Source organism: Apodemus sylvaticus, chromosome 8 (assembly GCF_947179515.1).
Source record: "Apodemus sylvaticus chromosome 8, mApoSyl1.1, whole genome shotgun sequence".
In the NCBI taxonomy this organism is placed as follows: Eukaryota; Metazoa; Chordata; class Mammalia; order Rodentia; family Muridae; genus Apodemus; species Apodemus sylvaticus.
Window position 1 is genome coordinate 89696264 of NC_067479.1, and position 141846 is coordinate 89838109.

Sequence of the window (141846 nt, forward strand, 5' to 3'; positions counted from 1 at the left end):
GCGAGGAAAGAGAACTGTGCACATGCATTTACATTACAGCAGAACACTGCTCAAGGGCCGCGGAAATGGACGATACCAAAATCCTGCCGTCGATTGCTCTTTGCTGTTGGAAGTACGTGGACACACCATACAATGTGCAGGAAGGTCTTGTCGATAGTTTGGGAGAGAGGAGGAGGGGAGAAGAGCAGGGATGTTAGAGTGGACTCTGAAATGTGTAACAGGCACTGTGTGTGATCCTGAGGGAGCCTGGGGGCCAGCCAGAGCTTTGTTAATAGGTACCACAGACGACCATGAATCTCTTCTCCCTTTGGAATATGGGAAGACGAAGTTTCCTTTGGACCTGACAACGTCTATCCCTTACCATGGGAGGTTAGCAAGTAGAATGGCCATATTGTGTAGAGGAATTTTTAATCCAGCGACATGACTGATCTGACAAGAAATCACAGCCAAAGACCTTCTGGGTCTGTGTGAACTGGCTTCAGTGACACACATCTTTAATCACTCTGGCTGGAATGTAGACATGCCTTTAATCCCAAGCAATGTCAAGTAAGTGGAGAGCAATTTGTGAGTGTAAGTCAATTGAGTCAGTTTGGTGTAGTTCAGAGTGGAGTGGTGGGGTGGGGTGGGGTAGGGTGGGGTGGGGTGGGGTAGGGTGGGGTGGGGTCTAGGGTTGTGCTAACGAAGAGGACAAGACTGCCAGAGTCAGAAACAAATGGGGAAACAACTTTATTCCCCTCGAGAAGCACTTCTAGCTGGCTAGGGAGACAGTCCGGATAGGGAGTTGATGCCCCAACCTTGGAAGGAGGGAGCAGGTTCTTCTTAAAGCATAAAAACCACAAGCCGATGTTCAGGGGGTGGTAAAGAAGGAATTCATAAATTGAGGGTTAGTCCTTGTAACATCCTGTCCTGGATGTGACTTTTTATGATAGCAGGATGTTTGCACAGGCTCAAGGCTATTTTAACAAGACTTATCTCAACTTTTATGGGCCTAACACAGGCCAGGTGGTTTTGCTGAAGCTGAAAAGAATGTAGAGCTAGAGGGTTTACAGTAAAATAGGAGCGGCAGAACAACGCTTGGAATTACTTGGGGCTCTTTGGGAATATAGTTGAGTTCCGTTCAGTCACTGCCATGGAGTTGAGTTCATCTGTGAGTTCATACAGTTCCGTATAGGTCATCAGAGGCAGTTTTACTGACAGAATTTTACAAAGATAGGTTTCAGGTGAAGATAAAACAAGCCAGAGAATGAGAAGGAGTCAAAAGATTAGAGCAGATTGCCAGAGTTAGTTTGAGGCCAAGCAGAGCAACTCAGTCAGAAGCCTAAAGAAGCCATGTTGAATCAGTAAGCTTGGAGAGGAGTTTGAGCTGAGTTGAACTGGCCAGCCAGAATACAGAAAGGGCTAGATAGGATAAGCTTATTCACCAGTAAGCCTCTGAGATGACAATTACATCTGGCAAATAAAAGTTACTTTTACAGTATTGTACTTGGTTGAACTTACAGGCTATGAAGAAAAACAGAAGCTGTGGAGGGACCCACACAAGGATGTAGGGAGTGCAAGCCTGGGAGATAGGGGATGACTGACAGCCCTGGGCTTCCTGTAGTGATAGACACAAACAGGGATAAAGGTCCTAACGCCATGAGTGGTCTTAGTCAGGGTTTCTATTCCTGCACAGACATCATGACCAAGAAGCAAGTTGGGGAGGAAAGGGTTTATTCAGCTTACACTTCCACACTGCTATTCATCACTAAAGGAAGTCAGGACTGGAACTCAAGCAGGTCAGGAAGCAGGAGCTGATGCAGAAGCCACGGAGAGATGTTTCTTACTGGCTTGTTTCCCCTGGCTTGCTCAGCTTGCTTTCTTATAGAATCCAGGGCTACCAGTCCAGGGATGACACCACCCACAAGGGGCCCTCAACGCTTGATCACCAACTGAGAAAACGCCCCATAGCTGGGTCTCATGGAGGCACTTCCCCAACCAAAGCTCCTTTCTCTGTGATAACTCCAGCCTGTGTCAAGTTGACACACAAAACCAGCCAGTGCATGAGTTCTAAAGTCAGTGGTGATGAGGTAGGTGGCCTGGAGATATGGCTGGGCAGTTTAGAATGCTTGCTTCTCTTGTAGGGGACCTCAAGTTTGGTTCCCAGTCATATTGGTTGTTTTGTGACCTCTTGTAAGTTCAGCTTTCTAACCTCTTTTAGAGATTCCATGCGTACCCACACTCACATGGGTACATCTCCATAATCTCTCTCTCTCTCTCTCTCTCTCTCTCTCTCTCTCTCTCTCTCTCTCTCTCTCTCTCTCTCCTCTCTCATATACACACATACACAATACATAGTTAAAAATTAAAAACAGCCGGGCGGTAGTGGTGCACACCTTTAAGCACTTGGGAGGCAGAGGCAGGCATATTTCTGAGTTCGAGGCCAGCCTGGTCTACAGAGTGAGATCCAGGACAGCCAGGGCCACATAGAGAAACCCTGTCTTGAAAAGCCAAAAAAAAAAAATATATAAAAAAAATTAAAAACAAAGCCCAAAGCCAGTGATGCTGTAGTACAGTGGTGTGTTGGAGGGAGAGCCTTGCCAAGAACACATGACATTCCGAAGGTCTCTTCTCTGTCAACCGTGATGTGGCTGGTGTGGGGCTAAGGTGGGGCTCATCTTAGTTAGAAGCATGTGAGATGGAGGCTGAGTGCCACTGTTCCTGAATCATCCATTTGATGGACACTTGAGGGACTCACCAATATTCTTTAGGAGTCTCTGACTACTGCCACTATGCAGCCATGGTGTGCGTCAGGCCTTTGGTCCTTCCCAGAGACGTGACTCTTTTCATGGTACCACATGAAACCATGGTACCACTGATTCTTTCCATATAATGTGCGCCTTTCCTGCAGTTGTGACCTGGAGGCTTGTTTCCAGCCTGTCCAGTGACTGCAGAGTGGCTTAGCCCAGGCATCCCAGCACCTTTCTCTGGCCTTCAGGTGTTTCAGTGATGCTTCACTCAAGCTTGGGGATGGAGGCCCGCATTTCAAGGCTCTCTATTGGGACGATCATCTCCAGGGGTAGGAGGACGGTCCTATAGGGGTCTCTGTACAGAATACATGTAGACTTGTCAGAGTCCAATCATTCCTGGGGTGCAGCAGGCAAAGTTGCCTGTGGTTAATCCCAACAGCCTGAGCTCAATTTTGAGAATTTGCATACCAGAAGGACCACTGGACTCCTATAAGTTACAGCGTGACCCTCAGGCACAAACATAGGATGTTTGCCTATACACACCTGCACACAAAACACATTAAAAGGAAAATTAGAATTTCTATGATATTGCTTCTCTCATTACTGGACCCAAACTGATAGAAACAAAGCAAAACAAAACAAAACAAAATCTTGTAGAGCACAGATATTAAGAGCCACTTTAGGCTGGAGCGATGGCTCAGTAGTTAAAGGCACTGACTGCTCTTCCAGAGGTCCTGAGTTCAAATGCCAGCAACCACATGGTGCCTCACAACTATCCGTAATGAGATCTGATGCCCTCTTCTGGGGTGTCTGAAGACAGCTACAGTATACTTATTTACATATAATAAATACATAAATCTTTAAAAAAAAAAAAGAGAGAGCCACTTTGCCTAGTCCCCGGTGAGATGTAAATATGAAACCACTCAGCTCACTGTTTAGTAAGGTGGCAAATGACGAATGTAAGCAGTTCTGTTGCTGCTGCAGGCTGGAGATAAAGACCCAGGGGTTTGTCCGAAGTATGGCTCCGCCATACCTAGGAGTATCAGAGTGGAGTGTCTTTGAGAGTGAGGTTGTGTCGGCTTGAGAGGCTAGGGTCTCAGACACTCAACAGCCACCAAAGCCACCTAAGACCTGTGGCTTTGGGGTTCTTGTCTCTGTATAAACTGAGGACATGAGCACTTCAGTGCACGGTTGAGGGGAAGGATTGTATTGCAAGTATGAAGGGAAGTACAGCCAGGGGCATCTGGGAGAGTCCAGAGCAGGGAGAGAAAGGAGTAGATTGACTGTGGCCAAGAGACTGGACTAACAGAGCTTGAGAGGAGCGGGCAGTGAGAGAGGAAGACAAAGGGAGTGTGGGCAAAGGAGAGGAGAGAGAGAGAGAGAGAGAGAGAGAGAGAGAGAGAGAGAGAGAGAGAGAGAGAGAGAAAAGGAGAGAGAGAGGGAGAGAGAAAGGGAGAGAGAGAGGAAGAGAAAAGGAGAGAGAAAGAGAAAGGAGAGAGAGAGAGAGAGAGAGAGAGAGAGAGAGAGAGAGAGAGAGAGAGAGAGCTCAGGAGCTGGAGAACTTTAGGGGGCCATGGTGAGGAGAGGCCGGATACCTGCTGTTAACCAGCGTTTGTGAAGCTGAGAGCGCCTGCAGGCCAGCCTGCGATGTGGTGTCCTAACAGACAAAACAGATAGCCATTTGCTTTGTTTTGGTTTGTTTGTTTGTTTGTTTTAACCGGGCAGTTGCCAGATTTGAATAACTTAGAGTCACAGACTGCACGGGGTGACTTTTAGAAAGAACTATTTCATGATGGGGGCTTAAGAAGAAGAGAGACAGAGTAGGTATCTCTTCAGCTAGTGGAGCTCTGGGGAGCAGGGGCCATCAAGCTGCTAGTCTGTGGTTGTGAAGGATTTTGGGGGGACTGTGAGGCGGGTGATGCTCTGGCCAGCCCAGGTGCTCTACCCAGGTGTCTGGGTGCCTCCTCTCGCTCTTTGGAGTGTGTGGTCATGTAGAGGGAGCCTTTAGAACAGTGGTTCTCAACCGGTGGGTTGCCACCCCTTTGGGGGGGTCCCATATCAGATATCCTGCATATCAGATATTTACTTACAATCCATAACAGTAGCAAAATTACAGTTATGAAGCAGCAACAAAAGTAGTTTTATGTTGGGGTGGCCAGCACACATATTAAAGGCTCGCAGCATTAGGGAGGTTGAGAACGGATGGTTTAGACTGTTATAGGGAGGAGCTGGTTTCAGAGAGGAAAGAGGAACCTGATCTCTTTACTGGAATTGCTGCTCTTGGGGGACTCTCTGCCCTCCAGGGACATTTTCTAGCTCCTGTTCTTGTTAGTTTCAAAATAACTAGCAGTTAGAGATGTTATCGACACACGTGCTATTGAGTCCGTAGGAGCAGCCCTGTTTTGCAGATGAAGATGAAGAAGACACAAGATTTTTGCAGCTGAATGTAGGAGAGTAAGAATTTGAGTGCAACCAAACCCATACCTTTTTTTTCTTCAATAATTTATTTATTTTAATTCACTTTACATCCCGATTGCAGCCCCCCTCCTCCGAGTCCCACCCTTATGAATCTCTCCTTTCATCAGCCCCTCCCCTTCTCTGAGGAGAAGGGGGAGCCTCCCTTGGGTACTACCCCAGCCTGCGACACCTAGTCCCAGCAGGACTAGGCTCATCCTTTCTTGCTGAGGCCCAAACAGGTAAGGAAAGAGGATCCAGTGGCGAGTAACAGAGTCAGAGACAGTCCCTGCTCCAGTAACTGGGGGACCCCATGAAGCCCAAGCTGCTACAAATGTGCAAGGGTCCGAGCTCCAGCCCCTGCATGCTCCAAGCTCCGGCCCCTGCATGCTCCTTGGTTGGTGGTTCAGTCTCTGTGAGCCCCACTGGGCCCAGGTTAGTGGATCTACAGTCTTCTCATTCGGATCCCTCTGACTCACTCACTTCTATCCCCCGAGCTCTGCCTGATGTTTGGCTGAGGGTCTCCACATTTCCATCCATTCATTGCTGACTGAAACCACTCAGGTGACAGTTGCGCTAGGCTCCTGTCTGCACGCAAAGTCGAGCAGGTGCTCTTCCACAGGAGCAACACGCCCAGCCCTCAGAGCCAGACTCTCAGCCACCATTGTGTTTCTAGTCATAAAAAAAACGAATCTCTGCAGGAAAGCTCTATGGAATTGTTCTGTGTGAAAAGCAGAGCTTTTATTACTGCTGTACAGATAACAACTAATTATTTTACCCACAGCTACTCAGCTGTGGACCCAGAGTTTAACAACAGATGCTCCGATTCTAGAGTCCACTTACATTTTTTACACTTTAAATTCCTTGCCTCACATAATATTAATGAACTTTAGGGTGAGAATGTGCCTAGACCTGGGGACCAGGAGTAAAACAATGGTAAACATACAGTATCTGATTCAGCCCATTCCCTGATGCTCAGTGACGTGGTCTGTGTGTGTTAACAGGAATGTGAACTGGAGAGAAAAAGGAACAAGGGAGAAGGCCATGCTTGTCTTCAAGACTCTGGGGTCAGTCTGGGTTCTGCTGCTATAACAAAATGCCCGAGGCTAGGGCCTCACAAAGAAAAGAGGCTTTATTCAGCTCACAGCTTTGGAGCTGAGAACTCAAACAACGTGGCTTTATCTCCAGCAAGAAGCTCCTGCCTTTATCACTAGGTGGTGATAGCATCACTGTGGGAATATAAGAAGGAGTGAGAGATTATACAATGGGGCAAGAAGCCAAACTCGAGACGCTCCTGTCTTGTGCGTTTGTAACACTTTGTGATCTCAGGAACCCGCAGAGGTCCCATGAGAAGGGCATTGATTTTTTTTCAGACGGCAGTACCCATACCTTGAGACAAGACACCACGCTAGGCTCCTCCTCCTCTTAAAGGTCCCACCCTCTCCATCATGGAGGACTGACCTTCAGTCTCCTGCACAAGACTAATTTGTAGGACCTGTTTGCCTCCAACTCTGACCCTCAGAGGAGATTCCCCAGATCTCAACATCTGTCTGTAGCAAGCTAAGCCTTTTTGTTTGTTTGTTTGTTTGTTTTGATTTTGGTTTTTTCAAGACAGGGTTTCTCTGTATAGCCCTGGCTGTCCTGGAACTCACTCTGTAGACCAGGCTGGCCTCGAACTCAGAAATCTGCCTGCCTCTGCCTCCCAGAATGCTGGGATTACAGGCGTGCGCCACCACTGCCCAGCTGCAAGCTAAACTTTTAGAGCAGTATTTCTCAATCTCTGGGTTATGGCCCCTTTGGGAGAGTCACATCAGATATCCTGCATATCAGTTATTCACAGCATAATTCACAGCAATAGCACAATTATAGTTATGAAGCACTGTCATGATGATTTTATGGTTGGGGTCACCACAACATGAGAAACCGTCTTAAAGTGTCACAGCATTAGGAACATTGAGAACCACTGCTATAGAGTATCTTCTCAATGACACACACCTGTGTCTGTACCCCCCAGCTGAACAGACCTGAATGGTTAGTCCTGTTTCTGTGGTCTCCCACCATTTCCAGTTTAGCTCTCAGTGGCTGATGGGGAGAGCGAAATAGGACCCATTGCAGAGGGCTGAGTCTGCAGGCTGCCTGCTCCAACTGCTGAGATGAAAAAGCATATTCTTCTAGTGTCTTGTAGAGGGTCCCCATCCTCAGCAGCACCCCTACAAGAGAGACAGGACCCAAGTTAAAAAAAAAAACCACATTTTTGTTGTTGTTGTTGTTGTTTAGTGCTCCTCCACATGCATTGGGAGCTGCCAATGTGCCCAGTGTTAAAGTAATTCCTCAAGGACCCGATAGGGGGCAGGCAAGCACACAGCTCCGCTGCTCCGCTAAACCCCACCCTGTACTTCAGAACACAAGCCTGGAGACAGGCAGTGCTTTGAAGGCACTTAACCACTAGAAGAAAAGAGAACCTTTTCTTACCTGGCTTTGCAAAGACACAGTGTGGCTGTGAAGCTGAGATCTCTTTAGAGTGCTACTTTCGACTGCCAATTCCGGGATGAGTCATACTTTAAAAATAAGCTGAGCTGAGACTTCACTTAGACCCATGCAAACTCAAGCATCAGGGAGAGCGTGTAGCTGCGGGAAGGTCAAGGATGCTCTCGCAGGCAGGCAGAGCTGGGCTTCTCTGCAGGAGGAACTCAGAGTCCTTCATCATATGACGGGTCATCATTACATTAGCAGTACAGATCCTCTTGGGAAAATTGTACAGAGGGTATGTAGCCACATGGCCCATTTTTCGTGTCCCACACCACAACAGATCCTCCTGGTTAAACTGGCTGGGAAAGTCATATATACAGTAACTCACAGGGTGATTTATTTATTGTGTGTTACAATGTGCTTTCTGGAGCTGGAGGGGTGGCTCAGTGGTCAAGCTCTTCCAGAGGTCCTGAGTTCAATTCTCAGCACCCACATAGTCCTGGCTGAAAGGGCTTAAAAAGAGAGGATTGGGGGTTAAGGGAGTGTGGCACGGCGGTGAGGGGGAAGGGGATGCCCAGGCAGGCCCTTGTCCAGGCACCTCTTCCCCCTAAGGGACCACACACGCACACAGAGTTTATTCAGGGTAGAGGATGGGAGTTAGTGGTAGAGAAAGGCAGAGAAAGAGAGAGAGAGAGAGAGAGAGAGAGAGAGAGAGAGAGAGAGAGAGAGAGAGAGAGAGAGAGAGAGAAGTAAAGGCCGGCCATGACCACGTGGAGAGAGGGGGAAGGAAAGAGAGCCCAAGGGACAGAGAGGTGAGAGTATGTGGGAGAGCAGGGGGGGGGGAAGAGAGAGAGAGAAAAGGGGTAAGTAGCCCTTTTTATAGTGGACCAGATATATGGGGCGGGGCATACCTGGCTATTGCCAGGTAGGTGTGGAGTGGAGCTTAGACAGAATACCAACACTGGCTCACAGGTTTATAGCTGTAGTCCCATGGAATCCAATGCCATCTTTTGCGGTTCACATGTGCATGCAGACGAAACACCCGTAGACATAAAGTACATACATAAACTTTTCTTAAGAACCTACTTTCCGGGCTGGAGACATGGCTCAGCGGTTAAGAGCACTGTCTGCTCTTCCAGAGGTCCTGAGTTCAATTCCCAGCATCCACATGGTGGCTCACAACCACCTGTAATGGGGAACTGATGCCCTCTTCTGGTGTGTCTGAAAATAGCAACAGTGTACTCACATACATAAAATAAATAAATCTTAAAAAAACAAAACAAAAAAAAAAAAAAACAAAAAAAAACTCCTGCCGGGCAGTGGTGGTGCACGCCTTTAATCCCAGCACTTGGGAGGCAGAGGCAGGTGGATTTCTGAATTCGAGGCCAGCCTGGTCTACAGAGTGAGTTCCAGGACAGCCAGGGCTACACAGAGAAACCCTGTCCTGAAAAAAACAAACAAACAAACAAACAAACAAACAAAAAACTCCTATAGCCCCTCTGAAAGCTGAAGATGATCCAGAGAGAAAGGAAGAGACAGTGTGAGTGAGGGATGGGGACAGGACACAGTCGGACAGGACACAGTCGGACTGGGGCAGGACACGGTCAGGGTGCCTGGCTGCTGAGGCGGGGCTGGGTAGAGGCATTCAAGCGAGAAAACAGTCATTTTGTTCACAGGAGCCATTTCCAGTCTGTAGCCAAGTTAAATTTCTGTCAACTATACAACTTGAGTTTCTGTTTCTCAGAGCTGGATGCATGTACCCCAGTAACCATAGGATACACCATAAACCAACCCCATCTCTGGGGTCCTGGCTGTATGCAGGTTCTTGGAAATGTTCCATATCCACTGTTCCACGGCCTGCTTTCATGAACTGCCTGGTCTTACTTCTGTAACCACAGTTACTTGCTAAACCTGATGGGTTTGCCTATAAAAAGGTCTTGAAAAAATTGATTTCTGGGCTGATCTTGTGACTTTCACCATAGTGGGAGACAGCCACAGATTCAACTCTGATGTGTACACAAAGCTTGCTTTAATTTGGCCATAATTTGGGTCGATGGGTCTTTCTCCTCACGTCTGTAGAATTAGCATCAGCTGAACAGTTAGGGGCTGAACTTGCTCCTGGAGAATCTGCAGAAGTTTCTAGACAGTGACAATGTTAGATCTGCACCTTGCTTACCTTGGAGGGGAGATCTGAGGGAAGTGGGATTCAGGAAGGCCTGTGAGTATGCAGGCCCTAGGCCGGGTCAGCTTAGCTGAGGCTCTGTCTAGACCATGAGGACCAGGATGGTAGTATGTATGGCATGGGGGGGAACAGGGCTGAGAGTCAGCAGACACACAGGAGACAAAGTCTGTAGCTGAAGAGACTTTTCAGACAGTGTTTTCAGGAAATCTAATAAGAAAAACTCTTCGGTTTTCTCAGAACGGTCACGTGGTTTGCTTCTTTCCCTTGTTCCTTCTTCCTTCCTTTCTTCTAGTACTGGATATTAAATCCAGAACCTTACACATGCTAAGCTCTCTCTCTCTCTCTGAGCTACATCTCAGCTCCTTGGTTTTATTTTGTTGAGACAGGGCCTCATTATACAGTCCAAGTTAGCCTTGAGCTTGCTATGTAACATGGGTTGGCCTCGAACCCTTGGTCCTTCCATCTCATCTTATCCTAGTGCTGGGATAACGGATGTATGGCACCACATCTTGTGAAAGTTTGCTATTTTAACTGAAAATACATTCCTCTTCCTGGCCTCAAACTCTTGATCTTCTTGCCTTCCTCACCCTTTTAATCATTAGTGTTACAGGCCCAGAGTGATTTTTAACATGAAAATTTTAATGATAGCTGTCAGTGTTGGTATTATTTCAATACAGTTTCATGCATCAGCCATAATATCTCAGGACGTCGATGCCTCCTTCTCAGTGTCTAATCTTGTACTTACAGCATGTTCTTACTGTACTGTTGGGTCGAGGTCTTTGTTATCCTTGTATATATGTTTTATACTAAGTTATTAAGTTTAATCTTTCTTAGTGAATGTAGGACAGCAGAAAAAATAAGAGCCGGGCGGTGGTGGCGCATGCCTTTAATCCCAGAACTCAGGAGGCAGAGGCAGTAGATTTCTGAGTTCGAGTCCAGCCTGGTCTACAAAGTGAGTTCCAGGACGGCCAGGGCTACATAGAGAAACCATGTCTCCAAAAACAAAAACAAAACAAAAAAAGCAAAAACACCATAAAAAAGAGAAAGAAGAAATAAGTCTGATAAGCCAAGGTTCAGTCAAGATGGTGATATGGTGTAGCTCTTTTCTCTAATTGAAACTTTCCCTCCTCAATGCCAGGTAAGACTCAGGAAGTAACTTTAATTTACAAGCTCAGAAAGTAAGAGAAACTCAGAAGCCTCAGGAAAGTCCTGAAAGAACAAGACTCACACCTGCCCTCTTTCCGAGGTTCTATAGCCAGTGACTATCACAGGGGTAGAGGAGACTCTCCGGCCAGCCTGCTCCAGCTTTTATGAGTCTCTGGTGATACAGCTGTCTTTGAGTCATTCCTGGAAGTACCCCCTCACCTGTACTCGGTAGGTAACCACAAATAAACTCACTGCTTCACTGAGCTAGACTTGGGTGGAATCATTTCTTTGATTTGTCATTGGTGCCCCATCATCTGGCATGACCATTATTTATTAGTTCATATATCCCCAGGAAAAGTTACTCAACAGGAAGGATAAGTTTCCATTTTACACACAAGCATGCTTCTATTCATAGTACTTTTATAGTTTGTGGCTTACCGTGGAGAAATTCTAATAAGACGCATTTACTGAAGTTGCTTTTAAAAGTATTTTTATTAATTTGACATAATTGTAGATGTTTCTCTGCTGAGCACAATCCCTATAAGAGAGAATTTCCAACTTAAACAGTACGGATGAAACATCGTGTCTCATGCTTACTACTTTATGCACAGGGTGGTGGGAAGAGCTTCCATAGATTAGTTCCTGCTTCCGTGTATGTCAAAACCTGTTCCTCCTCTGTGCAGACACATTCCTGAGTCCAGGTGCTATAGCTCAGTTACTGCTGAGATACCGTCTCTGGAGTCAGTCCTACCCAAGGCGGGGCTATGTAGCAGCTCCACATCAATCTGACTGCAAATTCGACCTTCATTTCCTATCTCGGACCAGATCTCCTATGAATACTTCAACTTGAGGGCCTGGGGTGGGAGATCCAGCCACCTTAACCACTTGAACATAAGGTCGCTCTTTTTTTTTTTTTTTTTTTTTTTTTTAAATTCTGCAGTAAAGAAAGACAAGGCTTGAATATGGCAGAGTCTTTTTCCCCATAACCTTGTAAAGAGTTCATCCAGGAAGGGGTCCTGTAGCTTCCAGATAAGTCTATCCCTATTGATAGGACTTGAGAAGTGATTGATTATGGTAAGGGAACTCCAATTGCTATCAAATTGCTGACTGGGAAGTGGTTCAGGACCCAGGAGGAAATGCAGGTTAGTTGGGGAGAGATGGCAACTTTGTTTTCCGATGTGACAAATTAGATTATGTCAGGGTCCCATGTAGACCAGGCTAGCCCCAAAGATGTTAAATAGTTAGAATGACTTTGAACATCTGATTCTCCTGCCTTCCCTTCCTAAGAGTTGGGGTTATGTGTGTGTCACTATGCCTGACTTATGGAGATCTGGGGACTGAACAAGGGCTCTGTACAATAGGCAAACATTCTATCTACTGAGCTGGAGAGCCAGCTCCAAGAATTTATTAACATATTTATTTACTTTCATTTAGTCAAGATTTATTTCAGGGCCCAAGAACATCTAGACTAATCAAACTGGAAACAGTGCAATTTTTTATTGTCAGATCCAAAAGAAACTCCATTTCCCCAAACTCCAAATATCCAGAAATGAGTGCAACCTGATCTATAGGTGGGTTTCTGGCGGCTGGACACAGCCTCACTCCTCAGGAACTTGTGACACTGCCTTCCATCCCCCAAGGAGTCATTTTCCCTGCGTCTGGCAGGAAGGACCCATGGCTACTGCAGTGACTGTCAGCACACCACAGCACATGCTGGCTGCCAGGCTCCTCAGGGTCACCACATCTTACACATTCAGAGTCCACGCCAGCACCCCAGCCCTCCTCATGCCCTCACCTTCCCTAAAGTCCTCCCTCCAGCACACTGGCCACCTCCTCCTTATAATCCTGCTATTTTTCTATTTTTGTTATGTTTCCCCTCTTTTCGTCCCTCCCTCCTTCCCTCCCTTCCTTCGTCCCTCCCTCCCTCCCTCCCTCCCTCCCTCCCTCCTTCTTTCCTTTTTTCTGCTCTGCTCCTGTTTCTCTCAGCATGTTTTTTTTACTCACTACCCTCTGCTGGTCTCCCTTTCTTGCAGACAGCCTGGCCTTGTCCACTCTGCTCCCTACGCTTGGCCTTCGACTTTCTCTCTCCACTCTGCCCTCTTTCCAATGCCTCTGACTGTTCTCTCTCTCACAGCTATAATAAAAACCTTTGCCTTACCGGTACCATGGAGTGACCATGTCATTAGCTGATACATTTATAGTGCATAAACACTTCATATAAACTTTTGAAAGTACAGAGAGTTGGGCCAGTGAGATGGCTCAGCAGGTAAAGGTACTTGGTACTAAACTGATGACTTGAGTTTGATCCCTGGGACTCAGTGGAGGAGGGAAAATTAACCAGTAGTTCTCTGACCTCCACATGAGTGTACACATAGGCTAACACATGCATAATATGTAGATATATCATTAAGAAAGTCTTAAACAAAACTGTGTGTATTTTCCAAAAACAATGGCTATTTAACAAAACACGAATTAATGAACTTTTAGATATTGATAGTCTCATTAGCAGCTATTCACACTAAATAAACACAACTCTGTTTTTACAAAAAATGTTTTTAGCTTTGCTTCATAATGCTGCTTATAATTGAGGCTTCTTTCTTTCAAATATGTGAATTCTAACATTAGCTACTATATTTTTAGGGCCAGTGAGATGGCTCAGAGGATAAAGGGTACTACTAAGCCTCATGACCTGTGTTTGATGCCCTGGACCTAAGCCTTGCACTGACTCTTAAGCTGACAGATCAGGGGAAGCCTAGTGATGCGGGGAGGTGGAGGAGTGGGGGGTGGAGAGGTGGGGGAGGGGGTGGTTGAAGATTTTTGGGCAAGCGCTGTCTACCAGTCAGGATGAGAGAATTCCAGCATGTGTTAATTCACAGGGCTACAACTATGAGTTCTAGGTGAGCATGTGGTAGCTCTCACACAGACAGCAGAAATACATCCAAATATTGTGTGCATTGTTATCAATATGAGCTAGTTAAATGAACTACCTAAAGAGCTACTATACTCAGATGGATTCTTAAAACCTTGTGAAAAGTGATGTTCTCTCCAAGAAACAGCTGAGACAGCAGTGCTGGGAGAGGAGAGATCACAATCTGTGTGCACCCTGCTGTTGGGCAGCAGTAGACGTGGAAATATCAGTCTACCGTCTTAGAAATTAATAGGTAGAACAGGAAACCAAAGGGAAAAAAAAAACAGATGAAAGGCCAAAACAGCCTGGCTAGCAAGCTCACAGAGTGATTTAAAGGTGGAGCTTTGCACGCACTCTAAAGCTACATTCATAAAATCTGGAACAGCTGGGGCTGGAGAGATGGCTCAGTGGTTAAGAGCACCGACTGCTCTTCCAGAGGTCCTGAGTTCAATTCCCAGAAACACGGTGGCTCACAACCATCTGTAATGGGATCTGATGCCCTCTTCTGGTCTGTCTGAAGACAGCTACAGCATACTCACAAATAAAATAAATCTTAAGAAACAAAACAAACAAACAAACAGAAAACTGGAATAGCCAAAAATAAGGCCACCGGGGGAGAAGGCCTTCTAAAGGAAGTGCATTTTCTTATCTCCAAAGCATTAGAAGTAGAAATAAATGACAAGAAGGACTGATTCCTTAAAAAATAAGAACCATAAATTTTAACATGGAAATGTGCTTGCAACCCATTGATTAAGGATGAAACTCTAACAACGTCCCCCAAGTATTTATTTATAACTGAGAGGTGATAAAAGTACCGGGTATTTAAACTTGGCAAGAAGTTAAAGCAGAAGCCGGGCTGTGGTGGTGCACGCCTGTGATCCCAGCACTTGGGAGGCAGAGGCAGGTGGATTTCTGAGTTCGAGGCCAGCCTGGTCTACAGAGTGAGTTCCAGGACAGCCAGGGCTACACAGAGAAACCCTGTCTCGGAAAACCAAAACCAACCAACCAAACAACCCAACCCCCCCAAAAAAGAAAACAAAAAACAACCAACCAACCAAACAAACAAAAAGCTAAAGCAGGATTTAGAGGGAGATGTATAATGAACCCATTTACTAGAAAACAGCCAAGACTGTGAAAACATTCTATCTCCATGTTGAGCTCTACAAACCAAACCATCAGCGTGAGCCTAAGAGATAAAAGCAGGAATTGTAGCAAAAAAGCTACTTCAAAAGGAAGTAACATGGTCAAAATAGCTAAGAGTTGACGCTTGTGCAATGTACAAGTGTGCTTTGTGTGGAGGTCAGAGGTCAGCATCAGGAGTCTTCCTCAGTCGCTTCCTACCTCATTGCTGGACCAGGTTTCTCTCACTGAGCTGGAGCTTGACCACAGTGGCTGGCCAGTGAGCCTCAGGAATCCTTCTGTCCATCCCCAACTATGATGCTTTGTCCAGCGCCCCCCACCCCACCTCCAAGGCAGGGTTTCTGTGTGTAGCCCTGGCTGTCCTGGAACTTGCTGTGTAGACCAGGCTGGCCTTGAATTCAAAGATCCACCTGCCTCTGCCTCCTGAATGCTGGGATTAAAGACATGCACCCCGCCCATCCACCCCCACCACCTCTGGTGCTGCGTCTTGTTGTGGTGACCTCAATCATAAAATTATTATTTTTTTGTTGCTCCGTCAGAACAGTAATTTTGCTACTATTATGATTCCGTAATTTAAGTATCTGATATGCAGATCGCCCTAGGCGACCTCGACCTCTGTGAAAGTCATTTAACCCCAAGGAGTCGCGACACCCAGGTTGAGAAACGCTGCCCTAAATGATTTGTACATGTCATGTTCCAAGAAGCATTGGCTCCGCTTCAGAGAAAAATGGGCCATCAGAAGGCCGCCTTTGTAGCCCTCGCGGGCGGACCAGCTAAACACAGGAATAGGCCAGAGGAGTTGGGTCGCAGCCAGGTGACTTTCCTTGGAGAATCCCCCTGTCCGGGAGAGAGTGCTGGATGACAGGAGCTCCAGAAAGGCTTGGAGCTGGTTTGGTAGCGGACTGCACGTGAGTCCCACGTCCCTATAAGTTCCTGTTCTTTCTGCTCCTCTGCGCCTCGGCCCCCCCCTTTTTTTGGGGGGGGTGTTGTTGTTGGGGGGGGACGTTTTCTATGTGCGGTTTAGTGTTTCAAACCCTGAATAAACAGTTCAGGTGCCTGCTTAACATATCAAAAACAGCCTGGCCGCCAGGTTCTCCCAGAATCCCTCAATCCTCACCTGTTACAGGGTGTGGCTGGCATACTTTGTCTTCTATCCGGAACTCTCCCGGCAACGGTGGCCACAGGGCCCGGCTGCTTTTCTCTACGTAATATAACGATTCTAGTTACCCCTCCCCCCCTTTATTTTTTACCTTTGGCCTCCTAGCTGCTGCACCCAGTTTTCCTCTCTACCTCATCTCCTTCCCCTCCCCACACTCCTCACAAGGCTCTGGATCGTGACCACTCTAGATTCTCCCAGATGTGCCTGCCTCTGACTATGTCTTTTTTTTTTTTTTTCTCAACAATAAACCTTCTCCTCCACCATACCTAGGAATAATCCTGTTCCTTTGCATTTATTTATTTATTTATTTATTTATTTATTTATTTTTGTTTTATCAATCACTCTGAAACCTTAAGCCCGAGTTTCCCGTTTGTAGACCCCTCTTGGCAGGACCAAACCTACCAAGCAGGCTCCTACGGCTCTCACGGTTCGCCGGGCTCCTGAAATGCAAATGACCAATGGCCTCTTTGCAAATCAAAAGTGGGCCTGGAGCTAGATAGTGAAGAAAAGCAATCCTTAGGGTGTGTGTGTGTGGCGGGGGGGAGATCCTACGCAGTCCTTAGGAAGAACCTGGTGGATCCTGGGGCGCCAATTGAAAGGACACTCCAAGATAAAGTGAGGGAAAAAAATTCCTGCAAGCTTGTTTTATAAACTAACACGTTTGCGCCGGGCGGTGGTGGCTCACGCCTGTAATCCTAGCACTCTGGGAGGCAGAGGCAGGCGGATTTCTGAGTTCGAGGCCAGCCTGGTCTACAGAGTGAGTTCCAGGACAGCCAGGGCTACACAGAGAAACCCTGTCTCGAAAAAAATAAATAAATAAATAAAACCAAAAAAAAAAAAAATAAACTAACACGTTTGCATAAGCATCCTGAGCAATGCACACGTAGAAGTGTGTTGGACATCTGGAAGGAGGCGCCCAAACGGGAGCTGCAGAGAGTAAGAGTCTTAATTTTTATTTTTAAATGTTAAACAATCATTACTATACTACCCTTTTCAAAACAAACATGGGCTTTCTCCTGTTATTAACATATTAGTATTTTTTTGCTACAATGAATGAACCAATATTGATGTAAAGTGGTAATTTTTCCATTGTGAAGTTTCCTCCTGCCGTACGCAGTGTCCGTTTTAAGTTTTCTTCGCTGTCAGACTCCTGAAAATATACACCTGAGAGAATGTCCCCTCATCCGGCAGTCTAGAGCGGCTCTGCTCCACTGGGAAAGCTCGGGGCTTCCTTTAGCAACCACCACAAGCCTGCAGCCCTCACCTGTGGGCGTGGTCCCACGCACCCCGCCCTCCAGAGAGGCCCCGCCCCTCTCGTGTGACTCCGCCCCGGGGCGACTTAGGCAGCCGCGCCCCGAGAGTTTTCCGCCCTGCGGGCTCCTCCTCCGACCGTGCGCAGACACACTCCCGTCGGGATCCAGGAAAGCGGGAGTAGGAAGGAGCTGCTATCCGAACTCAGTGTCGCGATTTCTGGTGCCAGGTGCGTGAGGGTCCCGGCGGACGGCCTGCGCATGAGGGATATTCGCGCGTGGCATGGGGTGCAATGTTCCCCCGAGGACAAGGCCCGGAGTCGAACGGGGTCAGGGCAGATGACCGTGGGACCCCAGGATCCCCGGCTGTGCGAACTTGGGGGTGGCTGAGGTCTTCTTATCTCAGTGCGCTTCCGGAAGAAGCGGAGCCGAGCCCCAGCCGGCCGAGAAGGCTGTCTTTGGGAACTTTGCTCCGGAACTGCAGGGCGCGGGTTCCTGGACCTGCCACCCTGGGTTTATATAAGGCAAACTCCCAAGCGGTCCAGAGAATGCGCGATTGTGCCAGATGCCGCGTGCCTATCTTCCTTACCGCTTATCCAGCTAGATCCCTCTGCCCCTGCCCCCGCTTCTCGTTCCAGAGTCCTAAAGAACTCCTACTTGGGCTTGGCTCCCCGACTTCCCGTGGGCTCAGGCTAAGCTCCTAAAGGCGTACAAGGTGGCAAACAAATCTAGGGGCGAATAGCTAAACTCAAGCTGGGCACTTTTCCTCTGGAGATTTCTCTCCCCGCCAGCTAATTAGTTGGTGTCCATGGAGATTGGGTTTCTCGGACCCTACATCTAGAGTGCCAGCCTACCCATCCCATCCCTTCACTGGACTCTAGATTCCTCTCTGCTCTGCCCTGCCGGCACAATAAGGCTTGCCCCGAGCCTGCCTTATTAAGAAAAAAAAAAAGCTACAAATGCGGCCCTGGGTTGGGATGTAGTATAAACTTGGTAGATGGCGCTGTGTGTGTGTGTGTGTGTGTGTGTTGTTGTTGTTGTTGTCAAAAGGATGACTATTCCTCGGCTTGCTCCTATTATTCCCCTTCATTATTTCCTTGCTTCAGTTAGTTGTTGGGAATTCCAGGAGGATTAACAGGGCTGTTCCCTCAAGGCTGTGTCTAGCTTGGAATTCTCTAGCTGGGGAAACCAGGTGAGCTCACCCGCCGCCGTCTGTCGCTCTAACACAGGTGCCCACTTTGTATCCCTCCATCCCTTCCCAACACCTCATTAATTTCTGCACCTTGATTTTTCTCCTCCATAAAATGAAGATAATTATAATTCCTATTTCATAGACTTATTGTGAGGATTCTGCGAGTTAATTTTTTGTTTTTTTTTGTTGTTGTTATAATTTTTTGGGTTTTGTTGTTTTTGAAACAAGGTCTCCCTATTTAACATTGGTTGGCCTGGAACTTGCTTTGTAGGTAGACCAGTCTGGTCTCAGTGCCTCCTGAGTGCTGGGATTAAAGGTTTGTGCCACTAGCCCAACAAGTTAATATTTTTTTAAAAAGCATTTATCTTATTTTTATTAAGTGTATGTGTGTTCAGATCCCCAGGAGCTGGAGTTACAAGTTGTGAGCTTCCTGAGTGTGAACTCTGGTCCTCAGCGAGAGCAGTATTCACTTTTACCCCTGAGCTATATCTTTCCAGTACTATGAGTTAATCTATTTTTACCTTTTTTGTTTGTTTATTTTTTGTGTAGTCCTGGCTGTTCTGGAACTCACTCAGTAGACTCTATTGGCCTCAAGCTCAAAGACTGTCTATACCTCCTGAGGACTGGGGTCAAAGGTGTGCCCCACTATACCTGGCTTATTTTCACAATTTTTTAAACACATTTTATGTTTATAAGTGTTTTCATCTTCGTGTATGTCTGTGTGCTGTATGGGTACCTGGTGCCTTTAGAAGACAAAGAGGGCATTGATACCCTTGAACTGGAGTTACAGATAGTTGTGAACCACCCTGTCAGGACAAGTGTTCTCATTTATTTATTTATTTATTTATTTTATTTTTTAAAAAAGATTTATTTATCCCTCATTTATTTATTTATTTATTCCTTATTTTATGTATATGAGTACGCTGTAGCTATACAGTTTTGTGAGCCACCATCTGGTTGCTAGGATTTGAACTCATGACCTTTGGAAGAACAGTCAGTGTTCTTAGCCACTGAGCTATCTCTCTAGCCCCTATTTTTTTGGTTTTTCGAGACAGGGTTTCTCTGTGTAGCCCTGGCTGTCCTGGATCTCACTCTGTAGATCAAGCTGGCCTCGAACTCAGAAATCTGCCTGCCTCTGCCTCCCAAGTGCTGGGATTAAAGGCATGCATCACCACTGCCCAGCAGGACAAGTGTTCTTAACCACTGAGCCATCACTCCAACTTTGAGTTTTTCTTTTTCCTCTGAGACAGAGTCTCTCTGTATAGTTCTGACTATTCTGGAACCTGATGTATAGGCCAGGCTGGTGTCACACTCATAGAGATCAGCCTTCCTCTTCCTCCTGAGTGCTGGGATTAAAAGCATACACCACCATACACAGCAAGTTAATGAGATTTTGTTTCTTTGTTTGTTGTGAGACAGAGTGTCTCTGTGTGTAACCCTGGCTGTTCTGGAATTCACTCTGTAGACTACCAGGTAGTCTTGAATTCACAGAGTCTGCCTGCCTTATCTCCTGAAAGAGTATGTGCCACCATGGTGTGGTGCAGGTTGGCCACAGCTGCCTGGCACAAGCTGATGTTTTTAACAGCTCTGCCATGCGCAGGTCCTGAGCAGTTAGAACCGGTGGCAACTGATGCACCGCACGTGTGCATTACGGTTGGGTGGATAATGCTTAGGTTAGGCATGAAGCACCGAAGGCAAGGCTTGGTGATCGACTGAGACAGCTAGTGGATAATGCAGCAAGAGCAGTACCACAGGGTGCAGCAGGCTTGAACAGCCCTGTCCCAGCACGCACCTCTCTGCTCTCTTTCCTTTGTTTTGTCCATTCCTTACTTACAAGCCATTCTGGTGTTCTGCTTGCTGGTAGGAGGGCCAGACACACCCTCTTTAACCTCTCTGCGATTGGCCCAGTTCTTCAGACCGGCCTTGGAAGGATTTGTATGACTAGGTATCTAGTCTTTGTGCCTTTGGAGGGTGGAGACTTTCTGAATCTTTCTAAGGGCCCGTGTGGGTCCTCTTTCAAGATGGTTTCTCTGTAGCTCTGGTTGACCTGGAGCTCTCTCTGTAGACCAGCAACTCTCCCTGTAGACCAGGCTGGCCTCAAACTCACAGAGATGAGTGGAATTGCATGTTTTGTTTCCTGAAGGCCTGAGATGATCTCTTCTTCCCTTCCTAGATGCTTTTCTCCCTCTTGGGCCCGAAGCAGTTTCTAGCATTTGGTCTCATGGGGTTGGGAGAGCCTGGGTGTGGCTATACTTCACAGGCATAGCCAAGGGAACACATTCCAATTTCTATTAACCTTCTCAACACCCACTGAACTCATTCCTTCCAGAGCATCAAGAATTTGTGTGTTGTCTAGATAGGACAGCTCTGAGAATAAATGGAATCTGGTTTCCCTGGTGGTGTTGGTGTTTGTTAAAACAGTTGTTGAACTCTGTTTGGAATGGAATGGCCTAGTAACCTCTAAAACTGGTTGGCTTACATCAGGTGTGTTGACCGTAACTCATGAAAGGTCCCAGGGCCACGTGGCTGGTTGTCATGGAGGAGAAGAGCAAGCTATGCAGTGAAACGGTCAGCCCACACTGATAGAAGAAAGAATGGAGTTTCAGGGGGCTGGAGAGATGGCTCAGTGGTTAGGAGCACTCAGTGCTCTTCTGAAGGTCCTGAGTTCAATTCCCAGCACCCACAGGGCAGCTCACACCTGTCTGGTGCCACCTTCTAGTGTACAGATTGTACATGCATGTAAAGTACCCATATGTAAAATGCATAAATAAATAAATCCTTAAAGAATAGAGTGGCAGCATCTGAACAATTAGGGAACAAGGGCTGGAGAGTTGGTTCAGTGGTTAAGAACAGGTATCAGTTACTTTGCTGCTGCTGTGACAAAACACCATGGGCAAGCGTTTGGTAGGGCTTTTGCCTTCAGAGGGTTAGAGTCCATAATGGTGGAGCAAAGTCACACAGCAGCAGAAATTGCTGAGAGCTCACATCTTGACTCGGGGAGAACTATGGGCCTTTTGAACCCTCAGAGCCCCCCTCTAGTGACACACTGCATCAGCAAGGCCACACCTAATCCTTCCCAGCAGCCACCAACCGGAAACCAGCTGTTCAAACTTATGAGCTTGTGAGGACTAGTCTCTATTCAAACCTCCACAGAGCACCCCCATGGCCTCTCATAACCATCTATAGCATGGGGGATCTGACGTCACTTCTGATCTTACAGGGCACCAGTCATGTAAGTGTGTACTACTAGGTAGATGTAGGCAAACACCCATAAAGTAATAAAGAACTAGAGGACTGGAGGACATCTTCATATTCCGGCTAATCAAGACAAGCCTTGTCGCCACTTGGTCCCAACTTTCTTCCTGATAAATGGTTGCCTCCAGCGGAGAATCAGATGACTGTGTTTGCGGAAGGGTTTTGAGATTATCGAGGGGGCGGCGATGATCTTGATATTGTGGGTGTGTTACCCACGAAGCAGGAAGCTTACAGAGCAGCATATCATGGTCGAGGCTGGCTCCGCGATTATTAGTGTTAGGTTTTTTGGGGATTGTGCTGCTGAAGGTCCCACTGTCTTAGCAGCAAAGAAGACAGTTGAAGGACTCAGGGACTGGAGCCCTTCAGTGGGGGCTGGCTTTGCAAGATGGGTGAGAATTCCGTGTGAGGGAGAGAAGAAATTGGGCACTGTTTACAGGGAGAATGGGAAGGCTGGTATTCAAACCATCTTTGGGGGAACAGGGTGTGTAACGGGGCAGGGCCAGCGTTAATGAGCGAGAGTTTGCTGTGTCCGCCACAAAGGGCACAGGTATTTTTAGTAATTAGGTGACAAGGCATGTTTCCGTTGAAATCTTTAGTGACTGCCCACTGCTTGTCCAGCCAGTTCTGTATGCACAAAAGGAGACCTAGTATTCCTGGCAATATCAAGGGCTGCCCCCTCTTTGAGTTCTTAGTAAGGGAATTTAGGAAAGGACTTGGAAGGATGTTCAAGGACAGTTTTGTTAAGAAAAACCTAGGCAAACTGTGAATCACAGTAGTTGCCAAGAGGAAGGAGATGGGGAAGAGAGAAGGCACACAGGCCTTCAGGCGGGCAGGTCAGGCCTGGCAGTGGCCACACACTTAATCTGAGGCCTCGGGAGGCTGAGGCAAGGGATCACTGGGAGCTCGAGGCCAGCCTGGTCTACAGAGTGAGTTCCAGGACAGGCAGGGCTACACAGGGAAACCTTGGGAAACAAACAAAATAAAAGGAAAGAAAGAAAAGAAAAACAGACAAAGGAAGGAAGAGAAAGGGAAGGAAGAAAGAAACTAAGCAGGTAGGTTTAGTAATGGGGGTCAGCAAATAGCCTCATGGCTGACAAGCAGCCACATAGCAGACGGGGAGAGAAAAGGGGTGACAGAACAGCCCAGAGTATGGAAGAGCATGCCCAGGTGTTGTGTAATGTCTGCAAGGGAGACTGGGGGTGGAGTGGGGCAGTCACAGTGCTACATGTTGGAAGCTCTGTGGGACTGCACAGGGTTAAGGACATCATTCCCCAAGGGAATCCCTCTTGTCTCCAAACTTGACTTTAGGTGAATTACCATTCAGGAGGCGTGGTCTCTTGGCCAAGTGATTGACAGGCCCAGCTCTTTTAATTCTTAGGAACCTATAGTATGCAAGGATCTAATCTTCGGAGCAGATCAAAATGTCATGGGTCTGAGCAGAGCCAGAGGTAGCTTCCCTGTTTTGACCTGGGAGAGAGCTTTTCCTTAGCAGCCCCAGAGCCTGGGCAGCCATCTGCAGTGGCCTCCAGCCTCCTGGAATGGAACACTAGCTTTGCCCTGTGCGTGTCCCATGAGACCGGATGAGGACCCAGTTTGTAAGGTGGAGGAGGTCATGAACTTTGTTTACCCTCATGTTTCATTTCAGGAGTCGTTGGAGACTAAGTGGGGGGTTGGAGACTGAGGAGGAATGGTCTGGGCTAGACAGGCAATTTTGTCTAGGTTGTATTTATATTTGGAGTCAAGGGCATGGTGATGTTAAAGAACTCCCTGGAATAGCTGAGTAAGGGAGAGGGAGCAGCAGAAGAGATGATAGGAGGGTGGTGAGGTAGACAGACAGACAGACAGACAGATGATAGGTAGATGATAGATAGATAGATAGATAGATAGATAGATAGATAGATAGATAGATAGATGGATGGATAGATACAGATGGTTGATAGATGATAGATGAAAAATAGATGATAGTTGATTGATAGGTAGACAGACTGGAGATAGTCAGGAGCCAAGGCTATCTTGCTGCAATAGATTTAAGGAGTCCGAGGTCATAGGATTGTTGTGACAGCCGGGGACGGGAAGGAAGAGCAGGAACAAACCTCAGGAGAACGACGACTGAAAGGCGGACAGCTAGTACAGGCCCCCGGCTCCTTGACTACCTGAGTGGAGGGGGCGCTGAACTGCCACAGCCCTCCCCCCCCCAGCCCCTCGTCCTGCAGCTTCTGCATAGGACTTGTTTATTGCGACAGTCACCAACTGGGTTACTGTGGCTCCAGGTCAGCAGCTGTGGAATGTTCTCAGTGCAGAATTACCATAATTTATTCAGTCTTTTCCTTACTTGTGGGTAATGAGTTATTTTCATGTTTTTATTGACTTAAAGCAGAGTTGGGGCAAAGAAACTGTCTTCTTGGAATGTATTTACTTAGGAACCGTTAACATTTTTTTTAAAGTTTTTAAGCTCTCTAAATTAAGAAATAGGATTCTAGCTGATTTCAGTAGTGTGTGGTGTGTGTGGTATCTGTTAGTTATGTGTGATGTGTTGTGTGTGTGTGTGTGTGTGTGTGGTGTCTCTGTGTGTGTGTGGTATGAGTATATGTGTGGTGTCTGTGTATGGTGTGTGTGGTGTCTGCGTGTGTTGTGTGTTGTGTGTGTGTATATATATATGGGGTGTGTGTGTGTGGTGTCTGTATGTGGTGTGTGTGATGTGTATATGTGGTTGTGTGTGTGTGGTGTGTATGTATCTGTGTGGTCTGTGTGTATGTGCAGGGGGCATCAATTTTAACTTTTATCCATTCCTTCTCACTTTTAGTTCACCTTGTTGCCCTCTTGTCTTTTAGATTTGTTTTTTTTTTGTTTGTTTGTTTGTTTGTTTGTTTTTTTCCGAGACAGGGTTTCTCTGTATAGCCCTGGCTGTCCTGGAGCTCACTCTGTAGATCAGGCTGGCCTCGAACTCAGAAATCCCCCTGCCTCTTCCTCCCAGAGTGCTGGGATTACAGGCGTGCGCCACCACCGCCCGGCTTCCTCTTGTCTTTTAAAAATCCTGCTGCCGTCAATCACCACTGCCCTTTGGATATAATGCTAGTGGATGGGTTTCCGCACTGTCTTAGTTACTTACTATTGATTTCTGTGAAGAGACATCATGACCACGACAACTCTTTTTTTTGAGACAGGGTTTCTCTGTGTAGTCCTGGCTGTCCTGGAACTCACTCTGTAGACCAGGCTAGCCTCGAACTCAGAAATCCACCTGTCTCTGCCTCCCAAGTGCTGGGATTAAAGGTGTGTGCCATCACTGCCCAGCCTTGGCAACTCTTATAAAAGAAAGGATCTAATTGGGGATGCCTTACAGTACAGAGGTTCGGTCCATTATCGTCATGTTGGGAAGCACTGTGGCAAGCAGGCAGAGAGACATCGTGCTGGAGAAGGAGCCCTGAGTTCTACGACTGGATCCATAGGCATCAGGAAGAGAAGGACGTACTGGGCCTTGGCTTGAGTTTATGAAACTTCAAAGCCCACCCCCGGTGACATACTTCTTCCAACATGGCCACACCTCCTAATAGTGCCACTCCTTGTGAGCCTCTGGAGACCATTTTCATTTAAATGACCACACATACAGAGCACCTGCCTTACAGTCCTGGTTACTTACGGTAAATCAGCTCTGATCTATGGACTGTTTAGGAAAGCCGTCCTGAATTTCCAACTTGGTAGTGTCTTGGAGAGGCTGACTGCTTCAGATCGGGTCCTGGTTTTAGAGGACTGTGATTAGCAAAAGACAGCAAAAACGTCTCTTCTCAGACTGCATGAAGTCCTCCTTGTGGCGGACTATATAGTGTTAAAGTGTGCTTCAAATCCAAAGTGACCTTTTCTTATCATGAGACATATCTCAGAAATTCTCACCGTGAAGCAGATTGTGGTGGCATGAACCAGCAATCACAGTGTTCTGGAGGCTAAGGCAGGAGGTTCATGAGTTCAGGACCAATGTAGACTACGTATGAAATTTAAGGTCAGTCTAGGTTGGTTGTATAGTGGGTCCTTATCTAAAAAAAAAAAAAAAAGCAACAGATCAAATAATTCTCACTGTAATTTTATCTAAGTCAAGCTCCATTTGTTCTTGGCAATGGTTCTGGCTTTTACGAATTTGGCTTTCATGCTTTGAGTTAACAGATTTTTCAGGCCTGCGTTGTGGATTGTCTTGTGTGATCTTTGGTGTTCAGGTCTGTATTATTCATGTTTTAGGGATAACCAAGAGGTGTGATCATGTCTTTTCTTACAGTCCTAAAAATCAATAAAAACACATTTTACAAAACAGCAGGACCCAGACGTTTAGAGGCAGTGTCCGCTGACAGACTTCAAGCTGTGCCCCTGTGCCCTTCAAGCTGGGCACTGGTGGAAGAGTCTGTAGTAGGGTCTTGCTTCTTAGCCTGCTGATGACAGTGAGTGCCCCTCTCCCAGTGTCCCAGTGGTCCTTGTCCTTAGGATGGCCAGGCTTTTGGACAGGGTGGATGAAACAAGACTTAGCTGTAAACTCTAGGGACTTAGGGGTCGTAGTCTGTTTCCGATGCTGTAACGAAACATCTGAGGCTGGGGAGCAAATACGGAGAAGCCGATTGAGCTGTGTTCTGGCAGCTGTCTGCTACATCACAGCATGGCAGAGTAGGAAGGAGGAGGAGGGAAGGACGAGGCCGCTGGTGTTCTAATAACCAGTCTCCACATCCCCCTCAGCCCACTTCCTAAAGCCCTGTCACTTCTCAGTGCCACTGCACGAAGCATCACGCTTTTACCAAGTGGGCCTTTAGGGGACAAACCATAACAGACCTATACCAGCACTGTGGCCGGAAATCCTCCCCACACCCCAACACACACACACACACACACACACACACACACACACACACAGCTTGGGCCTCCTTCCTGTGTATCCAGGGATGTGTGGCCAGCTCTGACTTTCCTGAGCACGTTTTCTTTCTCATCTGAGGCAACAGGATGGGATTTCTCCATCCTTCCAGAGGTGCCAGTGCAGTTAATTAATATACAGGAGTATAGAGGGACAGACGGCAGAAGCCTGCTGTGGGGTCTTGGTGTTCTTTCCCTTCTCTGGAGCACACTGGACTGGAGCCTGCCTCACTTACCTTCCTGAGCTTAGACATTCTCTAAGGCCTGTGTTTTCAGACAAACAACCGAAGAGATACCTGGAAAAGTTCTTGGTTTGCTGGGACAGGATTATAAAAAAGTCCTCAAGGGTATGTGTGTGTGTGTGTGTGTGTGTGCCCGTGCGTGTGTGTATCTGCGCGCGCACGCACACACACACACACACACACACACACACACGGAGATTTAAAGGGTGACATCAGATAATTGTCCTCCGTCACTCTACTTTGTCCCTTGAGACAGTGTCTGTCACTTGCCAGTGTGGTTAGGCAGAGTGCCCAGAAGCCCAAGTGACCTGTGTCCACCACTCTTCCAAGTGCTGAGGTTGTTGGCCTGTCCCTCCATACCTGGCATTTCACATGGGTGCTGGGGATTTGAACTCAGGTCCTCATGCTTGCAAAGCAAAGCACTCTATCTGTTGAAAGATTTCAACCATTAACACATTTTTAATCTTAATATTCCACATCTCATGTTTACTTTCTTTGTATGTCTTTGCTTTGTCTTAGGAATTTTAAATCATTTATGGTTAGAAAATGTGTTTCTCTTCTAACCATCTCGTGTTCTGAGTGTTCTGAGCTTGGAGAGAAAGTGGGTGGCTGGAGGCTGTGCCCACTACGGTCCTCTCTGGAGGCTTCTGCCTTTGATACTCTGCGGGAGTTACACTCCTCCCGTTGTTGTGACTGGCTCTAATTTGATTCTGTGTGGTCCTTGCTGTTCCTTAGGCGTGGAGGTTGCTTTCTTTCTTGCTAGATGCGTTCAATGTCTCCTCACTCCTCTGTCCCTGCTGTTAGGATTCAAGGAGGGCTTCTCTCTGCCTCTCTTCAGACATCAGAGGCTAGGTTTTCACCACAGAGCAGTCCAGGCACCAGGCTCCTAACAATCACTTCGGGCCTTTTCTAAGGCTGTGTTTTTCACATTTGAGCATGTGTAAGGCTTGCTGTAACACAGTTCTAGACCCCCGGTGCCCACCGGGACATGTACCTGTGTGTCTACATATCTGTGCATGCCTGTGTGTGTGAGGGTTTTAGTTCTGGCAGGTGGCCAGGATGTGCTAATGCATCCAGTCACAGGGTCACATTTGGGGGATGCTGTCTCTGTGCTTCCTTCACCGGCGTGGTCCAGGTCAGCCCTAGTGCAGTCCTCATTGGCAGGCACTGTGGAGCTGATGGAGAGGCTGGAAAACTTGGGGGGGGGGTGGTTGCCGTGTGCCGGGTTATGGTGAGTGTTGTGTTCCTAAACTCTAGGCAGGACAGATGGCTCAGGGATAACAGTTGGAAGGTTTGGGAACACCACCCACTTCTCTCCTTAGCTCAAAATTAAGATGTCTCTCTCCTCTTGCCATTGGCTGAGCTGACACTGCACGGGTTAGGGAGTGGGAATTGAGCCATATGTCGCAGCAGCCAGAAGTCATCAGGGCACACAGCAGGGCAGCTCTGTCCCTGGGGGCTGGGGAACCAGCCTCTACCTCTTCACCCTCAGTTCTAAGAGGCCTAGCTTGTTAGCGCACGCTGTGGTGAGCTCCCTCAGATTTCCCAGCCCCCATGCAACCAGATGTTTTCCAAGACGAAAAGCTTTGAGATGTGTCCTTACCAGGTTGCTTCTCCAACCCTAAATATGACATGTAGGGCACGGCACTCTTGCCGTGGTAACAGCCCTGTGTGGGGTGAGCAGAGGTCCTCACATTCACGAGGGATGAGACTTGCAGCTGCCCACTCCGGCTTCACTGTTGTCACTCTTAGCTCCGTGGAACAGATGATACTCTGGGTATGACTCAGTTTATGTGGGCGTTGTTGGGAAGGTCACCTCAGTTTGGTTTTCCCAGGTTGACCTTCACGTCTCTCAGTTTTACCTCCAGCCCAGTGTGAATGTAATGGAGTCCAGGGAGCACAGTGGCCGCTCGGGCTGAGGAGCATTGGACAGGAAGTCAGGAGATACAGTTTCAGGCCTTGTCCTGTCCGCAGCCAGCCTTGAGAACTCAGGCTGGTCTCTCCTGATCCCTGGGCCTTGACGCCTACCAAATAAAATAAGCCACTGTGTCAGATGATTTCAGTGATGGCGCAATTCTGGAGCAATCCAAATGCCACCGGGGACTGGCCTTTTATTTCTAAGAAGGTTCTTTCAGGTTTGTTCCCTCAGGCTCGACTCCTTGGTGAGGCCTTAGAGGTTGCTGTGGCTACTCTCCTGCCAGCTTTGCCCAGAATGTCTCTAGGTTGGGCTGCCCCGGAGACACAACACAGTCTTGGATGGTGGCGGCTGCCACGCCGCCCGGAGAATGATTGATGTCAGTTCTGCTATTTTTAATTCCTGGTATGTGGGTGGGGAGCCGAACGCCCGCCTCCACCTTCAGTGGGCTTTTTGTGTCGTGCCTGAGAAAATGGACTCAGGGTTGGTGAATGCTCCCGGGCTTGAGTCAGTCACCTAATGGCACCCGTGACCCACATAGTGCCGCACGATCGCAGGGTGTGGGACTGTAGACCTGGAAGAGGCAGGATGTTCCTACAGCTTCTTGCATCATTGAGGGTCCTGTTTGGGATGGGAGGGAGAAGGGAATCCTCTAGATGGCTACTGCTTGTCCCCCAAATTCCTGGAGTCTACCAGCCAGGGTGAGGAGAGAGGAGGCAGGCAGGGCCTTGTGGTCCTAGCAGGATGAAGCTGTGTGGAATAGCCCAGTGCCAGCTCTGCTGGGCCGTGGTGGGAAGCAGCAACGAGGAGAGGCTATTTGATGGTCCGTAGCACCCATCGTCTTCCTGGGAGCCACAGTGCAAGCGGTCCGGACACTGCCCCTTGACCTCCGAGCCTTGTTCCATAGTGTATAGAATGGGTGTGGCAGTGTGGTATGCAGCTGTGAGACTGCTGGGGAGGGTGAAGAGCTGTTCAGTGAGGAAATGCCTGTCCTAGGAACTAGAAGAAAGGCGTGGGCAGAGAGAGCATGCCAGGCTGGGTGCTGGGGGAGTTCTAGGAAGAGCCATCCTTGTGGGTGGGAAGGACACCCAGGGACCTCTTGTGTGGCCTTGGGGAAGCTGCCTGACCAGTTGCCTAAGACAGAAACTGCCAAGCTTGGACAAATGAGGGCCATGACGTTTCCTGGTTTTTTTCCTGTCACATGGGTACCTCGGGGGTTCCTTGGGACCTCCTGTCCTTTTGCCATTCCTCAGTGCCTCAGTGTAGCCCTGAGTCCAGAAGGCCAGCCGTAGAGGGCCAGGACCTGACGGAGAATCTTATTCCTAGTTGAGCTGTGTGTTCTTTGGGGACGTCTTTCAGTTTCTGGCAGGATGACTGGCCTTAGCGCTACAGAGGACTCAACTCTAAGGGATGTTTAAACCCCAAGGCTTCAGGGCAGGGCTGAGTGGTAATGTTTTCTAGGTGTGGAGGCACTAAACTGCCAGAGCAGATAAATGTCTGATGAGCTCCTGACAGTGACACTTGGTCAGGGCCCTTGCAGCCTGTAGGCCTTGATCTCAGTCTTTGACCTCTGTCCTTTCCTTGGGCAAGAGGGTGGAGAGGTGCCTTCCAGAGAAGATGGTCTCTAGGAGCTTACAGAGGGCCCACCCCCTCCTGTTCCATTTCTGAAAAAGTTTAAGTCCTAGATTCCCTCTGCATCCCTTCTGTTTCTCCAAGGAAGTAACTAACCTTGAGCCCAAAACCCTCCTAATGGTGGCTAAGATACTTTGAGGAAGCCCAGGCTTCCTGGAGAGGTAGGATTGAGGAACCCCAGGGAGTCTGCGTCTACCTGGCTCCACTGGAGAGAATCGGTTTCCTCCCACCCTGGCGTAGCCCCCAGAATTACACTCCACCCTCTCAGGCTCACCCCACCCCCACGAGGGAAGAAAGAATGGCTTTGAAGTATTGCTGTGAAGGGTTTTCTGTGTCCTTGTGTCCAGCCCCCTGTTGTGGGGAGTCTAGGCCAAATGGGCGGTCCTCTTCCACTGCAGTAGGGCAGGAGCAGATGTTACTAATCCCCCGCCCCCTCCCTTTCACCTCCGCGGCCCTAGTGGGCTCTGGGAGGGTGCCAGAAACCGTATCACATGACAACAGTGGCGTAAAGTAAGGTGTTTTATCCTCTTTCCTTAAGCCGGCTCCTACAATCCTGTACACTTTCTACTCCACAAACTTCTGTCTATGCCTGTAGACATTGCTAAGCAAAAAACTCAGGGACAGGTGAGTGGGTGGGCGGGGGCAGGGAGAGAGGGAGAGAGGGAGGGAGCTCTGATAATAGTCTGTTTTTAGTTAGGTATCAGGGTCCCTGTCCTGTGTAGCACTTTAGGTAGCTGCATTATAAAAAGCATAGTTTACTGAATAAGGAAGTCTGAAGGGCTTATAATGAAACCAGCTGTCTCCCCACACACCCTCCCCTGTCTGCCTCTGTACTGCTAACTGTCCGTCCTCAATATCTTTATTTAAATGATAGGTTTACAGTTCTCTGTGTTAATTTGTCAATTGGCACATTATTTGCTGACATGCTGCTTGGATAGATAAGGAATCAATACATGTCAGTATTTAATTCTTGCAACACTGTGACTGTAGTAGGTATGGCTTACTCCTGCCCCAGGCGACCCGAGTTTCGCGTGCAGGCCTACCAGGTGACTTCCTGTTCTGTGGTGAGTCATTCTTCCCTCAGCCTTGACTCTTTTCCATAGGATTGTCCTGAGTCGGACAAGTTGTTCTCCAAGTCTGCCACTCAGCTATCATCTTGGGACTTCTTTTTAAAAAATCTGTGTCAGACTCCCTCTGCGCTTGGGGGAGGTAGGAGGCGATGTGTCCTTTTTAAAGTCTCTGTGGAAACATCCGTGGCACCCGGTGGATAGGCTGGTGATTTAGCCGGCCTTGGGCACAAAGCACTGAGAACAGTTTCTCCTGAGAAGGTTGAAGGGAGGAGCTGTGGTCTTCTGGCTCCCAGCAGGAGTGGAGGAGGAGCCCAGTGCCCGGACATCCTCCCCTGAAGAACCTTTGCTCCTTGCTTTTCCTCAAAGCTTGTAGTATTGTCTCTCTGCCTCTGAGTTGGCAAGTGTGAGCTTTCCTGCTGGTTGTCTTTTCAGGCATCGGGTTGCCAGTAGGCTGTTCTTTCAACTGTCTGCTCAGGTGTTAGTGTTTCATCATCGTCATCATCATCATCATCATCATCATCACCACCACCCATCACCATCCATCACCATCACCTAGCGTGGACCACCTGTGTGTGTGTGTGTGTGTTGTATAAACATGTATGTACCTGTGTGTGTGTGTGCGTGTGTGTGTGTGCAGAAGTCAGAAGAGGACACTTGAGTGTCCTCCATCACTCTTTTCCTGTTCCCTTGAGGCATCCTCCGGGATCCTCCTGCCTCCGCCTCCCCAGTACTCAGACTCTAAGGTGGCTCTTAATGTTAGTGCTGGGATTAAAGCCAGGTCCTCAGGCTCACGCAGGAGCCCTTTGCTGCTGACTAAAGCCTCCCTCTAGCTGCTGTTTGTTCGCTTGCTTATATTTGCACATAGGATCGCATGTAGCAGAGGCCGGCCTCAGACTCATTACTGACCCAGACCCTTGACCTCCAGGTCCCCGGCTCAGTTGCTGAGTGATGGGGTTACAGGCATGCCTCACAGACCCCAGCTTTTGGGGAGCTCTTTGTTTTCCCTTTGGATTGTTTCTTGCTCGCTTCTCTAACCTTTGTGTTGAATGATAGGGCTGTCTGTTTTTCAATCCCTTTACACAGGTATTTCATTTGCTACTGATCTATCCAACTTTGAATATTTTGAATAGCTTCCCTTTTCTAAGACACTTCACTGCTTCCTAATTGTTCCATGTGTCCAGCATTTCCTTTCCGTTTTGCCTTACGAACAGATTTCCCCTGTGTCTCTGAGCATATCACTTGTATTCCCTCCCATAGTTCTCACCAATGGCTCTCGCCTCTCAGAGCCATCTCTTGGCCTCTCTTGGTCTAATCAGAGATCTTGTTCAGTGTGCTGTGATCCTGTGTTGTCTGTGGACACACAGTGCTGAGTCCTTGGGCGTGGCTCTCTACCGCTGCTTCTCCCTTGTGCAAAATCATCCTTTTGTCTGGCTGGTCTTCTGCACCGCAGCTACGTTAGGCTCAGGCATTGGTCCACCTAGAACTCTTACTGTTTTAGAGCCCTTGATAAAAGGAAGTGGGTCCTCCGTGAACCAGGAACCTGTGCTGGTGCAACGCCCTTTGCTTCATAGTGCTTGTAAGGAGGCAAGAGATCCAGGGTTGGTCCCTTGTTGTGTCATGGTGGCAAGCCACTTCCTCCCTGGTTGTCAGTTTCTCCATTTGTAAGCGGGAAGAAGAGGTGTGCTGGGTAGGAGGAGTAAACCGGCTCACCGCCTAGGGCCACCCTTGGCTTGCCAGCTGGGGAGCACACTCTGTTGCCTGCATGCATAAATCAGGTGCTTAGCTCCCCTCCCCACTGATGGCTGGGTGTGTTGCCTGACCACGGAGAACCCAGCTCTTATTGTGGTGACTCACGGTGACCATGGTGACTGTGTTGACCTATAATAAAGTGAGCTAGCCTTATCTGAGCTCCTTCTCCAAGGCAGGGGGAGCGCCCTTTGGTTTTTCGTTATAGGAATGATTTGTTGTGGTATCAGGGATTTGGTGCTTCTCTCGGCTGTATGGGCTGGCTGTCGACCCTCAGCCAGGAACGGGTCTGGAGGAGGGGCAAGGTGGCCACTTCCTTGCGTAGGTTGGTCTGCTATTCCTGTTCTCACAGACAAACTTAGTACATGTGCACATGACGTGAAGTTTACTGTGTTTACCGAGTTTAGGGGTGTAGTTCCGTGGCACTGAACACTCACTGCGTGCACCTGTCACCACAATCCATTTCCAGAGCTTTCTCGTCGTCCCGAGCTTACAGTCTCCAGTTAGCCATCTTCCATTTCCCTCTTGCCCAGCCTCCGAGGCAGCTGTGTCTCTCTGTTTTGAGTGGAATGAGGCAGCACTTACCGGTCCGTGACTGCCTGACTTCAGAGTGAGCGGCTGATTTTCTTTATCTGCTCGTCCCGCTAGCTGAGAGAAGTCTCGCTTTTGTTTGCGGGATCCTGTGGCAGGTCTGTTTTAGTTTTGTGTTGAGGAGTCGTGACCGTTCTCTACAGTAGCTGGCCTCATTATCTCATGGCTTGTCTAGCAGTTTGATCTCACAGTGTAGTCTTATTCTGCCTGTCATGGAGGGACTGTGAAGGTGTTCACAGGGTTGTGCCTTAACGGATGTGTGTGTGTGTGTGTGTGTGTGTGTGTGTGTGTGTGATCTGTTTGCTTGGCATCTCTGGTGCGGGTGGCCATTCCAGTCTTTGTGGCCCATTCCTCTGCCGGTGGGGCCATTGACTGCTTCTCTCCAGTTCTGTAGAGGGGAAGAATTTCCACTTGCAAGAGTACCACGCTCATCTAGTGTGTAATCGCAGTCACACCAGACTGACTCTGCCACAGGAGGCGACATTTCCAGGTTCTGGAGCATTGGGACTGAAGACTGGATCTAGGATAGATTTGGAGGATAATGGCCTTGTGTCAGGCTTCGGAGTACCTTTTCCTCCCACTCCTTTGATTGACCAATGGTGTCCTAATGTCCTTTGATCCCTGATGGCCAATCAGCCCTCCCACCCCCCTATGGGTCAGCTCCTGGTAATTAGATGCACTCTCAAGTTGGATGAGCACAAGATTTTGATCCTTTACTCCTTGTCTGTATGTCACGGCCTGTCTTCTGTGGCCACTCGGACTAAGTGAGTTGGTCTCAGCTTGGCTCCCACTGGAGCGAGGGGTCAAGCAGAGTTTCCCACGGTCCCTCTTGAGTTATTGGAAGGATGGCGTGGCACAGAGGCAGGAAGTGGCCACGGACAAGACTTAGTTGATGGAGCCTCTCAAGCCCAAGGGGATCTGGAGAAACCCAGTTGGGCTTTGCCAAGGCTGAAGAGACCAGACACCTTGAGGGGCTCTAAGATATTGCCGTTGGTCCACAATGCTGAGCCCATGACTAGCAGGTCCCTTTGACTGTGCTCCATAGATTCTCCTAGTAGACACTGTTTCAGACGTGGGGCGTAACCGATAGTGGGGAATGGTGACACAAAACAACAAACCTTGGGCTGGAGAGATGGCTCAGCAGTTAAGAGCACTGGCTGTTCTTCCGAAGGTCAGTTCCCAGCAACCACAGGGTGGCTCACACCCATCTGTTGATTGAATCTAATGCCCTCTTCTTGTGTGTCTGAAGACAGTAACAGTGTACTCATATATACATAAAATAATTAAGTCTTTTAAGAAAAAAAGAGAGGTAGGGGTTTCTATTAAAAAACAAAACAAAACAAAAAAACCAAACCTGCACTCCCATGACCCTTACTGTACTCAAATATGACCTAATCTCTCTTCCTCTCCCCCCTCTTGTTTTTATGTGTGTGTATGTGTGTCTGTCTGTATGTCTCTGTCTCTCTGAGTGTGTGTACAGATGTGTGTTCAAGTGCCCAGAGTCCAGAAGGGTATGTGTCCTGGGATTCAAAGCTAGAAGGCCAGGGTTCGAGTCCTGCCTCCACCATTCACTGGCTGTACCTACCCCATGTCTCATGCTGTGCAAAGGCCATTGGTTTTAGGTTTGTGGTAGGGTTGTTATAAAGTTAATTCCAGGTAAATCCCTTAAAGCTGGGTCTGGCATTTGATCAATGGTGATGATTAGCATGGCCTAATAAGCAGAGGCGATTTGAGGATCGAGTTAAGCAGTGGCTTCTTTGTGACAGGACTTTTCTGAGCTTTCGTGAACTGGGAGGCATCAGATAGAACCCTTAACCATATGTCCCATTTTATAAGGTTTTTGGATGTCTCGCTGTTCTCTCTTTGGCTTACCTTGATAGTGTGTCCAGTGTCGTTGGAGTCGGTTATCACAGTGCGGGCAGCGTTGAACTGTGTGTACATTGCGCTGCTTGCTTCTGTCTGGTGACCCCAGCTATGCTGGGGTTCAGGTTAGGCCTGATGAGGACTCCTGGGGACAGTGGATGGTAGGTACCCAAGAGTAGAGACAGTAGTGACATTGGACAGACTGGCTCCTGTGGAGAAGACTTGGATCCCATGTGGTCTAGCTTCCTGTGACGGTGTGTGGCTACCCCAGAGGTGATGGGTGTCCTGCTTTCTAGTGTGGTAAATGAAAATACATAGTTGGGGCCTTATTGTTCTCCCAGGAGCCAGACGTCAGTGCCTGTTGTGTTGAACCTTGCCTTTTGTGTGTAGGCCAAACATTGCTTGCTCCTATAAATTGACAGTTTTCCAACTGTGGGTCAAGACTATCTATTGAGAAAACATATTTCCAATGGTCTTGGGAACTGAGACACTGCTCAGTAGCAAACTTACAGTTATGAAGTAGCAACAAAAATAAATTTATGATTGAAGATCCTAAGACCATCGGGAATCTGTGTTTCCGATGGTTGCGACTCACAGATTGAGAGCGGCTGTATAGATGGTTGTCAGACCAAGTGAGAGGTGAGGTTTAAAAGAGTTAATGACACGAGGTGACATGGCCAGCCTCACTCAGCTACTAACCAGCAAGGCGCAGGCCAGGCCCCAGGCCTCTTCCTTCTCTTCACCTACCCAGGCTGGGCTTATGTTGGATTCTGGTTGATCATGGGGATAAGGTTGCTGGCCTTTGTGTCGTGGGGCATAGTCATCACAAATGTCTGGGACCATAGATAGAGGCTTGCTCAGGGCACCCTTGTCCATGTCCTTGGTTGGTTGGGCCTCTGGTCCCCTCGCCTGGACAGGTACCTTCAAGTGTTCCGTGCACCCACTTCTGTGTGTTGGCTAGTGTAGAATCTCAGGGTTAATGTGCGTGTGTGTGTGTGTGTGAGAGAGAGAGAGAGAGAGAGAGGGAGGGAGAGGGAGGGAGGGAGGGGAGGGAGGGAGAGAACTTAAAAGTCATAGTACTTAGAGACAAGAAAAATTACGCAGGAAGTAGTTTACAGTGTCTGGAGTTTTCTTAAACAAGCAGGGCAGTGGATAGGGCCTAGAGCGTCCTCAACCTTCCTAACACTGCGACCCTTTGATACAGTTCCTCGTGTTGTAGTGATCTCCCAACTATCCAACTATAAAATCATTTTGTTGCTACTTCATAACTATAATTTTGCTGTTATGAATCATGATCTAAACATCTGATATGCAGGATGTATTTTCATTATTATGACCAAAGGGGTCATGACCCACAGGTGGAGAACCGCTGGTCTAGATGAATCAAGATAGTGGCCTTGAAGCAATGTTTTTTATTTTTTTAACTTTAGGTTTTTTTAAAAAAAGATTTATTTATTACTATATGTAAGTACACTGTAGCTGTCTTCAGACACACCAGAAGAGGGCGTCAGATCTCATTATGGATGGTTGTGAGCCACCATGTGGTTGCTGGGATTTGAACCCAGGACCTTTGGGAGAGCAACCAGTGCTTTTAACCACTGAGCCATCTCACCAGCCCAAACTTTTTTCTTATGTACATTGGTGTTTGCCTATATGTCTATCTGTGTGAGGCTGTCAGAGCTCTGGAACTGGAGTTACTTACAGTTGTAAGCTGCCATTCAGATGCTGAGAATTGAACCCAGGGCCTCTGTAAGGGCAGTCAGTGCTCTTAACCTCTGAGCCCCGGCTGAGCCACGCCGTCCGTTCCTTGAAGCACTCACTGCTTTGCAGGAAGTTGAGGGTGGAGCATCTACTGCCCTGTTCTGCTCATTAGATCATCTGCATCAGCCTTTGCTCATCAGAGCCTCTGTCGTATGAGTCATTGCGTGAAACTGCAAGCCACTACTGCTTGTGTGGTGTGCAAGGCCAGCTCTGATGAGTCTGAGTGTGCCCGTGGTAGGTACTGGGCGTGTCTGGCTGCTCTCTTCCCCTGAAGCCATCAGCCTTGATCTTAGCTGGAATCCATAGAGGGAAGGATGAGTGTAGGTTGAGGAGGTACTAAAAGTTCCAGGAACCTCCAGTTCAGAACCTGTTCCCTGTACCACCTCTCCTGTCCTTGGAAGGAGGCTCACTGATGGCAAAGCCTCCTGGGACCATCAGACAAATGAGCCCTGTGGTTACCAGTGTGGGGACTCAGTCCTGTTTGGGAAGAGGGCAGCTCTTCTGACTGCTACCCCAGATCATGTTCCACCACTCCTGGCTCCTTGGGGATCCTGATGTGCTGTAGTGTCAAAACCAAGGGCAGAGGGAGCCAGATAAGTCTCCGCTCCGGCCTTGGTGACCTGGGATAGATATGTAAGTTCCAGGGTAGACACACACACACACACACACAAATATGAGTACATAAACACACACACATATAATTAAAAAGGAAAGGGAAAAAGGAGTTTGAGGCTTTGGGAAAGGGGATAACATTTGAAATAAATAAATAAATAACAAAAAACAAAAAACAAAAAAAATAGGGGGAAAAACAGTTTGAGGCCAGTCTGGGCTGCATGGCAACATCTTGTGTGTGTGTTTGTGTGTGTGTGTGTGTGTGTATGTGTTTGTATGTGAAAGAGAGAGACCGAGAGACAGAGAAAATATGAAAAAAACTTACCTGTTTTCAAACAAGTGAACCAAATACATAATACATATGTGTATGTTTATACATATATGCATAAATGTATACATGTATGTGTGTATTAAATTATAGGCTCGAAGGCTTAGTGGTTGTCTCTCAGAGAGGGGATAGTGTCCTGTCAGTTTGCTTTGAGTTTCTATAGATTTTATATTTTTAAAATAAAATTTACAGGATTTTGTGATTTTGAGATACCTTCTTCCTGGTTAGCCCAGGTTGGCCTAAAACTCATGATCCTCCTCCCAATACATCCTACTTTTGCCAAGTGATGGGATTACTGGCATGCACTAGCATGCCCAGTTTCTGCAGGGCTGGGGCTCAGGCCCAGGGCCTCACTGAGTCAGAAGCCGGTGCAGGACCAGCTGAGCTGCAGCTGCAGCCTGGCTCGTTGCTGGTTTGAGGTCCTGGAATACTTAGTTTTCTGGAGATGCGACTGCATTCATCTGCCGGTGGGCAGTTGTGAGGAACACTGCTACATTGGGATCTGAGCTACAGCCCCAGAGGCTTGTTTGTTTCTAGGAAGTGGGTGGGGCCTATATTGAGGGTGCCCTTGAGGGGAGTGTATTGAGATTCTAACCCTTCCTTTTCTCCCTCTCCACCTCTCTCTCTGTTGAAACGCCTGAAACCCTGTCTTAAAACGAACCTTTCTTCCTTCTAAATTGTTTATCTGTGGCATTTTGTTACAGCAACAAAAGGCTGACTCACACAGTCATCCTATAAGTGCCCCCCCCCCCACCCCCAGACAGGGTTTCTCTGTGTAGCCCTGGCTATCCTGGAACTCACTTTGTAGACCAGGCTGCCAGGCTGGCCTTGAAATTCTGTAAGTTTTTATCTTACTTGGCCCAGTACCAAGATCATACTGGTTGCTGGTTTCATAAAAATGTTTGGTTTTGTAAGAAAGTGCAAAAAAAAAAAAAAAAAAAAAAAAAAAACTCTCCCTCAGGTGTTGTACCGTTTAGCTTCCCCACAGCAGTGCTTTCGTTGTTGTCCGCAGCTCCAGTATTCGCTGGGTCTCTGTTCTGGGCACAGACATTCTTATAGCTGTGCGGTGTGGCCTGCTGTTTCCATTCCTAACAGGTGCCTCTCCTTGTACTGTCACCTCTGCGTACCCTGGGGAGGGGCCTTCTCTGGTCTCTTAGTGAGTCTCTTTATCACTTTCTCAGATCTATCTTTTAGGGATGCATTCAGCCATTGTGTAGTTTTGTGGGGTGTTTTGTTTGTTTTGAAACAAGCTCTTGTTATGTTGCATAGGCTGGCCTCAAATTCTTGGCCACTGGGGATACATCCATCCTCCTGCCTCAGCTTCCCGAGCACTTGAAATTACAGGGTTTAGCACCATGTCTGGCTTTCTTTCATTTACTTAGGAAAAAAAATATGTCAGCAAGGACTGTCAGTGCTGCAGGATTTGAACTGTTTATTTATGTGTTGGGTGAGAACAAGTGACTCTTTATACCCAACGGCCAGGGGAAACCAGGCTGTAGACCCTCCCTTGATAAAACCGGAAGGCCTGATTTGTCTGCTTGAGTGCCGAGGGGCTTCAGGCCCTGGAGTGGTTCTTTAGACCTCTGCCTGTCAGCATTAGCCAGGTGAGGTTTATGCTCTGTCTGAGAGGCTCCCTTTGGACCTGTACTTCAGGCCTGGTACCTCAGCCACCCTCCTGGTTCCTCCGGGCTGCCCACCCTATGCAGAAAGGTCTGTTTCTTCCCCAGCACCTGCGGCCAGCTCTTCAATTATCAAAAGCCACAATCCTTAATATTAAAAAAAAAGCTATTAGCAGAGTGTTCACTCTGAGCCAATCAATGTCAGGGACGACAGCTTGCTGATTAACATGATAATCATGATAATCTGAGAATCCTCTCTTTGGGCTGGTGAGGAAGTGACAAACATTTGCATATCCTGCCCCTGAGATGCCCTCATTGTAATTAAGCAATTAACAATTAAGAAAATTGGGACTAGAAGGGGCGTGGTGCCACATGCCTTTAGTCCTAGCATTTGGGAGGCAGAGTTACCCTGGCCTACAGAGGTCCAGGACAACCTGGGCTACACAGAGAAACTCTTGTCTCAAAAACAAACAAAAACAAACAAACAAATGTGTTCAGTACAGACACAGTTGAGAATATAGGGCCACAAACTTTTTGTTTTTTGTTTTTGTTTTTTCGAGACAGGGTTTCTCTGTGTAGCCCTGGCTGTCCTGGAACTCACTCTGTATACCAGGCTGGCCTTGAACTCAGAAATCTGCCTGCCTCTCCCTCCCAAGTGCTGGGATTACAGGCGTGCGCCACCATCGCCCGGAGGTCACAAACTTTCATGGCCAGTTGATACATGTGTGGCATATGTTACCCCAACAGGCTTGTCCCTAAAGCCAGTGAACCCTAAATTTCAAGGGTCCCTACCACCTAGGCAGAAAACAAGCTTCCAGAGTGGAATTCCTCTCCCCAGACTCAGCCATTCCCCACCCCGTCTGTCTGGAGCCTTGTGCTTCCCACCCTAGTAGGAAGAGACGGATATCTGAAGCAAAATTATCCTATTCCCACCCTCCCATTTCTAGGGACCCTGAAGAGACTGCCCCAGCAAACAGGCTAACAGTCTTAATACTATACAGGTGCCTCCGTGTCCTTATTAGTGAACCCCAGAGACTCCCAAAAGCCCCTGACATACAAGCCCTTTCATACTTCAAAAGAAGCCCCCCAGGTGGGTTCTGTATCGACTGGATACCCTGAGGCTTAGTTCTAAAGGATTCTGGGATGCCAGGATGTAAGTCTTCGAGTGGTGGTGCTCTTGTAGGAAGGAGCAGTCCCACACGTCAAGGCCCAGCACTCTGGCTTTTAACATTCTCCACAAAGGGCTTTTATGGAAGCACATTGTCCTGAGTAGTTTTACTTCAGCTTGTCACAGGCTAGACTCTTCAGAGAGGAGGGAACTTCAATTTGGAAAATGCCTCCGTCAGACTGGGCTGTAGGCAGGCCCATGAGGCAGTTTTTTAATCAGTGATTAATGTAGGCGGGCTTAGCCCATGGTGGGCGGTACCATTTCTGGGATGGTGGTTCTGGGGCCTCAGCGCCAGCCTTCAGGTACCTGTCCTGCTTGAGTTCCTGCCCTGACTTCTTTGTTGAACAGTGATACGGAAGTGTAAGCTAAAATAACCCCTTTCCTCCCCAGGTTGCTTTTGGCCATGTCTTTATTGCAGCAATAGGAACCCTAAGACACACAGTTAGGCTGGGGAGGGCCACAGCCGTTTGAATCTGCACCGTTGCATCGACATGGTCCCAGAGGGAAGGAAGGGCGACGCTCGTGCTGTCGTGTTCCCGAGAGAGTCAGAGCTGGAAGCTAGAAGTTCTCTAGAGGCAGGGTTATCAGAATTAGAGCCACATGCCTGTCCCATGCGGGTGGACTCTCCCATGAGGTCCCATGTTTGAATGCCAGAAAGCAGCATGTGGGACAGATGTGCCTGGCTGTCTGAATCACGTTAGCCTTGGGAAGTATCACTTACCCATGTGCCTTTTTATTCTGTTGAAGGAAAAGTAGAAGAAAGGCTTTGGTCAGGTGGGAGGTAGGTAGCAAGTAGGTCTCTTACATTGTCCCATTTGTCACGGAGTGCGAGAACTGGGAAGGGTGAGGTCCCTAGATGTTCTCATTCTGCCCCCTTGGGAACTGATGAGAGCCTGAAGGTCTTGGTGCTCATCTGGTGATTCTTGCCCTGGGAGTTGTAGGTGGTTAGCTGCAGGGTATTACACATCTGGCTCCCAGTGAGTACAGTATCTGACAGAGTGTAAGAGAGGAGGACGTGTGCAGACTGTCGTGGTGGAGAAGGCACAGCAGTCTTGGCACGGGGTGCTGAGGCTCTTCACGACCCTATGGACAGGGACCTTCCTGGAGCTAACCTTCTAAGGGCCATCCCAATTGGCTTACTGCCGTCATCCTGCCCCACCTCCTGAGTCTCTACGGCCTTCCAAAATATCACACTGTCTTGAGAACAGGTGTTCAAATTTTGAAGGGGACGCTTCCGATTCCCATCAGCTACTTGGAAGAACGTGATGCTGTCCACACCAAACCGAGAGAGCTAAGAGGATCACAGTGAGTCACCATAGCTGGAGACTGAGGAGCGATGGAAAACTGGGCAGACCCACCCTCAGGAGTCCCTGTAACGCCCAGAAAACCAAGTGCCCATGCAGTGGAGCAGGGAACTCCTGAGGGAAGAAGGAAGAGACCATTCTGCTCTGTGATCTCTGGGCTAGCCTGTGCTTTGGGTCTGGACAGGCCTCAAGAGGGAAATAGAAGAGGAAACAGAGCCCAACAATTCTAGGTGGAAATTGGTGCGAAGGAAAATGAACCAGGGGGTGAGGCCGGAAGCAGGGTCGAGTGGGAGGAAGGACCCAAGGTCACCGCAGAGGGAGTCTGCAGTGGGGTGGCCTTGGCTGCGCTCTTCCTAGGAGCTGGGTGCTACTTTAGCCAGGAAACTCCACCGCAGCTCCTCCAGGAGGGAGGGCTAGCCTCTGGTGTCCTGGCTGTCTCTGCTGAATGAGCGAGCCCTGTGTGTGTTATTTTTATTTTGGACAGTCCACCAAGGCCGTCTGGGGTGGAAAGGGGTAGCTTCGTGTGTGGTTAGAAGTGCCTGTCTGAATTGGACCTTTTCTGAGAGTTGCTTTCACCAGACGATCACGAACGCGTCCAACGCGTCCTGTCTGTATGTGGGAAGTGAGCCTCACCTCCAGCCTGTTTTCCTTCCCGAGGCCACTGGTGTGACCCAGTAACTTGTGTACAGTGCCAAGGGTGGTCTGTGCATGTGCACACCCCATACCTCTTAGTTTGTATGTTTCTGCCTTCTCTCTTTAAAAACAAAAAGGTTTTATTTGTGCGTGTGCGTGCGTGCGTGTGTGTGTGTGTGTGTGTGTGTGTGTGTGTGTGCAGTGTTAGGAAGGAACTACACATGCACAGAGGTCCTGAGAAGACAGCTGTGTAAAATGCATGGGTGTGTAAAGTGCATGGGTGTGTAAAATTCATGGTAGTATGTAAAGTGTGTTTGTAGGCTACCAGATCTCTCTCCCTCCAGGGTCATTTCCTATTGTATTGTCCACTGTCCTTGTGATTCTGTCTAAACTCCACCCCATAATTACCTGGCAACAGCCAGGTATGCCCCGCCTCACAGTTACCTGGCAACAGCCTGGTAGGCCTGGCCTACTATAAAGAGGGCTTCTCAGCCCCTCCTCTCTCTCTTGCCTCTCTTACTCTCTTAGATCTTACCTCTTACTCCTTTTGCCTCTCTCTTGCCCCTCTTGGGCTCTCCTCCCCTCTACCCCCTCTCCACGTGGGCCATGTGGTCATGGCCGGCCTCCACTTCTCTACTCTCTCTCCCTCTCCCTGCCTCTCTCTGCCTCCACTACCCCTTTAACTCCCATCCTCTGCCTTGAATAAACTCTACTCTATACCATGTCTGTGTGTGTCTGGTCCCTCGGGGGAAGGGATGCCTTGGCATGGGCCTGCTGGGGCACCCCCTTCCCCCACACCGCCGTATACCATATTCTCACACCTCTCTCTTTTTATGATCACGGTAGTCCTCTCTCAATTCAGGGACCAAAAAGAGAGGTGAAAGTCAGGTCCCCTTTGTGATTCCTTAAGGAAATTCTGCATCTTCCTAAGGACAGCATTCTCAGTTCCTCAGGGTAGGCAGGATGGGCAATTATAATATGTTAGATGGATACTGTCTAGACAGTAGTTATTAAAAAGGGGGCAGTACCATTACCTGAGAACTTATTCAGAATAGGAACCCAAGGAAGAGCCCTTGACGTTTTAATAGTCCCCTGGCACAAATAATGCCCCTTTGTGAAACAGAATGGCTGTCCTGGAACCTGTGGGCACAACCGTCGAAGCCATGTATTTCTCGTCGTGGCCTTGGCCTGCACCTTTGTGCTTCCTGCAGCTGCAGCAGTAGCAGCAGCACCTGTTACAGGGCAAGAGCAGGCAGGTTGCAGGGCAGCGGTTGACACTTGTTCCTCTGGGACATTTTAATTGACACGGGACGTTGCTGAAGCCTTGTGTACAGAGGTTGCTGAGAGCAGGTGTCCGTCCTGTCTGCTTCCCTGGCCTCGTTCTCTCCTTTGCGGCCTCGGTTCCACGTAAGTTAGTGGAATGCCCAGGAGAGACACAGTCCTGCCATTTAAGACTGTGACAGCCAGTCTATGCTTGCAACTTGGGTCTGAGCCAAGGGGGAGTGGGGTGGTGGGGTGGCGAGCTTGAGGGTTGTAGATGGGATGCAGGGAAACGGGTCCTACATGGTTGTGGGAAGGATAGTGATAAGGACAAGTAGACTTTGAGTCTTGGGCGATGCTCTATCTAGAATATGATGTCAGAGAGCAGACCAGACCCCAGATGCTTTGTACTCTTGTCGGCCGCGGAGACAGAAGCCAGACCTGGGGGTAGCAGCTGTCAAGGAATCAGGCAGCTGGCTTATGGTGTTGCACCCTCCTGTAGCCTCGTGACCTACCTGGAGGCCCAGCAGGGAGGTGTGGACTGGGGCATGGGAAGCTAATCCCTTTTGCCAGGGGTGGGGGTGGGGGGTGGGGCTGGCCCTGGACTCTGTTCCCAGGAAGGGGATCTGAGCAGGCCTGGTTGGGAGCTCCCTGGGCATGATCTGAATGCACCCTCTCTTCTTTTCCAGCTCTACCCATGAGCTACCCCGGCTACCCACCGCCCGCCGGTGGCTACCCTCCAGGTGCACCAGGTAAGAGGGTGGGGCAGGGAACCCTTTGTGCCAAAGGGACAGGGTGGGAGCTGGAGAGGCCTGGATAGGCCTGCTATACTCTGAGACTCCTACTCCTTGGCAAAATAGCTTCAGGGCTCTTTCCCTCCCCTGGCTGTCCCCAGGGGATGAGACTGGGAGTCATAACCTACAGGAGTGCCCTCCAAAGTGTTGCTACTGACACACCCACCCTATTTCAAGGTGCATGGTGTTGGATTTTGTAGCATCAGGGTTTCTTGCACTGAGGCCAATACCAAGGGTCACTCACTGTCCTTTTCTGTGTCCCCTTTCCTGTGGCTTCCAGGATACCCTGGTGATGGGTGGGATTGGCTCAGCTCTTCTTCCTTCTGAAGACCTCCCTGCCCCACCCTGTCCTGAAATGTTTCCTGAAAACATTTGGTTTCCATAGTAGTGAGGGAACTGTGAGGGCTTCTGGGTAAAGGGACAAGGGCCTCCGCAAGGATAGTTACCATTGAGGGAATCCAGCAAAAATGAACAAGCGGACCAGGAAAGGGCCGTAGCCCGTCACAGGGCACATCCAGCTAAGCTGGACCTTTCTCTGATTTGGCAGCAGGGACCTCAGTCCCCTCTCCAGCAGAAGCTCTGCCATCTGTGACATCATGTGTCCATTCCTCAGCCCTTTCCTCAGCAGCTGGAGGACATGAAGAGGTCACACTTCTGCACACATGAATGAGAGTAGTTAAGAGCCTTGCCCCAAGCTGGGTGGTGGCGGCGCACGCCTTTGATCCCAGCACTTGGGAGGCAGAGACAGGCAGATTTCTGAGTTCAAGGCCAGCCTGCTCTACAGAGTGAGTTCCAGGGCAGCCAGGGCTACACAGAGAAACCCTGTCTTGAAAAAACAAAAACAAAATAAAAAAAAGGAGCCTTGCCCCAGGACACAAAGCCAGCCATTTATGTGGTCTCCCAACCATCTCCTTGGTACTGTCCTTTACCGTGTCCCTGCCCTCTGATATGGCTCCGTTTCCCTCCACCTGAGAATCCTTAGCATTCCCGGAGCTCCTGGCTGTCAGGTGCACAGCGCCTGAAGATGGACCTGTCTTCTCACCCCGTGATGCTGGCTTTGTGAGCACAAAGCCTGAATCCCCACGGGGCTGGTCCTGCCTTCTTCCCCAGAATAAGGGAAAGGCTCCTCTGCTCTCCCTGACCCTCTTGTTCCTGTCTTTCTGGGTCTTTATAACGCTGGCTTGATGCTCTTGCTTGGTTATCCGAGTGGCCCCTCTGCAGCCCTCTTTTCTGCCCTGTCACTGGGTCAGGGACACAGAGCTGATGGCTTGGTGTTGCTTTCAGGTGGCGCTCCCTGGGGAGGTGCTGGCTACCCTCCTCCCAGCATGCCTCCTATTGGGCTGGATAACGTGGCCAACTATGCAGGGCAGTTCAACCAGGACTACCTCTCAGGCATGGTGAGTCAGGCCCCTGCCAAGGTTCCCCTGGGCTAGTGGCTGCAGGGTTATAGGGATCAAAGCTGCTTTCCCCCCAAGTCCCCAGCGAGGCCTCAGGCCTGTTGCTGTGAGCGCAGAATACTGAGCAGCAATTTAGAATATGCGGGTCATCTACTTAACACCACCCCACTCTGGCCCCCCCTTCCCCATCTATATTAGGGAAAGAGATGCTTGGCGCTGATGGTCTCTCAGGCCCTTGTGGCCCGAGGGGACTGGGCTAGGCTGGTTCCTGCAGGAAGTTTATTGAGAATTTCTCATGAGCTGAGAGCGAAGCCTGCAGGGAGGTGAGCGGGTGAGCGTGTGTGTGGAGAGCTGTTGGGGTGAACACATACAAGGCTGTTCTGGTTGGGACTTGGTGGCTATGTAGCAGGTAGGTTAGGATGTACTTGGTTTTTTTTAATTTTTATTTATTTATTTTGTTGTCGTTTTGCTTTTTAAAGGATGCTGACTTGTAGTCTGAAAACAAATGTGTGTTTAGGGGGAAACACTGCCAACTACTGGGTGCCCAAATTTATGCCAAGTTCTAGGTGCTGGGTATATGTGGATGCAGCAAACAAAACTCCTGGGCTGGAGAGATGCCTCAGGTCTAAAGTGCCAGCATTAGGCCCAGAGTGCAGTTCCTAGGACCCATGTGTACAAAGGCAGGTGTGGTCCTTGTAATCCCAGTGCTAGGGAGACAGAGACTGGCAGAGCCACTGGACTGGCTGACTAGCCCGTCTAGCCTGCGTGGGGACCTCAGGCCTCATTTATTTATGCTGATAAATGCTGTGCCAAAATATGAGGATTTCTTCTGCCTCCCCATGCACCTGCACACACACACATCTCAGTCCAGGCACACTTAGCGTCTGTGGCGAGGAGACAGGAAATAACATAAGTTACCAGATGACTATACTGAACAGTGGCAGGCACTGCTCTGGGCATTGTGAGCAAACGCTTAGCATTTGGTGGGTGAATTCATGAGGACTGAAGATTTCCAGCTCAGCCCAGGCAACAGAGAGACCCGGTCTTCAAAGGAAGGGCAGAGGTAGGTGAGGGAGAGAGGAGGAGATCGAGAAGATAGGAAAGTAGATGCAGGGCCCGGGTGGCATAGGCCCCTGACCTTAGCGTCTTGGAAAGCTGAAGCAGGAGGATCCCAAGTTCATGACCTGCTTGGGCTATGAAGTGGGTTCAAGGCCTGCCTGACAACTTAGACTTCTTAGTGGAAAAGAAAGAAAAAAGAAAGAAAGAGAATGGGGATGTACTGTCAGTAGTAGAGGGCTTGCCTAGCATGTGTGAGGCCGTAAACTCCAGCGCCAGCACAGGATGGAAGGGATAGACGGCATAGTAATAATACAGGGAAGGGTCAGAGGTGCTGGTGCAGTCATGTAGACTGAGAGACTTAAGGTGGGGATTGAAAAGGGACCCTGAGCCAGGTGGTAGTGGTGCATACCTTTAATTCCAGCACTTGGGAGTTCAAGAGCAGCCTGATCTACAGAGAAGGTTCCAGAACAGCCAGGGCTACACAGAGAGATACCCTGTCTCAAAAAGTTGAGGAGGAAGAGGAAGAAGAGGAGGAGGAGGAAGAGAGGGTGGTGGAGGAGAGCTCAAAGATCTGACATGGTAGAAAAATGTACTGTCTTAGTCAGGGTTTTTATTCCTGCACAAACATGATGACCAAGAAGCAAGTTGGGGAGGAAAGGATTTACTCAGCTTACACTTCCACATTGCTGTTCATCACCAAAGGAGGTCAGGACTGGAACTCAAGCAGGTCAGGAAGCAGGAGCTGATGCAAAGGCCATGGAGGGATGTTTCTTAGCGCCTTGCTTCCCCTGGCTTGCTCAACTTGCTTTCTTCTAGAACCCAGAACTACCAGCCCAGGGATGGCACCACCCACAATGGGCCCCTCCCCCTTTAACTCTATTGAGAAAATGCCCCACAGCTGGATCCCATGGAGGCACTTCCCCGACTGAAGCTCCTCTCTCTGTGATAACTCCAGCCTGTGTCAAGTTGACACACAAAACCAACCAATGTACTATGCAAATTTCTAGGGACAGTCAGTCCTTAAGGTGCCTGTGGGGCTGATGACCTTGGGGACAGTGAGGAGGCCTTGGTGGCTGAAGAGGGCAAGTGAGGGATAGGTAGGGTGAGGGGTGAAGATATTGGGACCCATGTCTCATTGGGCATAAGAGGCTGAGGTGAGGATTCTGGCTTTTGTTCTGGGCATGTGCAAACCCAGCTGGGCCTCACCTACCTCACCTCGACTGACTGTTAGCAGACTGATGTGACAGGGCCACCTCAAGCCTGCAGAAGGAACCTCTGTAGTTTCTGGGTCTTTGAGTGGTTAGCTCTACCTAGTTAGTGGGTCCTGGTTGGAAGAAATAGCCTCTTCTGTCAGGTTTCCATGCTTCTTGCAGAAGGGACAGATAGAGGTTCTGGTTCGCGTACAGAGCCCATGTCAGAGCCCAGCTGTCCCGCTCACACTGAGCGAGTGTATCTATCTGTGGCCAGATTGTCCTTGTCCCATAGTGGGGTGGCAGCAATGCTGAGCCTGACATGGTGGTGCCTGCATCCATTGCTAGATATGCATAGTGCTGGGGGTGGTGGTAGAGGTGGTTCTGAGGTGGCTCCTTACCTAGAGCCATTGTAGAACCCGTAAGGGGAGGGAGGGTAGACAGACAGGGTGCTGGTCTTTCTGGGCTTTTGTGTCTCAGGTTCTGCTTTGTATACTTGGCAGGCAGCCAACATATCTGGGACATTTGGAGGAGCCAACGTGCCAAATCTGTATCCTGGGGCTCCTGGGGGTGGCTATCCTCCAGTCCCACCTGGTGGCTTTGGGCAGCCCCCTCCTGCCCAGCAGCCTGTCCCTCCTTACGGAATGTACCCACCCCCAGGAGGAAACCCACCTCCTGGGATGCCCTCATACCCAGCATACCCAGGGGCCCCTGTGCCAGGCCAGCCTATGCCACCCCCTGGGCAGCAGCCCCCAGGGGCCTATCCTGGACAGCCTCCAATGACCTATCCTGGGCAGTCACCAATGCCACCCCCTGGGCAGCAGCCAGTGCCAAGTTACCCAGGATACTCAGGATCCAGTACCGTCACCCCTGCTGTGCCTCCAGCCCAGGTGAGTGCTAAACCAAACTATGGTCAAAAACAGGTCTCTGGCCCGGCCAATGAGGCTTGGGGGATTGAAGGAACAGGGAAGGCTCAGGCAACATACAAAAAGCATACAAAAAAGCTCCAATTTCTCTTGTGTACCCCACCCTAGGGCATGCTCCTTAAGGTCTGGAAGCCCTGCCCTGATGGTTGCTCTTCACATGACATTACTCCTGAGGCTTCCAGCCTCACGGCCGCATGCCCAGTAGGCCCCTTATGTGACTTCCTAGACAAACGGGAAGGATTCTCAGGCTCCTCTCTGGATAGGGAAGGTTGGCAGCTCCTCCAGGGTTTATTTTGGCTCATTCTGGAGATCAGTCCATGTTTGCCGTGCCTAGAATTCATGGTCATGGTTGCACGGCCAAACCAGCCAAGCGCAGGGCTGGTGGTATGCTCTGGCCGGCTATTTTTAGACTATTTTGGAGGGTCCATTGCCTCCTTGCTTCTGTTCCGCTGTGGCGCAGCCCACTCTTGCCCGCCCTGAGCGCCTGCCCACTGTTGCTCCCGTCTGTTCTCTGAGCACGCCCCTTATGATTGCCTTGGTAACAAGTGTGTACTAGCCCCTAGAAAGGCTCCTCACTAGGCTACGATAAGCCTGTTTGTGAACACCCGAGGGGAGCACACCTTAAAAAGGAGGAAGGTCGATTAGGGCTCTTAGTCCCCATCGATGGCTTCTTGGCCTTGTGACTGTGGGCCTGTGGTGGGGGGCACTTGGTGAACCAACGCTCTCTACTGCATAGCAGACAGGAAACAAATAACAGGAGAGGCGTGGGCCCCAATATCCCCCTTCAAGGACCTGCTCCGCCTCTAGTGACCTAATATCCTTCCAGCTGCTGCTTCCTAAACACCACCATCAACACATGAGCCTTGGGCCTGTTTGTGTCCAGTGCTTTTGGTTTCCAGCTCCTTTAGGTTCCTCGACGCTTAGAGAAAGGGGTATTTGGGAGATAGGAGGAGGAAGAAGAGTCTTACACCTTGGGGTGGCATGGGTGGGCCATCTTACCTGTGCCTATTTGTCTTGAGTAGTTTGGAAACCGAGGTACCATCACTGATGCTTCCGGATTTGACCCCTTGCGAGATGCTGAGGTCCTGCGGAAGGCTATGAAGGGCTTTGGTAAGAGGCCAGACTGAGTCCAGTCCCACCCTTGCCCCTAGTTCCCTGTGCAGGTCATGGTGTGGGAGGGGCAGGCAAGCCTGGCCCCCGGGAGATGGAGGAGGAGCCACGTTAGATGCCCAGGAGGGGGAATGGGAAGCCCTAGGCCGGGAGAGTCCGTGGCCGTAGAGCATCCTCATAACCCATGGTGTGCCTACTCCTTCTTCTTTCCTAGGAACGGATGAACAGGCCATCATCGACTGCCTAGGGAGCCGGTCTAACAAGCAGCGGCAGCAAATCCTCCTGTCCTTCAAGACGGCCTATGGCAAGGTGAGGTGCAGAGAGGGAAGGCAGGAAGACCGATGAGGCCTGGTTCTCCCAGGACGAGCTTCAGGGCCTGCACCAGCATAGCTACGGGTCCACTGGCTGCTTTTCCACAGACTGGGGCCTAGTGAGGCTGGATCTCCAGGATGGACACTGAGCTTAGTTAGGGCTGGTTCAACAGTCTATCGCTGGTCCTGCCAAGATGAGCCTGCAGATGCATCACTTCTTCCCTGCCTGGCCTCTCTCTCCCCTTCTCTGCTCTCGGGCTTCCTGGGAGGTTTAGTTGATATAAGTGCTTTGTGGGGAAAGGCTTCAGGGGACTATGTTTTGATAGTCCATTACATAAATACTGACTGTCAGTGCTGTAGCTCAGGCTCCTCCCCCAGGGCCTTGACACCGCCAGCTCTGTCATCTGCAGTTCATCTGTGCATTTTCAAAACAAGCTTTCAATCTGTTTAACTCTCCGATCAGGATTTGATCAAAGACCTAAAATCAGAACTGTCAGGAAACTTTGAGAAGACTATCCTGGCCCTGATGAAGACCCCGGTCCTGTTCGATGTGTATGAGATAAAGGAAGCTATCAAGGTATGTCACTGTGCTTGTGTGAGCCTGCCTTCAGGTGTGTGCAAAGCCACACCCCAGGCGGAAAGGGGCTGGGTGACGTGTTACCCACTTACCAGTTGCTACCTAGCCTGACTTCAGTGCATTCCTGGCGCTACAGCCCGTGAGCGTTAGGAGGAACAACTGGTAGTTTTTCTAAGATGCAAGCCATTTCCTCACAGGAAATACCTATGTCTCCATCTCAAGAAATAACCAAGGTTGTGGGGGACATTGGGGATGAGGAGAAGGGTCCCAGGTTGTCCCAGGGCTCTTATTAGCAAATGACAGCAAGTCTGAGGAGCCCAAGCGGCAGAGGCAGGGACCCAGGTGAGGGTGGGAACAGGTAGGGCTAGAAGCAAGGCAGCGAAAGACAGAGAAGTCTTACCTCATTCCTGCCTGCCATGCCTGTCCTACGCTGCATCTAGAGATGTCTGTCCCTACTTCTGTGTACAGCCCAGACATCCAGCTCTAGAGCCGAACGAATCCCACACAGGGCCAGATCCTGCAGCTTAGCTTGGGCTCTCTCTCTTCCTAGGTCTAGTTTGATTTTGACCATGAGCCCTGTCTGGGCTCTACAGCCATATGGCTGTGTGTGTCTTGTGAGGAGAGGGTCCCTCTCTAGTCAGGTACCCCAAAGAACTACTCACTCAGAGGCATGCTGGGCACAGATCCTACCTCCACTGGAGGCTGGGAGTTTTGTGCGTGGTCTGGAAGGGAAAGGAGCCTGGATGAAACCCTGCTGCCTGTTAGGATCTAGAGGGTGGTAAGGGGGGTCAGGATGGCAGTGTGGTCTGGGCCCAGGCGTGGTCAGTACCCACCTCCAGCATGAGAGGTCGGTGGAGTTCTCAAACACAGCAGGCAAGGGGCCAGCTGTGCCAAACAGCTGGTGTGTACCGGAATACCCGTGAGTGGAGACAGTGGGTGTTATTTCAGGGCACATGGGGAGTTTCAGGTAAGGTGCTAACATGCACATCTTTGTGAGTCCCAGTAAGCTGCTGGTAGCATGCAGGCGGTGATAAGCATAAAACCACCGTGTCAGCTAGATGTCCTGCAGACATTAGCCCATTTAGTCCCATTAAGGACTCTTTAGGGGCCGGAGTGAGCAGAGGTCCTGAATTCAATTCCTAGCACCCACATGATGACTCACAACCCTCTCTACAGCTACAGTGTACTCATACACATAAAATAAAACAATAAATCTTTAAGGATTCCTTTTGAGGTAGATCCACATACATTCCCTTTATAGCCAAGAAACTTGGCACAAAAAGTCAAGCCCCTTGCCTGAGGTCACATGGTGAGCTGCAGAGCCAGGATTTAGCCTGCTATAAAAGCCAAGCCTCTGACCCCACTTTCTACCTCTGCGATCTGGGGCACAGCCGTTCATTCCTCTCTCCTGACTTCTTTTCCTAGATATCTCCAGACAGCTCACTCGGGACTCTAGCCTTTTTTACATCCTTTATTTGGTCTCGCTTTTGGACTTCCTCCCTACTCCCCATGTCTTTGCTATCTCACTTAGAACCTGAACTTGGAGGAAACAGACACTTGATCTGCACCTCAGCCTGACCCAGCAAGGGTTTCACACACACACACACACACACACACACACACACACACACACACACAAACTCCTGGACCATGGTGACCCTCATGTGAGACCTACTCATTGGAGCCAGGAGGGGAGCTGACTTTTGAGGCATGAGTAGTGTGTGTGGGTCAGGGGGCCTCTGTTCCTGAGTGGCACCTTTCTGGGCTCCCATAAGATCCTGGTCACCAGCATGAGCTGTGTTCTTTCTCTGCTGTCTAGGGGGCTGGTACTGACGAGGCTTGCCTGATTGAGATCCTCGCTTCCCGAAGTAACGAACACATCCGGGAGCTAAACAGGGCCTACAAAACAGGTTGGAAGCTTCCTGGCCCTCTTGTCCTTGGACTTCTTGTCCCCTGTTTCCTGTCACACTCAACTCCCTGGGCTTTGACCCAAGGCCCAGCCCTGCCTGCTGTTTACACACAGGGCAGGTGCCTATGGTTGGAAGGGGCTGAGAAAATCTTGAGTGGATTTGGGCCAGGTCTGACCACAGGTCAGCTGCTCTGGGCCTGGAACGTTACATGGGTCACCTGTCTCCTCCAGCCTGGGCCCCCTGGACCCTTGTCATGCCAATGCCCCCACTAACCGTGTCTTCAGAGGTAAGAGATCTATTGGATAGACCCTGGTGTCTGTCTTTTCAGAGTTCCAAAAGACTCTGGAGGAGGCCATTCGAAGTGACACATCAGGACACTTCCAACGGCTCCTCATCTCTCTCTCTCAGGTACCTTCCTCACCACAGGGCACTAGGGAGGGAATTGGGGGGGAGGCGGGGTGCAAGGGGCAGGCTGGGGGATCAAAGTACTGGCAAACGAGTGAGGGAGGGGGTGGTGTGGTCTTCCAAAGAGTGGCATGGCCTTATACCCTTTTCCTTTCAGGGAAACCGTGATGAAAGCACAAACGTGGACATGTCCCTTGTCCAGAGAGATGTCCAGGTGAGCCTGGTGGCTGGCGAGGTGCCCGTGAGGGCTAGGTGAACCCGTGTGGGCTCACACCTCCTGCTCTGTGGCTAGGTGCCCGGAAGTGGAAAGAGCGAAGGATACTGGTGGGTCCCGAGTGCTGCGGGTTTGGGAGGTGCTCGGGGACTTGACATTGAGCAGGGCTCCCAGTTTCCTGGGTTTCCCACCTGTGAGAGGGACATCAGGGACATAAATGCTGCCACTGTTAAAGATCACGAGGATGTGTGCGTCCTCCGCAGGTACCGTTAGGTGTGAGAAGGTACCTGTCTGTCCAGCTTCTAAGTTTGGGGGCTTAGAAATGAGCAGTCCTTAGCCCTGCATCCTTAAATTTCTGCCCTTGTCACTGAATGAATTACAGACGGAGGGAGGAAGTCCAGGCAGCTGAATCCCTAGCTTTATCAGTTTGTATTGCCTGGGGGCTAGTTGAGACTACCCTACCTTAGTGAGATGGCCGGACCTCACCTAGCCTTCCAGGGAAAAGCTGGCTGTGGGTCTGCCTCCACCTCCTCCTCCTCCTCCCTTCTTGACCTGCTCAGCCTCACCTTGGGCTGAGGAATCTCAACCTGAGAGTCTCTAGGGTATCAGTGCCCTTAATTTCCATGATTGTCTCGGGCCAGGTCACAGATTGATGGCTATCTGGGGCTCAAACCTTCAGGTTTGAACAAGCTGTTAAGCTGTTCAAAGCACAGCAAACAATAATGATATACGAATGAGGAAGGACTGATGTGGCCCACATCTGGGGATTTTTTTTTCAAGATTTATCTTTATATCTATGGGTGTTTTGCCTGTGTGCCTGTCTGTGAACCGTGTGTGTGTGTGTGTGTGTGTGTGTGTGTGTGTGTGTGTGTGTGTGAGCGTGAGCCTGGTGCCCATGGCAGTCAGAAGAGGGTGTTAGATTCGCTGCCTAGTCATTGCTTTATCCCTGTAACTGACTGAGCATGATAGTCATTGTCACACATGCTTCTTATAGACAGGGACGCTGCTTCTCATGGTTGGGCAATTTCACAGAAATCTGGCGGCTGGCTCAGTCCAACCATTGGGTCTGCCAGCTGCTGAACTATGTTCCTCTGTCCCTCTAAGAAGTGCTGCCCCCGAGAAGTGGGCCAGGATCTCTCTTAGTTTTCCCTATTCATTCTTTTCTCTCTGTTACATGTGCATGTGGCCCCTTGAGCTTCAAGGCCATGATATCTAGTCAGATCTAATCCTTTTTTTTTTTTTGATCTGAGGAGAATGAGGCTCGGGAGTGAGAACCAGCATCCCACTGCAGCCTGCTTCAGAGCCAGGGCCCGAGTCCAGGCTTCTCTTTCCTCCTCAGTGGTGCCTGATGCTGGCTGGATCCTCTGTGCTACGAATGCACGGACAGATGAGGGGGGTTCTGGGGTCTGGGTCTGCAGTGAGCAGGGCCAACAGGGATCAGCAAACTGGTGCTCCTACTGCCAGGGCCTTGCTCCTCCCCCAGCCCCCAGTGGACTTGACAGATGGCGGCCTAGGTGTTCTGAGCCTGGGACCTGAATGATGCTTGCTGGACACATGCCTCTCCCTCCCTTCTCATCCAGGAGCTGTATGCAGCTGGGGAGAACCGCCTGGGAACAGATGAGTCCAAGTTCAACGCCATCCTGTGCTCCCGGAGCCGGGCCCACCTGGTGGCAGGTAAAGACAGACTTCTGGGCTGGTCCGGTGAGAGCAGACAGGACATTGCCGGCAGGATATGTGGCTGATGTCCTCTGCATGGGCCTGCACTTCCTCAAGAGCCCCCTGGTGGCATCTTAAAGGAAAAGGCGAGGAAATGGATTGCCGTGCTCTGAAATAAGGGGTGTCAGATTGGGGAACAGTGGTCCAGCAGGCACAAACACATGTATGGCACGTTCTCAGTAACAACAAGTAAAAGCAAACAGAGAAAGCATCCCAGCAGTGCTGGGGAGCACGTGCCTAGCTTATCTGAACATTAATGTAGGTTTCTGTCTATCAGAGGTGAGAGGTGTGGTCTCTTTCATGGGGCTCGGCTTCCTGTCAGGGGACAGCTCCACAGTACCCTCTGCAGCTGGTGGTGATGTGTGGGATGGGTAGAAGGTGATGGGATCGCGTTGGGGGAGGGGCTGGGGCAGTTGTGTGGTATCAGGCGGTGTGATCGAAGCCTGAAGCGCAGGTAAAGGCCCTGCTGGCTATGGCCCAGGCATAGCCAAGGGGATGCGGGTATCTGGAGCACATAGGGTCGCAGCAGCAAGGGGTGGGGTCAGAGGTGATGGGCAGCTCTGCTGACCGTGCAGGGTTCAGTGTACATCCTGAGAGAGGTCAGAAGCCAGAGGAAGGCCCACGGTGGGGTGTAGCTCCTTTCTTCAGCTTGCAGAGTGATGTGCTGTCCAGATTCCCTAGAGGACCTGGGCCTCAGGTGTGGTGCAGGGAGCGTGGAGGATCCGCAGTTGCCGTGACCTAGGGGGAGTTGGTGGGAGCTTAGCCGGGGAGCTGAGGAGAAGGGCAGAACCCAGCCTGCTTACTGAGAAAGGAGCTGGGCCCGGATGTCAGGGGAGGGCTGGGGCTTAGAAGGTTGGGAGCCGTGAGGGGTTGATCAGGTGTCTGAGGCCTTGGGATGGTGAGAGCCTTCAGTTTGAAGTTGGGGCCCTGAACTATTGTAGGAAGTCATGGAGTGGACAGTTAGCCGGGAGAAACGGAAAGCATGGTCACCTGTGTCTGGAGGCCCCTGTGGGCAGACAGGTGAGGGGTCAGAACAGAGTGTAGACAGCTTGGAAAGGCTGTCGGCGCTGCAGGGTAGGAGTAAGGCAAGGATCATGGCGATGCTGCTGCTGGCCCAGGACCCAGGCTCTTAGGAGGGAGGCTGTACTCCCTCCCCTCAGGACTGACAGGAGGCTGACATGCCTATGAGCCTGGCTGACTTTGGGCTTGAGCCCTGTCCCCAGGGCATGCTTCTTACCCTCTTAACTGCTGTGACAGAGTGCGCATGAACGCGTATTCATTGCTTCTATCACATATGCATATAATGTGTTTTGATCTAGTTGACCCCCCATCTCCTCTCCATACTCTGCTTTCCCCACTAGCTATTGTGTGCTCTTTTTGTTGTTTTGATTGTTAGCTGTTTGAGACAGGGCCCTACTAGGTAACGGTCGCTGTAACTGGCTGTATAAAACAGGCAAACTCAGTGATCTGCCTGCCTCTGCTTCCTGAGGGCTGAGATTAAAGGCATGCACCCCCATATCCAGCTGTCATGCTCTCTGTCTCTGTCTCTCCCTCTCCCTCTCCCCCTTCCCTCTCCTATACCGCTAAATCTGCTTATTGTTACCATTATGGCACTACAGAAGCATGAGTAGATTCTTGGGGACACATTCCTAAAGAAAACCGGCTCTAGCATCCATCTGTCACTTGCTGTGGTTCCTCCACTAGGGTTGGGGCTTTAGGAGTCCCTCTCTCCTCTGTCTGTGCTAGGCTTTTTGGCTTGATCTTGTGAAGGTCTTGTGCTTGCAGGCACAGCCACGGTGAGTTCATCTGTACGGTGGCCCTGTCGTGCCTGGTAGATAGTCACTGCACCCTCGATCTTGTTGGCTCTCTGTCTTCTCTCCTGCAGTGACCCCAGAGCCTGAGGAAAGGGGGCGTGGCACAGATTTCCCCATGAGGGCAAGCATTCACATTCAATGCATGCTGAACACTTGTGATACGGATTTATCTTTATTTATTTTAATGAGTGTGGAACATTTGTGTCACTGCTGTGTTTCAGAGCATTATGACATGGGAGAAAAATGAGGGGAAAATTTCAGAAAATATCAGATAAGCAGAAACCACAGCTCTGGTACGCAGAGGACACGAATCTGGAAATGGTTGAACTCGAGGCAGGGGTAGGAGGAGAACGTGATGCTGATGTTAGCCCTAGACTCAGGTTCCTGGGCTTGTTACCATGGTTCCTTCCCTTAGGAGCCGACAGCCTGTTCTGCGGCACTCCTGGGTTTATAATTAAAGGCTTTCAGCACAGCGGAACAACGTGGGTTGTGTCTGAGTGGGGTAGAGCAGGGTGAGCCTACTGCAGGAAATCAGAGAGGCCAGGGCTGGGAGTGTGGAGATTTGAGGAGGACAGTGTCGTATGTGGGCTGAGATCGGTCGGTGGACTGACCGCTCTGATAAAGGGATCATTTGACTGCAGGCTGTGCAGAATGGAAAAGAGGCCGGACTCTTCAGGGTGTGTCTCCTCTCGTGGGTTGGTCTGAAGCTGCAGGAATGTGTTTTCTTAAGCGTTTCGGACACTCGTAAGCTTGCCAGGATTAGTTTCTTGTGAGGCCTCTCTTTCTCTCTCTGTGGGTGAGCCTCCTCGTTCCTGTGTCCTCGTATGGTCTCTTCCTAGATGGACATTCCTCAGTTTTATGATGAGATGCTATCCAACAAACCCATTTGAAGATGTTGTAAGTCAAAAATACACTTGAAGCTAGGTAATGACACAGGTCTGGTGTCCTGGCTTACACGGGAGGCTGAGGTCCGTGGAAGCCAGAGGGCTATAATAGAGGACTCCATTACACGCCCAAAACTCCAAAGATGCATTTATTATGCCTAATGTCTTGAATGTTTGGTTCGGTTCACCGTGACTTACAGAGATTCAACACAGACATATAATAGAGCCTTGATGATATCAAATTTTGAATACTCAGTGGGGCTTGGAAAGAGCTGTGCTTTGTGAAAACGCAAGACAAAAGACCCCACAGCCTGTCCATTGCAGGCCACAGAGAGAGAAAGAGAGGCCTCACAAGAAACTAAGTCCGAACACGAGTGACCTGACCGATTGTAGATGCCACTGGCTGGCTTGTTGGCTCGGGGCCCAGCATCATGGCATTATTTTTAACACATATTCCAGGTTGCTGAGGGCCGGGATTACCACACGGAGATTTGAGAGAACACGATGAAGGCTATGACACGTCCTAATCTATTTTCTTTTTTTTCTGTTTTCTTGCTAGTTTTCAACGAGTACCAGAGGATGACGGGCCGAGACATAGAGAAGAGCATCTGTCGGGAGATGTCTGGGGACCTGGAGCAGGGCATGCTGGCTGTGGGTAAGCGTCCGGCTGGGGCTTGCCCCGCCTGCCTGCCCACCCGCTGGGCAGTGTGGGTTGCAAGCTGGGTGCCCAGTGTCCTGCAGTTGAAGGTGCAGTAGTGAGAGAAGCACAGGACCTCGGTAGCCTGGACCGTCGGGCCGGTGGGCTCGGTGGCACTGCGTGTCTGCAGGGCAGCTCAGCAGAAAGGAGCTGGGATCTGGGCGTTAGTGGGAGCCCGTCCAGCTGCACTCCTAGAGGAAGGTGACTCACATCCTGCCAAGTTTCCTCTAAAAATACATCCCTGTAGGCAAATGTCAGCTGTCTGTGATGGAAACACATGGAAGGATTTTGACTTGCAACAGCAAAACAGGCCCATTCTAGAGAGTGCTTGGCCGCTCGAGCTTCGCCTGGGGAGGGAGTGCCTCTTACAGCAGTGTGCCCTCTACAGCAATCCAATCGGCAGCTCTAGGACCCGCCTCCTAATATGGAGCTGGGCTCTGGATCTGCGTCCCCGCCACCTCCCTTTAAACTTGCTGAGGGACATCAGTTTGCCCATTTCTTTTAATTTTGGGGCGGGGGATTTTTCTGACTAGAACAGGAAATAAATAAATCCTCATTTCCCTGCACGGCCCGAGAATGACACCGCATCCCATGCTCTCCCTTTCTCCGAGAGGGTTTTTCTCTTTGACCTCTCACTGCCTAGGCACCCATGCCCCCAGGCTCTGCACAGCCCCAGGGGTTTTTGCTCAGTGATGGTTGGGCTGGTGGTCCTTGCTGTGCGTTGAGCCGAGTTCATGGGATCACAGTCAGCAGGAAAAGAAGGAGATCGATGGTGGCAGATTTGATGTCCAGGTTTCCTAGGGGCACACTTAGGTAGTGCACGCCCTCCTGTGTCCTGCAGACCTTATGCTGTGTTTCTCTTGCAGTGAAATGCCTCAAGAACACCCCTGCTTTCTTTGCTGAAAGGCTCAACAAGGCTATGAGGGTATGTAGGTCTTGTGTGAGGGGCAAATTCAGGACATCTTAAAGCCTTCGGGTCTAAGGGATCCACAGTGGGCTGGGTATAAAAGGTATAAGAGGGTTGGAGGGTTGGAGGTTTGGGGCCGGTGGGGAGCCCAGTGCATATGCTTTGGGTGACTCTTTAGGGAGCAGGAACAAAGGACCGGACCCTGATTCGCATCATGGTGTCCCGCAGCGAGCTTGACCTACTGGATATCCGAGCGGAGTATAAGCGGATGTACGGCAAGTCGCTATACCACGATATCACGGTAAGGGGGAGGGGCCAGTGAGGCCTTCTCTTCATCTCCACACCTCCAGGCCCTTCCCGGTGCCTTCCCTTCTCTAGAACAGCTTCTTCATCTACTTGTCTCCAAACTGATCATAAGAGTCTGAGGACAGGACAGGCCACAACCCTGTGACTCTATGGTCCTACCCTCCAGGGTCCCAGGGCTCAGAAACTTAACAGGAATGCCTACCCGTGATATCAAGAAATCTCAGGCCTCTCCCTAAGCCTCAGAGTCCCCGTCAATCAGGAGATGCGGTCCACCAAGTACAGCTCATGTCCCACGGGTCTGTGGAGCTCAGCTCTTGCTTCCTGAGCTCTGGCTTTTTCCACTTTATAGTGGAGATCACATCAGTAGCTCAGCCTGGGAGCCTCATCCTGGTTTTTCTGCTTGGTAACCTCATGACCTCGAGCAGTGTCTGCAAACCTCTCATGCACTGGTCCAACATTTCTGAGGATACCAGGAGTTCCTCCACGGGTGTGGTGGGAGTCTACACAAATGCTGGAGGAAACGCCGTGTGCCAGAGCTGACACTAAGTCACCAGCAAGCACTGCAGGGCCTGATTTCAGACTCGCTGGGCTCATCTTTGAAGAGATTTCCCATTCCTGTGCTATGAAAGTGAGGCTGTGTGTAGCAGAGAATCTGTCTTTACTGTCTAGAGTTTGGCCTGGGCGGCTAGTATTCTGTGACAGCTAAAGAAGCCACAGGCCTTGTCTTCAGAAAGCTTCAAAAAGCGTAGGGTGACAGAAAATCATCTGAAATTAGCTAAGCCTGAGCAATCTCAGAGAAAGCGCAGTGGTGTCAGAGATTGATTTGCAGAGAAGCGGAGGTTGCAGTAGCAATGGTGTCCTCCGTGGGTGGCCACAAAGATGATGCTTTCAAGGAAGAACACAGCATTGCTTTACAGTAGACCTCAGTGTAACTGCTCTAGGCAAGGAGCAGTGATGATCAGCTCTGGGTGGGGTCCTTATACTGTATGTATGTGTGTCCATATGCATACATATGCCGTATGCCTGTGGAAGCCAACGCCAGCATTGAGTATCATGCCTCAGAAGCCATCCATGCTGATTTTTAAGAGTTTCTCACTGGGACCTACGGCTTACTAATTAGGCCAGGATGGCCTGCCAGCCCCAGGCGTCACCTTCCCAGTGCTGGGTTACAAACATGCCGGGCTGCCCAGCTTTGGGCTTTGGGCTTTCGTTTTATATAGCATCTGGGGGCTGCTGGGCAGCATTTGTACAGGGGAGGTCTGCATTGCGTGCTCTGCGTGGGAACTCCTGCCTCTGACAGGCCTGCCTCCCCACAAGGACACTTGGAGCCTTGCCCCCCCCTTAACCCTTGCTCTTGTGTCTGCAACCAGGGAGACACTTCTGGGGACTACCGGAAGATTCTCCTGAAGATCTGCGGTGGCAACGACTGAGCGGTGGCAGTGGCTCACCTGCGCCCCCTGCTGGCAGTGGCCGGGAAAGTCCCAAAGAGCACACCAGTTTTCCCTATCTAATAACCCCTAAGTACACCATCACCCCCCCCCCCCCCAAAAGGCATGGCCTTTTCCTCCTGGTCCCCCCTCATCCATGTATTGTGCCGAAAGGGCCCAGGTGGGCCGGGGTTCTCAGGTGGCCATCTCTCTGGCCCTCACAGCCTCTTGCTGTGCAGAATAGATGTTTATCTCTCCTGGTTCCTACACTCATTCCTCGTTGCTTGTGGCTAAGACTCTTAGCTTCGTGGTAGACGTGTGATTTTGTATTTTTATTTGAAAACGTTTTTTAAGCCATCGTTGCCAGACAGATGCATACAAGTGTGCTTACTATATCCTTGTTTCTGGGGAGAGTGTTGGATGAGTGGGGCTCTCTGTCCTTGCCTAGGATAAAAGCCAGGTCTTGTGAGGGTTCTGTGGTGTCTGGTGAGAATGTGTCATGAGTTTTGTTTTTGCCAAACTCACTCCTTTTTAGAAGAAGTCCAGGAAAATCATTTGTTCCATTTTCCACGCAAAACCATGCAAGAATTAAAGCCAGCCCCCTGCCAATGACAGGGCTCCTTGTAGTTTGGAATGTGCCTTAAACCTGAATGTCTGTAGCCAAAAGCTGTTTCCAAATAAAAGTCAGCCAGTTCTGGAACATTCTGGAAATGTCTTTCTGGTGCCAGCATGTTTTCTTCCGCTTTATGACTCAGAGATCCCGGCCCTGTTAGCCAGTGGAAAATGGATATGCTGAACTAGAAACAGCCATTGCTGCTGTGGAAATCTCAAGCACAAGCGACCCGGCAGGGATTGTGTTTTGAGGATACACAAAACGATGCCTTCCAGAGTCACACAGGGCCCAGGTAGTGCCGAGGCATAGGACCAGAGCCGGATGCAGAGCTGGAAGAGTTCCCTGAGTGAGGTCACCCAACCCTGGGAAAGGGCAGAGGGGTGTTCATGTGGTTTCTGGGGTGACCTCTCAGGGAGACTAGTGAGGAGGACAGGAACAACCCGGGGAGGTGCTCCGGCAGCAGGCTACCTTGGGACTTCCCATCAGAGGAGCACTCTGGCTCTGGCCCTGAGGACTCACAGCTCCTGGGGGTCTGGAGAGGGAAACTGGCAGGGACAGTTTGTAGGGCTCACTGTCACGTCCAGGAGCATGGAGCTTGGCCTGTGACTGGAGGCCTCCTGTCACCTCTCCTGTGTTACAAAGCTCAGGACAATGGTGTGCTAGAGAGACAAATGCCTCTCTAGCCTTCTGGGCCCTGTCCAGAACCCCAGAGAGGCTTCAATTGACCTACAGACGTACCAATCCTCACGTCTCCCCAACAGTGGGAGGACGGATGATACTCTGGAGTAATAAAGCAAAAGAAAGCAACTGTGAGCTAGACACTGCTGTTGTGAGTTAAGCTAGTGGCCATCTTGTATGTCAGATGGGTGTGGTCCACCGATACAATAGAACATTTTGCGCTGTAAGGTGGATGGTGGATGAACTTTGAGGACTTTTCTGGTGAAAGCCTGATACAAAAGGACTCATGGTTCCATTCACAGGAGCGGCCCATCATAGGCAAGTCCAGGAACACGCATTGTTGCTGGAGTGTTGGCATGGGGTGAGGTGGAAGGGAAGTGACTCCCCTGTAGGCCAGAGGTCTTTCTGGGTTGTTGAAAATGTCCTGGAATAATTAATGGTGATGACTCAGCCACACTAGAAGCCACAGAGTTTGTGCCGGTTAAAATGGCAAGTTTCTCTGGGTGTAGTCCTTTATCCCAGTTTGGTCTACATGATGTGTCATTCCCCTGAGCGAATTTTATGTAAAAAGAATTTTGTGTACTGATATACATATTCATATATATACTTCAGCATATATAATATATAATTATTGATATATATCACATGTGATCTATGTTATATTAGTATACACACACACACACATATATATATATATATATTTTTTTTTTAAATAAGCTGGAAGTACATCTCTTTGGATTCACAACCAGGGTACAGGATTCTTAATGCACACACGCTCCTTACCACCAGGCCAGGGAGTCACATGGAAGCAGAGATTCTGGTGGGATCTGGGTTGGATCTGGTGTTTCTGACAGACTCCTTGGTGGCAGTGGCTGCTGTTTTGTGGCCTGGGCAGCAAGGCTGCATATGGACCTTGTTCACAGTTACCACCTAGGCCTTGGTGCCTCACATTCTGTGAGTCAGTTTCCAGGGTCTGTCTCTATGAATAAGGGGGAGTCCGATTACACAGGTTACCCAGGTCTGAGTGCTAGGGCAGGCAGTGTAGGGTTCAGGGTGTAAGAAGGGGCTGGAGTTGCAGCAACAGAGGTCATGGCTAGCAAATGGGTCCAAAGAGGAGCTTTTATTTCACACAAAGGGGGCAGGGAGGCAGGAAGACCTGGCTTGGTTCGCAGAGGGATGACTTCAGCTGACAGGCTCCACCATCCCTGGTAGTCAGAAACCATCTGCAAGGAGAGGGGGTGCCCTGAGTATGGGAGGATACCGAAGGAGTCCCTTGCTGTGCCCAGGGACAGCCTCTCTCCGGCTTTCTGCTCCCTTGGGACAGCAGTACCAGCACACAGGACTTAAGGAGCTGGGGGTTGATCTGGCATCTGTTGGATGCCAGGGTCCAGCAGCTGGGGGTGGGGGGTAGGGGTGGGGGTGGAGACTAGATGGAGGAGCCCAGAAGCCAGAGAACTTGAAGACTGGGGTGCTCAGCCTGGGACTGTATAACATATCCTGTGCTTTCCTGCTGCCAGGGACCCTAGTGACAGGCCCAGCGGATGTCCCTCTGCCCTCTGAGCCACTCACCATCTCCAAGCAAGTCAGGTTTGGGGCTGAAGGGCCCTGGGGGTAGGTTTGAAGCCAGTTTCTCCAGCAGGCCCAGCAGACCTGTCACTTCTGCCTCCAGGTGCTCCACCGTCTTCTCCACCGTCTGGAGTGGGAGGGTGGGGCAAAGTCAAGCACAGAGTTGGGCCAACATTAGCTTAGCTTAGAAAGTCCACTGTGCCCCAAGTCCGTGTACAGTGGAGCAGGAGCTGGGTGCTGTCCAATCCTGGCGCCCACACAGGCTCTGCTCAGTTTCCCCAGTTGAGACCATCACAGGCTGTCTGCTCCCTTTGCCCTTTTAAGGATCCTCCTGTCTGGCACTCTGGTGTTTGGCTTGGCACAGGGACTCCTAAGCACCTTTTTGTTTGGGTGTAGGCTATAAGAGTACATATTCCTTTTGTTGCACCGCCCCCTTGTGGCACCTTTCATAAGTGACAGAGTTGGGATTTTAAAATTTGTTCCTAGGGGTTGCTTTAAGGGGTGTTTGTTGCTATAGATCCTGCTGGTAACTAATAAAGCCTACTGGCCTCATGTCAAAACTGTGTGTTCATGCTTAAAATAGAAAAATAAGGACATCAACTACATTGTAATAGTATTCAAATATTGAAACTATATATTAGTTTAATGGTTGATGTCTGTAAGCTCAAAATCTTGAGATGGGAAGATCACCACAAATTCCAGACCAGCTTGGGATACAGAGAAAGACTGTCTCAAAAATTATTATTATTATTGGGATGGAGAGATGGCTCAACGGTTAAGAGCACTGACTGCTCTTCCAAGGTCTTGAGTTCAAACCCCAGCAACCACATGGTGGCTCACAACCATCCATAATGAGGTCCGACACCCTCTTCTGGTGTGGTGTGTCTGAAGACAGCTACAGTGCACACACACACACACATATATATATAAAATAAGTCTTTAAAAAATATTATTGTCTTGGTGGCAGAAAGGCCAAAAGTCAATCTTAAGAGCTGTCCGTTTGTGTGTGTGTCAGGGGTAGGGGGCCCACTCTCTCACTGGGAGTGTGTGGAGAGTCAGGAGTCAGTTCTCTCCACTTGGAAAGTCCTGGGGGGCCAGGTGGTGGTGGTGGTGGCGGCGCACGCCTTTAATCCCAGCACTTGGGAGGCAGAGGCAGGCATATTTCTGAGTTCGAGGCCAGCCTGGTCTACAGAGTGAGTTCCAGGACAGCCAGGGCTATACAGAGAAACCCTGTCTCGATAAAACAAAACAAAAAAACCCCAAACACACACACACACACACACACACACACACACACAAAGAAAAGAAAGAAAGGAAGGAAGGAAAAGGAAAGAAAGAAAGAAAGAAAGAAAGAAAGAAAGAAAGAAAGAAAGAAAGAAAGAAAGAAAGAAAGAAAGAAAGAAAGGCCAGCCTGGTCTACAGAGTTCCAGAACATCCCTGTCTCAAAAAGAAAAACAAGAAGAAAACAAAATATTTTCAGCAATGGAGATAAAACTCTTCCCAGCACAGAGTTATGGACCCTAAGTTATGATTCATCACAAACTTTGATGGCTGAATCCCCACCTCTTCCCCAGTGCTTTAGTCGGGGAACCAAGAGAAGCAAGTTGGGGAGGAAAAGGATTATTCTGTTTACACTTCCACATTGCTGTTTATCACCAAAAGGAAGTCAGGGCAGGAACCTGGAGGCAGGAGCTGATACAGAGGCCATGAGGAATGCTGCTTACTGGCCTGCTCCTCAAGGCTTTCTTTCTTTTCTTTCCTTTTCTTTTCTTTCTTTCTTTCTTTCTTTCTTTCTTTCTTTCTTTCTTTCTTTCTTTCTTTCTTTCTTTCTTTCTTTCTTTCTTTCTTTCTCTTTTTCTTTTTTAAAGACTTTATTTATTATTATATGTGAGCTCCCTGTAGCTGTTTTCAGATACAACAGAAGAGGGCACTAGATCTCTTTTACAGATGGTTGTGAGCCACCATGTGGTTGCTGGTATTTGAACACAGGATCTTTGGAAGAGCAGCCAGTTCTCTTAATCACTGAACCATCTCTCCAGCCCTCTTCATGGCTTTCTTAGCCTACTTATAGAACCCATGACCATCAGCCCAAGGATGACACCACCCACAATGGGCTGGGCCCTTCTCCATTAATCACTAATTGAGGGAGAAAAAATGCCTTACAGCTGGATCTCATGGAGGCATCTTCTCAACAGAGGCTCCTTCCTCTCCGATGACTCCAGCTCATGTCAAGTGGATGCACAAAACCAACCAGTACACACAACTAAGGAAAAAAAATCTCAGGCTGTGTACAAGCACACCTCCTAGGAGGTAGGGCGTATAAGACATTGCCCAACCGAACGTCCCGGTTCAAGCATGGAGTCATTAGCCTGGCAGCCCGGGAGCTGGCCTGGCCTGGGTGTTCTGACATTTGGACAAAGCTGAATCTGACAAAGCTTCCAGCCTGGCAGATGGCCATGATCCCTTCTTCCCACACCTTTCTTACCTCTTCCATAATGTCCAAGCGGCTTTGGACAGCCATGTGTCTGTCGCAGCCTGGGCTCCAAGCTGCATCTTCTCCAGGGGAACTGGGGGACTCAGCAGCTGTAGGGAAACAAGTCTTGTCACGTGGAGTCAGTGCTTCCCTTGTGGTACTGGAGGGTTCTGCAAAACGCCAGGCTTAGGAGACGGGGGAATCTGAACTGAGACATACAGCCAAGCAGGGGATGAAGACATGAGCACCACCCTAGCCACTCCCCTGTCTCCAGACCTAGGAGGGCTCTTTCAAGGAGGCAGTGTCGTGTCAAGACAGGGAAGGTTTGGGGGGCTTGCAAAGATGTGGAGAGAAGCATGTCTTCCTTGGGCAAACCATCCAGGGAGTTGGAATGCCTGCAGAGAAACAGGGTGGGGGATTCGACCAGGAGGAGGGGTCTCGGGATCAAAGGGCTGGATGCAGTGCTTTGATCCAGGGACCTGGAGAATGGTGGAGGAATGCGACTTTGGAGGGAGGCAGTGGCAGCAGTAATCTAAGCTTGCTAGAAGCGATGAGCCAGACAGTTACGGGCAGAATCGAGGGAGGAAATTGAGCAGCCCCATCACTGGGAACCAGCTAGTCTGAGCTGCTGCTCACCACGTCCAAAGCCACACTGCTAGTGACAGGATCAGAGGTTCAAGCTACCATGCTGACTGTCCTTGGTGATCCACTTGACTATATTTGGAACTATCTAAAACCCAAGATGCTGGGCACACCTGTGAGGGCTATCTTAATTACTTGGATTAATTAATTATTAATCCAGAGTTTAAGCTGGGAAGATCCATCTTCAATACGAGCTCTACCTTCTGTTGGTAGACTGCCTGAAGGACATGGAAGGCCAGGCAGTGGTGGCACACGCCTGTAATCCCAGCACTTGGGAGGCAGAGGCAGTGGCAGTTGGACCTCTGAGTTCGAGGCCAGCCTGGTCTACAGAGAGAGTTCCAGGACAGCCAGAGCTACACAGAGAAACCCTGTCTAAAAGGTGAACAAAACACGGACAAAGGAAAGCACTTGATCTCTTTGCTTTCTTGTTCTTACTGGCAGGTCCGTTCCATTGCCAGCATCAGAGCCCACTTCCTTGGGATTCTGGAATAACTGAAGACCAGATGCAATATCCAGACTCACCAGACTAAGCGTCTACTGAGTTTTGAACCTTTGGTTGGTAGACATCCATGGTTGGATTAGCTGGACCACAGCCTGTAAGCATTCTAATAAATCCACTTTTTTTAAAAAAAAGATTTATTTATTTATTATATGTGAGTACACTGCAGCTATCTTCATACACTCCAGAAGAGGGAGTCAGATCTCATTAAGGATGGTTGTGAACCACCATGTGGTTGCTGGGATTTGAACTCAAGACCTTTGGAAGAGCAGTCAGTGCTCTTAACTGCTGAGCCATCTCTCCAGCCCCCATAAATCCACTTTCTATATGTCAATAGATTAATTCTTAGTCACAAGTTCCCTAGAGGGACAGAACTGATGACCTTCTGGAGAACTGTGACTAATACGTCTTCTCAATCTTGACCCATGATTCTCCTCATCACTGAGGTTATACCTGGCACCACCAGCTCCGGCACAGGAGTGTCATGAACCTGGGCTGCAGTGGGTCGATCTGAGGCATTAGATGTGGCTGAGCCCTTAGGAAATGCCTGTCTCTGGGAAGCAGGTGCTTTACTGGGGTGGAAAGAGAGGGGTTTTCAGACTGCAGGGTGGGGGGGGTGGGAGGGTGAGGGGGTGGGGGAGGTGGGGGGTGGGGGGTGGTGGCGAGGAGTTTGAAGTGAAGGGTTAGCACTGTGAAAAAGAGAGCCAGGAATGTCCTGCTCAGTGCTAGCCCGTTCCCTATGGAATGTGCATAGCTTGACGGGAAGGCAAGCCAAGGTCAGAAGCTGGAAACTCAGGTCCTGGGAAATGTCTTCAGGAAGCTTAGAAGAAAGGAAGGGAGAGAGGGAGGGAGGGAGGGAGGGAGGGAGATCAGCGCGCCATGGCCAGAGAATTGTGTACTGTTGTCCTGGGTGTTTTCTTGGGTTTTGGAAAACACGGCCATGCTTATAGGGACAAGAAGGGAACAGAAGTGAAGGAACGTACTTCCTGTGGGGACAGGAAGCCCAGGAATCCAGAACCAAGGGAATCAGAAGGATGCAAGAGAGAGAAAGTGTGGGGTCCGAGTCAGAGGCAATGCTCACTGCTACAGTTCAGAGCTTCAATGTCCTCTGAAGGCCCATGTTAGAGGCCTGGTCCCTAGAACAGGACGTGGGAGGATGGGGGAGGGGAGCTGGATCTAGAAGGTGGTGTGGACTATTGGGAGGTAGGGCCTAGAGAACAGTTGTTAAGTTGTTGGGTCAAGATTGAGAAGTAACCTTCTGAGAACATTGTGGAACCCCCTTCTCTTACTCCCTTTCCCTCCTCTTGCCTGATAAGGTGAGTGGTTTTGCACCCACCATGATGTTCTGCCTCCTCAACAGCAGCAGCCACCCAAAAGTAATGGGGCCAGTTGGCCATGGACTGAACCTTTTCATTCATGAGCCAAAATGAACCTTCTCTCTCTCTTCAGTAGTTTGCCTCCGGTATTTTCTTATAACAATGACAAGCTAACTAAATGAACCTTCTGTGAAGAGCAGCCTGATTCACCATAACTGAACTTTAGAAACCCTGTTGAAAAGACAGTAGTGCTGCTACTGATTTGAAGAGACTGTTACAGCGGGGTCGTGATTTAAACATGAAATGCCCCCCTCTGCTTCTGGACTGCCATCGCGTGCTAGGATGGTCTAGCCTCATGCTCCTACCACTGCGGACTGTGAGCCGTGGCACAGTAAGCCAGAAGAAACCTTTCTCCCAAAGTTGTTTTATTGGAGTGATTTTTTATCATAGCAACAGGAAACCAGCCAGGCTGAGTGGTGTGCTGGCTACATTTGTAGAAATGGGTCTGTGGGAGATGCATATTGCAGTACTCACTGCTGAAATGTTCGTCTTAGATTTACTTCAAAATCACCTGGGGCTGGTGGGGGGACAGCAGGAAGCATAGATGGGCAGAGCAAAAATCTACCTGCCTTTTTGTATATAGTTTTTTTTTTTAATGTGTATTTTTATGTGAGTGTTCTTGCCTGCACATATGTGCATGAAGTGTCTAAGAAGGTCAGAACAGAGCATCAAATTCGCTGGAACTGGAGTTACAAACCAGGTAGTCGTGAGCTTCCTTATGGGAGCTGGGAATTGAACCCAGGACCTCTTCAAGAGCAGCAAGTGCTCTTAACTGTTGAGCCATCTTTCCAACTTATCTTAAATTATGTGTATGTGCCTGCATTTGTGCATGTGAGTGCAGTACCCACAGAGGCCAGAAGAGGGCCCCAGATCCTCTGCAGCTGGAGTTACAGGCAGTTGTGAGCCACCCAATATAAGGGCTAGGAATTGAACCACGGGTGTCCTTTGTAAGACACACACTGTTAACTACAGCCACGTCCTCTGCGCGGTGGAACTGTTAGCTAAAAGCAGAAACCTTGATGGGCAGAATGAGAAGATTCAAAATGCTGAGGACAAGGAAGAGACCTGCTGGAAGGCTGTGCTCCGCGATCCGAAATGCTGGTGAGAGGTGAGAGACAGGCTAGCCTCAGCGAGGAGACGCCATGTTTGTGTCAGTTTAAGCTGTGCGCTCAGCCAGGGAGAGTTATAGGAGGCAGGAAGAGCCCTTCTTACTCCAGGGTCGCTGGGCTGTTCCGGGAAGGGGGGAAGATGAACCTGTCCTGGTGGGAGTCTGCAAACACACCCTCCCTGTTTGCCCTGCCTGGAGGCCGTCAGTCAGGTTACTCTAGGACACTGGTTCTCAACCTGTGGGTTCTTTGGTGATCACAGCGCATAGCATGCACATCAGCTGTTTACACAAACTTGTAACAGTAGCAAAATTACAGTTATGAAGTAGCAATGAGGGGTTGGAGAGATAGCTCAGCGGTTAAGAGCACCAACTGCTCTTCTGAAGGTCCTGAGTTCAAATCCCAGCAACCACATAGTGGCTCAAACCATGTGTAATGAGATCTGATGCCCTCTTCTGGTGTGTCTGAAGATAGCTACAAGTGTACTTACATATAATAAATAAAATCTTTTAAAAAAGAGAGAGAAAAAATAAATCTTAAAAAAAAAAAAAAGAAGTAGCAATGAAATAATTTCCTGGTTGGGGGTTACCACAACATGAGGAACTGTATTAAAGGACCACAGCGTTAGGAAAGTTGAGAACCACTGGGCTAGGAGCATCACCTGCCCTGGCTGGGTCCCCTGACCCAGTAGAAGCTGCCAGCTGTGGGTATCTTGAGCAACGTGCCTCTGCTTCTCTTCCACTGTCTCCAGAGTCTGTGATGAGGTCTAACTTGGCTCCAGAAGCCCTCCTGGGAGGAGGCTGGGGTGATCTCACTCCCCTCACTCAGCTCTAATCCCTCACATCTGGATGGAGCTGTGCTCTGAGCTCATCCAGGTCTCCTGGGGGCTCATCTGGCAGAACGCTCGGAGCACAAGCCTAACAACTGTCCTCCAGGGCCAGCTCCCCCACGGCACAGAACCCCAGCCCGGCTCTGGAAAACACCCCGAAGACCCTCTCAGCCTCCACGCTCAGCTGCTAACTTTCTGCCTCCACAGCCTGCACTGTCCAGCTGGGCAGGGCTAGCCTCTGCTTCCCAGATGGATGGCGTGCGGGAGCACAAATGTCTTTCAGAATTGGCTTGAGGCCTCAGAGGACAAAGCTGTGGTGAATAATTGACAAGTCTCTTTTGATGAAAACAAACAAACCCTTAGGCAAGTAAAAATCTGAACTGTATCTGTGTCTGTCTGTCTGTCTGTCTGTCTGTCTGTCTGTCTGGTCTCTGGCTGTAGGGAAGCTCATCAATCAAGTATGGGTGGAAAGGCCAAAGGATTGCTGTGCTATCTCACAGGACCGCAAGCAGAGGCTGCATGCACTCCCTCCCTCTGGTCTTTCTACTCTGCCAGTTGGAAATGGGTTTCCTAGGGTGTGGGGTTGTTTTCTCTGGCCTGGCTTCTGCTTAAAGCCTTGTTTTATCCTGGATGGTGGCCATGGGTGAAGCAGCATCCTGTGATGGGGGTGGCCCAGAGACCAGGAGAGGTGCTGGGCTGACTGACTTAACTAAAGAGGTTTGGCTACCAATCTGTCCTGTCTATGGCCCACCCAACCCGATGTACCTGGGACTCACACAGTGAGGAAGTACCCCCAGTAATCATCAAAGCCATGTTTCTATTTTTACCAGTAACCACAGCCACTTGACGGTTAATGATATCTGGCCACATTCAATGTAATAGAATAATAAACTTTACCACATCTAGTACTTGTATAAATATTTGTGATGCGTTCAAAACCATCAGTGGGTTTTGAGTCTTCTTAAAGAGAAGCAGAATTGTATTTTAAAGGATTGTATGAGTAACTGTGCATGGAGCTGCTCTGATGGAAACAGGCTGAGGGCCCTGGAGGCCTTTAAGAGAGAACTACATTCCAAGAAACTTTTGTTTTGTTTGTTTTTGCGGGGAGGGGGCATGCTTAATCTCCCTGCTCTTGCTCCAACAGCAGGGGAGTTTTGTGCTCACGGGGAACTATATCCGTGGATGCAAATTAAGTTGTGGGAAGGAAGAGCCCCTGTCAATCACCACACCCTGTCTATTTCCCCCTCGTGTGTCCATTAGCTAGACTGACTGATGGTCAGGCTGTTAGGCAGCTCTGAGGCTAGACATGATCCCCGATCCTGTCTTGCTACCCCATACTTTTTTTTAAACCACGAATTATAATAAACTAATCCTTCCCAAATCCCAGGATGTTGAGGCCTCAAACCCACTGAGGTAAACCTCACCAGCATACGACTGGAAGTCAGGGGCACAGTCCATGGGAAGCCCTTGCAGAGGCTGACTGAGAGATCTGTCTGCCTTGCCCTGTCTCCTTTGCAGTGCTGCCATGACCCTGCACCTGAAGATGTCTATATACTGCAGGGTCCTGAGTTCAAATCCCAGCCACCACATGGTGGTTCATAACCATCTGTAAAGAGATCTGACACCCTCTTCTGGTGCATCTGAAGACAGCTAGAGTGTACTTATAATAATAAATAAATCTTTAGGCCGGAGCAAGGTGGGCTGACTGGAACAAGCAGAGGTCCTGAGCTCAAATCCCAGCAACCACATGATGGCTCACAACCATCAGTACAGTTACAGTGTACTCATATACATAAAATAAATAAACAAGAAAATAAGAAAGAAAGAGGGCTGGAGAGAGATGGCTCAGAGGCTAAGAGCACTGACTACTCTTCCGAAGGTCCTGAGTTCAAATCCCAGCAACCACATGGTGGCTCACAACCATCCATAAAAGAGATCTGACACGCTCTTCTGGTGTGTCTGAAGACAGCTACAATGTACTCACATATAATAAATAAATAATTCTTTAAAAGAAAAGAAAAGAAAGAAATAGAAAGAAGGAAGGAAAGAAAGACAGAAGGGAAGGCAGGAAGGCAGGAAGCACTCTAACTGAGCCAGGGAGAACAAGCCAGTAAGCAGTAGGCCTTTACGGCCTCTGCTTCAGTCTCTGCCCCCAGGTACCTGCCTCGAATTCCTTCCCTGACTTCCCTTAGTGGACTGTAAGATGTAATAAGCCCTCTTCTCCTAAATTGCTTTGTTCACAGTGTTCATTACAGTAACAGAAACAGACTAGGATGGGGCACTGAGCAGATACAGGCTCAGAACGATGGGGCAGGCAGGTTAGGGAGCCCCCTGCTCAGCCTCTCTCGCAGAGCCTAAGGCTCTGTGTAGATTGTCTGGATCAGGTCTCAGGATGTCTCTCTAGGGCCACATCTGCGCAGGAAACCAGAAGGTGACACGCTACAGAGAGGCTTCTTGAGCGAGGATGTCGGGGCAGCCCTGACCTAACTGGGGATCTGCTGCAAGCCAGTTCCATGTGTTGGGTCTGGCTTTTGTTACTTCTGTCTCCTAAGGTCTATTGCTTTGTGGTCCTTTATCATGACGAGTTTCTTGCTGAATGTGTATGTGGCTATGTGTCCGTCACTGAATTCTAGTTTTTTCCCTTATTTATTTTCTCCCCTTCCAAACTTTCTCTTCCTTTCAAACTTTCTCATAAACTTCTCCTTGATCTCTTTTAAATTCATAGCCTTTTCCCATTAATTTTTATTACATGCATATATGCATATACTTAAACATTACTATATATAACCCGCTCAATCTGTATAACATTATTTTTATGTATGTTGTTAGAGCTGACCATTTAAATAAACAAAGTCACTCCTTCCCTTCCCTTCCCTTTCCTTTCCTTCACAATCCTCTGACACCTCAGCCTTCCAAGTGCCCGATTATATACTCCTCTACCTTAAAAAAGTTTTTTTTTTTTCACATTCCAGAACCAGAGGGCTGAGACAGAAGAATTGCAAGTGCAAGGCCGGTTTGGGATACACAGCAAGAATTTGTCTCAGCCAGGAGATGATAGTACACACCTTTATTCCCAGCACTCAGGAGGCAGAGGCAGGCAGATCTCTGAGATTTTGAGACCAGCCTGCTCTACATAATGAGTTCCAGTATAGCCAGGGCTACACAGAGAAACCCTGTGTTGGGTGGATAAATAAATAAATAAGAAATTAAAAAAAATAATTTGTCTCAAAACAAAGCAAAAACCCAAAGTATTATTGTTATTGTTTTACAAAATCAATAGTTTAAGTGACATACACAAAAGTACACAGCTAGACGTGGCGGTGACAGGATTGGAATCCGACTGTCTGACACTGTCCCTTTTGGTGGTATGGCTGTGTAAAGTAAGCTCTTCTCTTCACTCCCTCCCTTTGTAAGAAATAAATCATTATGTCTCATTTTCAGGGCATTTAGAATTTAGTGCCGATGGAGATGCGTGCATGCACGCCCACACACACAAACACACACACACAGACACACACACAGACACACACACAGACACACACACAGACATACACAGACACACAGACACACACATAGACACACACAGACACACACATACATACACACAGACAGACACACACACAGACACACACAGACACATACATAGACACACACAGACACACACATACATACACAGACACACACACTCAGACACACACAGACACACACATAGACACATACACACAGACACACACAGGGACACACACACACAGACCCAGACCAAGACCCAGACACACACACACACACACACACACACACACACACACACGCCCCTGTCTTCCCTAGGTAGCAGTTGGTATCTGCTTCCTGGGTGCTTTTGAGCTCATGTTAGACTTGAAAAGTTACAGAGAGTAGGCTGTGTGACTGAGCCCCACAAAGGAGGCCATCTTGAACTCCAGGTTCGTCTTGAACATCAGACAGGGCTAGGCTTTGCAGTCTGAAAGAATAGGATGAGGAATTTGGAGGGACAATGCTAGACACCAGGAAGGACTGTACGTCCCCAAAGGACTTAGCTGATGAGGAATTCACAGGGCAGGAAATGTGGTTAGGAACAGACAAAAACACAGTTCTGTACCAAATTGTCAGCCATTTTTATCTTTTCTGTATCCTGACACCTGACTGTACATAAGAAAGGAGCCTGCTTATGAATTAATACTTAATTATAGTATAAATAATTACATTATAGTAATCTATTCATGGTGCACATGAACTCACACAGGTATACACACACATACACATACATACATACATAGATACATACATACAATTTTTCAATTATAAAAAGTAAAGGAGTCAGGTAGTAATAATGCATGCATTGGTCACAGCACTGGGGAGGCAGAGGCAGGTGGGTCTTTGTGAGTTCGAGGCCAGCCTGGTCTACAGAGCCAGTTCCAGGACATCCAGGGCTACACAGAGAAACCCTATCTCAGAAAAAAAAACCAACCCAAAACATATATATATATATGTATACATATATATGTATACATATATATGTATGTATACACACACACATACACACACACACACACATATATATATACATATATATATGTGTATATATATATGTATATACACACACACACACACACACACACACATACACAAATAAGAAGACACAGAGGATTCTTCTGACAGCGGAAAGAGGAGCTGAGCTGAGGTTGGCCTCTGAACACATCTGTCTAAGGTTGCTGCTAAGAGCACTCACTGGATCACAACTAGGAGACCGCGCAGGCCCGGAGACAGGAATTCTATCCTCAGAACACACGTAAAGGTGGAAAGACAGATCCAACTCCACGGAGCTGCCCTGGCTTCCTTGCTCACACTGTGCAACCCTGTGCACAATAACAAACAAATTACTGACTTACTCAACAGTTTGAAGGAATCAAATGACCCCTACACCTTTGAAGAAAAAAGTCTATCCTTAGCAGGAATCAAATTCAGTTTGCTTAATAAAGATGGCCTGGAGTTCAGTTGGTAGAATGCTTGCTTTGAAATGTTGAGGCCCAGGTTAGCCCCTCAGCACAACCTAAAACCAGAACCAGCCACACTTGGAAAGCAGGGGCAGGAGGACCAGACATGCAAAGTCACCCATGAATACAAGTTCAGCACCAGCTTGAGCTACAAGAGACCTTGTTCTTTAAAAAAAATACGTTAAAAATAGCCAGGCATGGTCCGGACATGCGGGAGGCAGAGAGAGGCTGAGCTCAGTGAGTTCCAGGACAGCCAAGGCTACACTGAGAGACTCCGTTTTGAAAAACCAAATATATGCCAAATATGTGAATATTATGTAGAAACTAATTTCATTGCAAAGAAAAATCTAACTGGGGTTAGATCAAGCTTCTATAAATAGCCATCAATTTTATAGACAACACAGAGAGAAGAACAGTTGAATGACACCCAGGAATTCAATCACCAAAATCTAAACCTCTCTCTCTCTCTCTCTCTCTCTCTCTCTCTCTCTCTCTCACACACACACACACACACACACACACACACACACATACACACACACACCATTCGCGTGTTAGCCCCGGCTGTCCTGGAACTCACTATATAGACCAACCAGGTTGGTCTCAAACTCAGAGATCTGCCCGCTTCTGTCTCCCAAATGCTGGGATAAAGGCCAACACCACCACCCACCTGCAAAACTTTTCTCAACAATTGATTTCAAGGAACCCCCCCCCCCCCCAGGAAGAATGAAGAGATTACGCATTTAAAGAGACAGCAGACATGTCAGCCAAATTTAACCAACCACTTAATCTTGCTTGGAACAAACAAATGAAATGTGAGCGGGTCAGGAATGTGACCTGTGGTGTGGGGATGGAGGGAGGGCGGGGCTACCGGACAGCGACAGCGACAGTCTTCCTCCGGGAGGCTCCCCATGAGCTCTGGTCTCCACCTCTGCAGCCCCAGCAGAGCTTAGAGGAGAATCTCAAAGGGAAGGAAAAGGGAGGTCGGCGCCTTGTGAGCTGACTTTGGGCTGGACAGAATGCCAGCCACTCCTTAACAGGTAGGGAAACTGAGGCCAGATGGTCTGAGAGAACTAGTGTTGTGTGCTCACTGGTGGGCGTGACCTTTCTTACACTCTCTGAAGTCAGGAAGTGAGATGAAAAGCGATTCACCCCACAGGGACTCCTTTAATGATCTCTCTGCGGGCCCTGAAAAGCAACCAGAGCTTTAGTCTGGGAGCCAGGCTTTTCTGCCTGTCTGGAACAAGAACCCCAGGGAGCGAGAGGCCTGGGGTTTGGTGCTGAGTCGGCCTTGACACAGCCTGAGAGACACAGCCCGTCCTCACCTAGACAGCCATAGTTCTTAGACTGTTCTGGACCTGGAAGATGGTCTCTTCAGATCACTACAGACTCCTCAGGCCTCCAGGCAGGTGAGACTGTACCTTATTTCTGTCTGTCTCCCCAATGGTGGTGCTGGCCATGCCTGGGCCATTGACCCTTTCGGCTCCCCTTCCAACACGATGCTCTTTGGAATCTCCCCCTGGCAGGATGGAGGGCGGCCACACCCTGCAGCTGAACCTCCGCCCATGCCTGCTGGTCCACTCCAACTCTCTAGACATCCGGTTGCCACATTCCTTTCCCCAAATCTTTCTTTCCCCGTTTGTTCCTGCCATTCCTATTTCTTTCCTTCTTATTTGTGCTTTTTTCAAACTCCCTTCTCTTGCTCTCCTCACCCACACGCATTTATCTAGAAAGCCTCTTTCGTTCGCTCGCCCAGCCTCTCCTCTTACTCTTATTCTTGATCTGCTCCCTTTTCTGTACTTCGGTGTCCCTGATTCTTTCACCATCTCCGTTCCCTCCCTCCGCTTTTCCCGGTGTCTCTGTCTCCCGCTCCTCTCTCATCCCTACCTCGCCGTCCGGGGCTGTCCCTGGGAGCCTGGCTCCATTCGCCCGCCCCGGCGCCGAGCAGGGCGAGCCCGGCCAGCGCGCAGAGCAGCTGCTGCATAGTACGAAGCCGGAGCCACAGAGTGAAGCCGTTTGTCCGTAGTCGCCTCCCGGGGATCGCGCCCGCCCAGCCCGAGAAAATGCAGTCCGAGCCAAAATTCCTGGGCGGCTCCGGGTTTCTGGCTCCAGAGAACCCTCCCGCCCCCTCTAGTAGCCCCACCGTATCCCGCAAGAAGGCGCGGCCCAGGATCCCACCCCAAAGGCAACCGCTCCATCGGGACCTCCGGTCCAGCTTCCCACCCTACCCCTGCCCTTGGGGACCAGGCACCTAAGTGGGGAAGGAGGCTCTAGGCTCTGCTTCTGAGTCCATTTTACAGACAGCCAGATTGAGCTCAGGAAAGAGGACCTTCCTCTGTGTCCTTCCCAGGCTGGCACAAGTTCTGAATCCTGGACTTGAAATGTTCTCTGCCTACCTCTGAAGCTAATGTGACTGAATAGAGGGAACTGAAGGCTTAGTGTCTGCCCTCTACAGAGACCCACTGATAAAGCCCGTTTAACTCCTTCATAAAGAGTGAAAACGTGAGGTGCAGTTGAGGGCTTCGGAGGCCCTGGCTTTCTCCACACAGTGAGCAATGGATCCAGCAGTAAGAGAACTTATCTCGGGCAGAAATTACAGATCTAGAGAGAAGAGTTATTTTGCACCTTTATCAGTTACTTGCAAGTTCCAGCTTCAAAGCAGTTTAAAGGAAATGGGTGGTGCATGGTGGTGGAGCACGCCTTTAATCCTAGCACTTGGGAGGCCGAGGCAGGAGGATCTCTGTGAATTTGAGACCAGCTTGGTCTACACAGCGAGTTCCAGGACAGCCAGGGCTACATAGTGAGGCCCTATCTCTGAACCATGTGAGGAGTTGGGAGAGGAAGGAAGAGGGGAGAGAAGCCAGTTACAGCAGCCGGACGGCAAAAGGCAAAGAGGGAAAGGTCACCAACACGGCTGGATTATATAGGGAAGCGCCTCTGGGGGAAGGGCAGCCCTGACGCTGGGCTGGAGATTAGGGGTTGGGGGTAGAAGATAGGGTATGCCTCTACCCTGTAATAGGTAGTAGAGACTGAGGGATGCTGGGAGAACCTGGGGGCCTCGTCCTCTTTGATATTAAATAGGCACCTCAGCCTTTTGTCCCAGGGCTTGAGATGTCACATTTGGTAGTCTCTGGGAGGGGTGAAAATGGAAATAAGCCACTTATTCACGCAGCTATCTACGAGATATTTAAGGAATCCACAGTCCGGGCAGACATCATGCTATGAACCGGAGCTAAGCCGTGAGGAGTCACATCTGCCACACTCTCTCTGATCCCCAGGGGTAATCCCACCAGGGGCCTGTCATCATACCCATTCCGCAGACCAAGAAGTTGAGAGTCAGAGGTTAAAAAAGCTTGCTCATGGCCACACAGGTGGATGATATGGAGTCAGGGTTCAAATCTCTGAGGCCTCTGCAAGCAGACTTTTAGATAATAGCTTACTCTATGCTTAGTTCCGTTTCTGTGCTAAGCACGCTGCCGGGTAAGGGTGGGATGGAGGTAGGGAGGGTTTGTGTCTTCTTAAGGCTGAGGTTTGTTTGGTTTGGTTTGTTTTATTCCCAGTGAACTTCAAACCATCTGATGCTTCACTTGGAGACCACACCCATCCAACAAGTGTGAAAATAAACCATAAAGCAAGTCCGGTGATACTCATGAACACGCAGAGCCCACGTCGGAGCCCCTCGCTTCAGGCTGAACATCTTTGTGGCCAGGCATGGGAGAGTGGTTTCACAGAGCGTCAACCTGGGCGCCAGAGACAGTCTGAGGGTCACGGCTGTTAAATGACATGCTTGTGTCTGAATGGGTACAGGTGTCCACAGAGGTGTTGGACTCCCTGGACCTGGAGTTACAGGAAGTTGTGATCACCCTTGATGTGGGTGCTAGAAACCAACCCTGGGTGCTCTGGAAGAGCAGTGAGCGCTCTTACGGGCTAATCCATCTCTCCAGTCTCCACAGCGTCAGCACGCTGTATCAGCTGTGCAGCTGTTACACTCCTCCGTCAGTCAGCAGCCTTTCCTCTCCCTCTCCTCCTCTCCTCCTCTCCTGTAGGCCAGGGGCTCTGACACAGAAATCCAAACTAGGAGTCATCAGGTCTGCCACCAAGACTTGGATCTAATTCTTAAAAAGCACCCTCCCCTCCCCTTGAGGATTAGGATGCCCAGATGAGCTGGTTTCAGAGGAAGGATTCATCTCAGTGATGCTAAGAATTGGCTCTACGTGCTAGGGCATTCTGATTTAGCCCAGGCATGAGATTGTAGAACAAAACAAAACCTAAACCCACAAGGATTTGTACAGCTTAGAGCCAGTGAGCTACTTAATTATTTGAATTTAGCATAAGAAAATACAAAACCTGGCATTGGTGGTACATATCTGTAACCAAGAACTCAGAAGGTTCTTGGAAGGCAGGAGGATATGAGGTGAAGGCCAGGCCTAATTACATAATACAACTCGGAATCTAAATAAATTAATAAGTGAATTAATGAGTAACATATGCAGTAGGGTATACTCATCTTTGTGAAATCACAAAGTATGGGCCCATGCTCAGTGGGTGAAGATGTCTGCTGATGTGTGTTTGCACACATGTTGGGGATAGCTCTGACCTTCATAAGCACAATGTAGTGTACACACACACACACACACACACACACACACACACACGTAATTAAATTATAGGAATAAAAGTAATTAAATAAAAAAAATCAATTTGGTAGCACTCGGAAGGCAAAGGCAGGTGAATTTCTGTGAGTGTGATGTGAGCCTGGTTTATATAACATGTTCCAAGGCAGCCGGGCGGTGGTGGCACACACCTGTAATCCCAGCACTCTGGGAGGCAGAGGCAGGCGGATTTCTGAGTTCAAGGCCAGCCTGGTCTACAGAGTGAGCTTCAGGACAGCCAGGGCTATACAGAGAAACCCTGTCTCGAAAAAACCAAATCCAAAAAACCAACCAACCAACAAACAAAAATGTTCCATGCCAGCCAGAGCTACATAATGAGATTCAGTCTCAAAAAAATTAATTATAAAAAGCAAAGTTACAAAGGGTATAACGTGAAATGTGAGCACCCTCTGTCACTCCCTGTCCCTTCTCGACCACCATAGTCCCTGCACCTTGGTGTCTTCTTCCTAGTCTCTTCCCACAATTTCTGTATCTATTTAATATATATTCAGACATGTCCAAATTGATAGATGTTTTGTTCTCACATTTATATTTATCTCAGTTACATTATTAGAACTTGGGAGGTCATTAACGACGTGACAACCCCACAGAAATGAGCACCACTCCAGCCACCTGACTCCTCCTAAGAGCTGGAGAGATGGATTAGTTGCTCAGTACAGAGGACCTGGATTCCCAGTATACGTGGCAGTTCAAAACAGACTGTGACTCCAGTTCCACGGAATGCCCTCTCTGTCTTCTGGGGTACTGTGCACATGGTGACAGGCATACACACAGGCAAAACACCCATGCACAAAAAATAAGATTAAACTAACAATAATTAATTAATTAATTAGACAAATAAATAAACGGAATTAAAAAGAAAGAGCTGCAAAAGCACCCAGGAATGGACGCATGCATCGCTGACTTTCGAGAACGTCCTTTATTATTAGTCCAAAGCTAATAGACATGTAGTGATCGGCTTTCTACACTACGAGATCCTATTTTTAAAATATATGTATTTTATTTCTATGTAGGAGTCTTGGAGCCTTGTGAGTGAGTATGCTGTGTTTGTGAGGTTGATGGCAGTTGTCAGAAGAGAGAGAGGGAGTCCCCAGCTCACAGAGATGGAGTTCCAGTCACTTGGGAGTCACCTTGCATAGGGGCTGGGAACAAATCTCAGGTCCTCTGGAACAGCAGCAGGTGCTCTTATCCACGGAGACACTTCCTCAGCCGAGGACGCACGCTGAACTAATACCCAATTTCTAGTACCAGAGGCTGAAGGGGAATTTGCCAATCAATATTTTAACGTTTAATTTCTCAGACACCACTGTACCAGGCCAGTAAGGAAGCGTGTTTTGTCGCCCTCCATTAGGGGGCGCACTCTTTCCAGCGGTTTTGTGGGCATTAGCTTCCCATGGCTGTTGGACATGTAGGTTTTGTCTGAGCCCTGACTTCCATATGTTTTTTCCTCCTTACCCACTTCTTGCCCCCTTGTTCTACTGGAGCCTCACAAGACAGGGATGGCATTGGCCTAGAGAGCCAGGGAAGCCTCAAATCTTCATCTCGTGTGTGTGTGTGTGTGTGTGTGTGTGTGTGTGTGTGTGTGTATACATATTCCAAAGGGGAAATTTTTTTGTTTAGAGACAGGGTCAGTATGGCCTGGAACTCTGTAAACAAGGAGGCCTGGAACTCAGAGATCCTCCTGCCTCTGCTTTGTGTGCCCGGATAAAAGGCGTGTGCCACACTATGCCTGTTTTGTTTTGTTTTGTTTTGTTTGTTTTTTTAAGAGCTATCTTTGAGGTGGGCCTTTATCATTTTGTCTCTCTGTGGGGATGGTGCTGCAGGCAGCCATTCTTAGGAGCCTTCAGTTTAGGAGGGCCCTGAGGCCAGGGGATTCTCCAACAGTGGCTGTTTTAAGTTTTAATAATTTGATGACAGAATATTATACCCTGTTGTGGGTTTTATTTATAGACTGTTTATTGGCATCTGAGCTTCACTGGCCTATTCAAATACCTTTTCCTACTTTTTCTTCTTCACATTTCTTGATCATATGCTAAGGCCTTCTCTGTGTGCTACCTACCTTTTCTCTCAGTCTTGTATGGTTTTCACTTCAATTTCTTCCTTTCGTTCTTTCTTTTTTAAAGATTTATTTATTATTATATCTAAGTACACTGTAGCTGTCTTCAGACACTCCAGAAGAGGGCGTCAGATCTCATTACAGATGGTTGTGAGCCACCATGTGGTTTCTGGATTTGAACTCAGGACCTTCGGAAGAGCAGTCAGTGTTCTTAACCGCTGAGCCATCTCTCCAGCTTCAATTTCTTTAAATATCTTTTTTTTAATTTTTAAAATTAAAATTATTATTATTGTTTTTTTTTTCAAGACAGCATTTCTCTGCATAGTCCTGGCTTGTCCTGGAACTCACTCTGTAGACCAGGCTGGCCTTGAACTCAGAAATCCGCCTGCCTTTTAAAATTATTTTAACCGTGTGTCAGTGTGTGGAGATGTGTACATGAGTGCAGGTTCCTTCAGAGGCAGAGCAGTCAGATCGCCCTGCAGCTGGACTTACAGGTGCTTGTGAGCAGCCTGATGTGGTACCCGGAGTGGAGCCTGGCTTCTCTGGAAGAGGACCGCATGCTCTTACCAGCTGAGCTATCTCTTTAGCCTATAATATATATTAGGTGTGTGTGTGTGTGTGTGTGTGTGTGTGTGTGTCTGCCCGTGCATGCAAGGTTCAGGAAGGTCAGAAGAGGGTATCACATTCCCTGGAACAAGATATGGATGCTGGGAACTGAACCCAGGTCCTCTGCAAGAGCAGCAAGCGCTCTTAACCACTGAGCCACCTCCCTCGGCCCTAAGAAGGGGTGAGAGACAAAGCACTGTTAGTGGCAGAAGATCTGCTTGTTTTCTTACAAAGCCCAGCAGACTGGAATGACAGGAATCACTCCATGAAGTTGGCAGAACAGCAGTGTTTCCGCTCCATCACCCACAGAAGTCACCACAAACACTCCAAGGGACGCTTACAGGACAATAGTGACTCCCACTTCAAGGGCCTCCTGTAGCATTCTCCAGAAACGAGCGCTGACATTGGAATAGGAGGTGGGCGTCCACGGACGGAACTAGAGGGGTGGATATGCCAGGCAGCTGCTAGGTATCCCGCGCATGGCAAGCTGGCTGGGCACAGTGGGAGTAAGTGCCACCGCCCATTATTATTCTGTCATTTTCGAAATATCTTCTCTGAACCCAGCGCTCAGCTAAGACTGCACGCGTAGGTCTTAGCACAGAGAGGCAACCAGTAGGATCTGTAGCCCCATTTTTGATATTTGATAAAATGTATTAAACAGTCTGGGTACTCATGGCCACCCAAAGAGGGAAGTGTTCTAGAAGAGCTACTCTCCTGGGGTGTTCCCATTTCCCTGCAGCAGGAAGCCACAGAGGGTGGAATGTGACACTCAGAGGACCTCAGGGGGTGTCATGGTTTGTCATTCTAGGGACCCCAGTAGTTTGCTCCAGTGTCACCTCAGGACGTGCATGCTACAGCCTGTTTTTGGCTTTCCTCAGCCTGGGCTGCTGGAGGACATGTCTGGGAATCTGGCAGGGGCTCGCTCTCCTTGCTCATGGCCAAAGGCAGGGGGCCAAGGGCAGCAGGAAATAGAGGCTGGCTGGAGTTCCGGGCATAGTGGTTGGGTGAAAGGGTCTGTCCAACTGGAAGAGCCTGAGTGGCTGTTGAGGGGAAGTGTGTGTCTGGAATGCACAAAGCCTTCTTGTCCTCAGTGTTTGGTACCAAGCAAGGATTTCCAAAGCCACGGGAGGCCTGGGCTGGAGGAGTCTCCTTGGTGGATAACCATGGCCAGCTTCTCTATGCACAGAAGGACAGCAGTGACAGGCCAAGGCACACAGAATTAACGCTCAGAAAAGGTGTTCCTAGGTTGACATGAACATCTGTAGTGGATTGGGAAATGAGGCAGAAGACTTGAAATGTTGAGATTTAGTGCTATTATTATGTTGTGTTACAGACCGCGGGTCTGTCTCGGGATATCCAGGATTCTCTGGTCCAGGAAAGCACAGGTCCAGCTGAGATGACAGACAGAACAAGCCACACACACACACACACACACACACACACACACACACACAGAGGCGGTTTGAATCTGAATGTATTTTGGAGCTCTAAGGTAAGGATTTTTGTACAGGAAGAGTTGATATTACCATTTCAAAAGATGTAGCCAGTGAGGCACAATTATCATAGCCATTTGGTACAAGGAAATGCAAAATCAGTCAGGTACAAAGTTTCTCAAGTAACACATACAGAAGATCAATTTAGAAATGCCATCAAACTTCCTGATTAGAATACAGAGTCACTCATCGTTTACAGTAAACCTTCAAAGAGTTTAAAGTTTCTTTTACCACCTGGGTCTTTAACAAGTTCTTGTGAGAAATCCTTATCTAACATTTAGCCTTCTACCTTGTAAAACAAAACTTCCTGACTTAATCAATGCTTTCAGTACCAGGGTGCCAGAGCCATCCTCATACACATATGCACAGCCATAAAAACCTGCATGTGGTTGGAAGGTTGTAATTATGTAAACAACTATGAGGCAAGGCATTGCAATTCTTAAAAGGGAGTTTGGCAGTCAGTGAATCGACTTCAAAGACTGGATTATCAGCCAGGCCATAGGAATCTGTGAAGAGAGAAAAGGAGGAAGTCAGGGCAAACTGCTACTTGAGAACTACAGGCCCATCTTAAATAGCTAGGAAGTAAGAGAATATAGTAAATTGTCAGGTGAGATTTCTGCTTCTAAATTTACAGAGAGTTCCGTTATTCCCAGGAGACATTACTTTTTTCACCTCTGTCTGTAAAATATCATTTTTACAGACTTCACTGGGCCACCACAGCAATGTTGTTCTTTTTGATTTTTTTAGACAAGGTTTCTTTGTGTAGCCCTGGCTGTCCTGGAACTAGCTCTGTAGACCAAGCAAGCTGGCCTCAAACTCACAGAGATCTGCCCGTCTCTGCCTCCCAAGTGCTGGTATTAAAGATGTGTGCCACTATGCCTGGCTGAGACTTAGCCCAGGCTGACCTTGAACTCATGTAGCCAAGAACTTCTGATCCTCCTGCATTCAGTTCTGAAATTATGGAAGTGCTTCACATGCCTGGTTTATAAGGAGCTGGGGGTTGAATCCATGTTTTGTAAGTGCTAAGCAAGCACTCTACTTATTGAGCTACAGTCCCAGCTGTTTCTGGGTCCCCAACACTCTCCTTCCGGTGGAGAGAGGTACAGGAAGATGAGGGGAATGCTTATCTTGGGAGACATTAGGGTATGGTGAGGAGAAGAAGGGTGGATGCTTACAGCGGTGTGGGTGTGGTACCTGCGAGCTCAGCTCTGGGATGCTCACAGTGTATCACAGACTGAGTTCAGCTAATCAAAGAAAACATGGAGTTTCCCAAATGCTCTAGGGTCCCCTGTAGAGATGGGAGGCAGCTGGCATCCCTGCCCCCAGACCTTAGACAATCTTCACTCTCTAGAGAGATTACCTCATTTTGATTCCTGGAAGTGATAGCTGTCTGTAGACAATGCTAGCATGACCGTTAGAAAAATCTCAGTTAGTTTCTGTTAGAAATGGAGGCGAGGAGTTGGTTCGAATCCCGATTGTCTTTACCGGCTGCACAAACTTAGGCAGTCCCCCCCACCCACCGCCACCCTGCATCTTCAGTGTCCACCCTAGAAAAATGAGGTAATAAAAACATCTCAAGTAAAGCAGGGTGTGGTGGCACGTGCCTAGGGTTCTAGGGAGAGGCAGGAGGATTGACAGCTCAAGGCCAGCCTGGGCTACGTAGCTAAAACCCTGTCAAAAACAAAACACAGCAGAACTCCCTTGCCTACCTCTGGGCTGTTTTTACGGGCGGCTCCAAGCCCGCAGCTATTCAGTCAGGCCCTTGTTGATGTCCACTTTCCTCAGGTGGATTGCCAGATCTCTTAGACTTTCAAAGTCCCCAGGGGAACAGGTGGCAGTGGAGGCGTGGCAGGGTTTAACTGCCCCATGACAAGGTCACAGCAAACACTTTCATTCTTTTCCTTCCGGAACCACAGCTTTATGAGTTTTATGTTGTTTTTCTCACCAAGTCAACACACAACTGCACATGTTTACAGGGCATCAGTTTGTGCACAGACTTGGCTAATGTTCAAATCAAGGCAAGCTAAGCAAATGTTTATCATTTCTTCCCCTTGAGAACTTTAAAAATCCTTTGTTTTTTTGTTTGTTTTGTTTGCTTTGAGACAGGATCTCTTCCAGCCCAGGCTAGCCTTGAACTTGCTCTGAAACCAATATGACCTTGAATTCCTGATCCCTCCGCCTTCAACTCCCAGTCCTGGAACTACAGGTGTTTGCCTGCTATGTCCAGCGCAAACTCCCTTGTCTACATTTTGATTTTGTTTGAGATGACTCATTGTGTTGTCCAAGCTGGCCTCAAAATGCTGACCTCACTGGGTGCAGTCTCTAATCTCTGCAGTTAGGAAGAAGTCAAAGTTACCTTTACAAATGGAGTTTAAGAACACACACACACACACACACACACACACACACACACACACACACACACGGGCTCAAGAGAGCACTCTGCACAGGCTTTCTTATAGCTGGAGCTATAGATGTCACCACACCAGGCCCAGGTTTTTAAGCTATTTTTAGAAGGTTTTGAAGAGGGGTGTGTGTGCACAGTACATGTAAGTAAGTGAGGGTACTGGGCTTCCTGAGTATTAGAGGGGAGAGTGTACATAACCCCAAACCAAATAGAGTCCAAGATTATTCAACAGTCTCCTGTGCGTGCCTGCCTCACCAGCACCCAGGAGAAGCAGAAGTTCATGGCTGGTCTGGCCTGTCTGGCACAACTCTCAAATCAAAAAACAAACAAGCAGGGCTTGCTTGGTGGGGCACACCTTTAATCCCAGCTCTTGGGAGGCAGAGGCAAGCATATTTCTGTGAGTTCAAGACCAGACTTGTCTACAAAGGGAATTCCAGGACAGCCAGGGCTGTTGTTACACAGAGAAACCCTTTCTCAGAAAATCAACCATCCATTCAGCCAACAGAACCAAAGCAAATCAAAAGTCATTTTTTATTAATGCAAATGATAGTTTACAAATCAGGGGACCCTTGGTCAGGTAAGTTTAATTTTCTGCCTTAAGTGGTTGACAATCCCAGCAAGGCAGTACTGGTCACTAGGTGATATTAACTTCCAATAGCTCTGTTGTACTCTCCTTCCTGGACTGTGTGACCCTGGGCAAGCCACGCCTCTCTTTTGTACCCTCCTACTAGGGAGAGACTGAAAGAATTCATCCTCCCTATGGTGGGTTGAAGAGTCCTGAACCTGGAAGGTCGACATCAAATGTATACAATGTTTAGCTCTAGAGGAGGGAGAATGGGTGGGGCTAGTCAGAGGTTAGAGGTTAGAGGTTAGGGGTTAGCCTTTCTCTGCTGATGTTGCAACAACTGAGTTAAAATAACAAGAACTTTGGAGTCAGGAAATTTGTTTTGTCTGTTTGCTTTTTTTTTTTTTTTTAAAGTTTGGAAATACAGTGTGCATACATTTTAGGAACTGAACTTCACATGTAAACAGTATTCAGCCCCAATGACAGACCATAGAAATGAAACAACATATCATTCTTGTGAAAGTTTGTCTTTTCATACATGACATTGCTCATGTAGATAGATGATCTGTTATCTGTTCTGATGTCAGTGGGAATTTGGGCAGTTTATATACCTTACATACTGTAAATGCACTGCATAAACCATCCTAGGATTAAAACATTAGCACTATGAAAACAGAACAAAATTTTAATATTTAAAATATTCCAAACTCAAGGGCCAGAGAGATGGCTCAGTGGTTAAGAGCTCTGACTGTGCTCTTCCAGAGGTCCTGAGTTCAATTACCAGCAACCACATGGTGGCTCACAACCATTTGAAATGGGATCTGATGCCCACTTCTGGTGTGTGTCTGAAGACAGCTATAGTATACTCATATAAATAATAATAAATAAGTGCTGTTTAAAAAAAAATCCCAAACTCAGGTATTACACACAAAAACAAGTAAAATTATTTAGTTTGATTAATCAATTTAACTTTGCCAGCACTATGATTTAAAAACAGAACTTGAGCTATGAGATACTTTACTCTGAGCTACCTCCTCAACTCTAAATAATTTCAAGTCTTTCATATTCTTCAACAAACTAGCCTTTTGTTTTAATGCTAATTTCAAAGACCTTCGATGTCAGAATTAATTTCATAATACCGTGAAGAGATGCCTTTGTTTCGGTTCATTGACTGTTGCTGCTTTCAAGTGAATCATTAATAAATATGTATCACCTAAAAATTCCGTTTTGTTTTCTTTTTCTTTCTTCCTTTTTTTTTTTTTTAATTAGACAGGGCTTTTCTCTGAGTAGCCCTGGCTGTCCGGGGAACTCTCTCTGGAGACCAGGCTGACCTTGAACTCAGAGATCCACCTGCCTCTGCCTCCCAAGTGCTGAGCTTAAAGGCGTGGGCCACCACCAACCTAGAGGCTGAGAGCCTGCCAATCAGAGTGCGTGCCTGGAGTCCCATTGACTTTTTTTTTTTCATTTTGCTTTCTAAGATAGTAAATATCTACCATTGTCGTTCACAAAAATGTTTCTTCCTGTTCACAGAGTGCGTACTAGTTATGGTTGTTCTGTGGTGGTTGAAGTTATGTTTTAAGTTTAAATTACTGTGCTTAAGTAGTAAAACAAAGTGCCTCTAATCCGTAAGCCCCTTAGCCCAAGAACAGATAACTCCCTGGAATGCGAAGGGCTGCATGGAAAGCCCAGTGTTTTCACTTCTGTAAACAAGCATGGTTGCACAGGCTGCACGGGATGGATGCTTGATCACAGTAGGTATCTAGGCGGGACGTAATTCCGAATGTATGTTCCCCCCATTGGACAGAAGTGGGAAGTTCATAGTGTTAGCGTTCTTTCTAAACTGCACCGCACGGTTACCTGGCAACAGCCAAGTGTGCTCCTCCCCAGTTACCTGGCAACAGCCAGATAGGCCTGATCCACTATAAAAGGTGCTGCTTGCCTCCTCCTCCTCTCTCTCTCTTGTTCTCTTGTTTCCCTCTTGCTTCTCTCTTGCCTTCTTGGGCTCTTCCCTTCCCCCTTCCTTTCCCTTTCCCTTCCCCCTCTTGTAAGACTCTAACTTACTGCAGAGTCTTAACTTACTGGAGAGACCCCCGAAGTGGACCATGTGGAGATGGGAATCGATGCAAAAAGGCAAGAGGGTTTTTATTATTATCCAGCGTGCTGGGGCCGCCCTGCACATGGAGACAGAATGACCCGCCCTCCGGGCTGTGAGGGCCTTTTATACAGTTCTCATATGTGATTGGCAGAACACTGTTACCTTTAAACTAATTGGTTGATAGGGGATGAGGTAGGTGGCCAATGGACTCTGGGCCTTTCCTAGCTGCAGGGACCACACTGTGGTCTGAGGAATGTAACTTAGCCTCTCCTTTTTGGGAGGGGGAACACTTGCCATTCTGGGAGGGGCCAGTGTTCTATGACCTTTTCAAAGTTTCTGAGTTAACCCTTTCACTCTCTCTATGTGTCCATGGCCGCCTCTCTCTCTCTCTCTCTCTCTCTCTCTCTCTCTCTCTCTCTCTCTCTCTCTCTCTTTCTTCCTATACTACTGCCCTCTTAACTCCCTTCCCCATACCCTGAATAAACTCTATACTATACTATACCATCATGTGGCTGGTTGACTGAGACATCCCCTTTCCCACACCTCACCATACACCCACAGAACATATATCCTTTTCTCTTCATCTTTTTATAAACACATCACATAGCCTCATGGGTCTTGCATTTATAAGCTCAGATCTAGTCAGCCAGTGGTGGCACATGTCATTAATACCACTTGGGAGGCAGAGGCAGGAAGATCTCTGAGTTTGAGGCCAGCCTGGTTTACAGAGTGAGTTTCAGGAGAGCCAGGGTTACACAGAGAAACCCTGTCTCAAAAACAAAAACTCATAAATACCTTGTCTAGTGTAGTTCAGCACCACATCCTGGATTCCAAGGGATTCCAGGTATGGACCTGGCTAGTGTTTAGTAAAGCTTGCTTCAAATTTGGCTCAAAAATTGTGGTCACGGTCTTGATTTCATCCAGTAGGATTGACAGCTATTGCTGTGATGAGTCACCAGCACCAAAGCAGCTTGTGGAGGAAAGGGGTTATTTGTTGTTTGCTTTCATATTCCTGTTCATAACCAAAGGAAGTCAGAACAGGAACAGATGCTTTCTGTCCTGTAGCTCTTAAGTCTGATCTTTCTACTTCTCCATCATGGTGATTCTGTCTTCTTCTACCCTTTGTCCCTTTTCCAGGAAATCTGAAATTCCCGTCTCCATCTCCCTGCTCAGCCATTGACTGTCAGTAACTTTATTGGCCAATCAAAAACCAAATGATTTTGGGAGGCAAATTAAGACAAAGCATTAGAATCAATTCCCAATAGTTTCTTCTCTTTTAAATACTCTATCTTAGGGTTTCACTGCTGTGAAGAGACACCATGACCACGGCAACTTTTACAAAGGAAAAACATTTAATTGGGGCTGGTTTACAGCTTCAGAGGTTTAGTCCATTATCGTCCTGGTGGGAACCATGGCAGCATCCAGGCAGACTTGGTGCTGGAGGAGCCTTCTAATTCTTGATCTGCAGGGAGCAGAAGGAGACTGTGGGTCTCAACGCCTGCCTCCATAGTGCCACACCTTCTAACAAGGCCACACCTCCTAATGGCGCTGCTCCTCTCTGTGGTCCAAGTATTCAGACGCATGAGTCTATGAGGGCCACGCCTATTCAAACCACCACACCCCCCCTCCCAGATTTTCTTCTTTAGCACTTTCTTTATGTCTCATATGAAGAGTTTCTCACTCTCCCAGGAAAACCCAGTGGGGCTGGAACGACCGCTCAGGAATTAAAGAGTACTTACTGGTCTTGCAAAGGATCCAGGTTTGGTTCCCATCATCCACATTCTGTGACCTCAGGAGGCTCACAACAGCCTGTAGCTCTAATTTCAAGGGATATTATGCTTTCTAGGTTTTTTTGGGGGGTGGTAATCTGCACATGGTGGACATAAATTCATACAGGTACACTCATAAATAATAAAAATAAGGAATACATTTTTTTTTTAAGAAAGAAAACCCAGGCTATTAGAGACTCTTTCTGTCATTTCTCAGTGGCACGTACTATAGCGATCTCTCCTGCTTAGACTCAAAAAAGCCATCTACTTTCGGGTATTTCTGACGTACTCCAGCTGATTAGTTTTTACAGTCTCCTCTCAGCAAGACTGTGTAGCCTACAACTGCTTTCAAATAAACTCATCTTCTGCTGGAACTTACCTGCTACAGTAACAGTTTCCAGCCTTGTTCTGCGATTTCTGGATGAGATCAGACTGATTCTAGAACTTGACTCAAGAGTCACACCATGCCTTGGAACTTGTGGGGATGGGGAATGGAGGGGGGAGGGGAAGAATCCCTGCGAGTGTCATGGCTGGCAGTAAATTACCAGGAAGAGATGAGAGTGGAGCTTGGGTCAAGGTGGTTGTAAGCCACCTGATGTGGGTGCTGGTAACCAAACTTGGGCCTTAGTCATGACTGCTGAGCAATTTCTCTCTGACCAGCTATCCTCTAGCCTGCTAAGTGGACTCTCGATGTCCACCTTGACCCTGATTGAAGATGGGTGGTCTCTGGTTGACAGTCCCTGGAGGACAATGTGCAATTACTGGTCTGTTACTTTTAGTATGGGTACCTTTGCAGCAGAAGGTGGCTAGTTAGAGATGAATTGTTTGGGGCCATCCTCCTGACAGTGAAAACTGGAAGTTCAGAACATTGTATGGACATGCAGAGGGGAGGCCTGGACAGCTTCCACCACAGGAGTCTCAGAGCTACTAACATCAACTTGGGCTGGTGTCTGAGACTCAGTCACATCAACCTAGTCACCTCAAACTGCATGTCTGACCTAGCCTCTCTTCCTCATTCTGAAGATTTAACTCCTAATAGGAGAAACCAGAACCATCATTGGAGTCACCTACAGGGTCCCAGGGGACACTGTACAGTGGTCACTCAGAACTCAAGTCAAATTGGTACTTATTTCTCTGCTGGATGCCACTTCAAAGAAGCATCTCAAAGGGCTCTTTGTAGTGGGGAAACTGTTATTTAAGGTCAAAGTCTACCACTGACTGGATAGCCTTCCCAGGGCTTGGCAAGTAATGGGGGGGGGCTCCCTTCATTAGTGAGGCTTCTTCTCCTCTGACCTTGTCTGAGGAATTCTAAGCCCACATGTATGCCTCTACCAGAGGAATGCCACATAGCCTGAATTAGATTACAGGATCGACTTCCTTTCTCTTGATTAGGAACTTACTCAGCTCGAACCTGAGATTTCTGAAATACTTCCCCATGCTAATGAGGCATTTTGGTGCCCTAAGCCCTCAGCCAATGATCTTTGTCCATCCTGGATGTTCCTATCCTCCATCTCCCAAAACTTTATAAGCCTTGAATCACCCAAAGTAAAGTTGATCTGCCTCCGGATGGCTGGTTCCGATGTGGTCACTGGCCGTTCGTACTCACGGCTAACCCACTCACCCTCAACCCATCATCTCTGCTCTCTTTGCCTGCACGGATTGGATCAGATCAGCTGACAATCCTCGAGCACAGGGAGAACCACACTTTGTCCTAAGAAATGGAATAATTTTCATAAAAGGAGTTGGATGGTGGAGTCTATTTCAGATACGACTCCCGCAGGAAAATGCATTTCACTATTATCATATGGACACTGGCATGACTCTGTGCTGTGGTTAAGTCATTGCCAGGCACCAAGACGGGCACACCTCTTACAGACCTAGGCTTTGGAGCCACAGGGTCTAGGCTTGATTCCTGGTTTCCTTACTTGCTAGTTCTGACGGTAAATGAGCTACTAATTCATCCAGCTCCCGCTGTCTTCCTTGATTTTGTTTTTATTTCTTGAGAAAGGGTCTCAAACTATGTAGCCCAGGCTAGTCAGAATTTGATGTATAGCCCAGGCTGATATAATCTCTTAGGGTTTCTATTGCTGTGAACAGATGCCATGACCACAGTGACTCTTATAAGAAAACATTTAATTAGAGCTGGTTATAGTTCAGAGGCTTAGTCTATTACCATGCATGTCAGGAAGCCAAGGGCAATATGGCTAGACATGGTGCAGGAGAGGTAGCTGAGAGTTTTACGTTTAGATTAGTAGATAGTAGGAAGAGAATGAGACACTGGGCCTAGCTTGAGCATCTGAAACCTCCAAAGCCCACCTCTTCGTAACATACTGTTAGTACCGGACCTCTGCCACCTGTGACATCACATAGGAGACAGCGCATCGCGACCTATAGGCCTGTTGCCAAGGCAACAGCCACCATATACCCAGAGTTCGCTGGGCCTACTTTTACCTGTGACTACATCACCATCCGTATATATTAGAGTAGCGCCTCTTTCTCTTTTTCCTTCTTTCTTTCCGCCTGCTGCCTGCTTTGTTCCCCATCCCCAATAAAAACCCCACGTGGAACTGTTTGGCTTGGTGTGGTCTCTGTTGAGTTCATCGGGCGACTGCCGCGCCCCGCTGCGCTGCTCACGGGGCAGCGGGAGATGAGCGGCGAGTAAGCAGATCTCAGCAGCAACAGAGAGAGACCACACATACTTCCTCCAAAAAGGCTATACCTCCTAACAGTGCCACTTCCTTATAGGTTTATGGGGTCCAGTTTCATTCAATACACTACAGATCTCGTGATCCTCCTATTTCTGAATTCCCCAAGGTTGAAGTGTTTCAAGTTGGAAAAACCGGGCTAGCAATGTTTCTTGTCTAATGTTTGCAAATGTTCAACATTTCTCACAGGCAGCTTGGTGGAATATAAAGACATCAGGGATCTGGGTGTGCCTAGGGGTTAAACTAGTATTCCATGAGAGGCAGGCACAGCTGCTGGCACACTGCCCGGCACACAATGAGAGCTCAATCGAATCTCCTCTTACTAACATAGAAGCCATTCTGTGGGATTCTGCTGATTCCAGTGACAAGATGGGATTGCATAAGAAGCCCTCCTCTGGGGAAGGTATGTCTCAATGCAGACCTGACAAGATGCCAGGGTAACAGTAGTGACACATAGATCACTGAAATTTCACGATGTATTTATTTGCAGTTTCCTAGGAAATAGGCTAATACTTAGAGCATTAGCCTGTGAGCTCTGACTGTGCAGATGTCAAGGCTTCCTAAATGCTGTAAACATCATGGGCTGGTAAGAAACACTGGGGCCTGCAGAGGGCTTATATTATTTGTGCATTGCTATGGATACACACAAAGGCAGGCGTCAGTAACATGGACAGCATGCAGGGATTTAAGGCAACTGATGACAGGAACCATTCTCTATGAGCATATTTTTCTTGGAAAAAAATTTACAACATATTTGGGACGTGAGGCAGATTGCTGAGAACATGACTTTGGAGGGTTCACTCCACACTCAAGACAGGCAGCCTGGGGCAATGTTGAAAGGTGCATTGTGGGCAGGTGGGGGATGGGAGATGGAGGGGACTTAGTGCCAATGGACAACTTGCAGGAGGAGTTGGTTCTCTTTCCATCATGTGGGTACTGAGCTCAAATTTAGGTCATTAGGCTTGGTGGCAAGTGCCTTTACTCGCTGAGCTGTCTTACTGATTCCCTATACTATGTAGTTTAATGCTATTCTAGCTAAATTGATCAAAATATAATAAACTTTGGAGGTGTCCATAATTCTATGATGAACTGCATTAGCCAGCTTGGGCTCTGCCCTTCCCCTTCAGCAGAGTTTCTCTGTATGACCCCGGTTGTCCTAGACAGTTTGTAGACCAGGCTAGCCTCACAGAGATCCACCTGCCTCTCCTCCTGAGTGCTGGGACTAACGGTGTGTGCCAGCGTGCTCTGTTCTGCGCTTCCTTTTTCTTTTCTTACTTTCTCTTCACAGGTAGCTCTCCGCTGGCTCTTACACTGTCTTCAAGACAGATTGCCCCCTCTCTCAGGGAGCTGCAAAAGATGCGAACAACTCAGCTCTTCTTGGCAAACTGTCAAGAATTAAATGAAAGTCAGACAAGTACTCAGAGCCCTTCCCGAGATGGTGAAGTCAAATAGCATCTGACATGTCATAACGCAACAGGGCCTTTCCATTACAAACACATTGCTATTTATTTAAATTGAATAAAAAACACACACAAAATAACAATGGATGTCTCTGTGACAGGCAGCTCTAACCCACAGGAGTTGTAGCCCAGGATTGAAGGCAGCAGGGAATGGGTATAAAAGGAAAAAACAAAGGAAAGAACACACAAAGAGATGATGTCATTCTCCCCAGGTGACACAACTCTTAAGTGGAGAGTAATTGAGCAGAGCTGTCACTCAAAAGTGTAATTCCCCCCTCCCCCACTGCCCTCTGTTCAAAAGAGAGAACAGCAGGAGCAATAGAAGGCTGAGCTGGGTTTTGTTGTGTGTAACGACAAGTATGCATGACGTGTATTACATTGCATGCTAACCTGACAACTGAATGAAACAGAAAGGGGTCCTGTGCATTTCTGGTTCTCAGAGGGTTGCTGTGTGCTGCCTTTCCCCTGGGAAGTGCAGATTCACATGGCACTGTCTTCCTTTCCTGGGGTGTGTGTGGCTCATCTTATTCCCAGAAGCATCAAAAGGAAAGGAAATGAATTATAATAGTCTTGGCATAAATGATCCCAGCCCAATGAAACAGTATTGGACTCTCAGGAGTTTAAGCAGAAAGTTCTTGAAAATAATGGTTCGTTTAAAATATTGCCAGAGCCAGGCAATGGTGGCACATTTCTTTAATCCCAGCACTAGGGAATAAGGGAAGGAGGATCTTGGAGTTCGAGGCCAGCCTGGTCTACAGAATAAGTTGTAGGACAGGCAGAACTACACAGAAGAACCCTGTCTTAAACAAGACAAAGCAATCTAAAAATATTCATGGAGACCCCTTAAACAAATAGTCAAGAAAGCATGAGCAAGAGGCTATGGGGTGTTCATCTCTAAACTGGATGTTCATCTCTGTCTCTCTCTCTCTCTCTCTCTCTCTCTCTCACACACACACACACACACACACACACACCTTCCCCAGGCTCAGGGATCTTCTAGAAGAGGGGTGGAAGAGACTTGTCAGAGCTTAGGGTGTTGGAAAACAAGGAGACAGTATTTTCTGGATTCAGAGAGGTCTCCACATAAGAACTCACAGGACTGTGACAGCAGGTACATTCCCTGTACAAGCTCAAGCCAGACAGAACCCTAGCACAGAGGGGCTTAGGCAGGCACACGATCCCACCACCAGCTGAGGTGCTAGTGGTATTTGACAGCTGCTGGGAGAGGTGGTTTCCTTCACTGGTATGACCCTGAGAGAGTAGACCACACATCAGAGTGAGTCGAGCCACACTGCACAGAAGACGTTTGGTGGGAGTTGGAGAAGAAGAAAACTCAAAATTAGGTGGGGAGCAATGTGAGGGTAAAGGTGGTGGTTATGGATAGACGTGGGGGAGAGGGAGTGGACATGTTCAAGATGCAATGTATGACATTCTCAAAGAATTAGCAAAAATGTTAAACTATTCGACAATTTCACACATGTACATAATGGACTTTTGGTTGTGTTCAGCCTTTTCTTAGGTTTCTCCTCCTCTCACTGAAAACTGTCTTCTAAGCAATCTCCTGTTTCCACGTCTTTGTATGTGTGGGAGGGTGAGACCCATTGAGCTTTATCATGGTGACTCAAGCTAAGGAGCGTCAATGGGGGTGTATGTACTTCAATACAGGTGTTTTCAGTGGCCACATCATGGAAGAACATGCTACTCCCTCTAGCACATTCATTAGCTCTCCATTAGAAGGGGAGTGTGGGACATCATTTGCCTTTCTGTGTGCATGGTGAAAGAGATGTTGGGTCCAACCTTGGGTAGGTCAGGACAGCTGCAGTGAAGTCACAGATGCAACGCCATGTCATGTCCCAGGGACGCTGCTGCACACCGACTCTCCCCATCTTCTGGGTGCTCCATTCTTGTTGGCTTGCTTAGAGGTTCTAGCAGGGGAACGTAGCCACTCATGCCCCTCTGACTGAAGACTGATGCTGATCCTCATTTCTTTTCTATGGCTGTGCAGAGACACCATGACTGTGAGGCAACTTACAGAAAAGACGAATCTGGGAGCTTAATATTCTAGCAGGTTAGAGGTGATGTCAGACAGTGTTGAAACAGAAGGCTGGATAAACCCTGGCGATCAATGGGGTGACAGACATCGGAGACAGATTGCCCTCACATCCACGGCTTTTTCATTCTCTCTGTCCCTTCGGTCCCCCAGCCTTGGAGGGGTCAAACAGACATCCCGATCAAGGACAGGCACTGCTGTCATTGATTTCAGCTGTTTCTACAGAAAACATTGTGTGTGGGAATCTTTCTTTTTCCAGGGAGGGACCGTCATGCCACCACCTAGGGTATTTTGTCTATAAAAGGTGATGTTCATTCTGCCTTTTCCCTCTCCTTAGGTACTGTCTGTTACCACATTTTAGCAACCCCTTAACTATGGGGTTGGGGGTGGGAATGAACTGAGAGGGGGTAGGGAGAGAAGATGGACTTCTCCGAGTATACCCTCTGGGGTAGTTTCACCTTTGGGGCCTTATCAGCATTATAGATATCAAGGATTCACCACAGAGAGAGGAAGGTGAGAGAACAGAAAACCTAACAGGCAATTCCAATTAATAAACAAACGTATCCACCCCTCCCCCATTAGCACTTTCAGGAGAAACAAGAACTCAGCTGCAAGGGAGAAGACAACAAAGGCAGCTGCTGTTTGTAGTGGTGTTGGCTGAACATTGCACACTTCTCTAGTTGAATGGCGTGAGGGGAGGTCAGAGGAGTGACGTGGGAACCACGGTTCTCCACTAGGAGAACACAGGAGACACAAGGGGAAGAAGAACCCCAGGGCGGTGCTCTGGAATCACAGGTCTCTATCGATTCAGGAGTTGTACAGAAGCCTTTCGTGGCTGGGCACCTTTTCCCCAGCTGGGCAGGGTCACCTCCTCTGGCTTGCAGCATCAGGGCGGACTTCCCTCGTGTTACCTTCTTGGGCTCAGCAGGTCCCTCAGGGTTTTAGGCCAAGCTCTCGCTTGTTATTATCTTTCTCTGTAGCTGGAGGAATAGAAGTGGCGGATAGGCGCGGGCAGACAGGCGCCTGCCTCGCGGTAGCTAATAAGTGCACGGGGAGCTGATGGTATGTGTAAGCTTTGCTTTATCTTGGTCCAGAACCAGGAAAAGTTTGGGGGTAGAAGCTAAGATGTCAGTGGGGAGGAGGGAAGGGAGCACTTAGAGCAGGGAGTGTCTTAATTAGGGATGTCATTGTTGTAAAGAGACATCATGACCAAGACAACTCTTACAAAGGAGAACATTTAATTGGGCTGGTTTATAGTTTCAGAGGTTCGGCTCGTTATCATCATGGAAGGAAGCATGGCAGCAGTGTCCGGCAGACTTGGTGCTGGAGAAGGGGCCGAGAGTTCTACATCTCCATCTGAAGGCAGCAGGAGGAGACCAGTTCACACTGGCCAGACTTGAGCAAATGTGTGAGGCCTCAGAGTTTGGCCTCCACAGTGACACATTTCCTCTAACAAGGCCACACCTCCTTCTCCAATAAAGCCACACCTCCTAACAGTGCCACTTCCTGTGGGCCAAGCATATTCAAAGCACCCCATGGAGCAAAGGTGGACCCACAAACAAAGGCAGGGGAATGGCTCAGCTAAGGACCTCAGGAAAGTAGCCTGAGGCCTTCTTCAGGAAGGAGGGCTGTAGAGCTGGAAGGGCAGGGTCTTTCTTATTTCTTTCTTAAACAAGAAAGGTCTATCTAAGGCTGGTCAGAGCACCAAAATAATAGTAACTAGAGGGTCTCAGACAGGTTTCTATGACAGACACTGCCTAGAAGACAAAGAGGTCATCATGGAACTCAGGGCCCACTGGAAGGAGGGCTTGAAGAAGTGGAGAGGAAATCCTGCTCTCTCCTTTAGTTGTGTTTTTGGCGCTTTGGTCTGTAAGCAAGCAGGATGGAGAGAGAGGCTATACCAAACAGAAAAGTCTGTAGAAACCAGAAGAGCCGGGCCTGGCAATCTGTGATTCCTTTACGCCTGAAAGACAGCAAATTTAAGCAAATTTAAACAACTCAATTTTAATGTTGGTTCTATGAGACGATTGTATTCTACTTTTAGTTTTATGTATAATTCTGAGGTACAATCTATGAGGATCTCATTTGGGGGCTTTTAATTTACACTGACCCACAGAACTGTTTGAGGAGCTTTAAGTAAGACATATACCAGTATCTGAAGCAGGGCCTATCAGATCACAATCTCTGGGTCTGGAAACCAGGAATGCACATTTTTCAAACAGCTCCTCATGTGATTCTGTTTTGAAAATCACCAGCCTAGAGGAGTAACTCAGACTTTTTGGAGACTAGAAGACAGACTCCTACTTCCAGTTGGTTAGGCAGAACTTTTGAAACACAGCAAAAAGTATCCCAGTTAAATAACTAAATCATTAATTAGCAACATAAGAAACTGCATTTGCTCATCAAACATTTACTGAGTACTTCTGTTCCAAGCTCGGTTTTTGGTATAGGGATTCAGGCTGAAATGGGACATGTTCTCAGCCCGAAGGTGTATGAATTATTCAGACATGGCTACTCAAGGCTTACATCAGATACAGAGACAAAAGTGAACCAACCGTTCCTATGACAAAGACTTACTTGCATAATACCAAGGCATACAAGGACTCCCCGACATGAATTAGCCAAGCAAGCCAATACCTGAATCCAGAAAAGGAAAAAAAGTTTTTCTTTTTCAGTTTAAGATGATAGTTATTTGTTAATTGATTCTAACACAGAAACTTTAAGAAAGGCACCTGATGGCCACTAGCATCACTGTTAGCTATCTAAAGGGAACTGCAGGCCTTTCTGGTACTAGGAAGCTGGAGCTGCAGTGTCTGCCCAGAACCTAGCTTTCCTTACCCGTTCCTTAGGAAGGTGTGATGGTGGTCCACCAAGTACTTTGTGAAGGGACCCAGGGGCCCAAGGCTCTGATAAGGGATACTCTGAGGCCAGAAGACAACCCACTGCAAGACAATCAAAGGCACAGAATAGTCTCAGCAAATGGTTATTTTTGAAAACAGCTGCAAAACAGTACTGATCATACAAAAACTGCACGCCAAAGACACTCAGCAAGCCATCCAGTTCTCCCTTCCCCAACTTTCATGTTCTCAAAACAGCTTAACTGGGAGACTTAGGCAGAGGAAATACGCTTACCAGCGTTCAGTGTCCGGGTGACTGTTTTTCTTTTTTTTTTTTTTTTTTTTTTTTGAGACAGAGTTTCTCTGTGTAGCCCTGGCTGTCCTGGAACTCACTCTGTAGACCAGGCTGGCCTCGAACTCAGAAATCCACCTGCCTCTGCCTCCCAGAGTGCTGGGATTACAGGCGTGCGCCACCACCGCCAGACGACTGTTTTTCTTAATGAATATCAGCAAATCACTATTTTATAGAGGTTATTAACTATTTTGTAAAGAATTCATATGCCTTGGCTAGAATGCAGAAATCACAGCTTGTCCCAATCTCCTATTTAATTTAGAACCACTTCTTTCACTTTTTGTACCCCTATAACTGGGGGGTGTCTTCAGCATAGGTGTGGGAAGCAGGTAAAAGCAGCTTTCTGAAGTTTTGATTGCAACCGCTTGATTGCGAAAGGTTTCTGTAGCTGGATTACCGCCTCCTCGGTCTCTCTTGTGATGTCTGCAAGCCTGGCATGGCTTGAGAATTATTTCATGCCAACACTTTCAACACTTTTCTAGTCCTGTCCATTTTTGTCAAGGACAACTGTACCTGTCCCCTGATGTTTCATAAAGTTCTAGTGAAGCGTATATTGTAACTGCTTCTTCCCGACCAGTGGAACTGAGGGTTTTCCCTGTATCTCTGTCTGAACTAGCAAGAACTTCCTCCCTTCTGAATGTTACCAATCAGAAACGTGGGACCTTGAACAAAACGAAGCCTTGAAAATTCTCAATTCATGCCTCTGCCTAAGGTGAAATTAGGTTAGGGGTGATGACCCGTGACCCCAATAACACTGTGGACATGACAATTCCAGGGTCTCCTGGAATATCTAAACAGCATTTCTTCATTCTTATACCAGTTGAGCCCAATGTATTTCCCAGCATCTTTCTCATTATTCTTTAAACAAAATATTCCTCAGATGGAAAGAGCTATCTTCGTCCACACCATGTCCAGTTATATTCTTTTTCTTCCTTCTTACCAATATAAACTTTACCCATCCATTAGGTTTATCCCAATTTTGCAAGCACTTCAAACTTATTCAAGCACTCTGCTTCGAATCTTATCCTGAGTCGTTAGGTCTACTGCAATATACTAATTTCACTTCTCTCTTCCCGAAAGGATCAAACTTGGTTAAGCCTCAGTGACCATGGAATAGAATGCCATGACAGGAACACCATCAACACCCTCAGAACCCACCGAACTTCCGTGTACAAGAGTAACCCAGGCAACGGCGTGCGCAGAATTGTCCACTCCCCCATCGCCCTCCCACAACACGCTTAGCTCTAACAAGGGGCCAGAGCTGCCTGCACTCTCCAGCACTCCCTACGCCTACCGCGAAGTAGCCCAGCGCCAGGGCGGTGATCAGCGAGGGCCAGGATCTGGCTGCACGGAAGTATGCAGTGGGGTCCCTACGGGCCTCCGACTTCGCCACCACCATCTCGAGAGGCCTAACCACTGAGACGCAGGGCCAGAATCGCTTCCCGCCCCCGTCCAAGCAGGAAGAGCCTGGCGAGCCGGTTCCCCAGGATTAGCCCTGACTGGCCAGTGCGCTCGCGCGGCGCCTGCCTGTGGCTCACGGGCGTTACCGTGTAGTAGCCGAAGGAGACGGTGATGACTGTGAACCAGAACAAGCTGCCCCTCTGGAAGTAGCCGGCGCCTGTGGCCGTCCCCATCGCTGCAGCGACCCCACCGGACGGTCTTTGGCCGGGCCGGGGTGAGAGGCTTCCTGTGCACCAGACCCGGAAGGTTTTGCCTGCGGTGTCTTGGGGACCGAGTTTCGGTTCTTCCCGGTGCAAGAGATACCTCTCAATTTCAGTTAGAGTAGCCGCTGTTTTGCCTCCTGGATAATGGCGAGTCAAGTTTCCGAGCCATTTCAGTGAGCTGTGCGGGGGTTGGGCAGCATTGCGCCTGCTCATTTGCCCACCCCATTTGGGCGGAGCCATTCACAGCAGGCCTCCCACCCTCCCCGCGCGTAGTTGCAGGTCTGTGTAGTAGGAGAGAGACATAGGGTGTCTTGATCACAGCTGTGGTTTGATTGAGCATCTTTGGAGAAAGACAAATTTTGCTTGGAACTGAGAGAGAGAGAGAGAGAGAGAGAGAGAGAGAAGAAGGAAGAAGAAGGAGGAGGGAAGGAAGGAAGAAGGAGGAGGAGGAGGAGGAAGGAAGGAAGGAAGGAAGAAGAAGAAGAAGAAGAAGAAGGAGGGAAGGAAGGAAGGAAGGAAAGAAGGAAGGAAGGAAGGATTAAAATAACCTGATGGTAGACTGTGTTGTAATCCCAGAACTCAGAAGGCAGAGGAGTGGTATAAGGTCGAGTGGTATAAGTGGTATAAGGCCTCAGCGGGCACAATGGTGAGATCCAGACCAGCTAAAATAATAATGTCCCCGAGGGAATGTGACTCAGATGATAGCTTGCGAATGTGCAAAGTCAGGGGTTTGACCTTCAGCACCACATGGGCAGGGGTGTTGCCCCAAGCCTCTCATCCCAGCATTTAGGAAGATGAGTGATTCAAGGTCCTCTTCAGATATGCAATGAGTTCTGACCAGCCTGGGCTGCTTGAGACCCTGCCTCAAAACCAAAAACCCGTCCGGGAAAACCAGCCAGGAGATGCGTGGCAGCTACTTGGCCTCCAAGACTGGGAAGTGGGAGCTGCAGCTGTCTCAAGACCCTGCCTCCAAAATGCAAGGACAGCTAGCGCTGGAGCTTACTAAGTACAATTCGAGGTTTACTGTGTTGGCGGCAGACAGTTGTTTTTATATCAACAATAGCAGGCACACATAGTCGCTGTGTGTATCCTCTGATGGATATGGCGTAGGGAAGATAAAAGCCAAGCCATCCAGACTGTAAGAGATGAATATTCCCAGAACTTGAGTTGACATGCGAAGCTGCCCAGGTCCTGTTTCCTTATTTTGCCAACCTGTCCTGGGCAGCAGTATTTTAAAGAAGGAACTCCAGAGGGTGTGATCCAATCCATTTCCCAGATACACCACAGTGCACAGAAACATCCAACTCATCAGTGGGCGTGGCGATCTAATCTACATCTGGGGTAGAGGCAACAGACAAAAGAGTTCAAGGCCAGCCTGTGTTACCCTACTCCAGGCTTCAAAAAAAAAAAAAAAAAAAAAAAAAAAAACCCACGTGTGTATGGTGGTACGTGTTTGTAATCCGAGCATTAAGGAGGTGGGGGCAGTTTCAGAAGCCTTAAATCTGTCGGCAGTAGAGTTCAGCCTAAGCTACAACACACAGTCACATCCCCCAGATGTCCAGACAATGATGACTACAACGACGACGACGACGACAACAGCAACAACAACAGGGTGAGCTTAGTGCTGCTTACCTTGAACGAACCGTGAACCATTTTTCTGGTCCTGTCTCCTATCCTGCCTCCTCCTCCTCCTCCTCCTCCTCCTTCTTCTTCTTTGCTTCTTCTTCTTCTTTTTTTTTTTTTGATTTGTTTTTTTTCCGAGACAGGGTTTCTCTGTATAGCCCTGGCTGTCCTGGAACTCACTCTGTAGACCAGGCTAGCCTTGAACTCAGAAATCCACCTGCCTCTGCCTCTCAAGTGCTGGGATTACAGGCGTGTGCCACCACCGCCAAGCTTGCCATTTACTTCTTATCTCCTAGGAGAAAATTTGTGTCTTCTCCTTTTGTGTATTCGGTGCTTTGGAGAGGCGTTTTTGCCTCCATCCGGATGACTCTGGATTGGTCTCTTGAGCCTTGGTGTTTGTTTCCTCTGTTCTTTTTTATTATTTATTTATTTATTTATTTATTTGGTTTTTCCCGAGACAGGGTTTCTCTGTGTAGCCCTGGCTGTCCTGGAACTCACTCTGTAGACCAGGCTGGCCTCGAACTCAGAAATCCGCCTGCCTCTCCTCCCAGAGTGCTGGGATTATAGGCGTGCGCCACCACCGCCCGGCTTTTTTTTTTAAAAAAGATGTATTTATTATATGTAAGTACACTGTAGCTGTCTTCAGACACCAGAAGAGGGCGTAAGATCTCATTACAGATGGTTGTGAGCCACCATGTGGTTGCTGGGATTTGAACTCAGGATCTTTGGAAGAGCAGTCGGTGCTCTTAACCACTGAGCCATCTCTCCAGCTCCCTCCTCTGTTCTTGATGATCATCTTTACCAAGCACCCACCCACACCTCAAGACAAGAAATCTACTGTCATTTTCCAGAGTCAGATCTCATCAATCCCCCCATCCCCCACCCCCGTTAATGTCAATGACACTCTCCTCCAACCATGGATCCATTTATTCTCCCAACATGCACACACACACACACACACACACACACACACACACACACTCAGCTCTAAGGCAGAACTGCCTAGAACTTCTTCTGCTCTGGGCTTCTTTCACTTGAGAAGTTTGTAGGTGACCCCCTCCTATATATAGATATATATAAAATAGGCATTCAAAACTTTACAGATAATAAATCATAAAGTAGTTTAATAATTTTTACTATATATCTAAACATTTTACCAAGGACATTTCCAAATGTACATAGAAGCGAATAAATGGGCATGTTCATTTACATAAAGAAATCTTGGGCTGTCAAGGTGGCTCTGTGGGTTTCTGCTAAGTGTTGTGGGCTAAGTTTGATCGTCAAAACCCACATGATGTATATACAATATGGTAGGTACCCATGCATAGAATGGGTAATAACTATTTAGAAATTGATCCAGATCTTGGCTGAGTATTTGATGCTGCAAGACAGAGACTGTTTTCAATGTTTTTCAGAGCTGGTCCACATTTTAATTTTACAATAGCCAGTGCTGACAAAGTTGAGAAAGATCACATATGAGATCTGAAATGGTAGAAGTATGTTTAGAGCTGTTTCAGAAATTGCTGGGAATTTTGTCCTAACCTCAAACCAAAAGCCATCAAACAATTTATAAAATGAAAGACAAGTCAGCAACTTGAACAGCAATTTGAAAATTGAATACCCTAGCCAGACAGTGGTAGAATCCCAGCTCTCAGGAGGCAGAGGCAGGTGGATCTCAGTGAATTTGAGATCCTCCTGGCGATCTACAGAGTGAGTTCCAGGACAGCCAGGGCTACACAAAGAAACCCTGTCTCAAAAGCCAAAACCAAACTAATGTTTCTAGTGGGTGGAGAGATGGCTCAGTGGTTCAGAGGGCTTGCTGTGTGACCATAAAGTCTGGAGCTCAAATGTGTCCACTCTGAGGGATATGACACGGTCCCCTGGCCTCTCATATGCACTGGCGTGTGCACTATCGGCACACACATACAGACACACACATAAATATTTGGAGCTTTGAAGATGTCTCTATGTCTCTGTGAGTAAAGCCTGGCAGCCTGGATTTGGCCCCTGGACCTTGTATGAATTAGTTACTTTTCTGTTATGATAGAAACTGTGACGAGGGCAGGGTGTTGGCTCAGTGGTTAAGCACATTTATTGCTCCTGCAAAGGTCTGCAAAGGTCTGGGGCTTGATTCCCGGCACCCACAAGAGGGTTCACAGCTGTCTGTGACTCCTTTACCAGGGGATCTGACACCCTCTTCTGGACTCTTTAGCCACCAGGCATGTACGTAGTACACAGACATGCGTGTAGGCAAAACACTCAGATTAAATAAATACATCTTAAAGTTTTAAAAAAATCAAGAGAACAACAAAAATCCACCATGATAATAAACAAAGAACACATGGAAAGAAGAGTTCGTTTCATTTGCAGTTCTAAGTGGGAAATCCCTAACAGCAAGGAAGGCTCAGGGGCAGGGAGCTGGCCAATCTTCTCCAGCATAGGAAGCAGAGAGTTAAAAGTAGAATGTCTGTCTCTGTTAGGGCTTACTGCTGTGAACAGACACCATGACCAAGGCAACTCTTATGAAGAAAACATTTAAGTGGGGCTGGCTTACAGTTCAGAGGTTTATCATCATCGTGGTGGGAAACATGGCAGCATGCAGACAGACATGGTGCTGGAGGAGCTCAGGGCTCTACATCTTGATCCTTGGGCAGCAGGACACTGTGTTCCACACTGGGCATAGCTTGAGCATAGAGACCTTAAAACCTAGCCCCACTCCTGGTCCCCAGTGACACACTTCCTCCAAGTCCACACCTACTCCAACAAGGCCACACCTAACAGTGCCATTCTTTATGGTCCAAGCATGAAAGCACATGAGTCTGTGGGGCCCATTCCATTTCAAATCACCACAGGATATATATATATATAATCTCCATAGTCCCACTACCCCTCTCACTAAAAGCTCTACCTAACGTATTCTAAAAGGTCCATAACTTCCCCAAACAGCTATCACCTAGGGAACAAGTATTTGAACTCGATGCTTTCTGTCACCACGCCCCAGACCTGGTAAACTACTTGGTGTTTCTCAACCCACACTCCTGATCATGGAGGAAAGAGTGGTAGAGCCCTATGGTCCAAGGATCTGATTATTAGTGTGCTGACTAGTCTTATGTCAATGTCATACAAGGTAAGGTCGTCTGAGAAGAGGAAATCTTAATTAAGAAAATCCCTTCATGGGATTGGCCCATAGGCAAGTCTGTAGGTCATTTTCTTGACTGATGGTTGATGTGGGAGAGCTGAGCCAGTTGTGGGCAGTGCCACCCAACCCTGGGAGGTGGTCTTGGGCTGTGTAAGAAAACAAACAGCAAACCAGAAGCAGGCTAATGAGCAGATTTCTTCATGGCTTCTGTGTATATTTCTGCCCTGACTTCCCTTGGTGATAGAGCGTGACTGAAAGTTGTAAGCTGAGATAAATTCTTTCCTTCCCGAAAGGAAAGGATTTTGCTTTTGGTCGTTATCACATCAGGAGAAACCTGAACGAGACAGCCTTCACAAATGGGGCATCCAGAAGTCGTGCATCCAGACAGTCCAGGTCACTTGACTGGTGAGAAGGCCAGCTGTTTTCTCTATGGTGGCAGGAGTCTCATACCTGTATACTTTCTCCTTTTCTGCTGTGGTAATGACCAGGGCATGGAAAGTGATCAAGGAAACAGAGGCCAGTAATTTCACAATCCTTGGAAGGAAGACAAGCAGCTAGTAAATATTAAAAAGCCACATAGATACACCTTTGATCCCAGCTTTTGGGAGACAGAGACAGGAGGACCAGGAGTTCAAGGCCAGCCTGGTCGAGAGAGAGAGAGAGAGAGAGAGAGAGAGAGAGAGAGAGAGAGAGAGAGAGAGAGAGAGAGAGAGAGAGAGAGAGAGAGTGAGTTCCAGTACAGCCAAGGCTACACAGAGAAACCTTGTCTCAAAAAACCAAACCAAACAAACAAACGAAGGGGAACATAGATCAAAATGAAGGGAACAGAATTTGAAACTTCATGAGCAATGTGAGGTCTCAAAGAAACCAGAGACAAGGCTCAGTCACTGGCTGTGGCTCCACCCAGCGCTTGCCCACCCAGCCCCTAAAATCTCTCTGGCCCAGGGGCTTCACCTCCCTTCTCCCCTATGTAAATTCGCGATGGTGGTGGTGTGTGTGTGTGGGTGTGTGTGTGGGTGTGTGTGTGTGGGGGGGCTCTCCTGGTCCTTGGCTCTTCTCTTGGTTTGCATGCTCCCTCCCTTATCGTACCCTCCCCCTCCTCTTCCCTTCCTCCCCATCCCCCACCCCCTTCTCATGGCCCCCTTCAGTCTCCAGACACTGGCTGTACTCTCAAATCTACAATTAAATCTATAATAAAAGCCTCCTTCTCACCTTCTAACCATATTCAGAGTGCTCACACCCTCCCTTTCCCTGGTACAGTGGCAGGCGGTTGTAATCTCAGGGCTTAGGGAGCAGAAGTGTGAGGATCAGGAACTCAAGGTCATTCTCAGCCACAGATCAAATGTGAGGCTAGTTTAGGTTATATGACTTTTGTTTCAAAAAACCTAGTGTAGGAGGCAGGCGGGGATGGTCTCACCTTTAATCCCAGCACTTGGGAAGCAGGGGCAGGAGAATCTCTGAGCCTGAGGCCAGTCTTGGTGTACAGAGTAAGTTCTATGTGGCCAGAGCCACATAGTAACCTTGTCTTGGAAAAACAAAACCCTTCCCCGACTTAGAAACAAAACAACCTGGGGGAGGTTATCAAGAAACAAACAGCCTGGGGAAGGTTGTCTAGAAGGCCAGGTGGGTACCAGTGCTTGCCACCAGGCCTCATCTGGAAGCCATACCGTGGAAGCGGTGCCCTGACTCCCAGCGAGTTTGACCTCTTGCTCATTTAGCACATTCATGTCTGCTCACAATAAACATACATTTTTCAAAAAAAGATCTCCGCCACACCTGAACAACAACAACAAAAACCTCCCCTCATTTTTATGAAAGTCACCATCAAGTTAAAAGACTTCGAGGAAGCCTTCAGTGTTCATAGTGGGAAATGAGCAGTGGTTGTGCACTCAGCATCCTCAGACACTCTGACTGGGATAGAAAAATGGAAAGATAGCCAAGGGTAATGACCCTTAATATATGCAAAAAAAAAAAAAAGCAAAGATAATACACAGGCAGCTGGGCAGGGCAGCACTGCCTCTAATTCTAGCACACTAGAGGCAAAGATGGGAAGGCGGAGAATTTTCATATTTCATAGAGTGGACTTTACCTCTGAAACCCAAAACAAAATAATTCCTTTGGTATTTGACATGCAAAAAGACCATCAGAAAATAATACCTCCAGACATAGGCTTGTGTGTACCCAAGCATTGATCCCACGATGAAGGTAAGGCTTCAGAGTAGAGAGGAAATGAAATGGGTGGGCAGGTGGGTAGGCTGTCAGATGATTCTGGGACAATTAGTTACCTATTGGAATGGGACAGGAACAAAGTAAACATCTGGAACTTTACTCCCAAACCCAAATACACAAACAGGGCTGCATGGAATAGGGCAGAGGGCTCCCCTCTACTGTCCCAGGGGAGTACTGAGGCCTAGGAGGACAGTGGACTAGGCGTAGCACAGGGCCAGAAGGAATGGTCAGAAGTAGCTCTTCCATTCAGGCTTCCCCCCTGCAGTAGCCTGAAACATCAAGGTGTCCCCCATTCCATTCTGTACTGTAAGCCCCCAATAAATTGTTTTAAAAGTGTTAGCTCCTTAAACCTAGTTTTTAGAAATAATGTTCCCCATGCTACCCTAAGGAACGTGCAACCCATGGTGTGACTGAGAGGTGAACTTCCTCATGAGGCCAAAATCACCCAGAGGAGAGCAGAAGCCTTCGGTAGCATGGGAAGTATGGGAGCAGTGGAAGGCAAGGTTCCTTCCTCCCCAGTGACAGTGCCTCTCTGTGATAAGCAGCTGAAGGCTTAATCGGTAGCTTCCCCTTTAAGAAATACAGAGATCAGCCTGGCTGAGGGGCTGACAGGCTCCTGACCTTCTCCTGTAGCTAGAGAGCAGAGTTTTCTGAGAACATAAAGTTTTAACGCATAAGGTGACCAAGCTATTCTGACCAAGACAAGACAAAATAAAAGTAACAGTTCTCTGAATCACCCCTGTGTCCCTCCTGCTACTGGGTCCCAGGGAAGGCCACAAACTATCAACAATCTTATTGCAAAAAGGGTGTAAAAGATGTATGCTTTCTGTGTTTGGGGTTGGCCTTCCCTGCGTGGATGGGCAACCCCACGCAGGTCGGTATGAGGATGTCTGCGCTCTGTGTTCCAAGTTGACTCTGCCCGTGTGGCTGAGCAACCCCACGTACGCGGAACAATAAACCTCATGCTCCTGCATCAATCTTTCATCAAGCTGTGTTGCTGAGGGATTGCGCGCCTGAGCTCAGACCCTGAGAAGTCTGTTGAGTTACAACAGAGAACTCCTGGGTGCCCTTCAGGCGAGGCTGCCTCTCCCCTTCTGAACAGCTTGCTCACCCAGGTAATCTACAGCTTGCGCTAAGCTTTTGGGTCCTTTTCTTAAATGAGTGCCAGGGCTCTTCGGGCTTGTTCCTGCTCAGTGCATGGAAAGAGGCCCCTGGTGCTGTAATAAGGTTAAGAGATTGACCAGTGAGAAGCAGTTTTAAACAGGCTGACCTGCCAAGAGGGATGCCAAACGCGGCAAAAATGGCCAGTGCGCTGATTTGGCTAAAGACAGTAGTTCTTTAAATTTTCTGAATACAGGGGCAGGAGAGATGGTTCAGTGGGTAAAAACTTTTCCAGACGACTTGGGTTCAATGCCCATCACCCACATGATGGCTCATAAGCCATCGGAAGCCTCTCTTCTGGCCTCAGCACAAGGTGTGGTACTTTGGTGCAAAGTCTTTACAGACAGGTAAAAATACCCATATACATCAAACCAAGTAAGTAAAATTTCTGCCGCCTCTTTGCCATAGGCTGTTACACCAGAGAGGGTACTGCAGGGAGTTTGATGGTACTAACCATGCCACTTCTGGACCGGGTGCTGGGCCTAGGGAAGCACTGAGACACTGCTTGGGGGGAGGAAAGGTGCAGTCTGAGACACAGGAAAGCCTGAGCTGGCTGGGGAGTGGGGGTGGGGGCGGGGTGACGTGGGGTGGGATCCCTGGGCCTGCAATACGGCCTGGCCCATGGGATCCTCAGGTTCTTGGACGTCCAGATTCCGCTGGGAGGCTGGGAGTCGCAGAAAAACAGAGAACGCAGTCAGAGGCCCTGGAGCTGGAACAGGGTCTAGCCCACAGCTGGGGTGGGGTGGGATGTGGGAGGGAGACCAGGGCTCAGGTTTGTCCCAGTGGGGATAGTCCTTGGATGGGGGATGCAGGCTTGCTGGCTGTTGTGGCTGGGAGCACAGAGAGCCCTTCTATGGGAGATTCAGCAGTGGCTCTGTAGGCGAAGGCCTTCGTGGCTCCCCACAGCGATCTCGACAAGAAGAGGTGGCCCATGGTTCTAAACAGTTTATTGTCATGGTGGAAAGTAGATGTGTAAACAATACCCCCTTTTTAGGGAGGGCTTGAGATTAATATCTTTTGCAGGGAGGAATGTCTGGGAAGCCCTCAGGGCCTCTAGGTACCTCATTAGCATGGACAACTCTGTCTTGTGCCTATGTGACCACAGGCACGTGTTCTAAGTCAGGAGTTTGGCAGGGAGCTGGGAATTGTCGAAGCCTCAGGTGTGTGCCCACCCAGTCTCCGGGTCTTGACCTGTTCTATCTTACCAAACTTTCTGGCATGTTCTTAGATCCCACAAGCCCCCTTCCCAAAATCCCATCCTATTAATTCAGGGAACACCCCTCCTTCTCCTTTTTGGGACTGTTTTGTTTTGCTTTGTTTTTCCTGTGGAGTTTTGGCTGTTCTGGAACTCTTTCGGTAGAGCAGGCTGGCTTCAAACTCACAGATCCGCCTGCCTCCGCCTGCCCCACCCCCACCCTTGCCTCCCAAGTGCTAGGATTAAATGTACACACTACCACAATCCAGATAAGGATGTTTATTTTTGATAGTGGACAGTTAACTGACAGCCTACAACTTTCTAACTTTCAGAATTCTGAGATAAGTAAGCACTGACTTCCTGTTAGGGGAGGGAGGGGCCTCCTGACTCTTGCTTACCTGTGACTTTTTTTTATGAGCTCTCTAAGCACACCCCATACTAAAACTGAACCATAATGACAGAAAAACAAGAGGTGGCATATTGTGAGCCAAATAAATTTTTCATTAGGGGATTAAAAATGTGTGGTGTAGACAGGGCTAGAGAGACAGCTCAGCAGTTAAGAGCACTTGTTGCCTTTGCAGAGGACCCAGAACCCACATTGGGCTGCTCACAAAGGCCTCCTGTATGTAACCCCAGCTGCAGGGGGTCTGACACTTTCGGCACATCGACAGGTACATGCACTCAAACACATAGTCCACCTCCCAACATATGCACACAATTAAAACAAAATAATAGATCTTTTTTAAAAAAATTGTGTGTGGTGCACTGGGTGGAGTTAAACGAAAATGAGAGATTAATGTAGCAGGAAGGAGAGGCTGGCACGAGGCTGGTGTAGCCTTCCTTATTCTGTAATAGAAGGAGTCATTCAATGTAAGATATAGTACTGGCCTCTGTGAACAAGACAAACGTGGTCAGGTTCTCAAGTTAGTTATACGAATACTAGGAGTATGTTAGATCAGGATGCGGCATCCTAGCAGAAGCACCTATTTATATTCTTTTATGTTCAAGATAGAGTGCCAGGGAGCTTATGGTAATCTTCCTGCCTCAGGTTCCCAAGTGCTGGGATTACAGGTGAGTCACCATGCCTACCCCCATTTTATGCCTTTTGGGGTGGGGGCGGGGAGCAGGAACACATGTTGCCCAAGCTGGCCTTAAAATCACTACGTAGTCTGAGACTGACCTTGAACTTCCAGTTCTCTTGATTCTACCTGGGTGCTGGGGTTGCAGACATGAGCTACCCTGTGCCCTTCTGTGTTATTAGGGAACAAGGATCATACAAGCCAGGTTAGCACACTTTGGCCTTTACCCCCCACCCCGACCCCATTTTGCATTAACAATAGAAGACTGTTTCAGGAATTGCAAACAGAATCATCCTGGGGCCACTGACTTAATGAAGGACCAGAGAAATCCACAGAGTGTGGAGCTAAGAGTGGTAAGGAAATCTGAGTGTGTCGAGCATAAAAACCAAACCAAACCAACCAAACAAACAAACAAACAAAAAAAAAACCCTTCAAATCTGAATAATGATAAGTAATGATAATTAGGTTTTGTGGGGGATTTTTCTTTTTTTAATTTAAATTTTTGTTTGCTTGGGAAATTAAACCCAAGTTCTTAAGCATACAAAGTATCCATCCTAGTAAAGAATTTGGGCTAGAGGACATTTGTCTTTTAAAACCTGCTTGGGGAGTGAAGAATCAGGCAGCACGAGCGGTGTCCTTGCTGTTGCTGTGCTTACAAGAACCAAATGAGTTCTTGTGACTCACAGGAGTTCACAAGTACCGTGCGAGAAAGAAGCAAGCGGCAAGTGGCGAAAATTTATTTTGGAGAAATCTCAGATTCAATGGGCAATTGGCATAAAATGTTCTTGCCAACACTGGGGGGGGGGGAGATCTGGGGGCCACAGGGCAGGCTCAGTAGTGAGAATCAACTGCCCTTAGAGGGATCTGGGTCTGGTTCCCAGCAGGCACATCAGGGTGGCTCTGGCCTTGGAGGACACCTGTACTGACATGTGCGTGTCCACCCGCAGACACACAGACAAAGGTACAAATAAAATACATCTTAGAAAAATGTCATTCTGCCAAATCACCAAGTTTGCCAAATTCACCGGCTGTACATGTTGTATTGGACACATTTTACTTAGTCTTGATGATAGCCAGGGATACGCAGTGAAAGATCTCAGAAACAAACAAACAAACAACACCAACAATGAAACCAAAATGAAGCAACAAATCCTTATTGTCAGACCACACTGTTTCATATACTCAGCAAACAGGCCTTAAAGACTGAGCTGGAACTCAGCGCCTACAGCTTGCCTGATGCAAGGTTTGAAGGCCTGGAGCAGGGATAGTGCATACAGTTTCCAGCTCAAAAGGAAAAGAAAAAGCAGGCCTCTTGGGTTACTTTCCACCTTTACAGGTTCATGCATTTTGGTTGCTTAGGGTGGGAACGTGCTTTGCACTCCATGGGATTAAACTCATTTGTGATCATGCATGGGCCAAGGTGACCAACCATCTGGCATATGTATGTCAGACAATAGTCAAGCTGAATGTGTTATCAATCCTGCTGGGTGTGGTGGCGCACACCTGTAATCCCAGCACTTGGGAGGCAGAGGCAGGCAGATTTCTGAGTTCGAGGACAGCCTGGTCTATAGAGTGAGTTCCAGGACAGCCAGGACCACACAAAGAAAGCCTGTTTGGGGGGGGGAGGGGGAAGAAGAGGCTAAAGTGGGAGGATTGCCTGAGTTTGAGGCTAGCCTGAGCTATACAGTGAGCTCAAGCCTAGTCTGGGCTATATAACGAGACGTTATTTTAAAACAACCAATGAACCAATGAAAGAAAGAAAGGAAGGAAGGAAGGAAGGAAGGAAGGAAGGAAGGAAGGAAGAAAGAAAGAAAGAAAGGAAGGAAGGAAGGAAGGAAGGAAGAAAGAAAGGAAGAAAAAGAAAGGAAGGAAGGAAAGAAGGAAGGAAGGAAGGAAAGAATCACAACCAAATGTGTTTAATTTTTTTGTGTAGGTCCTTATTTATTTAGAATATGCTTTCCCATGACTTACATGCAGGAAACAGAACTCTCCTATAAAGTCAAGTTGTGCAGTAAAATCAGAGAACAGTTCCGCTGGGCTAATGCTGCTTGGACATTGAATGTAGCCTGAACACTGCCCTTGCATTCACACAGATAAGCTATGAATGGGGTATGCATATGCTATAAAGAGATGACATTTCTAAGAAAACTCTTAAAACTCTTAGCTTGTCAAATCCAAATGGATCAAGGACCTCCACATAAAGCCAGACACTCTGAAACTAATAGAAAAGAAACTGGGGAAGACCCTTGAGGACATCGGTACAGGGAGAAAGTTTCTGAACAGAACACCAATAGCGTATGCTCTAAGAGCAAGAATTGACAAATGGGACCTCATAAGGTTACAGAGTTTCTGTAAGGCAAAGGACACCATCAAGAGGACAGATCGGCAACCAACAAATTGGGAAAAGATCTTCACCAATCCTACATCAGATAGAGGGCTAATATCCAATATATATAAAGAACTCAAGAAGTTAGACTCCAGAAAACCGAACAACCCTATTAAAAAATGGGGTACAGAGTTAAACAAAGAATTCTCACCTGAAGAACTTCGGATGGCGGAGAAGCATCTTAAAAAATGCTCAACTTCATTAGTCATTAGGGAAATGCAAATCAAAACAACCCTAAGATTTCATCTTACACCAGTCAGAATGGCTAAGATTAAAAATTCAGGAGACAGCAGGTGTTGGAGAGGGTGCGGAGAAAGAGGAACACTCCTCCACTGCTGGTGGGGTTGCAAATTGGTACAACCACTCTGGAAAGCAGTCTGGCGGTTCCTCCGAAAACTGGGCACCTCACTTCCAGAAGATCCTGCTATACCACTCCTGGGCATATACCCAGAGGATTCCCCACCATGTAATAAGGATACATGCTCTACTATGTTCATAGCAGCCCTATTTATAATTGCCAGATGCTGGAAAGAACCCAGGTATCCCTCAACAGAAGAGTGGATACAAAAAATGTGGTATATCTATACAATGGAGTACTATTCAGCCATTAGAAACAATGAATTCATGAAATTCTTAGGCAAATGGATGGAGCTAGAGAACATCATACTAAGTGAGGTAACCCAGACTCAAAAGGTGAATCATGGTGTGCACTCACTAATAAGTGGTTATTAACCTAGAAAACTGGAATACCCAAAACATAATCCACACATCAAATGAGATACAAGAAGAAAGCAGGAGTGGTCCCTGGTTCTGGAAAGACTCAGTGAAACAGTATTTGGCAAAACCAGAACGGGGAACTGGGAAGGGGTGGGAGGGAGGACAGGGGAAGAGAAGGGGGCTTACGGGACTTTCGGGGAGTGGGGGGGGGCTAGAAAAGGGGAAATCATTTGAAATGTAAATAAATTATATCGAATAAAAAAAAAGAATGAAAAAACAAAACAACAACAACAACAAAAAACTCTTAGCTTGTTAAGCACATTATGATAAAGAAGTTAGTTGTGGTGGCCACATTTAGGAAGCTCTCCCATTCAGGAGTCTGAGGCCAGAAGATCAAGAGTTTGAGGCAGCTTGGTCTACAGCAAGACACTGTCAAAACAACAAAGAAGGTAAAATTCTGCTTCTCATAACATTATCTTCCTATGGTTTTAAAATCTCAGATCCTTTTACTAGACTGAATAGTACTAAAAATTTTATACTTGAGATAGTAATATAGATATAATTCAAGCTGGGAATAATCAGAAATTTACATAATTTAAAAAAATTAATTAAATGTTTGAATTAAAAATCAAGCACATGTTCTTTATATCCAACATTTCAGAAAACAAGTAATGTACATGGTGAACATCGACCAAATTTTATGTGTGACTGAGAGACAAGATCAGCGGTCAAGATGGTGCCCCAAAAGGACTCACAGCTGCTCTGCACAGCAGCACTGACAGAAGAGGGCCTCTGCGGCTGAGCATGACAGTCACCATTTAACTTCTTACCTTCTCACTGTCACTAGACAGAAGGCTGAAAGATGTGTCAAGCTGAGAACCTACAAATTCTATTTCATATAAGAGCCAGAGTGGAATCCACTGGGAGTGCATGATTACTATTAACATTTATTTCCAATTCTTCAATAAACTGGTGTGCAATCCCGTAAGAATAGAAGCTGTTCTCTTCCGAAGCTATCCTCATCTGCTAAACACTGTGCTCGTCAAGGTGTTGACATTCATCCTGGCTGCAAATCATCCTGGCTGTGTAGGAGCACAGAGGAGAGATTGATGCCGCCTTTGATGGCAAGACTTCTGGATTCCCCCACAAGTGGCTTTTGCTCAGATTCCTTCTCAGAGGAAGAAGAGTCAGAGGATGGAATAGCAGATGACATAAAATCCATGAGGGAAAGTAGAGCTTTCTTTTTAAATAACTTTTTGAAAAACAAAAAGGGAAGCATTATATTCGAGTACATAACATTATTTAAATCATGCTTTTTATTTTAAAAAATTTTAAATTTGGATGCCAGGGAACTCTCTGCTGAGTGTCTATAGCATCCTGCAAGTAGGCATACTTATGCCTAGGTGAAATGGAAGGATCCACTTGTTGGCATATGGCATGATCCTGATCAGGTATTTAATATGGGGAAGTGGGCATGTTTGTGTTTTTTCTGTAGAATGCTGCAGGAGCATGATATCTGCCAGAGTGATTGGTGTGACATGCTGAACATGGGACCTAGGACGATGCTGACCTGTGAGCTTGCTGAGTGCCCTGACAATGGTGACAGGAAAACTGTATTGGACATATGTTCTTGACCTACTTTTGCTTGCCTATATCCCAGATTGGACATGATGCCTTGCTTCAAGCTTTTAGACCTTGTGGGACAGAGAACATGGAGACTGTGGAAACTGACTTGGAAAAATTAATCAAAAGGAGAAGTTAAAATGACTCTTCTCTTTCCTTTAATGTGACCAGTTATTTTGACTCAATCATGGACTGGTCTAGAAGTCTATTCAGTATTGGAGATACCAATGATGAAGATGGCTCAAAATCCCTATCGCCTAGCCGAGTTAATTTGGAGCAGAGTCTCCACTCTTACTGGAGAAGTAACTATTCTGTCAATTTTCAAAGCCACCCACACACACACCTGGTGGCCAGATTTTGTGTTTGATCTCCAGCCAATTTGCAGCTGAATTGAATACCTAGGACATTCCGGCAGACAACTTTAACCCTCTTGCTTTTAACTTTTTTTGTTTTTGTTTTGTTTTGTTTGTTTTTGTTTTTTTTTTCCGAGACAAGAGTTTCTCTGTATAGCCCTGGCTGTCCTGGAACTCATTCTGTAGACCAGGCTGGCCTCGAACTCAGAAATCCGCCTGCCTCTGCCTCCCAAGTGCTGGGATTAAAGGCGTGCACCACCACCGCCCGGCTGCTTTTAACTTTTGACTTTGTATCTTAAGCAGGTTGGCTGCTTTCACACAGGATTGCCTTCAGCAAACTCACCTATTCACCATGGCAGTTACTCAGCACTATGAGGAAATGCATTGAGTGCATGTTCACATGCCCTTCAGGGGCTTTGGACTGAATAGGAAAATGTGCTAATGAAGGCCAAGGGTCAGAGACGGGCAACTGTGGTTCTTGAGGTCCTATCAACCTAAGACAGAGGCAAGGGCCAAAAGGTCATGTTTGTCCAAACAAACACCAAAAAGCTGTGCTTGTTCTCTGAGTCGGCTAAGAAGGAACGATATTAGAGCCAGACCTAAAACAGACATGGTCACTTAGCCACCATATTCCCTAGATGGGATCAAGGAACACAAATAAATCTTGTGCTCTCGTCCAATTCATCTTTAAAAAATAAAAAAGGGGGAATTTTGTCTTTCTTCCAGCCTCAAGTAGGTTAAACAAACCTCTGGACAGTTTTTACAACCTGGCTGGAGTCAGTACTGCATTTGTATCTTCCTGCCTGAGCTTTGAAGAGCTGACTGCCTACTGAGCTTAATTTGCAACAGAACCCAGTTGAAACAAAGGATGGGTCTTTGGGTTTTCCCATATATGTATGCAAATATATATATATATATATACATATACATATACATATATATATACATATACATGTGTATGTATGCATGTATGCATATATATGTATACAAATTTAAAAATTAAACTTTGAATCTTGATCAGAACCTTTGTCTTGGCTCCATATTTCTCTCCTCTACCTGTCCTCTTTCATCCCCACCCCTACTTCCAGGTGTACCTGGTTCTCCATGGCCGCTAGACAGCAACACACTGCCTGATCTGCTGCCTCTGGAGTGCTTCTCCACAGGTCCTCATTGCTTATAGAATAGGTGTTAGCATTGCTCTCAGACACACAGAATCCATCATCACCCTCAAATGCTTGCTGGCAGGACATTTTTAGAGAAATCCAGGAGTGCAGTTGGTTTGGCCAAAGTGGAAGTGGGGTGGTGCGGAGAGCACACGGACCTGAGCCACGCGGTACTAAGGAGCAATGAGGGCCTCGAAAGCTCTCCAGTTTTCAGGGCATGTATACAGGGTCCCAGCCACCATGGTAATTCTGCAAACTGCTTATACATACGTACATGCAGATTCAAACTAGGCTGCTGGGGAATAATGTAGGAAGACCAGCCCTTCTACCTGCAACAAGGTAGCAAACTGCTTATACATCTCCAGCAAATTGTTTGAGAACAAAGAGGAATTGGACATCTTTTCATACAGATGAGTTAATATGATGCAGCTGTGAGGTGTGTGTATTTTCTATATCCTGATTATAGAAAAAAAAAACTAACATTGTAGGTTTTCTTGCCTCCCTCCTACAGGTCAAGCAAATACAAGTTGCTAGATAGACCTGTGAAGAAAATGCAAAGGTATTCAGTTTCTCCACTGTGAAACCCAGGTTTAGGGGATCCCTCTTTTTCTTTTCTTTTCTTTTTTATTTATCTCTGGCTTTTCAAGACAGGGTTTCTCTGTGTGGCCTTGGCTGTCCTAGAATCCACCCTGTAGACCAGGCTGTCAGAGATCCACCTACGTCTGCCTTCCAAATGCAGGGATTAAAGGTGTATACCACCACCATCTGCCATCTTTCTCTCTTTTAAAATCTTGCTAATTTTCCTAGGTTCATTTCAAACTGTAGACCCTCCAGACCTTCCTGCTTCATCTTCTTTTATTTTTTTTCCTGAGACAGGGTTTCCCCATACGCCCTTTCAATGTCACAGTGGACACTCACTCTGAGCCTGTATTCTCAGTGTTCCTTAAGCATGTGGTCTAGGCACCCTGTCTCCCCTGCCCTCTGGTCTAGGTGGAGATGAAACAATGCCAATACTATAAAGATAGCACAGAAATTAAATATGAAGATTCCTTTTGGTGTGTGTTTAATTCATGAAGATGCTTTGGAAGACTGATTTGTTTTTTGCCAGTAGCGTGCCTAAGGTGATCCTGGGTGGAGGATGTTCGTGGGGCAAGGGTGGATCCTTGTTTTGTTTGAACACTGGGTGGGTTACTTAGGCTGTTTCTGGGGAGGGGCAGCCTCTGCTTCTTATATAATCAGCAGTAGCCAGAAGATCTTATTTTTCTCTTCTGCAGCGAGCAAGGTCTGAGATTGGAGGTTTCCAACATGCATCCAAGAAGTAAGTTGCTTGATTAGGGAATCAAACTATGGCTTCTGTAGCTATCTGTCTAATGCTCTACTCAGGGATGTCTAGTTGCTATGGTATTTCAATGTATTTATCTACAGATGTATTGGGCTGCTTTCAATGCTATCCCAGGACACATTCTGCCTACTGTTTGGACATGCACTGCATCTGGGTTTTTGTTTGTTTGTTTGTTTGTAGGGATGCAAGTTCTCATCTCTGTTTTTGTTTTTGTTTTTTTGGGGGGAGGGGGTTGGTTTTTTTCGAGACAGGGTTTCTCTGTGTAGCCCTGGCTGTCCTGGAACTCACTCTGTAGACCAGGCTGGCCTCAACTCAGAAATCTGCCTAGGCGCCTCTGCCTCCCAGAGTGCTGGGATTACAGGCGTGCGCCACTACTGCTCAGCTTTTTTACCTTTTCTTATTTTTTTTTATTTTATGTATGTGAGTACACAGTCACTGTCTTCGGACACACCAGAAGATCCCATTACAGATGGTTGTGAACTACTATGGTTGCTGGGAATTGAACTCATGACCTCTGGAAGAGCAGCCAGTGCTCTTAACTGCTGAGCCATCTCTCCAGCCTATTTTATTTATCTCTTTAGCTCATAGGATGGGGGCAGCTCTTGCAAACAGTATGACTGCTCTTAGCTGCAGTATGGCAAAATGGTGGTAGAACTCTCCCAGAGACTCAAGTACCTACAAATAAACCTGTGGTCACCTTAAAGGGCTTTCTCCTATTGTAGAGGTCTATATGGAACATTTTGCAGGTAAAATGATTATGATTCTATTTGCAGTGATGTGTGGGTGAGTGAATGTCACGAGCCAAGTAGCATTCACCGTTAGAGCAGACGGTCATGAGCAAGGCCTTAAGGTTAATCTTTCGGACAGCGGGAAGGGGGCTGAATCAAGAGTTAGGGACTTTGGACTCTTTTATTCTTTTTCTTTTTTCAGGGGTTGGGGTGTTGACAGGGATTCTCTCTTTGTAGTCCTGGCTTTCTTGGAACTCCCTATATAAACCAGGCTGGCCTTAGAAAGAACAGTTCTTGCCTAGAGGTTCTCATAAACCCTGTGGGAAATTAGTTGCTAGGATTTTAGGTATGAACCTTATACCTGACTGGACATTGCTATTCTAGGATAGTAGGGAAAGCTGGGTTGTACATTGAAAGCTAGGGGGATGTGTTCTTCTAGAGTCACTAAACCTTACTTCTTTCTCAATTTAGTTGCAGATAAGATTAAATATACACCTTAACTCAACAGTCATGAATTAATTTCATTTAGTTTGTTTAATGGTCTTGACATAAAGCATTTTTTTCTGGCCTGTATTTTAAGGTGAGTTGATGTACAATTGAGAAAATGTTTTGAGTAAGGTTTTACTGTGTATGTAGACCAGGTTGATCTTGGCTCACTGAGATCTGCCTGTCGTCTTGTTTCCTGTACGGGGGTTAAAAGTATATGCCACAACACCCAGCCATCTTAAAAATGAATGCCTTAGAAGTGTCCAGTTCCTTTACAGTATGTTACAGTGTTTGAGACTATGGAAGAAAAGTTTGAGAATTGCCAGCTAATATGCTCTTAGAATGAATTTGGATTTATTCCAAATGGTCATGGAGATGGATCTCAGCAGGCAAGAAGCCCTGGGTTTACTATCAGTCCCACAGAAAACAGGCATGGTGGCACATGTCTGCGATCCCAGCTCTGGGAGGTTGAAGCAAAAAGATCATAAGTTCAAGGTCACCTCTTACTTATCAGTTGGAGGCCAACTGGGATCCGTGAGTCATGATATACGTGTAACATACACATTGCATGAATTGTTTAAGGAATTATGCTTGTGGCTTTCTTCCTGAGAAATCTTGCTAAGGTGAATGCTGTGTCTCCTTTAGGAGAGAGAACAGTGGAACCAAAGAGGCCAGACAGAAGGATGGTTAGTGATGGAATATTTTCTAGGCCAGTGCAAGGCCCTGGGTTCAGTCCCTACCACCAGAGAAACAACTAGACACTAGTAGTGGTTGGTTCAGAAGTGTATATTATAAGAGCCAAGGACCAATCTCACTGGCACAGAAATCGTCAGAGAAATGCCAAGGATCACCCTTGGGCAAACTAGTGTAAGACTGATTTTTTTTTTCCTTCCATATCAGAAATAGTTTCCAAGGCCCAAGAAACCAATGGGGGCACATTACCTAAGGCAAACAACCTAAATGCCCAACCTTTAGGGCATCTGGGGATGTTGGGACTGGCCCAGAACTCTGATTCGCTGGGTTCAAAATGGTTCTGTGGCTTTAGCCAACCTCAGATGAAGGTTCACATTCTATCCTTGTCTAAGGACAATAGTAAATTCAACCCACTGTTGGGTTTAAGGACCAGCTATGCTTACACGTCAGCCCTGTAGGTCTTTGACACACAAGCTCACCCCCTTTCGACCTTGGCTGCTGGAATATGGCATTCGCTTTGCTTTTCTCATGTCTTCCTCTGATCTTTGCTACTATTACAATAGTAGAATCTGGGTTATTTTATTTATTTATTTTTTTTTACAGTTCTGAAAACTGGGAAGCCCAAGAATGAGGTGCTGGTGTTTGGTGCAGGACTTTAGGCTGTGTGGTCCGTGACAGAAAGGCGAGATGGAGAGAGTGCCTGAGTTCACTCTTCACCGTGCCTGTGGTGGAAAAGACAAGTTACTGACTGGACTTAGGGAGTTTAGTAGTGTTTCATTCACTTTGTTTTATCAGCAAGCCCGTTGGTCAGCAAACCAGGACTATGGTTTGTTTATATAGCACTTGAGGGGGGGGCACAGAAGTTAGACAACAACCGCTAGGGCGTCAGTTCTGTCCCTATGTGGGTCCTAGGGTCAAACTAAGATTCCCTCATGCTCAGAGGCAAGAACTTGCTTGTAGAGCCATCTTGCTGGCCCTGTTTTATTTACTTATAAATGCACAACAAACCCATTACTCTCTTATACAAATTAAATGTCTGAAATACTCACCTTTTGTGTGTGTGTGTGTGTGTGTAGTTTAATGTATCAAACCAAGCAACCAGCCTCAGAACTAGAAGATTTGACTCTACAGACTTAAGTTCCCCCTTATATTAAAAATCACCTTAAGCTAACTAACCCACTTCACATAAAGGCATTTAGCCTACTCTATGAGGGTGTAACCTCTGGGATCTGCTCATTTTTACAGGTCCCACCTCTTTTTTTTTCTTTTTGGTTTTCTGGATTTGGTTTTTTTTCGAGAAAGGGGTTCTCTGTATAGCCCTGACTGTCCTGGAACTCACTCTGTAGACCAGGCTGGCCTCGAACTCAGAAATCTGCCTGCCTCTGTCTCCCAGAGTGCTGGGATTAAAAGGCTTGTGACACCACCTCCCGGCCCAGGTCCCACCTCTTAGTACTGATACATTAAGTGCTCTTGATCACTGAACCTTCTATCCAATTCCCTTAACATTTTGCTTTTTTAAAACTTTTATTTTGAGACATGGGATTCCTAAATTACTTGAAGTCTTTGTAGCTAAACAAGCCTTCCTTCTCTTGCTTCTCCCTGAAGAGCTGGGATTGTAAGACAGCACCCCAGCCCTGGCTGTCTCTGTCCTTTGTTATGCAGTTAATGTGCAGTGTTGTTCTTGAATGCAGTGAACAGTTTCAGTCTTGGCTAATTGACTAGTCTGTTCCTGGGCTCCTCCAGATTTTGTCCAGATTTGTACTGTCAGAGATCGACCCGTTTGGTTTTGGGCTTGTGTATGTTTTTCTTAAGATATACTTAGTTAAAGATTTAAGCTGGGTGGTGGTGGCCCATGCCTTTAATCCCAGCTTCAGTAGCAGAGACAGGCTGATCTACGTGAGTTCAAGCCCAACCTTGTCTACAGATTAAATTCCGGGACAGCCAAGGCTATACAGAGAAACCCTGTCAACAAGCAAAGACATATTTATTGAATATGTATGAATGTTTTGACTGTGTGTGTGTTTGTGCACCACATCACTTCTTTGGATGCTTGTGAGCTGCCACATGAGCACTGGGGTCTGGTCAGACCTGAGAAAAATATTTCCACAACTATCAGATTAAGCAAGCTTTATTTAGACTGGTCAGTTGGCTGCCTTTCCCAAAGGTAGGATTCCGAGAGCAGCCCCTCACTGACATGGGGAAGGGTTAGGGCTGATTGAAACAGCTGTCGAATTAATTGGCTGTTAGTACCCAGACAGAAGAATGGGGGACTCTGGGCTCAAGGCTGCCTGTGGGTAGATAAGAGCAAGATTCATCATGTGAAAGGTATCTCTCTGGTAAGACACATTTCATAAGGCAAAAGAGCTATCTTGTCACAGGTTCAGGAATTTAGCAAGACAAAGGGCTGGGTATACATCATGGGGTCACAAGTTTAGGTTGAAAAACATGGTTTGCCCTACAGAGTCAACTAACCTGGGTTCACAGAGACTGAATGGACAATCAGGGAGCCTGGGTCTAAATTAGGCCCTCTGCATATATGTTATAGTTGTGTGTGTGCACCTGTACCTTGGTCTCCCCGTGTGACTCCTAACAGTGGGGGCAGGGGCAGGCTTCCACTCTTGCTGGCTTTGAGGACCCTTTTCTTTGTCCAGTCTTAACATGAGGGGAGGCGCCTACTCTTACTGCAACTTGTTAATGTTGTGTTTGGTTGATAGTCATGGGAGCCCTGTCCTTTACTGAAGGGAAACTGAGGAGTGTGCGTGGGTGGGTGGGTGGGACGAACTGCAGTCTGGAGGTAATATGAGAGAATAATAAGTAAATTAGAAAAAAAGAAAAACATGGTTTTCAGGATACATTATGGAGATTTAATAACGATGTACAACAACGTGGCTCCTTAATAACAAAGATTCCTGTTTGGTTTCACAAACTGAACCCTACTCTTCTTCAACAAGATATCTCTAGCCACTTATACTGAATGTTTTGAATGTCTCCAGTTTGTAAGTATTCCAGTGTAGGCTTCTATTGTAGCTTTTTTGTTGTAGGCACCTGAGTCTTGTATTTATTTGATTTGTAATGTTTTCAAGTCTAGGGCGCTGTGCCCCCTTCCCCTTAATTAGTTAGGGGAAAGAATCTGGGAAGGCTCACACTGTGAGGATGGGCTGGTGAACTCTAACGTGCCTTTAGTTAATTTTTGTTTATTAGAGTATGTGACAGACAGACAGACAGACAGACAGACAGAGACAGAGAGATAGCATACAGAGGATAACTAAGAAATTGTTTCTTCCTTCCCATTATGGGTTCCAGAGACTGGGCTCAGGCTGTCAAGCTCTCGTGGCAAGTGTTTTTACCTATTGAGTCTTCTTGCCAGCCCAAGAACAGTGCTTTCAGACAACCACCACACTGGACAGGAGTTGGGAAAAGATCCCATTTCAATAGATAGCAAGAAACAAACCAAAGCGGTTCTAAAATAATCAACTTAGCCTAATGCTATTCTTCTGATTTTTAGAAAAAGTTTTTTTTTTGTTTTAGTTTTGTGTGTGTGTGTGTGTGTGTGTCTGTGTGTGTGTATAGATGAGTGTAAGTGCCTAAGGGTGCTGAGGTGTCAGATGCCCTTGGAGCTGGAGGAGTTCAGGCTGCTGCAGTTGTGAGCCACCTGACCTGGGTGTTGGGAATTGAACTCTGTATGGTCTTCTGTAACAGCTACACCTATAACACTTAAATTGTTATCAGGTTAATGTGAGTTGGTGCATCCTTAATTGCTAACATAAATGGGTGTCTTTAGAATCTTTCGGTATAGTATATACAATTTTGTTAGGCAGAAGAAATTCTTTCCTATTTTAGTGACTGTAATTAAATCCAATTATCCTCATGAACTTAAAGTTGGGTCTTTAAACTTTTATGGGTAGAAATGAGGTAGAGCTTCACTTTAAGAAGACAAACTTTATAAATCAGTGAACAACAAACAGGCCTTTCTCTGGATGCTACTGATGCATTTCTGTTTCCATATTTTTCCTGGCTCTCCAGAAAACAATTACAGAAAAGAAAGAATGAGACAAGAAAGAGGAAAATCAAAATTCAGACATAAATTCACCACGGAAGAAGTGAAGATACTCAAACAAGAGTTTAAAAACTCTCCTTATCCATTTTTCGAGACCAAGGATGAGCTGGCACAACAGTTTCAATGTGACGTGAGTGTGATTGATGTAAGTTAGATATCTGCAGCGGGCTGGCCTTTTGTGAAGCCATTTGGAAAATGCAAAGAGTCATGAGAAAGCTGACTGTCTCGGGCAATGTTAACATGTCTGTTTTCATCTTTTATCATCATGACTGAACATATTATACACAGCTTATGGAAAATAGCCTATTATGAGGAAAATTTGGAAGTGGAGACACATTTAAGGAACTATTGTCATTGAACTGGAGGAGCTCTGACTGCTCTTCCAGAGGAGCTGGGCTTGACTCCCAGCACCTGCTTGGCAGCTCATACCTCTAACTCCAGTTCCAGGGCATTTGACACCCTTTTCTGGCCTTTACACACATGTGGTACATAGACATACGTGCAGGCAAAATACCATACACAAACAATAAAAATAAAAAAAAAATTAGGCCACACTGACTTGGACCCTGTGAGAATCAGGCAGATAGGATCTGAGTTTGAGGCCAGTCTGATTTACAGAGCAAGTTTCAGTACAGCCAGGGCTATAAGAAGAAACCCTGTCTCCAAAACAACCACAACAAAAACATTAAAAGTTATTGTTATTACCCAGGGTGGCCACTGTGGTGGTTTCCTACTGGCTGGCTGTTTGCTGTGGGAAGAACATTTTATTTTTTGGTTGCAAGCCTAGACTTTAATGGCTGAGCTGTCCCTCCAGTCTGGGAAGAACATTTTGGAACATGTGGAACATTTGGAAGGTTTGCTGAGGTGTTAGGTGTAAAGCAAGAGGAGGGTGGACAAAGATTGCCCCCCCCCAAAGAAATAAATGGAAGACTGGAGTTGCCTCTGTACCGAGGCCCCATGGAGGACCAGTGACTGGCTTGATCGTGTGTGGGTCTTGTGTAGGTAGTTACGGTTGCTCTGTGGTTATTATTGTTGTTAACCAAAACTATTTGCTTGAAGTGAGCTCACGAGGGCAAAGCAGTGTCTTGCCTGGAAGATAGCACTTTGCAAACCCTCTTCCCTTCCTCAGTGACATCCCTGAGCCTTGAAAGGGTTTGTTGATGTAGATGGCCCTGTATAGAAGGTTGAACACTCACAAACACTCAGTGCCTTGACTGATACATAATATCGGCATTAACCATTTCTTTGAAGGTTGAAAGCAGCACAAATCCATGATTATAAAAATTAAGTATTAAGAAGGCAGTTTGACAACATGACCATTTAGTTAAATGAGTAGCAGCCCTACTAGCAGCCCTCAACTCTGAATCTTTTAGCTCTTCAAGTGCTAGGATTACAGGTATATACAGTTGTTAAGATCATTTTATTTATTATTTAGAGACAGAATCTCACTTTGTAGCCCTAACCATCCTGGAACTCACTCTGTAGGCCTTGAACTCACAGAGAGATTCCCCTGCCTTTGCTTTCCAAGTGCTGGGACTAAAACTGTGTGCCCTCATGCCTGGACCACATCTTAAAAAACAGTTTATGGGGGGGCAGGGAACAGTTTATCATTTCTACCACTCGCCCCCCTCCCTTTAAAAAATTGTGGACAATAGTTTTCATGTATAATTGTTTTGAGGAAGCTTTTAAGAAGTGAAGTCCAAGCCCGGCGTGGTGGCGCACTCCTGTAATCCCAGCACTTGGGAGGCAGAGGCAGGTGGATTTCTGAGTTCGAGGCCAGCCTGGTCTACAGAGTGAGCTCCAGGACAGCCAGGGCTACACAGAGAAACCCTGTCTCGAAAAACCAAAAGAAGAAGAAGAAGTGAAGTTCAGATGTGCTTAGGACCAAATAAAATACCTACTAAGGCATGACAAACTCTTGCCAAGTTTTTCCTCTTTAACTGTAACACATAAAACAACTTGTAATACATTGTATCTTGGTTGGGGGCAGCTTGGTGAGTATCTAGGAAGTGTTAGGGGACAGTTCCCATCTGTTCTGTCTAGATGCAGAGGTTAGAGTAGGGTTAGCTGGAGCTGTCTTCTGTGCTTAAACATGGAGACAGGGCTGGGGGCTGATTGGAGGGTGCACAGTTCACAGTCTCTGTGGAAATGTGAAGGAATAGGAAAGGCTACCTTCATTTTCCTCCTTGTCTCTTTAAGGTCAGGAAGGCTGAGTCTAGGTGACTATGACACTGACTGTGGGGCAGGGTATGGTGGCGAACACCTTTACTCCTGATACTCTGTAGGTGATCTCTGAGTTTGAGGCTTACCTCATCTGCAGTGAGTTCCAAGACAGCCAGAGCTATATAGTAGAGATACCCTGTCTCAGACAGACAGACAGACAAACCAATAAAACAAGTGAGAAAGAAATGAAGCTCTGTGGGGGCACTACTAGGAAGCAGCTTTGACAATTTCCTTTTTCTCTTTTTTAGAACTGGTTTCAGAATAAAAGAGCCAGATCACCACAAGAAGTGAAAGAAAAACTTTCCGACATCAGAAGATCACGCAAGTGCCAAAACTACATGCTTACAGGTCCCCAGGACACCCAGGTACAAGCTTCCAATTGCAACCCTGGGGCAAAATCTCTTACACCCAAATGATACCAAATCTCTTACACCCAGATGACCTTGCTTTCTATTTTGTGCAGACCGAGGAGGCTTCTGGTGAACAGTGTGACTTTGTGGTCCAGAGCGTTGGAATGAGATCAGTCGGCACTGAGGAGTACCAAGGGGCCACTGGAAGTGGTTCTTACAACTTCAGTCCCATAAACTTTACTCTCCCCCCTGGGTCTGAGCAGTATTATATGGGTGGGGACCATCCTGAGACACAGGAAAGCCAAAGTTTCACATTCTCTCTCTGTGTGCAGGGGCAAAGGCAGATGGATTCTAACAATTCCCCAGTGTTCCCAGAACAGCAGCAGAATAACTGGGAATATCAGCAACCACTGCAGCGTCCCCAGGGCTTCCAAGAGAGGGTCTCCTTGGCCGACTGGCTCTTTGAGCACCAGAGTCTTAGAGACTTAGGGCAGCAGGTATCCTTCTTCTTTGCCCCAGAGCATCAGGATCAGTTTGACCCAAGTGATAGAGATGCAGCAGGCTCTCAGACTCTGCTCTGCGAGCCTCAGTCAGGGTCCCACCAGATGTCCCTTTGGCTGCACGGGCAGCAAGAGCCTGCTGACAGCTGTACTCCAATGGAGTGCAGTCCTGTCAAAACACACCCAGCCTACAATTCACAGTCTTCAGGAATTTAGAAAGCAGCTGGGGGGTGGGGAGGGGAGGGGAGAATGAGGTGGGGTGGAGATAGGAGTGGGAAAGGAGGGGGCAGGAGAGATGGCTCAGCGGTTAAGAGCACTGACTTCTGAAAGTCCTGAGTTCAGGTGGTGGCTCACAACCATCCATAATAAGATCTGGCACCCTCTTCTGGAGTGTCTGAAGATAGCTACAGTGTACTCACATATAATAAATAAACAAAACTTTTAAAAAAAGAAAAGAAAAGAAAGCATGGGGGCTAAGGTGGAGTCTTAGATGTGAGACTTAGTGAGCTTAAGAAACTTAAGAAAAGCTTAAGAAACCCTAAGACTCAACAAAGATCAAGGGGTCCCATGAATGGTTCAGAAGAATGCTTTTAAGTGTGAGTTGTAACTGTGAGGCATATCAACGAGCCAGACTCCTGGCAGGCAGCATGCTGCTGGCGGAAAGCACAGGGCCAGCTTGTCGAATGCAGCAAGAGTTCAGGGCCTCAGCAGCCAGCGGAAGCCCAGGAGACTTCATGAGCAGGATTCTTGGCTTAGTGCTTCTCAGTGGCTCCACATTAGGAATCTAAGGGAGGTCTGACATCTTGGTCCCCAGAGTATTGAGCTGCTGGGTCCCTTAAACTGAAACAACCTGACAGAACCTAGCTACAAGTTTAGATGTCCACGATTGGCCTGATTAGATCTTAGATTGGGAGTGGGCTCGGGGTGGAGAGCCACACAGGCAAACTGAAAATTATTGGTTTTTTGTTTTCTCCTCCGAACTCCCTTGAAGGTTTTTGTTTTATGCTGCTTAGATTATGAGGGGTTGTGAACACACATTGTATAGGAGTGTTAAATTCTCAAAGAGTGAATAAAAGATATTCTAAAAAACACCTGTATGTAGATTTTTTTTTCTTTAGCTAAAAATTAAATATCTTGGAGAGTGGGTGTGTCACCAGGCATTAGCAGCCAGAGGCAGAGGGATCTCTGGAAGTTCAAGGCTAGCCTGGTCTACAGAGTTCCAACTCCTTGCTAAATCATTTATACCAACTCCTTGCTAATTCATTTATAAAAACAGTGCTTGTGTCATTGCCTGGCTTAAAGGTGTCTTCAGTTTCCATAAGTTATTTCCCAAGGATTTCTGTCAACTCACATGTGATCGATCTGGATTCCAGGTTTCTTTTACTCAACTGGTTTTACATATATTTATTGTGGAAGGTTTGGGGTTGTATACCTGTATTCATGGGGGTCAAAGGACAGTTTCTGGGAGCATGTACTTCCGCTGTGTGTTTTGAAGATCAAACTTGGGTCTTTAGGGCAAGTGGTTGAGTCATCTTTCTAGCCCAAACTGAGGTTTTTGTTTTCCTTGTGGGATTGCATCTGTAGCACTCCACCAATCTGATGAGTTGCTATTGAGCGAGATCATGCCCTTGAGCATGCATTCACATTTTTTTTTTATCACTAAGTGATTTAGCAAGGGGGCTGCAGAGGTGGCTCAGCAATTGAGAGAACACTCATTGCTCTTGCAGAGGACCAAGATTCAGTTCCCAGCACCCCCATGGTGCCTTACCATTTTCTGTAACTCCAGGAAACTCAATGTCTTCTGACTTCTGAAGGTCCCATGCACACACGTGGTGCACAGAATACTTGTAGGCTAAACGCTCCTATGCATAAGAAAAGTGTTAGCCATCGAGCAAGGCAGGTACTCAGAAAAAGTGGCTTTGTTTTGTGTTCATGAAAAACTTGATAGATCCAACTGAGCTTGGCCAGAGCCCTTCCTGACCTGTTACTGTAATCTTTTACACACATACATGGAGCATATCATCTTTGTGTTGCACAATTAGAATTGTGGTCAACTAGAATAACATCCTTCAAGTTCATCCATGCTTTGAACAACAGTGGTTCTTTGTCAGGTCTAGGAGTATTTGGGACAGGAGTCTTGCTCTGTTGCCTAGGATGGTCTCAAAACCCTTGCAGTTGAACTAGGCCATTTTTAGGCCTTCTCTGAGGCCATGGTGTGTGGAGAAGGAATGTAGCACTTTGCCAGAAACCAGGAACATGCTTGGCAAGGTTAGTGACAACCTGGGGTAGCTGTGACTTCATCCTGAGTACTCCCCAATAGAGGGCTGTGACCATCAGTCCTATAAGTTATGAGTCCTCTGCAGTGGCTCAGAATATCTCCTGTTCCCTTTGAGTCACATAGGATTAGCTTCCTACGGATTTTGTCCCATTGGATAATAGTTTTCATTGGCTTTGTTCCACCACAGCCCTCCAACCCTGAAAGCCATGTACAAGAAGCTGTATGACCTAATAAGCTCCTTTGGATAAGACAGCTTGTGCACAAGCTCATGTCCCAAGCTGTCCTATCTTCCTTTTATCTTCTCATGTCTTGGTTCACGCTTAGAAATCTGTCATTGAAGAGTGATCTGTTGGTCCAGGTTAGATACAGTGATCCTCCTGTGTCTACTTGGAGTAGCTGGAACTACAGGTGGGTGTCATGTCCTTTGTTAATTTTCTTAACTGAAAAACTGAATAGTGTTATGTGCTTCACCCACTCACCGGCCAATGACTACTTAATAGTAGAGTGACAGCTGGGCGGTGGTGGCACATGCCTACAATCCCAGCACTCTAGGATTCAGAGGCAGGCAGATTTCTGAGGCCAGCCTGGTCTACAGATTGAGTTCCAGGACAGCCAAGGCTATACAGAGAAACCCTGTCTTGAAAAAAACCAAATTCAAAAAAACAAAAACAAACGAACAAAAAAAAAATAGTGTGAGGCTGTACAATGAGGTCCATGGAAGACATGTGGGCAGAAAATGACTCAGCTGGGTAAGGCTTTGGCTTTCAAGGCACTAAACCAAAAGGATTATGTGGGGGACACATTGTCAGCTTTGCACACTGCCCGGGGAAGGGGGAACAATGGCCTGTCATGTTGACAGGACTTCCCATGATTACAGTTGTGCACCATGACACTGCTGTCCCCAACACTCCCAGATGGTTTCTTTAATTCTCCCTCAAAGCTTTGTTCAAGAGCAATGGCTTGGTCTCAAGGTCTGGGCTCATTGAGGATGCAGGTGCTGAGCAGAGGCACCAAGCACGAGTCAACGATTTGATCTGAAGGAACTTGAAGTTGCCACCTTTCTATTCCTCACCAAGAAAACCACAGCATGGTGATATTGTAAATAATAGACAGTTCTTGGCTCCTATAGTGATACCTGAGCAAGCTGGGAACCATTTTTCTTCAATATGGGCTATAATCTTTCTTTGGTGACTAGCTGAGTTTAGGTTCTGTAGAAGGGAAAGAAAAGTTTAAATTGTATGAGCATAAAGAGCAAAGCAACGGGGCTGATGTGAACATGGGGTCACTCCAAGAGTCAGAGCAGTTCCTGAGAATTGTGGCCAACAACATACACAGCAGCATTTGAAGAAAATGATAGCAATGGAGAGTTTAATGTTGTTCTGTGTCCTCTCTGCCAGCCACTAGGTACTGCTGCTCAGGGAGGTGGAATGTGTGTGCTGAGCTGCAGGAAACACTGGGATCCCACTTCCAGGGAGGGAAAGAGTAGCCTAAGATGTGGGAGAGCCAGAGCTGGGTCCCCAGGCCTGGGACAAGGTCAGGGCATGGGGTTCTCAGACTCTTGTACATCTAGGCACCACTGGGTGTCACGGGAGAGCAGAGAACAGAGTTGAGGGACTGGGATCTGGGAGAGTATCTAGCCTGGCAGATCAGGGGTTGCTGTGAGCTCTGGCTTGTCCCATGTGTGATTGTCCTTAGCTTGGCAGAGGCAGGCTTGGTGTCAGTCATGGCTGGGAGCACAGAGAGGCCTCTACAGGAGAATTAGGCTGCAGCACTGTAGGTGAAGGCCTTCTTTAGGGCTCCCCAAGGGGATCTTGATGAAAAGAGACAGCCCATGATTGTAAACAGTTTGTTATGGCAGAAAAGGGATGCGTAAAACCATAGCCCACTTCTCAGGGTGTGTCTGAGACTGAATACCTTTTGCAGGGAGGAATGTCTGGGAAGGGAAGATTATTGGCTATGCCCTCTGGGCCTCTAGGTACCTCACTAGCATGGAAAACTCTGCTTTGGGTCTATGTGACATTTGGACACATTTCTTTTATGTGAAATGTGTAGCAGGTGTTCCAAGTTAGGAGTCTGGCAGGGAGCTGTGACAGTGTCTCGCCTGGCAGGGGGGTTGGGGTGGGGAGGGGTTAGTGGGAGGTCCGGCTTGTCCCATGGCTGATTGTCCTTAGCTTGGAGGAGGCATGTTTGGTAGCAGTCCTTCTACCTCAGGCCTGGCCCTCAGAGTCTCTAGGTCTTGACCTGCTCTACCTTACCAACCTTCCTGGCATGACTTCACATCCCACACAGTACTGAGTGCACAGATACCTCAGGAAGGTGTCCTGTCCCCACTCCCCAACTCTGGAGTTGAGCAACCTGTCTTTTCCTGTTCTTTCTGTAGGAGCCATCAGGTAGATTTGAATAAGCTGAAGGGGCAACTGAAGCATCCTGGGCAGAGCTCTTCTCCGGTGTTGGCTGAAGGTTCCTCTGGCCTCTGTCTACATCCAGACAGCCCTCAGTGGGTGTCGGCAAAGACTCTTTCTCTAACTTCTCCTTAAAACAAAAAGAAACAAACAAACATACAAACAAAAACCTGGTAATGTAGCAGCCACTTAAAAGCCACATGGTGGCTGCCATTTCTTAAATCTGGGGGAAGGTTTAGGGTTTTGGACCACTGTGGAATCCCCCAAAGCCAACAGGCCAAGGGAACATTCCCATTACACAAGATATTTTCTCTGTGATGAGCAACTCATCATCATATAAAAAAATCTCCAAGGCCAGGGAGATATGCGCCCTACTAAAATCCTACGGAATAAAAATAGCCAAACACAATTGTCCTTGTTTTGGGAGGAAGTCCTTCAGATAGCGCCATGGATGGCCAGTGACAATATTTATACCATGGACTTATGGTCTCAAGTAGCTTCTCTCATCAGAAACAGAGATGCCCAAGAAACCCCACCTCCCATGAATTTTTTTTTTGCCCATCTGAGCTGCAATTTGGCAATGCATAGGGCCATCTAAAATAGGATAGGCTGATAGCAACACAGCCACTGAGCCCAAAGATCAGGGTCCTAAAGACCAACCTATTTCAATTCTTACAGGCCTTACCCAATTAATAAGAGAAATAAAATCCATTTACCCTTGCCTGGCCTCCTTATCCCTCAGAGGAAACATTAAATAAACTGTCTGCTCCTCCTGCTCCTCCTACCCCTCCCTCTCTCACCCAAGGACAGGGCAGCATTCAAAGACAAACTGCAGAGTCTTTGTAATTTGAGTGACTCCCTGGCCAAAACCAACCCTGCCTCCCATGCTACTCAGGACTCCTGCATGGGACTAGAATCTCAAAACATTTGAGCATTCCCATTAATATTATCCTCAGTCCAACTAAACCACTCAATTCAGGCAGGCAGTGAAGGAGATGGCATCCACACACCCCCAAAATCTCTCCCACAGAGCCATATTGCCAACCTAAACACCCCTCAAGACTGGAGAGGTAATGGCTGCTCCTCCCTGCATGGCCCAGTGTTCTTGGACTGGGAGGACTTATTTCTAGTGGAATGACATCAATATGGAGTGAGGTGACACACCATGGGGGTTTTGAGGAACTCTGGCCAGAAAGACTTTTCTACTGGGGCACAGTAGGCAACACAGGCAGCAGGGTTTTACCAACAGGTCTGCCTTTGTGCAACCTAAGCTAGGGACAGGCTCACCCCATCCTCAGGTTCTCAAGACCCTGATTCCTCTGTGCTCTTACCCCTATCAGATTTTTTCTCAGAACTAGAACAAGCCCAGAAAGGAAAATCCCCAACACCACAGCCAGAGATCTTCCTAAAACCATTGTATGGGAAGGCATGACTTCTAAATCCAGACCAGCCTGCCAGGGTCTCTGGGAGGAGCGCCATGATAGGTGGATTGTGGCACCCAAGATATAAGAACCACATCACACCAGAGCCATTACATCTGTGGATCAGGCATTTATTTGTGGCATCACTAAAAACAGAAGGAATCTGCTTCAAATGTGGAGAGACAGGGCATTGGAGGAATGAATGTCTAGAAAACTCCCTCCCCAATCCCCCTAAGAAAGTTTGTCTGTTGGGGATTTGTCTAAGCTCCACCCCACACCTACCTAGCAATAGCCAGGTATGCCCCGCCCCAGAGATCTGGCCCACTATAAGAGGGGCTACTTGCCCCTCCTCTCTCTCTTTGCTTTCTGCTCTCCCACACTCTCTCACCTCTCTGCCCCTGGGGCTCTTCCCCCCTCCACGTGGTCATGGCTAGCCTCCACTCTCTCTATTCTCTCTCTCTCTCTCTACCTCTCTCTCTACCTCTCTCTCTACCACTAACTCCCATCCCCTATTCTGAATAAACTCTATTCTATACCATGTCTGTGTGTGTGTGGTCCCTCAAGGGCAGAGGTGCCCAGGCAAGGGCCAGGCTGGACACCTTCCCCCACGCTGCCTAGCCACATTCACCTAACCCCCTATATTCCCCACTTTAAGCCCCTTCATCCTGCTGCCGAAAGTCCTTCATTGTCCCCATTTCAGGAAAGGTTTCGTTGGAAGAGATACTGTACCTCTGTATAAGATAAGGATGGTAAGCCACTGGAGCCTTTAAACTTCAGATGGGGCAGCCCTCAGTCCCGGCAGTAAGAAGAGGGACAGCTATTCCCATAGAAGCCTTATGGGTGTCCAGCATCTCAGAAGGCTCTCACCCAAAATTAACCATTAAAAGACATAATAAGCCATTCAAGTGCCTTATTGCTACTGGGGCAGACAAGAGAATTTTAAGACAGCAAGTGATCCCACAGAGACTGTCAACTGATCCCTGGGCCCCTGATCCTAGGCATAGGGGGTACATTAATCACCAAACAGGCCTACAGATGGGAAGATCCTGATGAAGCAATCAGACTCATACACCCCCCCCCCCCCAGCAGCTCAAGTAGCCACTGATCTTCTAGGGAGAGATATCCTACAAGCCCTAGAGGTAGTGCTCACCGCCCAACCAGAAAGAGAGCACATCAAGATAGAGGACATTACCTATAAAGAAAGTTATACCCAAGGAGACTCTAAGAACCCTCCTCTGAATCACCCCCAGTTCTAGGAGCCACTGCTAGATTTGATACTCCCATCTTTGATTGGCTCTCCAATGCAGCTCTCTGGGTCCCCCTGTCAAGGGAGAAGCTTCAAGCCCTCACACAGCTGGTCGAAGGACAGCTTCTGAACAGCACATCTGCCCCCTCCAGTCCATGGAACACTCCTGTGTTCACTATTAAAAGGAGCTCAGGGGGATGTAAGCTACTACAAGATATGAGGACAATTAATAAAAGCATGTTAGTCTGGGGTGGCCCTTCGTCTCCTCAGAGGGTGGCCCTAAGTCTCCTCAGAGGGCGGCCTGCCATCCCTGCGAATGTTCCTGTTAACAATAGAGAGAAAAGCCTGCCCTTTCCCCATCCCTCTCCACCCAGAGACTGCAAAAGCTTTGCATTCTCAGTTCCCCCAGTGACAACTCTGGCCCAGCCTCACAATATGGATGATCTGTCCTCCCACAGGGAATGGCTAACAGTCCAAGAATTTTTTCTAGTTCTTTTTTTTTATTCCATATATTCTTCATTTACATTTCAAATGATTTCCCCTTTCCTGGCTCTCCCCTCCCTGAAAGTCCCATAAGCCCCTTTCCCTCCCCCTTGTTCCCCAATCAACCCCTTCCAGCTTCCCTGTCCTGGTATTCTCCTACACTGCTACACTGAGCATTTCCAGGACCAGGGGCCACTTCTTCCTTCTTCATGGGCATCATTTGATATGTGAATTGTGTCTTGAGTATTCCTAGCTTCTAGGATAATATCCACTTATCAGTGAGTGCATACCATGAGTGTTCTTTTGAGACTGGGTTACCTCACTTAGGATGATATTCTCCAGTTCCATCCATTTGTCTAAGAATTTCATGAATTCATTGTTTTTGATGGCTGAATATTACTCGATACATATACTGCATATACCACATTTTCTGTATCCATTCCTCTGCTGAAGGACATCATGGTCTTCCGGATGTATCATTCCCAGTTTTCTAAGGAACAGCCAGACTGATTTCCAGAGTGGTTGTACCAACTTGCAACCCCACCAGGAATAGAGGAGTGTTCCTTTTTCTCCACATCCTCAGCAGCACCTGTTTTCTCCTGAGTTCAGTCTAAGCTTTTGCTAGGAGGTTGAAGGCACTACTTTAAGACCTTATTTAGATAAAGGACTCAATTTATAACACTGTACGCATGATACTAATAAGAGGAGACTTGCCCACCTCCTCCTCCCACCTTAAGGACCAGCTAATACATTCCCTAGCTGCCCTTAGGAGTCAAAATAGCCCCTCACAAAATCCAACTTATTTTGCCCATTTTGTTTTTTAGGAACAGAGATATCCTTTACCTCAATATGCTCCCTCAAACCACCCCCTTTCTTCCTCCAAAAATTAACTCTCACCTCCCTCCAGAGCTCTTTGGGCTACTTTAATTGACTTTGACCCTCCTTCCCACAAGCACCCTTCAATTCCTCTTTATCCTCTTCCCTAAGAACACTGTCCCCTAATTCTGTCAATGCAGCCCTAAAAGATATGGCTCTTGCTAGATATGACCCAACAATACCTGATGGGTGGTACACCCCGGATTTTAACTAAGGTAGCTGTGATCTCTAACAAGATTAGAAATGTCAAGGACAGAGTCCTTCAACCCCTAGAGAAAGAACCTGACATTTATGTCACCCCCTTCTCCTTCTTGGACATTCAGTGGCTAATCAAAAATCACTCCAGCTCTGCTATCAGCATCACAGGATTCCCAGGACAAATTGGCAACCATTATCCTGAGAAAAAATGGGCCTCTGCCCTCCCTCTGTTGTGAAGGCGGCCTCCAAACTATTTTCAAAAAGTCCCATAGTTGGAGCCCCTCAGTATTTACTGATGGGGAAAGAGGGGAGCTGCAGCAGTAATATACTACTGCCCTGACGATGAACCCCTTATTCTCCAGTTCGGAAACCTGCCCCACCTCTCCTCCCAATATGAAAAATTATATGCCATCTATCTAGCTCTAAAAGAAGCCAAGGGCCCCCTTAACCTCTTTTCAGAAGGTGTGCATGCTGTCAATTTGCTCCCCTGGCTGTCAAGAACCTTGGTCAAACTAGACACCAACACACTTTCCCCTATTCTCATACAGGTCTTCACCCTCCTACAGGAAAGACCCCACACCTACATCCAGCATGTCCGTGCTCACAGTCCCCTGCCAGGTTCTCTATCTGAGGGAAATGCACTTGCTGACCAAACCGCCTCAACAGGGACATTCATGGCCTCCAGTGAGCAAGCAGACCAATTTCATTTGCACACACACCATAGATGTACACTTGCATTTTATATGGGCTACAGCCCAAACAAGTGAAAAATCAAAAAAAAAAAAAAAAAAAAAAGATTAATTGACCATGTGCCCTCCTCCTTTGCCTTCCTGGCATTCCTCAACAGATAAAAACTGATAATGGCCTGGCCTTCACTAGCTCTCAGTTCACGACCTTCTGCACATGTTGGGAACTCGTTCATCATACAGGGACTCCTCACAACCCTCAGGATGCCTGGCAGGTGGCATGCTGCTGCCCGGGGTGAAAGAAGGAAAGCACAGGGCCAGCTTGTCGAATGCAGCAAGAGTTCAGGGCCTCAGCAGTCAGCGGAAGCCCAGGAGACTTCATGAGCAGGATTCTTGGCTTAGTGCTTCTCAGTGGCTCCACATTAGGAATCTAAGGGAGGTCTGACATCATGGTCCCCAGAGTATTGAGCTGCTGGGTCCCTTAAACTGACAACAACCTGACAGAACCTAGCTACAAGTTTACATAGCCACTATTGGCTTGATCAGACCTTAGATGGGGGATGGGGATTGGGGAAGGGGCGGAAAGACAAACAGGCAAACTGGAGATTTTTGGTTTTTTTGTTTTCTTCTCGGACCTTCCTTGAGTGTTTTTTGTTTTATGCTGCTTAGATTAATAAAGGTGGAGGGGATATATTTAGAGTATGAGAGGCTGTGAATACACCTTGTGTAGGAGTGGTAAATTGTTAAACAATGAATAGAAGATATTCTGAAAAATTCCCAAGGCAAAACACCTGTATGTAGATTTCTTTCTTTAGCCAAATATTCAATATCTTGGAGAGTGGGTGTGTCACCAGGCATGAGCAGCCAGAGGCAGAGGGATCTTTGGGAATTCAAGGCTAGCCTGGTCTACAGAGTTCTAGCTCTTGATAAATCATTTATAAAAACAGTGGGTGTGTCATTGCCTTGATTACAGTTGCCTTCAGTTTCCATAAGTTACTTCCCAAGGATTTATGTCAACTCACACGTGATCCATCTGGATTCCAGGTTTCTTTCACTCAACTGGTTTCATCAGCAGGAACTGTTGATGTCCTCCACAGTTGAGCTAGCCAAATTTCTGAAGCTCATTCACATCAAAACATTTTGTAGGGAAGTCTATGCACACACACACACCCAGTTTTAAAACTTAATTTTTTACATATATTTATTGTGGAGGGTTTGGGCTGCATGCCTGTATTCATGAGGGTCAAAGGGCAATTTCTGGGAGAGTGTACTTCCCCTGTGTGTTTTGAAGATCAAACTTGGGTCTTTAGGGCAAGTGGTTGAGCCATCTTTCTAGTCCAAACTGAGGTTTTTGTTTTTCTTGTGGGATTGCATCTGTAGCACTCCATTAGTCAGATGAGTTGCAACTGAGTGAGCTCATTCCCTTGAGCATACATTCACACATTTTTTTTTCTCACTAAGTGATTTAGCAAGGGGGTTGCAGAGATGGCTCTGCAATTGAGAGAACAATTATTGCTCTTGCAGAGGACCAAG

At 47.8% G+C, this 141846-nt stretch overlaps 4 protein-coding genes across 5 annotated transcripts; 2 read left to right on the forward strand and 2 right to left on the reverse strand.

Annotated features, from left to right (window-relative positions):
• The first annotated feature begins 17521 nt into the window (after positions 1–17521).
• Anxa11 (annexin A11) lies at positions 17522–62868 on the forward strand. The gene is made up of 15 exons (XM_052189905.1): positions 17522–17664; positions 45199–45261; positions 46588–46700; positions 49453–49839; positions 50898–50985; positions 51200–51294; positions 51760–51873; positions 53693–53783; positions 54112–54191; positions 54346–54402; positions 55983–56076; positions 59376–59471; positions 60380–60438; positions 60599–60721; positions 62097–62868. The coding sequence occupies exons 2-15, from the start codon at positions 45207–45209 to the stop codon at positions 62154–62156; spliced, it is 1512 nt and encodes a 503-aa protein (XP_052045865.1). The 5' UTR covers positions 17522–17664; positions 45199–45206; the 3' UTR covers positions 62157–62868.
• Positions 62869–64545: 1677 nt separating this feature from the next.
• Positions 64546–79011, reverse strand: Plac9 (placenta associated 9). The gene is made up of 4 exons (XM_052189906.1): positions 78832–79011; positions 67496–67593; positions 65014–65137; positions 64546–64667 (listed from the first exon to the last, which is right to left on the reverse strand). The coding sequence occupies exons 1-4, from the start codon at positions 78926–78928 to the stop codon at positions 64657–64659; spliced, it is 330 nt and encodes a 109-aa protein (XP_052045866.1). The 5' UTR covers positions 78929–79011; the 3' UTR covers positions 64546–64656.
• Positions 79012–100042: 21031 nt separating this feature from the next.
• Positions 100043–103882, reverse strand: Tmem254 (transmembrane protein 254). Of its 2 annotated transcripts, none has more exons than XM_052189907.1 (4): positions 103560–103882; positions 101662–101765; positions 101401–101460; positions 100043–100786 (listed from the first exon to the last, which is right to left on the reverse strand). In XM_052189907.1, the coding sequence occupies exons 1-4, from the start codon at positions 103644–103646 to the stop codon at positions 100666–100668; spliced, it is 372 nt and encodes a 123-aa protein (XP_052045867.1). In that variant the 5' UTR covers positions 103647–103882; the 3' UTR covers positions 100043–100665. The 2 variants fall into 2 exon arrangements, with proteins under 2 accessions (XP_052045867.1, XP_052045868.1); XM_052189908.1 differs by lacking the exon at positions 103560–103882 and adding an exon at positions 103307–103543.
• Positions 103883–127639: 23757 nt separating this feature from the next.
• LOC127690798 (cytoplasmic polyadenylated homeobox-like protein 2) lies at positions 127640–130939 on the forward strand. The gene is made up of 3 exons (XM_052190307.1): positions 127640–127795; positions 130122–130238; positions 130337–130939. The coding sequence occupies exons 1-3, from the start codon at positions 127640–127642 to the stop codon at positions 130937–130939; spliced, it is 876 nt and encodes a 291-aa protein (XP_052046267.1).
• Positions 130940–141846: the final 10907 nt, after the last annotated feature.

Excerpts from the sequence above, each read along its gene's own strand:
- LOC127690798 (XM_052190307.1), top strand. The coding sequence starts at position 127,640 with ATGAGACAAGAAAGAGGAAAATCAAAATTCAGACATAAATTCACCACG. Across the intron at positions 127,796-130,121 it reads GTGACGTGAGTGTGATTGAT|AACTGGTTTCAGAATAAAAG; the intron begins GTAAGTTAGATA and ends TCTCTTTTTTAG. Across the intron at positions 130,239-130,336 it reads CAGGTCCCCAGGACACCCAG|ACCGAGGAGGCTTCTGGTGA; the intron begins GTACAAGCTTCC and ends TATTTTGTGCAG.
- Anxa11 (XM_052189905.1), top strand. The coding sequence starts at position 45,207 with ATGAGCTACCCCGGCTACCCACCGCCCGCCGGTGGCTACCCTCCAGGT. Across the intron at positions 50,986-51,199 it reads GAAGGCTATGAAGGGCTTTG|GAACGGATGAACAGGCCATC; the intron begins GTAAGAGGCCAG and ends CTTCTTTCCTAG. Across the intron at positions 54,192-54,345 it reads TCCTCATCTCTCTCTCTCAG|GGAAACCGTGATGAAAGCAC; the intron begins GTACCTTCCTCA and ends TTTTCCTTTCAG.
- Plac9 (XM_052189906.1), bottom strand. The coding sequence starts at position 78,928 with ATGCAGCAGCTGCTCTGCGCGCTGGCCGGGCTCGCCCTGCTCGGCGCC. Across the intron at positions 67,594-78,831 it reads GGACAGCCCCGGACGGCGAG|CTGCTGAGTCCCCCAGTTCC; the intron begins GTAGGGATGAGA and ends GTTTCCCTACAG. Across the intron at positions 65,138-67,495 it reads GCTTGGACATTATGGAAGAG|ACGGTGGAGAAGACGGTGGA; the intron begins GTAAGAAAGGTG and ends CTCCCACTCCAG.
- Tmem254 (XM_052189908.1), bottom strand. The coding sequence starts at position 103,411 with ATGGTGGTGGCGAAGTCGGAGGCCCGTAGGGACCCCACTGCATACTTC. Across the intron at positions 101,766-103,306 it reads TGGCGCTGGGCTACTTCGCG|TGGGTTGTCTTCTGGCCTCA; the intron begins GTAGGCGTAGGG and ends ATTGTCTTGCAG. Across the intron at positions 101,461-101,661 it reads CACACCTTCCTAAGGAACGG|GTATTGGCTTGCTTGGCTAA; the intron begins GTAAGGAAAGCT and ends TTCTGGATTCAG.